The following is a 144179-nucleotide window of genomic DNA, read 5'->3' as shown; positions in this document are numbered from 1 at the left end:
AACCAACAACAAACCCCACATGGTATGCACTCACTGGTAAGTGGATATTAGCTCAAATGCTCATATTACCCAAGATACAATCCACCGATCCCATGAAGCTCAAGGAGAAGGACGACCAAAGTGTGGTTGCTTCAGTACTTCTTAAAAAGGGGAACAAAAATATTCATAGAAGATATGGAGGTAAATTTTTAAATAGAGAATGAAAGAATGGCCATTCAGAGCTTGCCCCATCTGTGGATCCAGGCCATATATATACAGTCACCAAAAGTAGACAAAATTGATGAGCCAAGAAGTACATGCTGACAGGAGCCTGTTATAGCTGTCTCCTGAGAGGCTCTGCCAGAGCATGACAAATGCAGAGGCCAATGCTAGCAACAAACCATTGAACTGAGAACTGAGTCCCCGTTGGAGGAGTTAGAGAAAGGATTGAGGAGCCGAAGGGGCTTGCAACCCCATAAGAACAACAATGCCGGTTTTTAGTGGGATTCCCAAACTCCTGGATCCCTGCCCTCAGCAGCTCACTGCTCCCAAACCCTGTGGGAGAGAGCTCACTGTCCGGATAGGCGGGCACTCCTGAGACTGCAGAGTGGAAGAGACCACCAACACTGCTCACCCCTGCCCACATCCCTGGCCCAAGAGGAAACTGTATAAGGCCTCTGGGTTCCTGGAGATAAGTGGACAGGAGCAGCAGGTCCCCTGCGTCTGAGACACCACCAGAACCTGAAGGGACCGACCGGATAAACAGTTCTCTGCACCCAAATCCAGTGGGAGGGAGAGCTAAACCTTCAGAGAGGCAGACATGCCTGGGAAACCTGAAGAGACTACACTCTGCACACATTACTGATTCCAGAGGAAAACACAAAACACCATCTGGAACCCTGGTACACGGAAGCTCCCGGAAAGGGCTGCCCAGATCTTCCTGGTTGCTGCCCCCACGGAGAGCTCAAGCAACACCCCACGAGCAAACTTGAGCCTCAGGACACACTCAGCGACCTGCCTAGTGAACTCAAGACACAGGCCCACAGAAACAGCTGAAGACCTGTAGATAGGAAAAACTACACGCCCGAAAGCAGAACACTCTGTCCCCATAACTGAAAGAAAACAGGAAAACAGGTCTACAGCACTCCTGACACACAGGCTTATAGGACAGTCTAGCCACTGTCAGAAATAGCAGAACAAAGTAACACTAGAGATGATCTGATGGCGAGAGGCAAGCTCAGGAACCCAAGCAACAGAAACCAAGACTACATGACACCATCGGAGCCCAATTCTCCCACCAAAGCAAACATGGAATATCCAAACACACCAGAAAAGCAAGATCTAGTTTCAAAATCATATTTGATCATGATGCTGGAGGACTTCAAGAAAGACGTGAAGAACTCCCTTAGAGAACAAGCAGAAGCCTACAGAGAGGAATCACAAAAATGCCTGAAAGAATTCCAGGAAAACATAATTAAACAAGTAGAAGCCCATAGAGAGGAGTCACAAAAATCCCTGAAAGAATTCCAGGAAAACACAATCAAACAGTTGAAGGAATTAAAAATGGAAATAGAAGCAATCAAGAAAGAACACATGGAAACAACCCTGGATATAGAAAACCAAAAGAAGAGACAAGGAGCTGTAGATACAAGCTTCACCAACAGAATACAGGAGATGGAAGAGAGAATCTCAGGAGCAGAAGATTCCATAGAAATCATTGACTCAACTGTCAAAGATAATGTAAAGCAGGAAAAGGTACTGGTCCAAAACATACAGGAAATCCAGGACTCAATGAGAAGATCCAACCTAAGGATAATAGGTATAGAAGAGAGTGAAGACTCCCAGCTCAAAGGACCAGTAAATATCTTCAACAAAATCATAGAAGAAAACTTCCCTAACGTAAAAAAAGAGATACCCATAGGCATACAAGAAGCCTACAGAACTCCAAATAGATTGGACCAGAAAAGACAAACCTCCCGACACGTAATAATCAAAACACCAAATGCACAAAATAAAGAATATTAAAAGCAGTAAGGGAAAAAGGTCAAGTAACATATAAAGGCAGACCTATCAGAATCACACCAGTCTTTTCGCCAGAGACTATGAAAGCCAGAAGATCCTGGACAGATGTCATACAGACCCTAAGAGAACACAAATGCCAGCCCAGGTTACTGTATCCTGCAAAACTCTCAATTAAAATAGATGGAAAAACCAAGATATTCCATGACAAAACAAAATTTACACAATATCTTTCTACAAATCCAGCACTACAAAGGATAATAAATGGTAAAGCCCAACATAAGGAGGCAAGCTATACCCTAGAAGAAGCAAGAAACTAATCGTCTTGGCAACAAAACAAAGAGAAGAAAAGCACACAAACATAAACTCACATCCAAATATGAATATAAAACGAAGCAATAATCACTATTCCTTAATATCTCTCAAGATCAATGGCCTCAACTCCCCAATAAAAAGACATAGATTAACAAACTGGATACACAACGAGGACCCTGCATTCTGCTGCTTACAGGAAACACACCTCAGGGACAAAGACAGACACTACCTCAGAGTAGAAAACAACTTTCCAAGCAAATGGTTGAAAGAAGCAAGCTGGAGTAGCCATTCTAATATCAAATAAAATCAATTTTCAACTAAAAGTCATCAAAAAAGATAAGGAAGGACACTTCATATTCATCAAAGGAAAAATCCACCAAGATGAACTCTCAATCCTAAATATCTATGCCCCAAATACAAGGGCACCTACATACGTAATTGAAATCTTACTAAAGCTCAAAGCACACATTATACCTCACACAATAATAGTAGGAGATTTCAACACCCCACTCTCATCAATGGACAGATCATGGAAACAGAAATTAAACAGAAATGTAGACAGACTAAGAGAAGTCATGAACCAAATGGACTTAACAGATATTTATAGAACATTGTATCCTAAAGCAAAAGGATATACATTATTCTCAGCTCCTCATGGTACTTTCTCCACAATTGACCATATAATTGGTCAAAAAACGGGCCTCAACAGGTACAGAAAGATAGAAATAATACCATGCATGCTATCAGACCACCACGGCCTAAAGCTGGTCTTCAATAACAATAAGGGAAGCACGCCCACATATACGTGGAAGTTGAACAATGCTCTATTCAACGATAACCTGGACAAGGAAGAAACAAAGAAATTAAAGACTTCTTAAAATTTAATGAAAGTGAAGTTACAACATACAAAAACTTATGGGACACAATGAAAGCTGTGCTAAGAGGAAAACTCATAGCTCTGAGTGCCTGAAGAAAGAAACAGGAAAGAGCATATGTCAGCAGCTTGACAGCACACCTAAAAGCTCTAGAACAAAAAAGAAGCAAATACACCCAGGAGGAGTAGAAGGCAGGAAATAATCAAACTCAGAGCGGAAATCAACCAAATAGAAACAAAAAAGACCATAGAAAGAATCAACAGAACCAAAAGATTGTTCTTTGAGAAAATCAAGATACATAAACCCTTAGCCAGACTAACGAGAGGACACAGAGAGTGTATCCAAATTAACAAAATCAGAAATGAAAAGGGAGCCATAACTACAGATTCAGAGGAAATTAAAAAAATCATCAGATCTCACTATAAAAGCCTTTATTCAACAAAACTTGAAAATCTGCAGGAAATGGACAATTTCCTAGACAGATACCAGGTACCGAAGTTAAATCAGGAACAGATAAACCAGTTAAACAACCCCATAACTCCTAAGGAAATAGAAGCAGTCATTAAAGTTCTCCTAACCAAAAATAGCTCAGGTCCAGATGGGTTTAGTGCAGAATTCTATCAGACCTTCATAGAAGACCTCATACCAATACTATCCAAACTATTCCACAAAATTGAAATAGATGGAGCACTACCAGATTCCTTCTATGAAGCCAACAATTACTCTTATACCTACACCACACAAAGACCCAACAAAGGAAGAGAACTTCAGACCAATTTCCCTTATGAATATCGACGCAAAAACACTCAATAAAATTCTGGCAAACCGAATCCAAGAGCAGATCAAAACAATCATCCACCATGATCAAGTAAGCTTCATCCCAGGCATGCAGGGATTGTTTAATATACGGAAAACCATCAACGTGATCCATTATATAAACAAACTGAAAGAACAGAACCACATGATCATTTCATTAGATGCTGAGAAAGCATTTGACAAAATTTGACACCCCTTCATGATAAAAGTCCTGGAAAGAATAGGAATTCAAGGCCCATACCTAAACATAGTAAAAGCCATATACAGCAAACCAGTTGCTAACATTAAACTAAATGGAGAGAAACTTCAAGCAATCCCACTAAAATCAGGCACTAAACAAGGCTGCCCACTCTCTCCCTACTTATTCAATATAGTTCTTGAAGTTTTAGCAAGAGCAATCAGACAACAAAAGGAGATCAAAGGGATACAGATCGGAAAAGAAGAGGTCAAAATATCACTATTTGCAGATGATAGTATATTTAAGTGATCCCAAAAGTTCCACCAGAGAACTACTAAAGCTGATAAACAACTTCAGCAAAGTGGTTGGGTATAAAATTAACTCAAATAAATCAGTAGCCTTCCTCTACACAAAAGAGAAACAAGCCGAGAAAGAAATTAGGGAAATGACGCCCTTCATAATAGACCCAAATAATATAAAGTACCTCGGTGTGACTTTAACCAAACAAGTAAAAGATTTGTACAATAAGAACTTCAAGACACTGAAGAAAGAAATTGAAGAAGACCTCAGAAGATGGAAAGATCTCCCATGCTCATGGATTGGCAGGATTAATATAGTAAAAATGGCCATTTTACCAAAAGCGATCTACAGATTCAATGCAATCCCCATCAAAATACCAATCCAATTCTTCAAAGAGTTAGACAGGACAATTTGCAAATTCATCTGGAATAACAAAAAACCCAGGAAAGCTAAAACTATCCTCAACAATAAAAGGACTTCAGGGGGAATCACTATCTCTGAACTCAAGCAATATTACAGACCAACAGTGATAAAAACTGCATGGTATTGGTACAGAGACAGACAAATAGAACAATGGAACAATGGAAAAGAATTGAAGACCCAGAAATGATCCCACACACCTATGGGCACCTGATTTTTGACAAAAGTGCCAAAACCATTCAATGGGAAAAAGATAGAATTTTCAGTAAATGGTGCTGGTTCAACTGGAGGTCAACATGCAGAAGAATGCAAATCGATCCATACTTATCACTCTGTAGAAAGCTTTAATCCAAGTGGATCTAGGACCTCCACATCAAACCAGATACACTCAAACTAATAGAAGAAAAACTAGGGCATCATCTCGACCACATGGGCACTGGAAAAAATTTCCTGAACAAAACACCAATGGCTTATGCTATAAGATGAAGAATCGACAAATGGGATCTCATAAAACTGCAAAGCTTCTGTAAGGCAAAGGATACTGTGGTTAGGACAAAACGGCAACCAACAGATTAGGAAAAGATCTTTACCAATCTTACAACTGATAGAGGCCTTATATCCAAAATATAGAAAGAAGTCAAAAGTTAGACCGCAGGGAAACAAATAACCCTATTAAAAAATGGGGTTCAGAGCTAAACAAAGAATTCACAGCTGAGGAATGCCGAATGGCTGAGAAACACCTAAAGAAATGTTCAACATCTTTAGTCATAAGGGAAATGCATATCAAAACAACCCTGAGATTTCACCTCACACCAGTGAGAATGGCTAAGATCAAAAACTCAGGGGACAACAGATGCTGGCGAGGATGTGGAGAAAGAGGAACACTCCTCCATTGTTGGTGGGATTGCATACTGGTACAACCATTCTGGAAATCAGTCTGGAGGATCCTCAGAAAATTGGACATTGAACTGCCTGAGGATCCAGCTATACCTCTCTTGGGCATATGCCCAAAAGATACCCCAACATATAAAAAAGACACGTGCTCCACTATGTTCATAGCAGCCTTATTTATAATAGCCAGAACCTGGAAAGAACCCAGATGCCCTTCAACAGAAGAATGGATACAGAAATTGTGGTACATCTACACAATGGAATATTACTCAGCTCTCAAAAACAATGACTTTATGTAATTCATAGACAAATGGTTGGAACTGGAAAGTATCATCCTGAGTAAGGTAACCCAATCACAGAAAAACATACATGGTATGCACTCATTGATAAGTGGCTATTAGCCCAAATGCTTGAATTACCCTTGATGCATAGAACACATGAAACTCAAGACGGATGATCAAAATGTGAATGCTTCACTCCTTTAAAAGGGTGAGCAAGAATACCCTTGGCAGGGAATAGAGAGGCAAAGATTAAAACAGAGACAGAAGGAACACCCATTCAGAGCCTGCCCCACATGTGACCCATACATATACAGCCACCCAATTATACAAGATGGATGAAGCAAAGAATTGCAGGCCGACAGGAGCCGGATGTAGATCTCTCCTGCGAGACACAGCCAGAATACAGCAAATACAGAGACGTATGCCAGCAGCAAACCACTGAACTGAGAATAGGACCCCCGTTGAAGGAATCAGAGAAAGAACTGGAAGAGCTTGAAGGGGCTCGAGACCCCTTATGAACAAGAATGCCAAGCAACCATAGCTTCCAGGGACTAAGCCACTACCCAAGTACTATATATGGACTGACCCTGGACTCTGACCTCATAGGTAGCATTGAATATCCTAGTAAGCTCATCAGTGTAAGGGGAAGTCCTGGGTCTTGCTAAGACTGAACTCCCAGTCAACGTGATTCTTGGGGGAAGGGCAGCAATGGGGGGAGGATGGGGAGGGGAACACCCAAAAAAATGGGGAGGGGGATGGGTTAGGGGGATGTTGGCCTGGAAACCGGGAAAGGGAATAACACTCGAAATGCAAATAAATATTCAAGTTAATAAAAAGAAGTAGAAAAAAAATGAAGCTCAGCAATGAAAGCATAAAAAAAAAAAAGAAAAAAAAAAAAAAGAACAACAATGTCAACCAACCAGAGCTCCCAGGGACTAAACCACTACCCAAAGAGATGGACAGAACCATGGCTCCAGCTGCACATGTGGTAGAGGATGGCCTTGTTGGGCACCAATGGGAGGAGAAGCCCCTGGTCTTGCCAAGGTTGGACCCCACCTTGCCAGTGTAGGGGAATGTCAGGGCAGGTAGGCAGGAAGAGGGGTCATTGGAGTAGGGGAACACCCCTAGAGAAGAAGGGGGATCGGGAGAGGATAGCGAGCTTATGGATGGGAAACCAGGAAACAGAATATTATTTGAACTATAAATAAAAAATATCCAATAAAAATGCTGACATACTAGAGAGTGGGCTTCCTCTGCTTTTGGGTCAATCCATATTAGGGTAGGGTCTGAAACAAACTTCAGGAAGTTTTCACCTTGATCAACACGGAAGTAGGAATGAGAGGAGACTGAGAAAACGGAACCAGCAGTTATCACATGAAAGGCCAAAGGGTCAGAAGGAAAGTGCCATGTGGTCCTTTGCACGTCCCACTTGCTTTATAATTTTTCTTTCATATGTTCTAGACTACCTTCAAATTCCGTTTGAAGCTGAGGATGATCTTGACAACTTTTTGCCATATCCAGCTTAACACACTGTGCTGGGAATCTTTGCAATACAAGGGAAACATTCAGCCGGACCTTGCTTGCACTTTTATTCCTGGTACCAAGTGTCTCGACACCGTCTGCTCAAAGCCATTTATTGAACTAAGAATATATAAGGTCAATAGCAGTCATCTTGCAGTAGGTTTTGATGTAAACGCAAGTGTTGTTTAAAAGGTAAGAATCAAAGTTTACCTCATGATTTTAATTATTCACCCTAAGCCCTAGGAAACAAACACTACATTCCTTTTCATTATCCAATCAAACGAATTTGGCTCTTATACTCTAATCCCCATCAAAGCGTCTCTCGTTGTTTTTACTGTAGGCAGGACTGACATATACATTTCTGGAATGAAGGAAAGTTGTTTTCAGTCTTTAGTGGTCATACAGCTGTGTGACATATGTGGCCTTATGATCACTGAGGCCCTCTTAATGCTATAAAATGCCACCTCAGCCTCCCTCTACCCTTTCTTTAGGGAAGGAAAGTTTTTTTTTTAAAGACTTTCTCTCACTGATTAGAATACCTTGTTAGAAAACTCCACGAATCTTTTAAGACTGGATTTACTTCAGCATTAACCGGAACTACACATGGACTTTTATAGATGTTGGCTCTTCATTGTTCCCTGGAAGTCTTTTCTTATGCTTCTATAGAGCATAATTTTTGTATTTAGTAAAATTTGAGCCCATCTTTCATGGACTTACCCTTGAGCCAGATTCTATATCAAGTTAAGTTTTTATCACTTAAAAAAGTCTTGACAATGAGTGCTAGGTGTGATAGCTCACATCTTTAATAACAGTAGTTGGGAGGAAAGACAGGAGCACTGTGAGTTCTAGACTAGCTAGGGTCACTCAGCATGCTCTAGCCCAATAAAAGCTACACAACTAAAAAATTAAAAACTCCATCTAAACCCAAACCCAAACTAAACAACTACAAAGTTTGATGGTGGGAATGGGACTCTCCCATCCCATGAGTTTAGTGAATTTTTATTTTAGATTCTATCACTAAGAGTTCCTAGAACAAGGGACTTACTTAAATTTTGAGCTTGCGGCCACTTATTGGAGATGGATAGGATCCAATACATCTCAGTCTTTAACTCTAAAGCAGAGATCAAGAAAATAAATAAAACAACTTCCTTACCACCCACATTTTTCTGAACTTTTATATTTTCTCCATTTGATGGCTTTTACAAATGTGGTTCGTGAGCCTTTGCACTCCATTCCTTAAGCAGCTGCTCTTATAGTTAAGCTAGTGTTCCTGATGATATATATCCCCCTCACCAGGATTTTGAAAGTCTTGCTATCAAGGATTAAGTAAATTGAGTGCCTTTGGGGAGATTTCCTGTTTGATCCTAGAATGGCTTGGGCTGAGAAAGTTAAGAAAAGTTAATTAAGAAGGAATTTCCTGCTACGACTCCTTTATCTCATTTTTATTAAATTTGTTAAATTTATTTGACCCTTGCTTTATCTTGGGATTTATTCCTTTCCTTGCTGGAGTCTGGCATGAACTATCTTGCTGTGATTCTTCTGCCAAAGGAGGTAGAGCACGTTGTCTTTCCGTCCTCTCCTCTCTTACTTTGAGAGATTGGTTCATTTGGTGTGCTGCTGGCAGACTCTTCTGCATTTTGTGCTACAGTTACATTCTTGCTCACATTTCCAAGAGAGATTCTAGAAAGTTGAATTTTTCAAGGAATCGCATCTTCTGTCTTAGCTGTCTTTAGTTTATCCATATCTATTAAGTTTGTCTTAATTTTTGTAGTCTTAATTTAGGGTTCTCTTTATGAGAGGTAGCTTTCTTTAATACATAGTGTCATTGTCTAAAGTACCTGGCTTCTGTACATGGGATATGACCTTGTCCTTTTTGTTTATGTCCTCTTATGATTCACACTGTGTGTGTGTGTGTGTGTGTGTGTGTGCGTGTGCTGTACATGTGTTATTTCCTTTTGTTATCTTTTAATTTTATCTTTGTTAAACAGACTTTCATTGTTATGTTCAATAATTAGGAGGCCATTAGCATGAGACTTTTTCCAACTTAAGTTTCTAAATAACAAAAAAAGTCACAACTTGACATAATTGACAAACAAGCTTGAACCTAACATAAGAGTACATTTTTTATATTGTACATCCAGCATTTGGCAAATCATGAACAACTGAGCTTAGCCAATCACAGGCAGCCTGAGATGATCAGACCATGCTCCAGTGAGAAAATCTGACCAACCCAGCAGGTATTTGGTTCTGAGGTATGGGGTAATTGCATATTTTCTCTGTAACAATATTTTCTCTATCTGATGTTGAGTGGAAGGATAAACCTCTATGTGTTTGGGATTATTCTTTTCAATGACATTTTTGCTTAAATAAACACTGTTACATTTCTTTATCTATGTTTGCTGTTTTCTCTTTTACTTAATTTAATTTAATTGCATCCATTACTAGTCACTGTTTCTTCCCTCCACTAACCTCTGCCAAGTCCCCCTTCTCCCTTCCCTCTCAAGTTCCCTACTCACTTCTCAATTGATGGTCTTCTTTTCTCTATAATTTGTTTCTTTTAAATCTCTTTAAATATTAATGTTTTATTATCCTTGTTACACAAATATATAGATGCAATCTTCTGAGTCTAATTTTGTGGTGATGTGCCTATGATTTCAGGACTGACTGCTCACATGGTATTAGATAACAAATTAGGAGGTTCAGTCCTTGAAGAGGTTAATTCTTCCTCTCTCAGCAGTCAGTAGTTGCCTGTAGTTCTTTGAGGGACTCTGTCAAAATTTTTCTGCCTTCTTCATTAGTGCATCTATTGTTATTGTTATTGTTTGGGTTTCATTTAGGTGGCCTTCTCTGTTGGGTTCATCCCCCACCCCTGTGGGATGAATTGCTCTGCTAGCTTGCTGCCCAAGACTGTAGCACACAATGTAGCAGCTGTGGTTAAAATGGCTAAACAACAAAGTCCTGAGTCATTTCCACATTCCTGTTTTTGTCCTGTGAATGTAAACTTGTTTTTCTACTGTGCTTCCGGGGTTTTTCCACCCTGTGGACTTGGTGTATATATTCTGTGAACCTCAGTAAAGCTTTGGCATTCTTGTAGTATGAATGACCCGAGTCTGTGTCTTCTCTTAAATCCCCCCAGGCCTACACCTAGTTCTCAATACCCTGACAGTGCAGGCATAGTCACCTCTCTAGGAGACAATCTCGAAAACAGGGTTTCTGTCTTTTATAATCTTTCTGCTCCCTCTTCCAAGATGTTCCCTGTTCCTTAGGTTCAGTGTTTGTAATATAGTTGTATCCATTGGGATTGGCTTTCCCCAATTCATTGATCTTTGCATTACGTCAAATTCTGATGGTTTTCTCCAATGGTGTTGGCTGGCTATAAAAATAACCTTTCTTCTTTTTATTCCAATGAGAGGGTAGTATCTCTATGTACCTGTGGGTTTAAAGATAAATTTTAGAATGCAGTTTGAAATTGTGATGACCTAGTAAACTATCAGTAGGAGGTTCTTTTCTAAGATCTACAACTTCTTTATCACTGCATAGTTGGGTATGGTTTCAGTACTAGGTATAATTTCATTTCCTTCTTGTTGAGCAGGCCTTAAGTCCAATTGGACTTAAGCTCTGGTTACCACCAGGATATGAATGCCACTGTCACATTGTGAAGATATATTGCTATTCTGGTCACCCTTGAAGTTTATAGTCATTGCAGCTGGAAAGGAATGTTAACTTATTCACTACCTTGGAAGCTTGCATGTTAATTATAGCAATATGGAAACTAAACAGTAAGATAGAGACTTTCAGGGTTGATCCAGTGTGAAGCATCAAAGTCTCATATCCTAAATGTGTGCTGTCTTCAATAGTAGGGACTTATATCCTTTCTATGGGAGGCAACTGTGGGCAAGATCATACTTGGACTATCCTGGCCAACAACTCACGAACACACTAATGAGTATATTAACTACTAACTAATTTAGACACAACTAAATGCACTGATATAAGGACTACTAAGTAGTTCTTGAATTTACTATGATTAAATACTCTGACAAAAGCAGTTTAAGGAAATTAGGTGGGAAAGAAGGGTTTATTTAGTTTGTAGTTCCAGTATATGGTTCGTTATGGTAGGAGAGACATGATTGTGGAAGCTTGAGGCAGCTGATCATATTTTATCTAAGTCCTGAATGGAGAGCGATGAACCATGGTGCTTAATTATTCTTTCTTTATATTTATAGCAGTTATAACATGTCTTCCCCATTGCCTGTTAACCTAATGTAAAAAGTCCCCCACAGACATCTAAGAAATGTTTATGCAAGTTGATTTATTTATTTATTTATTTATTTATTTTTACATTCCAGATTTTATTCCCCTCCTTCTTCACCATCCAAGGGTTCCACATCTAATACCTTCTCCCTGCCTCCCACACTCCCTCCACAGACCTCTCTTCCCCACCCCTGTCTCCACAAGGATGTCCCTACCCCACACACCCCACCAGACCTCTAAACTTCCTAGGGCCTCCAGTCTCTTGAGGGTAAGGTGCATCTTCTCTGACTGAACCCAGACCCAACAGTCCTCTACTGTGTATATGTTGGAGGCTTCATCTCAGCTGGTGTGTGCTGCCTGGCTGGTGATCCAGTGTCTGAGAGGGGGTCCAGGTTAGTTGAGACTGCTGGTCCTCTTACAGGGTTCCCCTCCTCCTCAGCTTCATCCAGCTTTTCCCTAATTCAACCAGAGAGGTCAGCAGCTTCTGTTCATTGGTTGGGTGCACGTATCTGCATCTGACTCTTTCAGCTGCTTATTTGGTGTATTGGAGAGCAGTCACAATAGGTCCCTTTTTGTGAACGCCCCATAGCTTCAGTAATGGTTTTAGGTCTTGGGGCCTCCCATTGAACTGGAATTCACTTTGGGTCTGTTGCTGGACCTTCTTTGCAAGCTGATTGTAAATGGTATCAGGTTGACAAATTAACCATAGTGGTTATGGAATTGGTCCAGTTCTATTAGTTTAAATTGATACTACTTAATATCAGCATATGTTTCAGAAAAGTAATTACACCTCAAGATTCACAATAATTTTCTTTAATGAACTAGATAACCACACAGAGATGCACCTGACTCATGACTTAAAGAAACTTTCCCCAAGCTGCCTACTTAAATTTGCACAGGATTGGAAAACATTTAGTTTACACATATTTTGTCTTCCCAAAGTCCTTTACTTTGTTTCAGTTTACCTTGGCCAGAGTCCAGCTAGATAGTGCATGGTATATCAGACCCATCAGATCTGAAAAAATGAATAGAGATATTCATTTTTCTTCTTTGTGGAAGGTTCTACTAAACCAGGCTTTAACAATGATCAGCTAGCAACACAAATACATTTGTTAAACTGATCCTAAAGCTTTTCTCTGTCAGCAACTTTGTCTCAATTATGAACATGATTCCATGGGGGAAAGCTTATTCCACGAAGCTCATCTATTTTATTTAAAGATACTTGTAATCATTGTTATTTTCAAAGCTTGAATGACCCTTCTATCACAGGCAGCCCCTGGGTCATGGGGGCTTGCTGTTGCCATCATATAGATATCCCTTCTTTCATCTCTTAATACTTGGTAAACATGATTATATCTGTGCAAGTATTTTGCAGTATTCTCCTCATATCCAGTCCACCAAGGACAGGATCAGCTGCTAAGTAAGATAGGAATATTAAGCATAAAGTGTGGGCAGTGAATATTTGAACAGCAAAAGAACATAAACTACCAACTTAAACATCCTAATTTCATTTGTGATACATAGATATTAATCAGAAGCACATTTAATGTAGAGTGATAAGATGGCTTCACAGCTGAGGTAACTTTGTCAAGAATGCAATAGTCTCCATGGAATAGTCCTAGGAAGCCTTGTGCAGGGCTTGACTGCTGCAGGTGTGAGATGTGCAGGTGGAATTCTGTAGAAAGCATTCTGGGGAATGGCAGGCAGCTGTTTCTTTAGAGAAGTTAAACAAAAACTGACTTCCAAGTCCTCTGTCAGCATCTTGTCTTCACCATTAATCTGTTTGTCCCCCTCCCCCAGAGCATATAACTTATATATGCTTATAACTTACAGCTGTTCCAAACAAGGAGACCTAGAAGTATGTCATCAACATCTTCTGTTGTCAGAGTGCATTTTCCTCGAAACCCTGTAGAGCGTGCCATGCCTCATCTGGTACTTTCCAAGCAAAGAGTGCTCAACATTTCAGGTAGCATTGCCAGCCTGACCCCAGATGGCTTCATTCTTGCTTGTCCCCAGCCTGTATTGCCTGCGTTGTGTGTATTTGTGTGTGTTTTTCCAGGAACAATATTGATAACAGATAAGGGGGCTGTGTGACTTGTCATGGATCCAGGTTTGCTTTGCCACGCAATGAGCTGTTGGGCAGACTGTACAAGAAGAGACAGAGCATCCATGGGTTTTTACCACTCATTTCCTTTCCATCTGGCAAATTTGGCAGGACATAGCCCCTGGTTCTCAGACACACCTCCCTCCTTTCTTTGGATAAATATATTTTGTTGCCAAAATTTCCTGAATCAACCTTGAGCTTTAGTTAAATGTAGACAGGTTTTCATTTTCCTTGGGCTGGGCATTCAAGAAACTGATATTGCTCTCCAGTTTCTACTGTGACAGGAGAAGCTGGATCTATGATCTTCAGGTAATTTAGCAAGCCCTGCATTTCAATTGCTGCAGCAGTCTGAGTCACAGGGTCCTAAGCATGGTATTCTAATAGCCTGGCCTTGAACAAAAATTGCAGTTATATCACCTGAAAAGATAAGCACGTCCAAGAGTCAGTTGCCTTTTAAAATCCTATGCCTGTGGACTATGTTCCCATCTCTAGATCATTTCCCTGACTTCATTGTTTATGTTTTCAAAGTTTAAGATCACAGCTTTTTATGTTAAAGTAGTATCATAAAATAAACTCGCTGAGTTTATATTCATATTTAGAACATTGCAGTGTCTGCATACCCTTTTCCTTGATGCCAAGCACCCCCTCCTTCTCTTCTTTGTCCTTCACTTCTTATTCCTTCTCCTCATCATCCTACAGCAAGAAATGTTCTCTCTTAGAAAATTAAAGCTTGAGAAACAGGACTTAAAAACAATCCTCTGTAGTATGCTTTTGTATTTTCCTTCTGGAAAACCTTATTTAAATTGTTCTTAGTGTTGTTTGTCCTATAGTCAAAGTGCTTGCTAACATTATTTGTCTGTCTGCTTTATGTTTTCCAACAGGATTTGGGCTACTAATTTTGAAGAACTGATAGATTCAACCCTTTAAATTTTGATTAGTAAGTAGATAATGACACAGAAATTGGTGAGAACATTTCCATTAGTCTTGAGTGAGATCTAATGGGAGGCAAGTAAATTCCTCACAATATTTGAGAAAAAATGCAGGAATATAATTTATTCTTTTCTAAATTAACTTGGATTTAGCTCTCAAGTCCCACTTGCATAGGTGGTAATAAAGAAATTTCATTTTATTCTTTCAATTACTTTCTTATGTCTTGTTTCATAGACATATGGAATTTGGGAGTAGTTAATGGAGAATTTGTAAAACAAATTAGTTCTTGGTGGGATTTATTGATATCTTGTTCTGCCTTGTGTCAGAGGTTACCATCTGAGGTCGAGTCTTAGTCATTATTAAGGTACTGATTCCTGGGTGCCATTAAGGCAGTTCTTAAAATGATCCTGAAAGTGGACTTGTATCAGTTTGTGTTGGTTCTTCAAACTTAGAACTTAATTGTCAGCAGCAGATCTGGTGCCTGCATTAGCTACCTAAATATAAAAAAGGTGTAGGTGTCAACTGTTCACTAGAACATTTAGCTTTCCCAAACTTATCCACTTCATGGTCTTCTGAGCTCCTAGAATTGGGTTCTTTCTTTGTCCGCCATGAAGGAGCTTAGTAAGAGGGCAAACTATCGGGTTAAGTTACAATTACACAGCAAGTCACTGTAATTCACCGTAGACACAGGCTCTGCATCTGTCAAGTACAGGGACTAGTTTAGATGAAATTTATTTTGGTTCTATAGAAAATTATTAAGACAGGAAATCCCTGACTGAGATGAGATTGAATGAGCTGTTAAAAATATCTTCCTTAGAGAGTTCCAGGCAACCTAAGTTGGGAATGGTTTTTCCCAAGAAGACAACTAAATTCTTGTTTTATTGTATCATTTAGATTTCACTGTTAGTTTTACACTGCAATACAAGTATTAGTGGTGCATGAGTTGTTGTGGGGCTTCAGCACAGTATGACTTCTTCCTGACATCTATTGGATCAGATACTAGGATATCCATAAAAGAGCTCCAACTAGTCCCATCATTGCTCCCTAGAATGACAAAACACCTGCCCCTACTCAAACAGCAGTGATGATCAGCGGGTACACAGCCCCATTAAGCAGATCCCATGCAGAACTCTGCTCTGCTAATTTGTGGAAGAGAAAATGCACCTCAGTATTTTCTGAATGAGTCTGTCAGCTCATTTCCACACATGACTCTATTATGAGAAATTAATGGACAATGAAAGAAAACCAGAAGGTTTCCATTTTTTCTTAAATTGATTCAGAGCTAAGAATTCACTCCCTTCTGTAATTTTCTCTTAAGAGCCAGGTAGGTTCTGCCATACTGAAATCCTTTAGAGCTTTGCTTGAATCAGCGATACAAAAATCAGGCTTCCTGCAAGCTTTCCCACTGCCTGGAAGCATCAACTCTTGGCGAAGTGGCTTTTAGAGTTTTGCTTGCATTCGTTACATCACAAATAAAAATTAATCTCCCACATTTCTGGAATACTATGCTATAATGTAAGGGAGTCAGGACTTGTCTTTCTAAATGGCATTTTGCATTATCATACTGGATATAGGGTAGGGTATAAATGTGATTGTGGAGACCATTAATGAGTTAACAAAGCTCACTGACTTTGGTTAGCTTTATGACAGCATAAGAATCTCTGTACTCTAGAGGACAATACTTTGGATGTTTTTCAGTTACACATCCATGACTGTGTGCTTTCTCTAGCAAGGTACAACTTAATGTCTCTTAGGATCCCTCCAACAATGAATGAGGGTTCTCATCTTCCTATGTTCATGCCAGAATTTTTTGTCAGTTGTTTTCTTGGTCTTAGCCATTCTGATTGGGGTTTGATGAAGTCTTAAGGTAGTTAATTGCAAGACTCTACACACTCCAGACACAAGGCTTGAAGGAATCTGGCTAGAATTGACCTTGAAGCTCCCTCACTAGTTCCTTGAGCTGCTTAATAACTTATCAGACACACACACACACACACACACACACACACACACGCGCGCGCGCGCACGCACATACGCACGCACCCATGCACACACTTATAATTTATACACAAACATACAAAGAAGTCATGGATTTTGGAGGGAGTAGAGAGCAGAGAATGAGGCGTAGAAATTATATATATGAGACTAGTTTAGATGAAATCTCAATTATCATGAAAATAGAGTTAACGTTTGTTTAGTCTGAACTTCCAGTGCTCACAGAGTTCATTAAGTTGTGAACTGGACTTCTCTGTTCCCCACTAGCTGTTGGCACTGTTCACTAAAACACTCTTTCTATTACTCTTCTTTCTGGATGCTTTTGACTCCTGTGCTGTCTAAACAACTTCAATGAGATGCAAAGAGAGAAACAACAAAAGAAATTTACAAAATTGAAGGCAGATGCACTCATAGATCCAACTGGTCTGCCTAGGGAGGGATGGGACCATAGACAGAGCTGGGTTTCTGTTCTTTTTCTAATACTGACTGTTCTTGTCTCAGTCAGCCTCTCTGCTTTCTGCTTGGTGGGCTTAGGATAGTTCCCTACAGATTAATTCTTTGGCTAGATCTAATTTAAACAATTAGTTCTTTTCTCTTTTTAAGGTCATCTCTGGGATTCTTGTATGATTTCTTAACAGGCCTATCTGCCTTCTACTTGATAACAACCATGTTTTAGCTTGAACAAAGAAGCAACAAGTCACTCTCACTTTGCTGCCTCCCTGATCCACTCACCTGTTTTTTTCATTCAGTAACTGCTCAAATTTCCCTGCCCCCACGTGTGTGTGTGTGTGTGTGTGTGTGTGTGTGTGTGTGTGTGTGTGTGTGTGTGTGTCTGAGCGTTTAGACCTACTTTGGTGTATGGCTAACTATTCTGAATTTTAAGTATAGAAAGCCAACAGCACCATTTGTTATTTAGATCTTAGAATCGTGTTCTTCTGAAACAAGTAAATAATGCATTGACAGGTTGTAGGAGTTGCGAGTAAAGATGTATTAAGGTGGTGGTAGATGTACTCACAATGCTATAAGTGGTCCATCCTCGGTGGTGGGAGGGAGATGGATTCATTGTTCTGTTTCTTCAATCAATTACTACTTCTTGATATCTCTGTCATTGTCCAGTAATTGCATCAGGTTAAGAATTCATCTATAGAAGGTGTCACAGATTTATCATTCAATACCTTATGAAAATCCAAAATTCTGAATGTTACTTGGATGACGAACCAATCCTTTTGTACATGAACTAACGTGGAAACTACTCCATATCTAAACCATAAATGTCCATTTAGTTGCTATTGTATTTTTTCCTTGCAGGTGACAGTCTAACCCAGACTTTTCAATATTAGTAGGAAGAAATATATTTATATTCTTGGCAACTTAGAGTGGAGTGATATATGGAAACATTGATTTGTTATGTTTAGTTCAGGATTAGCTGACCTAAACTTTGTTATATACTTTGGGGATTTTCTATCCCTGTATATGAAAATTCTTTGCCTCTTTGTGTTAACAAAGTAAGTAACAGATTAAAATACCCAATTAATCATTGTCATACTTTAGCATTTAGATTTATAGATCAGGGTTCTGAAATATGAAGTTTCCAAATTTTAATATCTGTTAGAAAAATTTTTAAGTTTTTTTGGTAGAGTTGAATAATTTGAAATAAGCATGAAAAAGAAACTTTACAGCTCTTTTCTTCCTAAGGCCAGTATTTTCTGACTTCTTTGGATCTGATTACTGCAAAGTTAGGAGGATTTGTAAAATTCAGGTTTTCACTCTTAGTCTGTAATGGTGAAAGGAGATGGAAGATGATGGTATCTATGTCATGTTCTAAAACACAGACCCAAGCAGAGGGAAGGCGTGTCTCCTGAGGGATCCTTCTTTTTTTTTTTTTTTTTTTTTTTTTTTTTTTTGGAGCTGGGGACTGAACCCAGGGCCTTGCGCTTGCTAGGCAAGCACTCTACCACTGAGCTAAATCCCCAACCCTCTGAGGGATCCTTCTTAAAGCTGTCATGTAGATGCTGTTATCCTTCTCATGGGAAAGCCATATGGACTAGAATCTGCTCTGGCATGAAGAGGTGGATTTGCCATGCATTCATGGAAGAGCCTTAGCAGAAGGTTAAGAAAAGGTTTGCTGAAGTCCAGGACTATGGCAAGACACTAAAGACTTCTTGGTAAAGATTGAATCCTGTAAGGTTTTTGGCTTTAGTTGTAACAAATGTCATAATCGGAACTCAAGTGGACTGATGGGATATGATGATTAAAGTAATTCTCTCTCTCTCTCTCTCTCTCTCTCTCTCTCTCTCTCTCTCTCTCTCTCTCTTTCTGAGGAGGCAAGGCTTCTCTGTGTAGTCCTGGCTATTTTGGAACTCACTTCACTGAGTAGACTGGCCTTGAATTCAGAGATCAAACTGTCTCTGCCTCCCAATTGCTGGGATTAAAGGTGTGTTCTACCATGTCTGGCTAAAAACTTATAATATGGAAAAATTAAGTTGGAAAAAAGTAGTCAATGGAAACTTAATATCTACGGTAATTCTTTATTGCCTCATAATCCCTGCAGTCACAAGAAAGCATAGATAAATCTCTCAGTCTGGCCGCAGATTTCTTTACAGAGCATTTGTTACCTGAGAACAGCCCATTTTGTTTTGATGATTCCAGACTATTTTGTAGTTTCTCATTGCTTTTGCTATATGACTAGTACTTCTGCATGGATTGTATGCTTGCAAAGGAATTACCTATTCTTGACTAATCAACATGGGCTACTGTTGTTTTCATTTTGTATTTCCATTTGAGAGTCATTTCTCCCATTCTCTATCTGTCTTTTCAATCATATTTTCATCTTTCTATCCATCTACCATCACTTAACTATTCATTCCTTCATCTATCTATCTATCTATCTATCTATCTATCTATCTATCTATCTATCATCTATCATTCCCCCCTCCCTGATACTTCAATTGAACCAAGGACCTTGTGTCTGCCATGCAGGTGCTCTACCAATTTTAACTATACCCACAATGCCTATTTTTCTCTAAGATGTGATTCATTGTGAACACTGAATGTTTGTCTGGCTCATTATTTTCTTTTGTTCTCTCTCTGGGTCATTATTTTTCTTGAAATACTTGTTTTATGTTGTTTTGGGGGATGGAGCATAAGATTCTTTGAAGAAATGCCTGGTTTTTGTTGTTGTTTGTTTTTCTGTCTGTGGTAATTCTGATTAATTCAGGGAAGAAGTGATAGCATTTGATATTGAGCCAAAGGGGGAGGGAACAGCACATTGTAGTTATTCTTTAATCCACAGTGATACTTGTCTTTGATATCTATCGATTTGACTTTGTTCCAATTTATTCTGTATCAAAAATGTGAGGAGAGGATAGCGTATAGTTTAACAATGGCAGAGCTTCGGTTGGATATTATATTGTTTGAGGTTGTATGTTGTTTCTCATGTTGTTCATTTTTCTTCTGTTATTGAGAAGAAATACCCAAGAAAAGCAACCAAGTGAATCAGAAATTTAATTTGCTTCACTGTTTCTGGGTTTTGGTCATGGTAGCTGGCTCAATAGCTGTGGGTACATCATTAAGTATGGCACCTTGGTGGCTGCAGAATGTGGTAGAACAACAAAACATGACTTACACCAGCCATGAAGCAAAGTACTGTCATGAGAACTTGATCCAAATGATAGATGACAGACAGACAGATAGATAGATGAATAGGTAGGTGATGGATAGATAGATGATAGATACATAGATAGATAGATGAAGATATCATTGAAAAGACAGATAGAGAATAGGAGAATGGCTGTGCCATGACAGTACACTCAATGAGTACTCTCAGACTTTATATCGCATGTCAGGGCAGAGATCCAGCTACCCTTAAAAACGGGCTCCCATTGACCTACTTCCTCTGTCTGATCCTCACTTCCGAAGGGCTCCATCTCTGCTCAATACTGGGACTTCATCAATAAATGATAAAGTCAAAGTTCTCATCTTTAATCAACCTCTGAGCACAACTTGCAATTAGAGTGCAATCCTTCAATGTATGCGCTGTCTTAGAGGAAGCATCGTGTCTAAACCCTGACACTACCATTTAACTGTCATTTTCTTCTTGTGAGTCATAACATAATAGAGTACAATAAAATGTTCTATGCTAGTGAGAAAAATGTACATATATGCTTAGGAATTTACAGCGGACCATTGCGAGAAACATTAGTTATCCATGTTCAACAATGCTTATCTGGAGAATCTAACTAACTCAATTTCATATGTATATTGGGATTGTCTAATAATCCCATGTGTTCTTCAAGAATAGACCTTAAGAGTAGTCAATGATATTATATTATACCTTTAGATCAGCATCCATGCAATCAGATCAAAAATAACTATGAAATATCCCTTACTATCTATTCTGGGGCCTCAGTATAGGAATAAAAACGAAGACTTTCTAGTGGTCATCTCATTTGCTGCATAATTGAAAGTCTCTAGTACAGGAAAAGAGCTGAGCATACTTTTAATCAAATCACTTAGGGGTGAAGAGACAGGAGGGTCTTTATGAGTTTGGGGCTACCCTGGTCTAAATAGTGAATTCTAGAAGGATATATATATATATCCTTCTATATATATGTATATATGTATATATATATATATTTAAAAATGAAAATATTTTTGCTATGAAAGTAGGGGAGAGAGAGAGAGAGAGAGAGAGAGAGAGAGAGAGAGAGAGGAAGAGAGAGATTGATAAATACTGAAAAGTGGAGTCATAAGGAGCTCCCACATGGTCCTACATGTTTGTACTTCATGTTTGGGCTTGCCTGAGGCCAGTTACACCCCTCTGCCTTAGATAAGCAATGATATACAATTTTGTTTTCATGCAGTAGCTTGAGCTGGGCATGAGTACCTTGAGCTTGATCCTTTGCCACTGGATGAGTATTAATGAACATAGAAATTTAAAATGAAGAACCTTGTACCCTGTGGTCAGAGTGTCTAGGGCCATTTTGTTGTGTTTTCTGTTTATAACTGGTATGTGGGAAGAAGTGTAGCAATAAAGAAATAAAATCTAAACTTTGCCTTAAGAATTTATTGTAAACTTGTTGAAAACTATTTCTGTCCAGGAAAACTTATACAGCAGGAAAACGCTGTAGAAAAGTATTTTTGATACTCAATTTAGATGTCCAAGAAAAACTAGCACTGAGGAAAATCTATGAAAGAAAAAAATGTAGAGATATAGGAAAATTAAAGTTGTTGGTTAGCAGCAGTATTGAAAGGAACAATCAGATTTTGGAGAGACCCAGTAGGGTCTATCTAAAGTGAAACTCAGAAATGCATTGACTGGAAAGAAATGTGGAAAACAGAGAAGTCCAAGTATCAGCCTGCGAGAGGCCTGCTTTGTTAGGGAATGAGGGAAGCCAGCAGAATTGCTAATATGTTTTATTCCTGAAGTCTACAGCTTACAATTTTTGATTTAAAATGCATGCTTAGAAAAATTGTTTCTTTCTGTAATTTTCTCATTGTATTTTTGTAATAAGAATGTTAAGTTTTTGCTACCAGGGTTAAATAGTCAATATTTTACGACCATAACCAATTCCTTCTCATGTTACATAAATTATTGAAGTTGTTGTGTACTTGCAAGGCTTGCAGGATTTGAAAAAAATAAAGCAGCAAAGAAGATGCTTTTTACTTTCTTCTTTTGAGCAAGGATCAAATGCAGGTTTTTGGAGAGACTTTCCTCATAACTTTTCTATCCAAGTGCCAAACTCTGCCTTGTATAATCTTTATTGTGTATTGACTGAGAATTTATTTGACTTCTTTGTATTACATGAGAATCTGTTTAAATTTCAGTTAATTTTGACATTTTTATATGAGCTAAAAATTCATATTAATGAAGTACCTATCAGAGAAAGCTGACCAATGTGGCATCACCTTGATGTTTAGTTACTAAAGCACATAGTCAGAGAAAGACGATTGCTCTTCTTTGGGACTGATTTTTATTTTAGTTTCCTTAAATACTTCATTGTCAGGTTTACAGAAACGCTCAGATTTTGTTAAATCTTCATCTGTGTTTTTGGTCATGGCCTATCCTGTCTGTAGTCCAAATCCAAGCATTGATAATAGTATGTACATTCACAAAATGCTCAGTAGTTCTTCTCCGTCAGGTTAATCCTGGGTTTAGAGTCTGTTTGCTCCAATCACAGATTATAGCATCTTAGAAAAACCCACAAGGTCTTCCTTTCTCATGAAATAGAGTTAGTACCAACTTTCAGTTGAGCACCCTGGAGCTCAGTGAGCTCATATGCATCAGACACTGGATATACTTTCTGGTACTCTGAAAATGTTGGTAGTGGTAATGGTGGTGGCAGAGAAGATGGCAGTAATGCCAAATGATTAAGCCATTATTTTATGAGGTCCAGGAAAGAAGCTTTTGGGTAAGTTACCAGTGGTTAGACAAATGTCTAGTAAATGTGCTTAATCCACAATCCACTTACTGTAATAAGGAAATTCTCATGTTCTAATTTTCACTAACAAAATGAGCTTGAAGCCTAGCTTACATTTCCTTGAAGTCATAATTTGAGATGGCATATCTCTGACATAGATAAGTAATCATCACATGCATTTTCATTGCTCCCAAACTGGAACCATAGCTCCCTGGAACTGGAGCCTCTTCAGATCTTCCCCATGGCTCATATTCATGTACAGGAAATAATTACTATAATAAAATTGCAAACTTCTGACTCCTGATCCTGCCATGTGAATTATACAGAACCATCACCAATGCTGCCACTTGCTCTCTTTCATTTTTGGAGAAATTCTGTTTCCGCTTTGAGGCTAGAGACCTAATCCTTCACTTCTGTGGGCTTTAGGTCCATAGTAGTTGCAGTGCATCTCCTCTTTCTTTCCTTAGTGTCTGATGCTGTGACTGTCACCTATGAACTCATTGCATTTGATTGATGCACTTCATCCTCTTTTGCTTTTTAGACAGTGTATCATTTACTCTAAAACATTCCTAGGCTCTCCTGAAGTAAGATAAATTCTGATACTTTCAAAAACCCTTCCGGAACTATGGTTCAATATGTCTTCACCTATCAAACTTGCACCCTCATCATGTCCATCAGAGAGAGAGAGAGAGAGAGAGAGAGAGAGAGAGAGAGAGAGAGAGAGTTCTTTCTTTGCTGTGGTGTATTGAAGTATGATCAGGAAGTGCTTGTACATATTTTCTGAGATTTTGCAGATTGCTATAAATGTGCCTTAAATGCTGTGAGATTGTTACCACTTTTAGCTCTGCATATGACATTTATAGTTTTCATAATGCTAGAATGAACTTTCATGGTGCTGTTTCACTCATGTGGCTTGCTTTGGTCAATTCTTTTAGACGCTAAACTTGCATGGACGCTTGAAGTCACTTGCAAGCTTAACCTCTTCCTAATTTTATGAGAGAAAAACAACTCAGGTAACTGCAGATTGGCACAAATTCTTAGAAAAATCTCTTGAAATTATACTTAAAGCATAAGAATGAAGATGATAAACTGTTAGGTCTGATCAATCCAGTGCTCAAGGCCAAGCTTTCCAAGTCTAATAAAATCAAGTGAGAGATGACTGATATAGTTGTATTTGCCAAATACTAGTTGTTCTTTGTGGGACAGTGAAAGGCACCCTGGTTCCTGGTTGAGGAGGTTTGAACCCTGGGGACCCTGGATAGACAGTAGGTGATTTTCTTTATTCTCAGGAAACCAGGATGGTCACTAGACTGCAGCCCTCCATAGATTTGTGACCATTAGTCATGTAAGGGCAACGCCTCAAGCCCCTTCACAGGTAGAGGACATGACCATAGATCATGGAGGCTCAAAGCAGATCTCCATTATAATGAAGTACCTAAAGGCCTGGAGGCTTAGCCAATGAATTTCCCTTCCTAGACACTCCTCCCTGCAAAAGGTATTTAAGCTCAGGCCTACTCTGAGAAGTGGGGTATAGTTTTACTCATCCACTTTCTGCCAGGGCAATAAACACCTTAAAACCATGATCTGCCTCTTTTCATCCGGAACTGCTGTGGGGAGTTACAGAGAAGGCCTTTGCCTACAGAGCCACTGTCTAATCTCCTGAAGAAAGCCTCCCTGTGCTCCCAGCTGCTGCCTCTACCACCAAGCCCACTGCCTTCAATCCAAGGACTCTCCCTGCAGTACTAGCTAAATTTCCCCAACTCCCCCCTCAGCCCAGGCTAGATACAGCCCTGCAGGCCATCCATTCTTAGTTTTCCCACAGCATCCCAGCAGTTCCTGGATGCCCAAGAGCCCGAGAGCCAGATGGCCCTGGCTTCCTTGCAGGCCCAGGGACCCCTGACCCAGCTCTGTCTGTGTCTTGCACCTCAGACTGTGCTTCCCCACCGCTGGAGTAGTGTCTTCTGGCTTCCTGTAGCCCAACACCTGCCCAGGCAGCTTGGGGTAAGTAAGTCAACTTCCTGTGTCCTGCCTCCCTGAGCGGCCTGACCCCATTAATCCTACAGTTCTTTTTAATTGTGTTAGAATGATTGGTTTTGTATGGTGGGGTCAGACAGATGGCTGAGATTTGTAGGAGAAAGGGGTTAACTAAACCTCTATTCCTCTTCATATTAATTTTTGGAGCAGAGCCTCAAATAGGAGTGTACTACCTAGGCTGGCCTGTGAGTGGAGGGATCTTCTTGTCTCTGCCTCTTCCCACCAGGTTGGTGCTATAGGCACATTAGGCAACCTGACATTTTATATGGATTCTAGAAATGAGACTTCATGTCCTTCTGCTTGCATAGTAAACACTTCAAACAAGCCAGCTCCTTAGTCTCTGACGCATATTTTCTTAGATTATGTAGATTGCCTTAAATGTGCATTGAGAGTTGTGAGCTTGGTACCACACTTAGCTTTAAATATGGAATTTCCAGTTTTACTGACTCTATAATGGATTTTCATCTACAACTGAATTCTGTTGCCTCATTTCATTTACATATATATTATTAATGAAGATGTATGACAATTTCAACAGGAATACAACAACAATATTGTTAAAGATACAGGAATATTTGTTCAACAACAGTTCAAGAATCTATTCTCTTCACTGAATATTTCCCCTATATAGTCCCTGATTTTTTTTAAAATTTTCTCTCCTCACTTTTTGAACGACTTTACTTCTCTATATGTTTCCTTAGGAAACAGTACTTTTAGTGATAGAGTTGGCTACTTTCCGGTACCTAACCTCCTCCCTGTTTTTGTTTTTTTTAAATACATGCCATTTAATCTAAAACAGTTGTGTCATTGCAGTTGCCAATTAATCCTGCTCAAATTGACCTGGCAGGATCAGCATATTCCTCACTACCTGCCCCAATATTCTGGGTTCCTGAATGAAACACACACACATGCAGCCTTATATTTTTATATGCCTTAAACAGCTCAATAGCTGGGCCACTCCCAAACCTCCATGTCCAGTGTTCCTGAGTTATTACTAAAATTTGTATTCCATCTTTGCTGCTTTAGACCCAGTTGGGATGACGCAGGGGCCATTCTTCCTCAGTTCTTACATGGTAGCTATGCTCTTTCTTCTGCACCTCTTAGGCCTTGTCCTTACTGCTTTCCCAGCATTGCAGTTCTAAATCCTTCTTTGTCTCTTGGTCGCCTTGTCCAGAAACCCTAAAGTCCTGGCTTTATCTCACTGCCTAAACATTGGCCTCTGGAAACTTTATTTACCAATCAAAACCAACGGGAGGCAGAGACCCTCAGAATCTTGCATGCAGATTCTAGTGCAATTTTAAGAACCCAATTAACAAAAGTGTTAAGCCAAATCCACAGCATTTTTCCTTTTTCATACATTAAAAAGACCTTTTCTCTCAGATATACATTGAAAAATGTATAATATTTATATAAACTATAGTGTATTATATACACTAATAACATTCAGTTCATCGATTTTGTCAGTTTAGGTACATTACTCTAACATCTATACTAACTTATGTTTTAATACCTGAATTATGTTTTGATTTTAACTTGCATTACCATTTGAAAACCATCCTTTCAAATGCACATCATCTTCCTCAATGCTAAACAACTTAAGTTTGATTTTGAGACTATAGTTAGACTTCAACCCTGTCAGAGATCCAAGAATGAATTAAATAAATATTACCTTAATATATAAGAAGAATAAAAACATAGCTTCTAAAACTTAACCAATTTGCAGAGATAGCTGATTACCTAGATAATACCCTATTCTTCAAAATGTTGGAACATCTGTCTCCAATCTTCTAGCCCAGAACCATCTGACAGACCTTAAGTGAAGTAGGAATTATTAAGGACTGGCTTACCTTGTCTTGGCATAGCTAAGATGTTGACTCTCTTGTATTATGTGTCTTTTCTTGGATATGTATATGTGTGTATATATATATATATATATATACATATATATATGTATATATATATATGCAATTCTTGCTCAGTGGCTATCTCGGCACAATTGAAACAAATCTGTATGGAGGTTATAATGCTCAATGTCTTTGAAACATGAAGGGTATATTGTCAGAATCAAGCATGTCGACTAGTCAAAAAAATCTATTGTTAATGAAATGATTTTAAATGTCATATTCTGTGGATTTCTGATGCTTTTGAACACTATCTACATATAGTATGTCTGAACATTGAACCTTGAATACTTTTAGCTATTTCTATCTGAATAATATTGACAGCACCTTATTATAATTAAATCTGAATCTAATACAACCATGTTAGTAATATCACGCCCTTAATTTGCTTTACTTAATCACCCCAGTTTGTAATAACAGGTGAAAGGACTTGGTGAAAGCCTTGTATACTTAAATAAGTTGCATAAGCACAAGGCTTATCTAAGAATAATAATATTGACTGATCCAACAGCTCCCTGTACCCAAATCCCGTGGGGGAGAGAGCTAAACACCCAGAGGTTTGAACAATCCTGAGTTCACAGGTCAGTCTGCCACTTCTGCCCACCTCTCCCACATTCCTGGCCCAAGAGGAAACTGCAGAGTGCCTCTGAATAGAGGAATATAGGAGCAGTCAGTGGCAGAAGCCTACTGGGTCCAGCCTGTGCCTGGAACTTAACTGAAATGGTCACACAGCTCTCTGCACACAAATCCCATGGAGGAAAGAGCTGGACAGTCCTGAGATATCAGAGGAGATTACTCTCTACCCATATTCCTTACCCAAGAGAGAATCACCTAGTGCCATCTGTGCCCCCCCCCCTGGGCTCAGGACCTAAGAGCTGTCAGGAGCAGGACCATTTCAGTTCCTGTCTGTACCAAGAGCTGAAAGCCAGTCACCTGAAAGCACCTACACACCCGAGAGCAGAACACTCTGTTCCCAGAACTGACTGAAAGAAAACTGGAAAACAGTTCTACAAGAGTGCTGACACACAGGCCTACAGGAGGGTCAAGCCACTGTCAGAGACAGTAAGACAAGCTAACACCAGAGACAACTTGATGGTGAGAGGCAAGCACAGGAACCTAAGCAACAGAAACCAAGACTACTTGACATTATCAGCCCAGTTCTCCCACCAAAGCAAATATTAGATATCCAAACAGACCGGAAAAGCAAGATTTAGATATAAAATCACATTTTATGATGATGGAGGACTTTAAGAAGGACAAATAACTCCCTTAAAGAGGAGACAGAAATTAAGAAGTACAAGTAGGGCAACAGAAGTTAACAAGTAGAAGCCTTTAAAGATGAAACACAAAAGTCCCTTAAAGAATTACAGAAAAACACAACCAAATAGGTGAAGGAATTGAACAAAACTGTCCAGGATTTAAAAATGGAAATAAAAACAATAAAGAAAGCACAAAGGGAGATAACTCTGGAGATTGAAAACCTAGGGAAGAGATCAGGAGTCAAAGATACAAATATCACAAGCAGAATACAAGAGATGGGAGAGAGAATCTCATGGGCAGAAAACCATAGAAAACATTACCATAGAAAACATTGACACAACCATCAAAGATAATGTAAAATGCAAAAAGCTCCTAGCTCAAACCATACAGGAAACTCAGGACAAGATGAGAAGATCAAACCTAAGGATAATGGGTATAGAAGAGAGTGAAAACTCCCAACTTAAAGGGACAGTAAATATCTTCAACAAAATTATAGAAGGAAACTTTCCTAATCCAAAGAAAGAGATGCCCATAAACATACAAGAAGCCTACAAAACTCCAAATAGGTTGGACCAGGAAAGAAATTCCTCTCATCACATAATAGTCAAAACATCAAATTCACAAAACAAAGAAAATATTAAAAGCAGTAATGGAAAAAGTTAAGTAACACATAAAGATAGACCTATAAGAATTCCACCAGACTTTTCACCAGAAACTACGAAAGTGAGAAGATCCTGGGCAGATGTCATACAGACCCTAGGAGAACACAAATGCCAGCCCAAGTTACTATATCCAGCAAAACATAACATAAAAAATTTAACATAGATGGAGAAACTAAGATATTCCATGACAAAACCAAATTTACACAATATCTTTCTATGAATCCAGCCCTACAAAGGATAATAGATGGAAAACTCCAATACAAAGAGGGAAACTACACCTTAGAAAAAGCAAGAAAGTAATCTCCTTGCAAAAAACCAAAAGACACACACAAACACAATTACACTTCTGACAATGAAAATAACAGGAAGCAACAAACACTATTCCTTAATATCTTTTAACATCAATAGACTCAAGTCCCAAAAAAGACATAGACTAAGAAACTGGATACAGAAAGAGGACACAGCATTTTGCTACATACAGGAAACACACCTCAGAGACAAACACAGACACTACCTCAGAGTAAAAGGCTGGAAAACAATTTTCCAAGCCAATGGTCCAAAGAAACAAGCTGGAGTAGACATTCTAATATTGAATAAAATTGACTTTCAACAAAAGTTATCAAAAGAGATAAGGAAGGACACTTCATATTCATCAAAGGAAAAATCTACCAAGATGAACTCTCAATCCTAAATATCTGTGCTACAAATGCAAGGGCACCTACATTCATAAAAGAAACTTTACTAAAGCTCAAAGCACACATTGCACCTTACACAATAATAGTAGGAGATTTCAACACCCCACTCTCATCAATGGACAGATCATGGAAACAGAAATTAAACAGAGACATAGATAAACTAACAGAAATTATGAACCAAATGGACTTAACATATTTATAAAACATTTCATCCTAAAAACAAAAGGATACACCTTTTTCGCAGTACCTAATTCTACCATCTCCAAAATTGACCATATCTTCGATCACAAAAGAGGCCTCAACATATATAGGAAGATAGAAATAATCCCATGCAACCTATCTGATCACCACGGACTAAGACTGGTCATAAATAACAAAAAAAAAAAAAAAAAAAAAAAAAACAGCCAATCTCGTGCGCCCTGCCTCCAGCTCACTGCTTCCAAACCCCATGGGAGAGAGAACTCACCGCCGAGACCCGGTGTGCACTCCTGAGACTGCAGAGCGGAAGAGACCACCAACACTGCCCACCCCTGCCCATATCCCTGGCCCAAGAGGAAACTGTATACGGCCTCTGGGTTCCCTTGGATAAGGGCACAGGAGCAGCAAATCCGCTGCTTATGAGACACCGCCGGAACCTGAAGGGACCGACCAGATAAACAGATCTCTGCACCCAAATCCCAGGGGAGGGAGAGCTAAACCTTCAGAGAGGCAGACATGCCTGGGAAACCAGAAGAGACTACACTCTGCCCACATCTCTGACTCCAGAGGAAAACACCAAACGCCATCTGGAACCCTGGTGCACGGAAGCTCCCAGAAAGGGCTGCTCAGATCTTCTGGTTGCTGCCCCCTCTGAGAGCTCATAAGCAACACCCCACAAGCAAACTTGAGCCTCGGGACCACAGGTAAGACAAACCTTCCTGCTCCAAGCGACCTGCCTGGTGAACTCAAGACACAGGCCCACAGGAACAGCTGAAGACCTGTAGATAGGAAAAACTACACGCCCGAAAGCAGAATAGTCTTTCCCCATAAGTGGCTGAAAGAAAACAGGAAAACAGGTCTACAGCACTCCTGACACACAGGCTTATAGGACAGTCTAGCCACTGTCAGAAATAGCGGAACAAAGTAACACTAGAAATGATCTCATGGTGAGAGGCAAGCGCAGGAACCCAAGCAACAGAAACCAAGACTACATGGCATCATCGGAGCCCAATTCTCCGACCAAAGCAAACATGGAATATCCAAACACCAGAAAAGCAAGATCTAGTTTCAAAATCATATTTGATCATGATACTGGAGGACTTCTGTCCTGCGCTACATCTCGACAGCAGGAACGACACGGCACACACAGGATCCTTCTGCAGAAAAGCTTTAATGCGTCTTGAGAGGGAGAGCATAAGCTTACAATGCGGAGATGCCGAGTGAGGAATAACCGTCCCTTATATAGGAAACTATCCTCGCCTAGGATGTGTCACTCTCTGACTGGTCGCTGCCAATTATGCCAGATGACGTACCAAAGCGTACGTGTCCCTTTGAGTAGGGAAGTTACCAGGTGCCTGCGTATTGCCCTTTTTACTAGGTGCATTCTGCCAGATGCCAGTGCCATCTTGTAATGGAGTATGTGAGGACAGCTCCTTACATCTCCCCCTTTTCTGTTTTTTAAGCAAACAGGACACCCAGATATAGGAGGGCAAAGACAGAGGTCATATCCTCGTACAAAGTTGGCGAACCTGTACAGGAGAGATACCCTTAGGCTGTTGTTGGGACCCAGGGCACTCCCGACCCGTCGCACTGCCATTTTTCGAGGGAGGGAAAACTGGGGCAGAAACCCTCATGTAATATGACATGCCTTTCAGGGAGCGTATTTGGTAGAACTTCCCTGTGCGATGCTAAGCTCATCACCCCTCATGGGCTGCTCAAGCCAGACACTCTAATCCTGTGCAATGAACCGAGGTTCTAGGAGTGCAAGAGCTGTCCAGCCGGCGACCTGTTGCTTGAGCATGGTCAACCAGATATCGGCTGACGCTCCTTGTTCAAGGGCTACAAGCGCCTGGGCGATCACTACTTTGTCCTTTCTTGTTTGAGGTCTCAATTTGCAAAGCAACCAGAGGAGTAACACTAATCCACAGCAGAGGATCACTCCAAAAAGTCCCACTCCCACCCATTCCTTGAAATAAGAGACTGCTGAGGTGATCCAGGACTACAATCCCTCCGTCAAAGACAGGTCCAGTCGGGTAGAATTTACTTGAATGATGGTCGCTCTCAGCTCCCGAAGTGTCTGTTCAAACTCCGAGGTCCAATTCTGTAACAGATGCTGTGAAAGACTCTTAGACAGATTAGCAGCTTGGGTAAATTTGTCATATTATATGGAGGTGACACAAAGGCCTGGGAGTTTTTGCTCACAGCCAAGCTGGGCCAGTTGCCATAGAATGTCTAATTGCTCTCGGACCAGATCTATACGTTGGTTGACAAGCATAAGGCCTCCCTGTATCTGAGTACTGGCCGAGGCCTGTCTGTCCCGAGCCACAGAGATGGTGGCCGATAAATCATTGATAGTTTGGGTTGTCTGTACTGAATTTGACAAGGCCAATGCCGAGGCAGTAACCGAGGCAGCGACTGCTGTCGTAGCAATAATGCCAGCAATAATTGCAGAAATACCAAAATCTCTTTTTCCTCTAAATAAGGTCATGGTCCCCAGGGTATCAACAGGGATCGGGATAAAGCGAGGCATGTGGGTAACTACTGAGATATTTTATATGAGTAGCTGTCCAGACAGAGGCAGCAGGTTTGATGTTCCCCGTCCAGGAAAACGACAACCGTCCCTTTTTGCCCTTTCCTCCAAGTAGCATCACCATGGGCGTAAGATCAGTGCAGCTACCATTAATGCAATGTAAGGCCACCACCATAGAGAACTGTGGCATTAGCCACAATGTCCTCCTCACCAGTTCCCCATGTGGCCTCCCTTAACCAAGCAGAAGATTGATTACATAACATAATGCAAGGGAGATCAAAAGATGTTTTGTTGAATATGCCAAAACAAAGGCTGCCCTTAAGGGGAATAGTCCTATTTTCTTTTAGTCGTTCAACCTGTGGATCCTTAGGTAAATAGGCCAACCCTAAATCCCTGTTAGTGGTACATCACCGGCATCGGGAGTGGAAAGGTTGACATTATTCCCCATCGTAGCTCACCCTGCACCGTTGCTGGCATCCATGGAAGAAGAGTGAGGAGGTGCAGGAGTCCCAGTCCCTTCTTGATCATTTGCTGTGATGCTCCGAGTAAGTCGTCCTGGGATCCATATGGGATTTTCATTGTCCTGTGGAAAAAGACAAACAGCTCCCCTGGATCTTATTAAAACAGGATCTGGGCCTTTCCATTCATTTGTCAATACATCCTTCCATTTGACTAATTCTTTTGTCCTCTTGGGCTCTGAGCAATGTCGCTCAGCTGCTGTTTGTCCAGCTTCATCAAGATTTAAAAAATATAAGGTAAAAAGGGCCAGAGCAGTGGCCACTCGGGGTGTTGGGGGGAGTTCTATCATAATTCCCCCTCTTTGTTTTATTAAATATGATTTGAGCGTCCGATGAGCACGCTCTATGATTCCCTGTCCTTGAGGGTTGTAGGGTAGGCCCGTCAGGTGGGTAACCTGCATCTGAGCACAAAACTGACGGAATTTTTGAGATGTGTAGGCGGGGCCATTGTCAGTTTTTACACATTTTGGCTTTTCCCAAGCACTCCATGCTTCAAGGCAGTGCTGAATGACATGTGTTGTTTTTTCTCCTGTAAGTGGGGTGGCATGTAGAATGCCAAAACGTGTCTATAGATACATGCACATACTGTAATTTTCCAAAAGTAGAATTATGAGTAACATCCATTTGCCAGATTTGCAATGGCTGTATTCCTCTCGGGTTGACCCCGATGTGAGGAACTGGGAGGAACTGGCAGCACTGTTGGCATTGGGAGACTATATCATGTGCCTCTTTTCTAGTTATAGAGAAGCAGCGGCGTAAAGTTTCTGAGGTGACATGGAAATTGCCATGAAAGGCTTTAGCGGCCTCTAAAGGAGAGGCCAGGGTCACAGCTATCATTTTTGTGGCTTTGTCAGCCAAACCATTCTCTGAACTCATTGGGCCAGGGAGTCCAGAATGGGCCCGTATATGAGTAATGTATACAGGGAATCTTCTATTTAATAGGATAATTTGGATTTTTCAGAAAATATCTGCCACCTTACTAGTGGTTTTAATTATACCGGCGGTTTCAAAAATACTAACAACATTAACCACATAGGAGGAATCTGAAACAATATTTAGAGGAACCTGGAATTTTTCAATGACCTCCATGACCACTAGGCATTCTACCACTTTGGGTGAGGTTTCAAAATATTGTCATGAGAATACTTGGGAGTTTACCACATATGCTCCCACCCCTGTTTTTGACCCATCCGTATACACTATTATCCCCTCCTTTAATGGTCTGTGGGATGTGACGCGAGGGAAAACAACAGGTTGTGATCTTGCAAAACACAATAGGGGGTGTTTAGGATAATGATTATCTATCTTCCCTGTAAAGGATGTGAGCAGCACTGCCCAATCATCAGAGGTAGTGGCTAGAGTTTGGACCTGGTAGGGTGTATATGGGATAATCAAGGATTGGAGTGGAGTCCCAAAATGACAGATGGCAGCTTTTAGGCCCTTAATAGCCAGATGTGCTACTGCTGCTGGATACCAATCAATAATCTTCACAGGGGAAGCATGTGGATAGATCCATAACAGTGGACCTTGTTGCCATAAAACTGGAGTGGGTAAATCCTTGGTATCTAGTACACAGAGTGAAAAAGGTAGAGACCAATCAATGCATTGCAATTGGGCCTGTTTTATGGCATTTTCTACTTTTAGTAAGGCCTTGGTTGCAGCGGGAGTTAGCACACGAGGGGTGGTGATGTGGCCGTCCCCTTCCAATATTTAGAACAAAGGTTTTAATTCCACGGAAGGGATTTACAAAAATGGTCTCAACCAGTTGATATCTCCCAAGAGCTTCTGAAAGTCATTAAGAGTATGGAGGTGGTCTCTACGGATTTCCAGTTTCTGGGGTATAATCTTATCATGGAAAATAATGGATCCTAGAAAATGACCTGTGTCAGCAATTTGGACCTTTTCTGTAGCAATATGTAAGTCCCATTGTTTAAGGGTTTTTTGTAATAAGGAATAGGCTTGTGTGAGTAATTCTAAGTCTTTATGACACATCAATATATCATCCATGTAATGGATTAACAGTAAATTTGGATAGGTCTCCCTGACTGGTTTGAGGGCTTCCTGAACATATAACTGACACATCGTAGGGCTGTTGGCCATGCCCTGAGGTAGGACCTTCCACTGGTATCTTTTATCAGGTTCAGTATGATTAATTGATGGGACAGTAAAAGCAAACCTGGGCCTATCAGGGGGTAAAGCAGAATAGAGAAAAAACAATCCTTGATATCTATTATTACCAAATTCCAATCTTTTTGTAGGGCCGAGAGTATAGGAAGGCCCCGCTGAATGGGTCCAAGGGATTCCATCTGATCGTTAATGGCCCTCAAGTCATGGAGTAGTCGCCATTTTCCTGATTTTTTCCTTATTACAAAAATTGGGGTGTTCCAAGGAGAGGTGGAGGGCTCCAAATGTCCCAATCTTAATTGTTCATCCACCAGTCCTGTAGCTGCTTGTAATTTCTCAGAGGTTAATGGCCATTGGGGAACCCACACTGCGTCCTCCGTCCTCCATGGTATGGGTCGTGCTGCCCCAATGGCGCCTAGGAAAAACCCAGGCCTTGTTTATGGGGGTTGGTGATCGGTTCAATGGGCGTGAGACGACCCTGTTCTAATCGCCCTAGGCCTTTCCCTTCCTTATAGCCCATCCTTGACATCATGTGGGCCACTTGTGGGGGGTATTCATTAGATAAGGTCAGTCCCATGGTCTGCATAACATCCCTCCCCCAAAGATTAACAGGCAGGGGAAAGTACATAAGGAATAAATTGTCCCTGTCGGCCATCGGCAGTTGTACAAGTTAGAGTGGCAGAGCTGATCATAGGGCATGACTGGTAGCCTAATCCTTGTAGCGAGTGAGAAGATTTTGTGTTAGGCCATGATTGGGGCCACCATTTTGAGGAAATTATACTTTTATCAGCCCCAGTATCCAGTATGCCTTCGAATTTCTTTCCATTAATTTCTAAGCTCAATTTTGGGCGGTTGTTAAGGTGAACCACCAAATATGCCGAATCATGACCAGTGGACCCCATGGGTCCCTTGGTATCCTGTATCATGGCCTGGGAGCACAGAAGGAGTAATAACTGTGCTATTCTATCTCCTTTACTTATGGAAAAAACCCCATCGGGACTTGAACAAAGAATCTGAACATCAAGAGAGCGCTGAGCTTCAACAAGGCCTGGATGGACTATCAGTCCTTGTAGGGCGAGAGATCCTCTCCCAAGGACAAGGCCTATGGTTCCTGGGGGTAGAGGCCCCACAGTCTGAGCAGGAATTGGCTGAATGCCCATCTGGGGCATTAGAAAGAAGTCTGAGGCGGCACACAGGTCCAATTTTGTGTCGCCTCTTGGGGGACCTCCTCTGCCGGGGTCATGGCCCTGTGAAAGCGGTTCCCATATCTTTGAGGGCCCTGGGACCAGGGGCCCACCAGCCCATTTTTTGACATCTCATTAGGCCGAGTCTCTAAAGGAGGGAGTAGTTTGCCTTTAATGTCTCTCACTGATCGGCACTGGTCAGCCCTATGGTAGCCTTTGCCACATCGGACACAGAGGGTTGCAGACCCCCTGTCTCCTTTTGTCATCCTGCAGTCTATTTTTAGATGGCCTGTTTTCCCACATTGAAAGCATGATCTTTTAACCGTCCCTTTAACGGGGCGTTGCTGGGACTGGAGAATGGCGGCCGCCAGGCCTGAGATAGTAAGGGGCCCTCCAAGTTCCCTGCAGACTCTAAGCCAATCCTGTAGCTCTTTATTTCTTCGGGGGCCTATGGCTGCTCGGCACTCCTGGGTGGCTTGCTCGAAAACGAGCTGTTCTATAAGCGGTGCTGCTTGTTCAGGATCGCCAAAGATTCGTCCTGCAGCCTCTGTCATTCTAGCTACAAAATCTGAGAAATTTTCCTGGGGTCCCTGAATGATTTTTGTAAGTTGATTATCGATCCCTCCTCTCCTGGACAGTGCCTTCCAGGCTCTAATAGCCGTGCTGGAGACCTGAGCATAGGCGCCCCAGTGGTAAGCAGACTGATCAGCTGCAAATCGGCCCTGTCCTGTTAAGAGTTCGAAAGTCCATTCCTGTTGCTCAGGTATTAAGGCCGTAGCATTCGCTCTGGCCTGTGTTTGGGCTGCCTCATACCAGAGTGCTTTCCATTCCATGTATTGGCCCATGCTGGCAAGGGCTGCCTTAGCAATCATCTGCCAATCAGCTGGTGTCAATGCCGCCATGGCCAACCTGTCGAGTTGTGTTAGAGTAAAGTTGGCTGTGACTCCATACTTTCTAACTGATTCCGCTAATTCCTTAATCTGATTATATTCAACAGGGGTATGGACCCGTCCTCCCTCCGGAGTCTCAAAGACAGGAAATGTCATACTCAGCTTTCTTCTCACCCTCTCAGGGACTAGTGAGAAGGCGCGTGAGCGTGTCTCATATGGAGGGGGCGCCGTTGGTGGCGGCCGTGCTAGAAGCCTTCTATTACTTCCCCTACATTCATCGGGGTAATATCTTTCCTCCTCATATTTAGCTGCTTCCTCATCTAGCTCGGCCTCCTCCTCTGAGTCTAAGGTTTTATTTTCAGAGCTTTCAGAACTGTCGAGGTTCAGCGCTTCTAGCTCTTTCACAGGGTATAGGCTGGCTCCCCCTCCTGGTTTATGTGTAGAGGAGGAAGTGCTGGAATCTGAAAATTTCAACGCTCCCTTGTCTGCAGACTTACTGGGAGGGCCTTTTTTCTTTCTTAGGACGTCCTTTTTCTTGCACGCGCCCAACCTCTCACTACGTTCGGTTTCTGACATACTGTCCAGGACTACCTCGAGAGTGGCCTGTCCTTCTACTACTGCTGCCTTACACGTTTCATCCTTTAAACCATTCTTAACCAGCTTCCATATAGCTTTGGTCCCTAGGCGCAGATCCTCTTCTGCCAATTTTCTGTCAAGGTCCTTTCCAAGTTTGTTCCATGAGGCAATTGTAAACGAGAATGAACAGGCAAACCAAGGAACCACCCTCTCCACCTCCTTCACAAAGTTTTTAAGTGTTCTTCCTCCAATTTTGATATCCCTCTGCTTTAACACTGTTTCCAAGGCCGTGACCACAGACTGTGAGGATCCCATGATGGGCCAGGAACGCTGGCGGCTTATCTACGTCTGTCTGACAAGGCGTGAGGTGAAAGGGTAGAGACAGACACGCTGCTCTCTTATGTACGGGAGTCTTACACGCGCCTCCCCGTACGGTGCCGCTTATCTACGTCGGCCTTATCGCATCCTTGCTCCTCAAAAGTCAAAATCAAAGGTAAAAGGGAGCGGCGCGAAGCTCACTTATATATGAGAGACTGCGACGCGCCTTCAGCTGCTGTGATCGTCCTTTTAACAGCGAAAACGGTGAAAACAGAACATAATAATAAAAAAGAGTAGGGTGGCTCCCAGGACAAATACTATAGCCTAAACAAATCCTTCCCAAGGCGGTGAAAACCCCAGACCAAAGTCCAAGAGAGGCCTGCCTCTCCGAATGTACCTGCCTGCAGTTCTGAATCCTCCTTGTTGCCAAGGGATCTCCGAAGGTGCTGACGATGGCGAGTTCTTTCCCGGGTTTTCGGCACCAGATGTCCCACGCTACGTCTTGCCAGCAGGAACGACGCGGCACACCCAGGATCCTTCTGCAGAAAAGCTTTAATGCGTCTTGAGAGGGAGAGCATAAGCTTACAATGCGGAGATGCCGAGTGAGGAATAACCGTCCCTTATATAGGAAACTATCCTCGCCTAGGATGTGTCACTCACTGACTGGTCGCTGCCAATTATGCCAGATGACGTACCAAAGCGTACATGTCCCTTTGAGTAGGGAAGTTACCAGGTGCCTGCGTATTGCCCTTTTTACTAGGTGCGTTCTGCCGGATGCCAGTGCCATCTTGTAATGGAGTATGTGAGGACATCCCCTCACAGACTTCAAGAAAGACATGAAGAACTCCCTTAGAGAAACACAGGAAAACATAAATAAACAAGTAAAACCTACAGAGAGAAATCACAAAAATCCCTGAAAGAATTCCAGGAAAACATAAATGAACAAGTAGAAACCTATAGAGACGAATCACAAAAATCCCTGAAAGAATTCCAGGAAAACACAATCAAACAATTGAAGGAATTAAAAATGGAAATAGAAACAAGCAAGAAAGAAAACATGGAAACAACCTTGGATATAGAAAACCAAAGGAAGAGACAAGGAGCCATAGATACAAGCATCACCAACAGAATACAAGAGATAGAAGAGAGAATCTCAGGAGCAGGAGATTCCATAGAAATCATCGACTCAACCGTCAAAGATAACGTAAAGCAGAAAAAGCTACTGGTCCAAAACATACAGGAAATCCAGTTCTCAGTGAGAAGATCAAACCTAAGGATAATCGCTATAGAAGAGAGTGAAGACTCCCAGCTCAAAGGACCATTAATATCTTCAACAAAATCATAGAAGAAAACTTCCCTAACCTAAAAAAAGAGATACTCATAGGCATACGAGGAGCCTACAGAACTCCAAATAGATTGGACCAGAAAAGACAAACCTCCCGACACATAATAGTCAAAACACCAAATGCACAAAATAAAGAATATTAAAAGCAGTAAGGGAAAAAGGTCAAGTAACATATAAAGGCAGACCTATCAGAATCATACCAGACTTTTCGCCAGAGACTATGAAAGCCAGAAGATCCTGGACAGATGTCATACAGACCCTAAGAGAACACAAATGCCAGCCCAGGTTACCGTATCCTGCAAAACTCTCAATAAACATAGATGGAGAAACCAAGATATTCCATGAGAAAACCAAATTTACACAATATCTTTCTACAAATCCAGCACTACAAAGGATAATAAATGGTGAAGCCCAACATAAGGAGGCAAGGTACACCCTAGAAAAAGCAAGAAACTAATCGTCTTGGCAACAAAACAAAGAGAAGAAAAGCACACAAACATAACCTCACATCGAAATATGAATATAAAAGGAAGCAATAATCATTATTCCTTAATATCTCTCAACATCAATGGCCTCAACTCCTCAATAAAAAGACATAGATTAACAACCTGGATACACAATGAGGACCCTGCATTCTGCTGCCTAAGGGAAACATACCTCAGAGACAAAGACAGACACTACCTCAGAGTGAAAGGCTGGAAAACAACTTTCCAAGCATGTGGTCGTAAGAAGCAAGCTGGAGTAGCCATTCTAATATCAAATAAAATTAATTTTCAACTAAAAGTCATCAAAAAAGATAAGGAAGGACACTTCATATTCATCAAAGGAAAAATCCACCAAGATGAACTCTCAGTATTAAAAATCTATGCCCCAAATACAAGGGCACCTACTACATACATAAAAGAAACCTTACTAAAGCTCAAAACACACATTGCACCTCACACAATAATAGTAGGAGATTTCAACACCCCACTCTCATCAATGGACAGATCATGGAAACAGAAATTAAACAGAGACGTAGGCAGACTAAGAGAAGTCATGAACCAAATGGACTTAACAGATATTTATAGAACATTCTATCCTAAAGCAAAAGGATATACATTCTTCTCAACTCCTCATGGTACGTTCTCCAAAATTGACTATATAATTGGTCAAAAAACGGGCCTCAACAGGTACGGAGAGATAGATATAATCCCATGCGTGCTATCAGACCACCACAGGCTAAAGCTGGTCTTCAATAACAATAAAGGAAGAACGCCCACATATACATGGAAGTTGAACAATGCTCTACTCAATGATAACCTTGTCAAGGAAGAAATAAAGAAATTAAAGACTTCTTAGAATTTAATGAAAATTAAGGTATAACATACCCAAACTTATGGGACACAATGAAAGCTGTGCTAAGAGGAAAACTCATAGCTCTGAGCGCTTTCAGAAGGAAACAGGAGAGAGCATATGTCAGCAGTTTGACAGCACACCTAAAAGCTCTAGAACAAGAAGAAAATACACCCAGGAGGAGTAGAAGGCAGGAAATAATCAAACTCAGAGCAGAAATCAGCCAAGTAGAAACAAAAAGGAACATAGAAAGAATCAACATAACCAAAAGTTGGTTCTTTGAGAAAATCAACAAGATACATAAACCCTTAGCTAGACTAACAAGAGGACACAGAGAGTATGTCCAAATTAACAAAGTCAGGAATGAAAAGGGAGCCATAACTACAGATTCAGAGGAAATTCAAAAAACCATCAGATCTTACTATAAAAGCCTATATTCAACAAAACTTGAAAATCTGCAGGAAATGGAAATTTCCTAGACAGATACCAGGTACCGAAGTTAAATCAGGAACAGATATACCAGGTAAACAACTCCATAACTCCTAAGGAAATAGAAGCAGTCATTAAAGGTCTCCCAATCAAAAAGAGCCCAGGTCCAGAGAGGTTTAGTGCAGAATTCTATCAGACCTTCATAGAAGACCTCATACCAATACTATCCAAACTATTCCACAAAATTGAAGCAGATGGAGCACTACCGAATTCCTTCTATGAAGCCACAATTACTCTTATACCTAAACCACACAAAGACCCAACAAAGAAAGAGAACTTCAGACCAATTTCCCTTATGAATATCGACGCAAAAATACTCAATAAAATTCTGGCAAACCGAATCCAAGAGCACATCAAAACAATCATCCTCCATGATCAAGTAGGCTTCATCCCAGGTATGCAGGGATGGTTTAATATAAGGAAAACCATCAACGTGATCCATTATATAAACAAACTGAAAGAACAAAACCACATGATGATTTCATTAGATGCTGAGAAAGCATTTGACAAAATTCAACACCCCTTCATGATAAAAGTCCTGGAAAGAATAGGAATTCACGGCCCATACCTAAACATAGTAAAAGCCATATACAGCAAACCAGTTGCTAACATTAAACTAAATGGAGAGAAACTTGAAGCAATCCCACTAAAATCAGGGACTGGACAAGGCTGCCCACTCCCTCCGTACTCATTCAATATAGTTCTTGAAGTTCTAGCCAGAGCAATCAGACAACAAAAGGAAATCAAGGGGATACAGATTGGTAAAGAAGAAGTCAAAATATCACTATTTGCAGATGATAGTATATTTAAGTGATCCCTAAAGTTCCTCCAGAGAACTACTAAAGCTGATAAACAACTTCAACAAAGTGGCTGGGTATAAAATTAACTCAAATGAGTAGCCTTCCTCTACACAAAAGAGAAACAAGCTAAGAAAGAAATTAGGGAAACGACACCCTTCATAATAGACCCAAACAATATAAAGTACCTCGGGGTGACTTTAAGCAAGCAAGTAAAAGATCTGTACAATAAGAACTTCAAGACTCTGAAGAAAGAAATTGAAGATCTCAGAAGATGGAAAGATCTCCCATGCTCATGGATTGGCAGGATTAATATAGTAAAAATGGCCATTTTACCAAAAGTGGTCTACAGATTCAATGCAATCCCCATCAAAATACCAATCCAATTCTTCAAAGAGTTAGACAGAACAATTTGCAAATTCATCTGGAATGACAAAAAACCCAGGATAGCTAAAACTATTCTCAACAATAAAAGGACTTCAGGGGGAATCACTATCCCTGAACTCAAGCAATATTACAGAGCAATAGTAATAAAAAACTGCATGGTATTGGTACAGAGACAGAAAGACCAATGGAACAGAATTGAAGACCCAGAAATGAACCCACACACCTATGGGCACTTGATTTTTGACAAAGGAGCCAAAACCATTCAATGGAAAAAAGTTAGCATTTTCAGCAAATGGTGCTGGTTGAACTGGAGGTCAACATGTAGAAGAATGCAAATTGATCCATGCTTATCACCCTGTACAAAGCTTAAGTCCAAGTGGATCAAGGACCTCCACATCAAACCAGATACATTCAAACTAAATGAAGAAAAACTAGGGCATCATCTCGAACACATGGGCACTGGAAAAAATTTCCTGAACAAAACACCAATGGCTTATGCTCTAAGATGAAGATTCGACAAATGGGATTTCATAAAATTGCAAAGCTTCTGTAAGGCAAAGGACACTGTGGTTAGGACAAAACGGCAACCAACAGATTGGGAAAAGATCTTTACCAATCCTACAACAGATAGATGTCTTATATCCAAAATATACAAAGAAGTCAAGAAGTTAGACCACAGGGAGGCAAATAACCCTATTAAAAATGGTGTTCAAAACTAAACAAAGAATTCACAGCTGAGGAATGCTGAATGGCTGAGAAACACCTAAAGAAATGTTCAACATCTTTAGTCATAAGGGGAATGCAAATAAAAACAACCCTGAGATTTCACCTCACACCAGTGAGAATGGCTAAGATAAAAAACTCAGGTGACAACAAATGCTGGAGAGGATGTGGAGAAAGATGAACACTCCTTCATTGTTGGTGGGATTGCAGACTGGTAAAACCATTCTGCAAATCAGTCTGGAGGTTCCTTAGAAAATTGGACATTGAACTACCTGAGGATCCATCTATACCTCTCTTGGGCATATACCCACAAGATGCCCCAACATATAAAAAAGACACGTGCTCCACTATGTTCATATCAGCCTCATTTATAATAGCCAGAAGCTGGAAAGAACCCAGATGCCCTTCAACAGAGGAATGGATACAGAAAATGTGGTACATCTACACAATGGAATATTACTCAGCTATCAAAAACAATGCCTTTGTGAAATTCATAGACAAATGGTTGGAACGGGAAAATATCATCCTGAATGAGGTAACCCAATCACAGAATAACACACATGGTATGACTCATTAATAAGTGGCTATTAGCCCAAATGCTTGAATTACGCTTGATGCATAGAACACATGAAACTGAAGACGGATGATCAAAATGTGAATGCTTCACTCCTTCTTTAAAAGGGGACCAAGAATACCCTTGGCAGGGAATAGAGAGGCAAAGATTAAAACAGTCACAGAAGGAACACCCATTTAGAGCCTGCCCCACATGTGGCCCATACATATACAGTCACCCAATTAGACAAGATGGATGAGGCAAAGAAGTGCAGGCCTACAGGTGCCGGATGTAGATCTCTCCTGAGAGACACAGCCAGAATACAGCAAATACAGAGGCGAATGCCAGCAGCAAACCACTGAACTGAGAATAGGAACCCTGTTGAAGGAATCCCAGAAAGACTGGAAGAGCTTGAAGGGGCTCGAGACCCCATATGAACAACAATGCCAAGCAACCAGAGCTTCCAGTGACTAAGCCACTACCTTAAGTCTCTACGTGGACTGACCCTGGTTTCTTACCTCATAGGTAGCAATGAATATTCTAGTAAGATCACCAGTGGAAGTGGAAACCCTTGTTCTTGCTAAGACTGAACCCCCAGTGAACGTGATTGTTGGGAGGAGGGCGGCAATGGGGGGAGGATGTGGAGGGGATCACCCATAAAGAAGGGGAGGGGGAGGGATTAGGGTGATGTTTGCCCGGAAACCGGGAAAGGGAATAACATTTGAAATGTAAATAAGAAATACTCAAGTTAATAAAAAAAAAAAAAACGAAAAAAAAAACAAAAACAAAAACAGATAGCCCACATATACATGGAAGTTGAACAATGCTCTACTCAATGATAAGTTGGTCAAGGAAGAAATAAAGGAAAAATTTAAAATTTCATAGAATTCAATGAACATATAACATACCCAAACTTATGGAACACAATGAATACAGTGCTAAGAGGAAAACTCATAGCTCTGAGTGCCTGCAAAGAGAAACTGGAGAGAGCATATATAAGTAGCTTGACAGCACACTTAAAATCTCTAGAACAAAAAGAAACAAATACAAGAGGAGTAGATGTCAGGAAATAATCAAACTCAGGGCTGAAATGAACCAAGTAGAAACAAAAAGGACTATAAAAAAATCAACAAAAGCAGGAGCTGATTCTTTGAGAAAATCAACAAGATAGATAAACCCTTAGTCAGACTAACCAGAGGGCACAGAGAGTGTATCCAAATTAACAAAATCAGAAATGAAAAGGGAATCATAACAACAGAATCTGAGAAAATTTAAAAAATCATCAAATCCTACTACAAAAGCCTTTATTCAACAATACTGGAAAATCTGGAGATAATGGACAATTTTCTAGGTAAATACCAGGTACTAAAGTTAAATCAGGGACAGATAAACCATCTAAACAACCCCATAACTCCTAAAGAAATAGAAACAGTCACTAAAAGTCTCCCAACCAAAAAGTGCCCAGGACCAAATGGGTTTAGTGTAGAATTCTTTCAGACCTTCATAGAAGACCTCACACCAATACTGTCCAAACTCTTCCACAAAATAGAAACAGATGGGGCACTACCGAATTCCTTTTATTTTATTTTTTTTTTTTTTCGGAGCTGGGGACCGAACCCAGGGCCTTGCGCTTCCTAGGCAAGCGCTCTACCACTGAGCTAAATCCCCAACCCCCGAATTCCTTTTATGAAGCCACAAATACACTTATACCTAAACCACACAAAGATCCAAAAAAAGAGAACTTCAGACCAATTTCCCTTATGACACAATAATCAAAACAAAAATACTCAATAAAATTCTCATAAACTGAATCCAAGAACACATCAAAATGATCATCCATTATGATGAAGTAAGCTTCATCTCAGGGATTCAGGAATGGTTCAATATATGGAAATCTATCAATGTAATCCACTATATAAAAAAACTCAAAAGGAGAAAACAGCATGATCATTTCATAAGATGCTGAGAAAGCATTTGACAAAATTCAACACCCCTTCATGATAAAAGTCCTGGTAAGATTAGGAATTCAAGGCTCATGCCTAAACACAGTAAAAGCAATATACAACAAACCAATAGGAAACATTAAACTAAATGGAGATAAACTTGAAGCAATTCCACTAAAATCAGGGACTAGGCAAGGCTGCCCACTCTCTTATTACTTATTCCATATAGCACTCGAAGTCCTAGCCAGAGCAATCAGAGAATGAGAGGAGTTCAAAGGATACAAATTGGGAAGGAAGAAGTGGAAGTATCATTACAGATGACATGATCGTATACTTAAGTGACCCCAAAAGTTCCACCAGAGAACTATTAAACTTGATGAACAATTTCAGCAAAGTGGCTGGGTATAAAATTAACTAAAAAAAAAAATAAGTAGCTTTCGTCTACTCAAAGGATAAATATGCTGAGGAAGAAATTAGGGAAATGACATTCTTCACAACAGTCCCAAATAATATAAAATACCTTGTTGTGACTTTAACCAAGCAAGTGAAAGATCTGTATGACAAGAACTCAAGTCTCTAAAGAAATAAATTGAAGATCTCAGAAGATGGAGAGACCTCCTATGCTCATGGATTGGCAGGATTAATATAGTAAAAATGGCTGTTTTGCCAAGAGCAATCTATAGATTCAGTTCAATCCCCATCAAAATTCCTACTCAATTCTTTATAGAGATAGAAAGAGCAATGTGCAAATTCATTTGGTATAACAAAAAACCCAGGATAGCTAAAACTATCCTCAATAACACAAGAACTTCTGGGGGATTCACCATCCCTGATATCAAGCAGTATTACAGAGCAATAGTGATAAAAACTGTTTGGTATTGGTTCAGAGACAGATAGACCAGTGGAACAGAATTGAAGACCCAGAAATGAATGCACACACCTATGGTCACTTGATCTTTGACAAAGGAGCCAAAACCATCCAATGGAAAAAAGCATTTTCAACAAATGGTGCTGACTCAACTAGAGGTAAGCACGTAAAACAGTACAAGGTGATCAATTTTTATCACACTGTACAAAGCTTAAGTACAAATGGGTCAGTGACCTGCACATCAAACCAGGTACACTCAAACTAATAGAAGGAATAGAAAAGTCTCGAACTCATGGGCAGTGGCGAATATTTCCTGAACAAAATACCAATGCCTTATGCTCTAAGATCAAGAATTGACAAATGGGACCTCATAAAACTGCACAGCTTCTATAAGTCAAAGGACAGTGTCAATAAGACAAAATGGCAACCAACAGATTGGGAAAAGATCTTTCCCAATACAACATCTGATAGAGGTCTAATAGCCAAAATATACAGAGAACTCAAGAAGTTAGATTCCAGAGAGCCAAATAACTTTATTAAAAAATGGGGTGCAGAGCTAAAAAAAAGAATTCTCAGGTGAGGAATATCAAATGGCTCAGAAGTATGTAAAGAATGATCAACATCCTTAGTCACCAGGGAAATCCAAATCAAAACAATCCTGAGACTCTACCTCACACCAGTGAGAATGGCTAAGATAAAACCTCAGGTGACAGCAGATCCTGGCGAGGATGTGGAGAAGAGGAACAGTCCTCCATTGTTGGTGGGATTCCAAACTGGTACAACTACTCTGAAAATCAGTCTGGAGTTTCCTCAGAAAATTGGACATTGCACTACCTGAGGACTGAGGTATATACCTCTCTTGGGCCTATACCCAAAAGATGCCCCAACATACAACAAAGACACATGCTCTACTGTGATCATAGCAGCCTTATTTATAATAGCTAGAAGCTGGAAAGAACCCTGATCCCCTTCAACAGAGGAATGGATACAGAAAATGTGGTACATCTACACAGTGGAGTCCTATCAGCTATTCAAAACAATGACTTCATGAAATTCATAGGCAAATGCATTGAACTAGAAAATATCATCCTGAGTGAGGTAACTGAACCACAGAAAAACACACATGGTATGCACTCATTGATAAGTGTATATTAGCCCAAAAGCTGGTATTACCCAAGATACAATCCACAGACCACTTGAAGAATGATGACCAAAGGCAGATGATTCATTCCTTATTAAAAGGGAGAACAAACATATTCATAGGAGGTGACATGGAAGCAAAATTTGGAGCAGAAACTGAAGGAACGGCCATTCAAAGCCTGGGCCACATATGACCCGTATACATGCAGCCACCAAAACTAGGAAGTGCATGCTGACATGAAACGGATATAGATCTCTCCTGAGAGACACAGCCAGAGCATGTCAAATACAGTGGCAAATGCTAGCAGCAAACCACTGAACTGAGAACAGGACCCCTGTTGGAGGAATTAGAGAAAGGATTGAAAGAGCTGAATGGGCTTGCAACCCCATAAGAACAGCAATTAGAACCAACCAGAGCTCCCAGGGACTAAACCACTACCCAAAGACTATACATGGACTGACCTATGGTTTCTACTGCATATGTAGGAGAGGATAGCCTTGTTGGGCTCCAATGGATGGAGAAGCCCATGGTTCTGCCAAGGTTGGAACCCCAGTGTAGGGTGGGCAGAAAGGGGGGGTGGATGGGGAGGAGAACACCCTTATAGAAGGGGAGGTGGGTGAGATAGGGGTGCTTATGTCTGGGAAACTGGGAAATGGAATGACATTTGAAATGTAAATTTTTAAAAAATCCAGTAAAAATGTAATAGTATCAATTTCAAATTGTGTGTGTGTGTGTGTGTGTGTGTGTGTGTGTATAAAGATTTATACTAATGAAAACCTTAAACCTGTATCAAAACATAAGTTCTGTACTGATGTAAGAAATTATAATCTCAATTTTGCATCAAATAAAAAGATTTTTACCAATGTAAAATTATGGCTATACCATGCTTTAAGAATAAATTTATTATTCCAACCCACATATTTAATTTCTTATATTACTCTATTCCCCCTTTTCCCTTCAACCCCCTTCCTTTTAGCTAGGAATGAAAAAACAGAGAAGAGGAATAGGAAGACAGACATTCCCATGTCTAAGCTCTCTAGTTTTTCCCTGTTCAAAATTATGACTGTTTCCAAACGACAACCTATCAATAATTTATAAAATATTCATAACCAGGCACTTAAACCCAAGGCCTAGGGATGATGATTCTCTATGACTTCTTCTTTCTGAATAGGGGTGATGAATATATACGTGTTATAGAGATAGGGAAGAGTAGTAAAATTGGAAAAATCTGTTAGACTTAAGAGATCTATCTTTGGCATCTGTTATCCTGTCTCTGTGTGCTTAGAAGTTTCAGGGCTTAACTGAAGTTCTGACTAGATGCATCTGAAGGGCTGGATGAACCGAGGTCATTGGGAAATCACCAGCTATTCCTGAAGCTGTTCTGGGAGCAAGTCTCTGGAAGCAGCTTCAGGAGGTAGGGAGGTGGAACAACAGGCCATTTCAGCATATCCGAGGATGATTCTTGTCAGAGCTGCACATTTGGCAATATGTAAATCTTACAATCAAAATTTTAGTACATTAAAATATTTGTATGGATTGTGTACAGTGCACAGATCAGTTAAGAATGATTTTTTGCTCCTTGTTTGAGCAGGTGAAAGACAACTATCTTTTTTGAATGAGAAAATTTGATCAATATCCAATTGTAAATCTTCATTCATGCAATGTGAAGAATGGCATGATGAATCTTAAGAATTCCATAACCAACAATATTTATTTTCTAAACTTAGCTGAAGTTTTTGCCAGAGACATTTTTATGTCTAAGCCAATTACAAGGCTGTTCCCATGTGGAGGAATCAGCAAAATGTTACCTGTCCAGTTTAATCTCAAATTCTTCTTTTCTGTTTGTAGCCAAGATCTTCAGGGAGATCGTCCCCTACCATACCTGATCCATATCACTTGGGAAGGGATCCAAAGCCCTTTCTTTGCTCCTATTAACACAGATACAGAGCCTCTCCCCCACAATAGCATGTTCTTGGTCCAGAATCCTAAATCATCAAAGGTATAGATTAATTCAAATTAGCAGCCTCCTTTCGCTTTAGTCCTGTTCTATTTTGACCTCTCTCACAGAGGATTTTTAATACCATAACCACAAAACTTATAATCACTTACATTTTGATAATTAAAACACCTCAAAGCAATTAAATCAATCTAAACAATTATTATTCATTGATACAGTACTCCTTTACTATCCCCTGCCTTGTTCTTACACAATTAATTTTTAATTGTAAGATCAAGGCCTACATTTCTACTATTTGTTTGATATAATGTTTTTCTCCCTACCCTTTATTCTGACCTACATGACATCAAAAGCCTCAATTTATGTATTCATCTATGTATACTTAAATTCTTCATTTTGTGGGTATTAATATCTCTGTATGTATATCATAACTTTTCTCTTTATAAGAGTTAAATTAATATCCTTTCTTATACAACTTCAATTAAATTCCCTTCTACTTACTGTGTAATCCTATTTCCAGGCTATTAATTTGTTATACCAGGCTACAAAATCCCATAATTCCCATGGAAACCTCATTTAAAGAACCCAGCTGCTAGCCATGGCGAAGACCTTTCAAGTTTTCTTTAAAGTATTTTCCCCTTTCTATCCTTAAAAACAATTAAATCAATTTTCATTCATTCTTCTTTCTGTAGATTAATATTTCCTTACTATTTGTTGAGATAGGATTTCTCTCTATCTCCATGCTTTTGTTTCCTACAGTTGAGATCAAAGGCCTGGATTTATTTATTCCATGCATACTTAAAAACACTTATATAATCACTACTATATCTCCATTCTATCCTTAAAACAATTCAATTTCCCTTATTTATCTGATTGTCGGAGCCAAGCAGCCTATACCATCTGCTTCTTTCTGAGCAGCTTGTCTCTTTGCACAGCAGGGACTCCCAGCACCTCTGAGCTCAAACTCTCTGAGGCAACTTAGAAGCCTTTGAGAAGAGCCCAGGGTAAGTTCCTGCCATCCAGCTTTGTACACCTCAGCTTGGGGGATGTAGCTATGTCCCAGTTCATGCCATGAACCTCAGAATTATGCATGTCAATTTAGAATGTCTTTTGTCCTGTTCCCAAACCCATGTGCCACAGCTCTGCTGAGAGACCAATTCTTTCCACTTCCTAATCTTACAGCACAACATGTTTTCCATTTGAGAATTTACAATTCATTTTTAGTAGTGAGCTTGAGCCTACAGGTTGGATGCCATCTGTAGCTGAAACTGATTAATCTCTTCTGTAATCACTACAGCAGCTGCAGTGCATTCCTTGCTACCTCCCCCAATGATCTGAGTTCCCGAAAAAAAGACACACATGCAGCCTTATGCTTTTATATGCCTTAAACAGATCAATGGCTGGGCCACTCCCAAACATCCTTGGGGATAATACCTCCCCTCCTATATTCTTGAGTTATTACTTACTAAAAATATATTCCATCTTTGCTGCCCAAGACCAAGTCAGAGGATGTGGGTAGGGGATGGAACTCCTCTTCCCTGGCTTTTACATGATTGCTATGCTCTCTCTTCTGTACCTCTCATGCCTAGTCCTTACTCCTGTCTCAGGAGTAAGGTGGTTCTGTTGCCTGAGAATCCTAAAATCCTGCCTCTGTCTCCCTTCCCAGTCATTAGCTGCTGGCAACTTTATTCAACAATCAAAACCAACTGGAGACAGGGACTTACATGTAGATTCTCATGCAATTACGGAAACCTAATTAACACAATACAAGCATTAGACCAAAACCACAATAGTCTTTCTTTATTTCCATCAATTTCAGGGGTGCATTTTAATGTAAACAAGATCCAGAGTAATAATACTGTTAAAAAAACAGTTGTTAACACAGCAGTTATAAAGATAGCAAGTGGCAAGGGCTGGTGTGAGGGTGGGGAAAGAGGAGACCCTCTTTACTATTGGTGAAGTATAGCTGCTACAGCCATTATGGACATCAGTGTGCAGAATTCTCAAAATCTCAGAAGCCTGTATTATACCACTGTGACACTCATTGAGCTGCGTTTATTGTTGCTCTGTTCACAGTAGCAAGGAGATAGAATCAACGTAGATGTCCATCAGTGCATGAATGGAAAATGAAATGTACCACTTATTCACAATGAAATTTTCCTCATCCATACGGACAAATGTAATTATCAAATTTGTGGGAATGTGGATAGATGTGAAAAATATCAATTGAGGTAGCCAAGGTTCAAAGAGACACATGTTAAACATCCTGTGTATTGTACAAATCTTGGCTTCTAAGTTTTACATCTGTATTTTTGTTGCAGTGAGTATGTATAGATGTAAGAAAATATAGAAAGATCCATGAAAGGTAAGAAGGGCAGAGTTAAGGAAGAACAGTGGGTAGCCTAATAACACATATGTGGTATGGAAATGAAAGAGTGTTTAAGGGAAGAAGAGCTTGAACTTAAATGAGGGAGGAAGAGAGATGAAGGTGGTGGTAGGTATGTATGGGGCTTGGCAACCAAAACAAAGTTTGCATGAAAACAACATGTAGAAACATGCTCCTTCATGTGTTAAAATAAAGTCAATAAATAAAAGGACAACAAAAATATGAGTAACAAAGTCTGTAATGTTCCGTTCTGCAGAGCTGGGGTAAAGGAGATGCAATCAGGTTGGCAAGCAGACAGAAACCTTGGAATAGTCTGTGCTAGGCTTCAACTTGCTTCCTAAGTTGAGAACACAGATGTGTATGACTACACCCAGCAGACTTACTTTGTTTTATTTAGCCTCACATCAGTTCATGTAGCTATGGACACCTTGTCCAACAAGGCAAGGGAATAAAAAACCCAACCTTTCGGATGTATCCCTGGCTCTATGGACTTATAGCTCAGTTCCACACTGCTGGTACAGGAGAATAACTTCACAAAAATGTAATGAAAGTTTGCTTTTTACTGTTTTGTGTATTTTTTCCTAAAGCAACAGGAAGATGAACCTTTATCCAAATCAGAATGGAAAGGCCCTGTAGGTAAACAACAGACCACACTGTTTGTTCACCTTAATCCATTTCCCATGTGAAATGCCCAATAGAAACACACACAAATTTGTTTGATGAATGCTGTAGCAACTAATTCATGCATGTATCAGGCAAAAGACAAAACCTCCCATGAAGCCTTGAGGGATAAGTGATCATACAAGTTAAAAATAAAAAAAAAGTTTTAAAAAATTCCGTAAAGGGCAGCTCTCTGCTCCCAGACCCGGTGAGAGAGAGACCCAACCGCCTGGTCAGGTGGGCACTCCTGAGGCTGCAGAGCGGAAGAGACCACCAACACTGCTCACCCCTGCCCACATCCCTGGCCCAAGAGGAAACTGTATAAGGCCTCTGGGCTCCCGTGGGGGAGGGCCCAGGAGCGGCAGGACCCCGCCGGACCCTGAAGGAAACAGACCGGATAAACAGTTCTCTGCACCCAAATCCCGTGGGAGGGAGAGCTAAACCTTCAGAGAGGCGGACAAGCCTGGGAAACCAGAAGAGACTGCTCCCTGCACACACATCTCGGACGCCAGAGGAAAAAGCCAAAGACCATCTGGAACCCTGGTGCACTGAAGCTCCCGGAAGGGGCGGCACAGGTCTTCCTGGTTGCTGCCGCTGCAGAGAGCCCCTGGGCAGCACCCCACGAGCAAACCTGAGCCTCGGGACCACAGGTAAGACCAAATTTTCTGCTGCAAGAAAGCTGCCTGGTGAGCTTGGGACACACGGAAGCAGAATTTCTCTAGGACCGGGCACGTTCTGTGTTTACCGGAAGTCCCACACTCGCGGATCCTGGCCCGCAGCAGCTCTCTGCTCCCAGACCCGGTGAGAGAGAGACCCAACCGCCTGGTCAGGTGGGCACTCCTGAGGCTGCAGAGCGGAAGAGACCACCAACACTGCTCACCCCTGCCCACATCCCTGGCCCAAGAGGAAACTGTATAAGGCCTCTGGGCTCCTGTGGGGGAGCGGCAGGACCCCTGCCAGAGACACCGCCGGACCATGAAGGAAACAGACCGGATAAACAGTTCTCTGCACCCAAATCCCGTGGGAGGGAGAGCTAAACCTTCAGAGAGGCAGACAAGCCTGGGAAACCAGAAGAGACTGCTCCCTGCACACACATCTCAGACGCCAGAGGAAAAAGCCAAAGACCATCTGGAACCCTGGTGCACTGAAGCTCCCGGAAGGGGCGGCACAGGTCTTCCTGGTTGCTGCCGCTGCAGAGAGCCCCTGGGCAGCACCCCACGAGCAAACCTGAGCCTCGGGACCACAGGTAAGACCAAATTTTCTGCTGCAAGAAAGCTGCCTGGTGAACTCAAGACACAGGCCCACAGGAACAGCTGAAGACCTGTAGAGAGGAAAAACTACATGCCCGAAAGCAGAACACTCTGTCCCCATAACTGACTGAAAGAGAGGAAAACAGGTCTACAGCACTCCTGACACACAGGCTTATAGGACAGTCTAGCCACTGTCAGAAACAGCAGAAGAAAGTAACACTAGAGATAATCTGATGGCGAGAGGCAAGCGCAGGAACCCAAGCAACAGAAACCAAGACTACATGCCATCATCGGAGCCCAATTCTCCCACCAAAACAAACATGGAATATCCAAACACACCAGAAAAGCAAGATCTAGTTTCAAAATCATATTTGATCATGATGCTGGAGGACTTCAAGAAAGACATGAACACACTTAGGGAAGCACAGGAAAACATTAATAAACAAGTAAAAGCCTACAGAGAGGAATCGCAAAAATCCCTGAAAGAATTCCAGGAAAACACAATCAAACAGTTGAAGGAATTAAAAATGGAAATAGAAGCAATCAAGAAAGAACACATGGAAACAACCCTGGATATAGAAAACCAAAAGAAGAGACAAGGAGCTGTAGATACAAGCTTCACCAACAGAATACAAGAAATGGAAGAGAGAATCTCAGGAGCAGAAGATTCCATAGAAATCATTGACTCAACTGTCAAAGATAATGTAAAGCAGAAAAAGCTACTGGTCCAAAACATACAGGAAATCCAGGACTCAATGAGAAGATCAAACCTAAGGATAATAGGTATAGAAGAGAGTGAAGACTCCCAGCTCAAAGGACCAGTAAATATCTTTAACAAAATCATAGAAGAAAACTTCCCTATCCTAAAGAAAGAGATGTCCATAAACATACAAGAAGCCTACAGAACTCCAAATAGATTGGACCAGAAAAGAAACACCTCCCGTCACATAATTGTCAAAACACCAAACGCACAAAATAAAGAAAGAATATTAAAAGCAGTAAGGGAAAAAGGTCAAGTAACATATAAAGGGAGACCTATCAGAATCACACCAGACTTCTCGCCAGAAACTATGAAGGCCAGAAGATCCTGGACTGATGTCATCCAGACCCTAAGAGAACACAAATGCCAGCCCAGGTTACTGTATCCAGCAAAACTCTCAATTAACATTGATGGAGAAACCAAGATATTCCATGACAAAACCAAATTTACACAAAATCTTTCTACAAATCCAGCACTACAAAGGAGAATAAATGGTAAAGCCCAACATAAGGAGGCAAGCTATACCCTAGAAGAAGCAAGAAACTAATTGTCTTGGCAACAAAACAAAGAGAATGAAAGCACACAAACATAACCTCACATCCAAATATGAATATAACGGGAAGCAATAATCACTATTCCTTAATATCTCTCAATATCAATGGCCTCAACTCCCCAATAAAAAGACATAGATTAACAAACTGGATACGCAACGAGGACCCTGCATTCTGCTGCCTACAGGAAACACACCTCAGAGACAAAGACAGACACTACCTCAGAGTGAAAGGCTGGAAAACAAATTTCCAAGCAAATGGTCAGAAGAAGCAAGCTGGAGTAGCCATTCTAATATCAAATAAAATCAATTTCCAACTAAAAGTCATCAAAAAAGATAAGGAAGGACACTTCATATTCATCAAAGGAAAAATCCACCAAGATGAACTCTCAATCCTAAATATCTATGCCCCAAATACAAGGGCACCTACATACGTAAAAGAAACCTTACTGAAGCTCAAAACACACATTGCACCTCACACAATAATAGTGGGAGATTTCAACACCCCACTCTCATCAATGGACAGATCATGGAAACAGAAATTAAACAGTGATGTCGACAGACTAAGAGAAGTCATGAGCCAAATGGACTTAACGGATATTTATAGAACATTCTATCCTAAAGCAAAAGGATATACCTTCTTCTCAGCTCCTCATGGTACTTTCTCCAAAATTGACCATATAATTGGTCAAAAAACGGGCCTCAACAGGTACAGAAAGATAGAAATAATCCCATGCGTGCTATCAGACCACCACGGCCTAAAACTGGTCTTCAATAACAATAAGGGAAGAATGCCCACATATACGTGGAAATTGAACAATGCTCTACTCAATGATAACCTGGTCAAGGAAGAAATAAAGAAAGAAATTAAAAACTTTTTAGAATTTAATGAAAATGAAGATACAACATACTCAAACTTATGGGACACAATGAAAGCTGTGCTAAGAGGAAAACACATAGCGCTGAGTGCCTGCAGAAAGAAACAGGAAAGAGCATATGTCAGCAGCTTGACAGCACACCTAAAAGCTCTAGAACAAAAAGAAGCAAATACACCCAGGAGGAGTAGAAGGCAGGAAATAATCAAACTCAGAGCTGAAATCAACCAAGTAGAAACAAAAAGGACCATAGAAAGAATCAACAGAACCAAAAGTTGGTTCTTTGAGAAAATCAACAAGATAGATAAACCCTTAGCCAGACTAACGAGAGGACACAGAGAGTGCATCCAAACTAACAAAATCAGGAATGAAAAGGGAGACATAACTACAGATTCAGAGGAAATTCAAAAAATCATCAGATCTTACTATAAAAACCTATATTCAACAAAATTTGAAAATCTGCAGGAAATGGACAATTTCCTAGACAGATACCAGGTATCGAAGTTAAATCAGGAACAGATAAACCAGTTAAACAACCCCATAACTCCTAAGGAAATAGAAGCAGTCATTAAAGGTCTCCCAACCAAAAAGAGCCCAGGTCCAGACGGGTTTAGTGCAGAATTCTATCAAACCTTCATAGAAGACCTCATACCAATATTATCCAAACTATTCCACAAAATTGAAACAGATGGAGCCCTACCGAATTCCTTCTACGAAGCCACAATTACTCTTATACCTAAACCACACAAAGACACAACAAAGAAAGAGAACTTCAGACCAATTTCCCTTATGAATATCGACGCAAAAATACTCAATAAAATTCTGGCAAATTCAAGAGCACATCAAAACAATCATCCACCATGATCAAGTAGGCTTCATCCCAGGCATGCAGGGATGGTTTAATATACGGAAAACCATCAACGTGATCCATTATATAAACAAACTGAAAGAACAGAACCACATGATCATTTCATTAGATGCTGAGAAAGCATTTGACAAAATTCAACACCACTTCATGATAAAAGTCCTGGAAAGAATAGGAATTCAAGGCCCATACCTAAACATAGTAAAAGCCATATACAGCAAACCAGTTGCTAACATTAAACTAAATGGAGAGAAACTTGAAGCAATCCCACTAAAATCAGGGACTAGACAAGGCTGCCCACTCTCTCCCTACTTATTCAATATAGTTCTTGAAGTTCTAGCCAGAGCAATCAGACAACAAAAGGAGATCAAAGGGATACAGATCGGAAAAGAAGAGGTCAAAATATCACTATTTGCAGATGACATGATAGTATATTTAAGTGATCCCAAAAGTTCCACCAGAGAACTACTAAAGCTGATAAACAACTTCAGCAAAGTGGCTGGGTATAAAATTAACTCAAATAAATCAGTTGCCTTCCTCTATACAAAAGAGAAACAAGCCGAGAAAGAAATTAGGGAAACGACACCCTTCATAATAGACCCAAATAATATAAAGTACCTCGGTGTGACTTTAACAAAGCAAGTAAAAGATCTGTACAATAAGAACTTCAAGACTCTGAAGAAAGAAATTGAAGAAGACCTCAGAAGATGGAAAGATCTCCCATGCTCATGGATTGGCAGGATTAATATAGTAAAAATGGCCATTTTACCAAAAGAGATCTACAGATTCAATGCAATCCCCATCAAAATACCAATCCAATTCTTCAAAGAGTTAGACAGAACAATTTGCAAATTCATCTGGAATAACAAAAAACCCAGGATAGCTAAAGCTATCCTCAACAATAAAAGGACTTCAGGGGGAATCACTATCCCTGAACTCAAGCAGTATTACAGAGCAATAGTGATAAAAACTGCATGGTATTGGTACAGAGACAGACAGATAGACCAATGGAATAGAATTGAAGACCCAGAAATGAACCCACACACCTATGGTCACTTGATTTTTGACAAAGGAGCCAAAACCATCCAATGGAAAAAAGATAGCATTTTCAGCAAATGGTGCTGGTTCAACTGGAGGGCAACATGTACGAGAATGCAGATCGATCCATGCTTATCACCCTGTACAAAGCTTAAGTCCAAGTGGATCAAGGACCTCCACATCAAACCAGACACACTCAAACTAATAGAAGAAAAACTAGGGAAGCATCTGGAACACATGGGCACTGGAAAAAATTTCCTGAACAAAACACCAATGGCTTATGCTCTAAGATCAAGAATCGACAAATGGGATCTCATAAAACTGCAAAGCTTCTGTAAGGCAAAGGACACTGTGGTTTGGACAAAACGGCAACCAACAGATTGGGAAAAGATCTTTACCAATCCTACAACAGATAGAGGCCTTATATCCAAAATATACAAAGAACTCAAGAAGTTAGACCGCAGGGAAACAAATAACCCTATTAAAAAATGGGGTTCAGAGCTAAACAAAGAATTCACAGCTGAGGAATGCCGAATGGCTGAGAAACACCTAAAGAAATGTTCAACATCTTTAGTCATAAGGGAAATGCAAATCAAAACAACCCTGAGATTTCACCTCACACCAGTGCGATTGGCTAAGATCAAAAACTCAGGTGACAGCAGATGCTGGCGAGGATGTGGAGAAAGAGGAACACTCCTCCATTGTTGGTGGGATTGCAGACTGGTAAAACCATTCTGGAAATCAGTCTGGAGGTTCCTCAGAAAATTGGACATTGAACTGCCTGAGGATCCAGCTATACCTCTCTTGGGCATATACCCAAAAGATGCCTCAACATATAAAAGAGACACGTGCTCCACTATGTTCATTGCAGCCTTATTTATAATAGCCAGAAAATGGAAAGAACCCAGATGCCCTTCAACAGAGGAATGGATACAGAAAATGTGGTACATCTACACAATGGAATATTACTCAGCTATCAAAAACAACGAGTTTATGAAATTCGTAGGCAAATGGTTGGAACTGGAAAATATCATCCTGAGTGAGCTAACCCAATCACAGAAAGACATACATGGTATGCACTCATTGATAAGTGGCTATTAGCCCAAATGCTTGAATTACCCTAGATCCCTAGAACAAACGAAACTCAAGACGGATGATCAAAATGTGAATGCTTCACTCCTTCTTTAAATGAGGAAAAAGAATACCCTTGGCAGGGAAGGGAGAGGCAAAGATTAAAACAGAGACTGAAGGAACACCCATTCAGAGCCTGCCCCACATGTGGCCCATACATATACAGCCACCCAATTAGACAAGATGGCTGAAGCAAAGAAGTGCAGACCGACAGGAGCCGGATGTAGATCGCTCCTGAGAGACACAGCCAGAATACAGCAAATATAGAGGCGAATGCCAGCAGCAAACCACTGAACTGAGAATAGGTCCCCTATTGAAGGAATCAGAGAAAGAACTGGAAGAGCTTGAAGGGACTAGAGACCCCAAAAGTACAACAATGCCAAGCAACCAGAGCTTCCAGGGACTAAGCCACTACCTAAAGACTATACATGGACTGACCCTGGACTCTGACCCCATAGGTAGCAATGAATATCCTAGTAAGAGCACCAGTGGAAGGGGAAGCCCTGGGTCCTGCTAAGACTGAACCCCCAGTGAACTAGTCTATGGGGGGAGGGCGGCAATGGGGGGAGGGTTGGGAGGGGAACACCCATAAGGAAGGGGAGGGGGGAGGGGGATGTTTGCCCGGAAACCGGGAAAGGGAATAACACTCGAAATGTATATAAGAAATACTCAAGTTAATAAAAAAAAAAAATTCCGTAAAGGCAATGTCAAAATTCCACCTGTGGTGCTGAAGAGACAGTTCAGTAGTTGAGAATGCATTCTGCTCTTTCCGAGGACTTGAGTTTTGTTCCCAGTATCCATGTAGGGTGTCACACACTTACCTGTAACTATAGTTCCAGGGGATTAAGCAACTCTGGACTCTGCGGTCACCTGCACTTATGCACACACATGTACATGCGTGTGTACTTGCGCATGCATTCACACACACACTTTAAAATAATATTGATAATATAGTAAAAATTTAAAATGTCCTGCAATTTTCTCTTAGTAAACAGAGAAGAAAACATCCGTGTGAGTAAGTCTTAGTAATGATACTCTCCTTATCCTTCATGGTGTCCATAGGTCACACAAACATATGGTCCACAAACAAGAGCAGTAATCTGGTAAAAAGGAAATTGAAATTCATGCCTTTAGCTCCTGAGTCTTTCTCTTACCTGAGAAAGATCACACCACTGATATTACTAACTTGACTGCATGGGCTGCCCTTAGCTGTAAACAATGACAGTAAAGTAGAACACATGCTCTGCTTGCCATCTTCTGCCTCAACTTGTGACATTTATACAGACAAACGTATAGACAGACAAATGGACTAGGTCTCATTTGGAAGACATAAAGTACTTTTTGCTTCTTTTGTACAAAAAGCAACAAGACACTTGCATAATCATTTTTAAATGAGATGTGTATGTCAGTAAAATGGATGAGTGATGATAAGGATTTTCATTGAATTATTTTCATTGAATTCATTCACTCTGCTTGGACTGTCTTCCTTCTGTCCCCTTCCCTAGATAGTTGCTGGTGTTCATGGGCCAGTCTATATTTGGCAGAAGGGTGTGAAGCACCAGGTATTATTCTCATGAACATTTATGTGCTGGCTTACCTTATTGGCATGCAGAAGCTGGCTCTAAGTTCTCCCAGCTCTAATTATATCTGCTTTTTCAGTTGTCTGACTTCTAACCTAGCTTCATGGTCAGCTATGCATTGATGCCTGCTGGCAACTTCTCAAGATAATGCTCCTGAACGTTGAAAATTTTGAGTCTGGAAACCAACAGTAGAGACAACCAGCACACGTGTGGTACCATGGTAGGCTTACAATTCACTTTCTGGTCTCCTTATTTCATACCTTTATTTCCATTCTGATAACCTTTACTGAAGATCTTAATTGGTAGCCTCATGGGCACTACTTGGTAATTCAAACGGTTGATATGACCATCTATCTAGATAGTCTATAAACACAGACATAGACATAGACATAGACACCCACTACACATACACACACACCTACACACATACACACATGCACACACATAAACACATAGTACATGCACACCCGCATGTGCACACATATATGTCTCTCTCATTTTTATCACTATTCATCTCTGTCTCTATTGTTTATCTCACCTATTGATGTGTGAGAAATACATATTTCTTTTTTTTCCTTTTTTTTTCAGAGCTGGGGACCAAACCCAGGGCCTTGTGCTTGCTAGGCAAGTGCTCTACCACTGAGCTAAACCCCCAACCCCGAAATACATATTTCAAATGCTTTTTTGCCTAAACTATGACCAGTTTAGATGCTTCTTTGTATACTTTGAAATGTGACTGGTTGGAATGAGCAGTTTCCAGAGCCCAATTTACTGGAAGTTTCTGGTGAGGTTATATGTAAAAAGGAGTGATCTTTTCAGGGTAGAAGTAGCTTTAGTTGTGGTTGCAGGAGAAAAGGGAATAAATATACATAGCATATTATATTTAGTAACTTCCAGATTTATTCAACACAATGGTATAGCTTAAGAAACAATGAGTTGGGACTTCTCTATCCCCAGCCCACAGTTCCCTGGTCCCAAATCCCTTGGGAGAGAGAGCTGAACACCCAGAAGTGCGGGCAATCCTGAGACTGCAGGGCAACACAGACTGCCACTTTTGCCTACATTTGCCCACATCCCTGGCCCAAGAGGAAACTGCATAGTGCCTCTGGACACAAGAATATAGGAGCAGTCAGCTGCAGGAGCCCAATGGTCCAGATCTGAGCCCAGATCTGAACTGAACCAGTCAAACAGCCCCCAACATCCAAATTCTGTGTGTGTGTTGGGAGGAGCTAGACCCTCAGAGGTGTGAACACTCCTGTGAAACCAGAGGAGACTACTCTCTGCCCACATTCCAGATACAAGAGGAAAATGCCTTGTGCCATCTCTGTCCCCTGCTCACAGGGACCTAGGAAAGTAGGCATAACCTTCTGGTTACTGTCCTCACCTAGAACTGAAAGCCAGCTGCCAGGAGTGACTACACACCTGAAAGCAGAACACTCTGTTCCCATAACTGGCTGAAAGAAAACAGGAAATCAGGTCTACAGGAGCGCTGACAACACAGGTCCACAGGAGGATCAAGCCACCATTAGAAACAGCAAGATGAGCTAACACCCGAAACAACCTGATGGCAAGAGGCAAGTGTAGGAACCCAAGCAACAGAAACTAAGACTACTTGGCATCATCAGAGCCCAGTTCTCCCACCAAAGCAAACACTGGATATCAAACACACCAGAAAAGCAAGATTTAGATTTAAAACCACATTTTATTAGGATAATGGAGGACTTTAGAAGGTCATAAATAACTCCCTTAAGGAAATACAGGACAACACAAGTAAACAAGTAGAAGTCCTTAAAGAGGAAACACAAATATCCCTTAAAGAACTACAGGAAAACACACACACACACACACACACACACACACACACACACACAAAAAAAAAAAAAAAAAAACAGGAGAAGAGAATGAGCAAAACCAACCAGGAGTTAAAAATGGAAATAGAAACAATAAAGAAAGCACAAAGGGAGACAACTCTGGAAATAGAAAACCTAGGGAAGAGATCAGGAGTCATGGATGCAAGCATCATCAACAGAATACAAGCGATAGAAGAGAGAATCTCAGGAACAGAAGATACCATAGAAAACATTGACACAACTGTCAAAGAAAATGTAAAACAGAAAAAGCTCCTAGCCCAAAACATAAAGGAAATCCAGGACAGAATGAGAAGATCAAATCTACGGATAATAGGTATAGAAGAGAGTGAAGACTCCCAACTTAAAGGGCCAGTAAATATCTTCAACAAAATCATAAAAGAAAACTTCCCTAACCTAAAGAAAGGGATGCAAATAAACATACAAGAAGACTATAGAACTCCAAATAGATTGGACCAGAAAAGAAATTCCTCCTGTTACATAATATACACAACACAAAATGCACAAAACAAAGAATATTAAAAGCAGTAAGGGAAAAAGGTCAAGTATCATATAAAGACAGACCTATCAGAATTACACCAGACTTCTCACCAGAGACTATGAAAGCCAGAAGATCCTGGGCAGATGTCATACAGACCCTAAGAAAACACAAATGGCAGCCCTGGCTACTATATCCAGTAAAACTCTCAATTAACATAGATGGAGAAACCAAGATATTCCATGACAAAACCGAATTTACACAATATCTTTCAACAAATCCAGCCCTCCAAAGAATAATAAAAGGAAGAGCTCAACAAAACAAGGGAAGCTACACCCTAGAAAAAGCAAGAAAGTAAACAACTTGCAACAAAAGCAAAAGAAGAAAAGCACTCAAACATAATCCCACCTCTAAATACGAAAATAACAGGAAGCAACAATCACTATTCCTTAATATGTTTCAACATCAGTGGACTCAATTCCCCAATAAAAAGACACAGATTAACAGCCTGGATATGTAAAGCAGATCTAGCATTTTGCTGCCTACCGGGAAAACACCTCAGAGACAGAGACAGACACTACCTCAGAGTAAAAGGCTGGAAAACTGCTGCGCCCAACCTCGACCAGCAAGGAAGACACGACCACAGGAGATCTTCTTCAAGCAGTTTTACTCAGGAACCTTGATACAATCTTCTGACCTCTATCTCTTCTGACTCCCCCCCTCCCCGGGGGAATGCCTTGCACCACACTTAAATAGCTAGCACTGGCCAGTCCTAGCAAGTCACGTGGGTCATGTAGATAGGCTGTCACTATGCTGAAGCTAGCAGGCCAGGCAGACATAGCCAAATAAGGACTTGTTTACTGCAAGGAGCACTCACCACTGGGAGGGTGGAAGGCAGAAACCAGTGCCATCCTTGAGGTGCTGCAAGTCGCAGCTCTCTACAGAAAACCAATTTCCAAGCAAATGGTCTGAAGAAGCAAGCTGGAGTAGCCATTCTAATATCAAATAAAATGGATTTTCAACCAAAAGTCATCAAAAAAGGTAAGGAAGGACACTTCATATTCATCAAAGGAAAAATCCACCAAGATGAACTCTCAATCCTAAATATCTATGCTCCAAATACAAGGGAACCTACATTCATAAAAGAAACCTTAATAAAACTCAAAGTACACATTGCACCTCACACAATAATAGTAGGAGATTTAAACACCCAACTCTCATCAATGGACAGATCATGGAAACAGAAATTAAACAGAGACATAGACAGACTAAGAGAAGATATGAAACAAATGGACTTTATCTAGAACATTCCATCCTAAAACAAATGGATATAACTTCTCACTACCTCATGGTACCTTCTCCAAAACTGACCACATAATCGGTCACAAAACAGGGCTCAACAGACACAGAAAGATAGACATAATCCCATGCATCCTATCAGATCACCATGGACTAAGGCTGGTCTTCAATAACAATAAGGGAAGAATGCCCACATGTACATGGAAGTTAAACAATGCTTTACTCAATTATAACTTGGTCAAGGAAGAAATAAAGAAAGAAATTAAAGACTTCTTAGAATTTAATAAAAATGAAGGTACAACATACCCAAACTTCTGGGACACAATGAAAGCTGTGCTAAGAGGAAAACTCTGAGTACCTTCAGAAAGAACCTGGAGAGAACATACATTAGTAGCTTGACAGCACACCTAAAAGCCCTAGAACATAAAGAAACAAATACACCCAAGGAGGAGAAGGCAGGAAATAATCAAACTCAGAGCTGAAATCAAGGACCATAGAAAGAATCAACAGAACCAAAAGTTGGTTCTTTGAGAAAATCAACAAGATAGATAAACCCTTAGCCAGACTAACCAGAGGGCACAGAGACCGTATCCAAATTAAAAAAATCAGAAATGAAAAGGGAAACATAACAAAAAATGAGGAAATTCAAAGATCAAAAATCAGATCTTACTGCAAAAGAATATATTCAACAAAACTGAAAAGTCTGGAGGAAATGAACAATCTTCTAGACAGGTACCAAAGTTAAATCAGGAACAGATGAACCATTTAAACAACCCCAAGAAACAGAAGCAGTTATTAAAAGTCTCCCAACCAAAAAGAGCCCAGGTCCAGATGGGTTCAGTGCAGAATTCTATCAGACCTCCATAGAAGACCTCATACCAATACTGTCCAAACTATTCCACAAAATTGAAACAAATGGAGCACTACCAAATTCATTCTAAGAAGCCTCAATTCTTATACTTAAATCCCATAAAGACCCAACAAATAAAGAGAACTTCAGGCCACTTTTCTTTATGAATATAGACACAGAAATACTCAATGAAATTCTTGCAAACCGAACCCAAGAACACATCAAAATGATAATCCATCATGAACAAGTTGGCTTCATCCCAGGGATGAAGGGATGGTTTAATATACAAAAACCCAGCAATGTAATCCACTATATAAACAAACTCAAAGATAAGAACCACATGATTATTTCATTAGATGCTAAGAAAGCATTTGACAAAATTCAACACCCCTTCATGATAAAAGTCCTGGAAAGAACAGGAATTCAAGGCCCATACCTAAACACAGTAAAAACCATATACACCTAAGGAGGAGCGAACATTAAACTAAATGGAGAGAAACTTGAAACAATCCCACTAAAATCAGGGACTAGACAAGGCTTCCCATTCTCTCCCTATTTATTCAATATAGTTCTCAAAGTCCTAGCCAGAGCAATCAAACAACAAAAGCAGATCAAATGGATACAGATTGGAAAGGAAGAGGTCAAAATATCACTATTTGCAGATGATATGACAGTATATTTAAAGCGACCCCAAAAGTTCCAACAGAGAACTACTAAACCTGATAAACAGCTTCAGCAAAGTGGCTCCAGTATAAAATTAACTCAAATAAATCATCATCCTTCCTCTACACAAAAGAGAAACAAGCCGAGAAAGAAATTAGGGAAACGACACCCTTCATAATAGACCCAAATAATATAAAGTACCTCGGTGTGACTTTAACCAAGCAAGTAAAAGATCTGTACAATAAGAACTTCAAGACACTGAAGAAAGAAATTGAAGAAGACCTCAGAAGATGGAAAGATCTCCCATGCTCATGGATTGGCAGGATTAATATAGTAAAAATGGCCATTTTACCAAAAGCGATCTACAGATTCAATGCAATCCCCATCAAAATACCAATCCAATTCTTCAAAGAGTTAGAACAATTTGCAAATTCATCTGGAATAACAAAAAACCCAGGATAGCTAAAACTATCCTCAACAATAAAAGGACTTCAGGGGGAATCACTATCCCTGAACTCAAGCAGTATTACAGAGCAATAGTGATAAAAACTGCGTGGTATTGGTACAGAGACAGACAGATAGACCAATGGAATAGAATTGAAGACCCAGAAATGAACCCACACACCTATGGTCACTTGATTTTTGACAAAGGAGCCAAAAGCATCCAATGGAAAAAAGATAGCATTTTCAGCAAATGGTGCTGGTTCAACTGGAGGTCAGCATGAAGAAGATTGCAGATCGATCCATTCTTTTTTTTTTTTTTTATAATTGATAGTTTTATTTAGTCATGTACACCTTCAACATTTCTCTGCATTCCATGTGAATATTATCTTTTTTCTTTTCTTTTTTTTAGTTTTTAAAATATTATTCTTTTATTATCTTTTAAAACACCTGTGTCTGTCATGATAATTGTTTTTGTTCCTTACATTAATTTCTTAGACTTTATTGAAATAGAAATTTCTACCTAAATATACAAGAAACTAAGAAGACAAGCAGGAGTGGGAGAAATCCTTTGATATATGTGTGGAATTTATTTGTGATATAAATATATATCTATAATATAAATATATTTATAAAAGTATACATAAACTCCATATATAATTTATAATAAGGTCTTAAAAGGAACTCATATACATTGATTAGGAAAATTGCAGATAATTCAATTTTAAAATATTTGAAGACCAGAATAGGAATTTCACCAAATAAGATATTGAAATGGTTAATAACAATTAGTTATCAGGGAAATAAAAATTAAGTGCACAACATGGTACCTCTGTGCATTGATTAGGACTCCATATAAAAGAAGCCAACAGCATAAATGATTGTTGAAGTTATGTAGAAAGCTAGTGGAACTCAGATACATTGTCCAGTGCAATATGAACTGGAAAATACAGAAAGTTTGGCAGTGTCTAAGTCAAATGCTTTTGTACTTAGTGACTCTAACAAATTATTTTCTACGTATATTCTTTTTTTATAAATTTCTTTTATCTTTATTAACTTGAGTATTTCTTATTTACATTTTGATTGTTATTCACCTTCCCGGTTTCCTGGCCAACAACCCCCTAGCCCCTCCAACTCTCCTTCTCTATGGGTGTTCCTCTCCCCATCCTCCCCCCATTACCGCCCTCCCCCCAACAATCACATTCACTGGGGGTTCAGTTTTGGCAGGACCAAGGGCTTCCCCTTCCACTGTTGCACTATTTATTGCTACCTATGCAATTGAAGCCCAGGGTCAATCCATGTATAGTCTTTGGGTAGTGGCTTAGTCCCTGGAAGCTCTGGTTGGTTGGCATTGTTGTTCATATGGGGTCTCAAGCCCCTTCAAGCTTTCAGTCCTTTCTCTGATTCCTTCAACGGGGTCCCGTTCTCAGTTCAGTGGTTTGCTGCTGGCATTCGCTTATGTATTTGCTATATTCTGGCTGTGTCTCTCAGGAGAGATCTACATCCGGTTCCTGTCGGCATGCACTTCTTTGCTTCATCCATCTTATCTAATTGCGTGGCTGTATATGTATGTGCTACATGTGGGGCAGGCTCAGAATGGGTTTTCCTTCTGCCTCTGTTCTAAACTTTGCCTCCCTAATCCCTGCCAAGGGTATTCTTGTTCCCATTTTAAAGAAGGAGTGAAGCATTCGCATTTTGGTCATCCTTCCCGAATTTCATGTGTTCTGTACATCTAGGGTAATTCAAGCATTTGGGCTAATAGCCACTTATTAATGAGTGCATACCATTTTTGTGTTTTTCTGTGATTGGGTTACCTCATTAAGGATGATATTTTCCAGTTCCATGCATTTGCCTATGAATTTCATAAAATCATTGTTTTTGATAGCTGAGTAATATTCTATTGTGTAGATGTACCACATTTTCTGTATCCATTCCTCTTTGAAGGGCATCGGGGTTCTTTCCAGCTTCTGGCTATTATAAATAAGGCTGCTATGAACATAGTGGAGCATGTGTCATTGTTATATGTTGGGGCATCTTTTGGGTATATGCCCAAGAGATGGTCATCAGGTAGTCAATGTCCAATTTTCTGAGGAACCTCCAGACTGATTTCCAGAATGGTTGTACCAGTCTGCAATTCCATCAACAATGGAGGAGTGTTCCTCTTTCTCCACATCCTTGCCAGCATTTGCTGTCACCAGAGTTTTTGATCTTAGCCATTCTCACTGGTGTAAGGTGAAATATCAGGGTTTGATTTTGCATTTCCCTTATGACTAAAGATGTTGAACATTGCTTTAGGTGTTTCTCAGTCAATCAGAATTACTCAGCTGTGAATTCTTTGTTTTGCTCTGAACCCCATTTTTTTATTTTTATTAACTTGAGTATTTCTTATATACATTTCGAGTGTTATTCCCTTTCCCGGTTTCCGGGCAAACATCCCTCTCCCCCCTCCCCTTCCTTATGGGTGTTCCCCTCCCAACCCTCCCCCCATTGCCGCCCTCCCCCCAACAGTCTAGTTCACTGGGGTGAACCCCATTTTTAATAGGGTTATTTGTCTCCCTGCGGTCTAACTTCTTGAGTTCTTTGTATATTTTGGATATAAGACCTCTATCTATTGTAGGATTGGTAAAGACCTTTTCCCAGTCTGTTGCTTGCCATTTTGTTTTAACAACAGTGTCCTTTGCCTTACAGAAGCTTTGCAGTTTATGAGATCCCATTTGTCAATTCTTGATCTTAGAGCATAAGCCATTGGTGTTTTGTTCAGGAAGATTTCTCCAGTGCCCATGTGTTCAAAATGCTTCCCCATTTTTTCTTCTATTAGTTTGCGTGTATCTGGTTTGATGTGGAGGTCCTTGATCCACTTGGACTTAAGCTTTGTACAGGGTGATAAGCATGGATCGATCTGCATTCTTCTACATGTTAACCTCCAGCTGAACCAGCACCATTTGATGAAAATGCTATCTTTTTTTTCCATTGGATGCTTTTGGCTCCTTTGTCAAAAATCAAGTGCCCATAGGTGTGTGGGTTCATTTCTGTGTCTTCAATTCTATTCCACTGGTCTATCTGTCTGTCTCTGTACCAATAACAAGCAGTTTTTTTTTTATCACTATTGCTCTGCAATACTGCTTGAGTTCTGGGATAGTGATTCCCCCAGAAGTCCTTTTATTGTTGAGGATAGTTTTAGCTATCCTGGGTCTTTAGTTATTCCAGATGAATTTGCAAATTGTTCTGTCTATCTTTCTGAAAAATTGGGTTGGTATTTTGATGGGGATTGCACTGAATCTGTAGATCGCTTTTGGTAAAATGGCCGTTTTTACTATATCAATCCTGCCAATCCATGAGCATGGGAGTTCGTTCCATCTTCTGAGGTCTTCTTCAATTTCTTTTTTCAGAGGCTTGAAGTTCCTGTTGTACTGATCTTTTACTTGCTTGCTTAAAGTCACACTGAGGTATTTTATGTTATTTGGAACTATTATGAAGGGTGTCATTTCCCTAATTTCTTTCTCAGCTTGTTTCTTTTTTGTGTAGAGGAAGGCTACTGATTTATTTGAGTTAATTTTATACTGGAGCCACTTTGCTGAAGCTGTTTATCAGGTTTAGTAGTTCTCTGGTGGAACTTTTGGAATCACTTAAATATACTATCATATCATCTGCAAATAGTGATAGTTTGATTTCTTCTTTTCCAATCTGTATCCCCTTGATCTCCTTTTGTTGTCCGATTGCTCTGGCTAGAAATTTAAAAACTATATTAAATAAGTAGGGAGAGAGTGGGCAGCCTTGTGTAGTCCCTGATTTTAGTGGGATTGCTTCATGTTTCTCTCCATTTAGTTTAATGTTAGCAACTGGTTTGCTCTATATGGCTTTTACTATGTTTAGGTAAGGGCCTTGAATTGCTATTTTTTCCAGGACTTTTATCATGAAAGGGTGTTGAATTTTGTCAAATGCTTTGTCAGCATCTAATGAAATGATCATGTGGTTTTGTTCTTTCAGTTTGTTTATATAATGGATCACGTTGATGGTTTTCCGTATATTAAACCATCCGTGCATACCTGGGATGAAGCCTACTTGATCATGGTAGATGATTGTTTTGATGTGCACTCGGAGTCGGTTTGCCAGAATTTTATTGAGTATTTTTGCATCGATATTCATAGGTGAAATTGGTCTGAAGTTCTATTTCTTTGTTGGGTCTTTGTGTGGTTTAGGTATAAGAGTAATTATAGCTTCATGGAAGGAATTCAGTAGCATTCCGTCTGTTTCAATTTTGTGGAATAGTTTGGATAGTATTGGTATGAGGTCTTCTATGAAGGTGTGATAGAATTCTGCACTAAACCCATCTGGACCTGGGCTCTTTTTGATTGGGGGACCTTTGATGACTGCTTCTATTTTGTTAGGAGTTATCGGTTGTTTAACTGGTTTATCTGTTCCTGATTTAACTTCGGTACCTGGTATCTGTCTAGGAAATTGTCTATTTCTTGCAGATTTTCAAGTTTTGTTGAATATAGGCTTTTGTAGTAGGATCTGATAATTTTTTGAATTTCCTCTGATTCTGTAGTTATGGCTCCCTTTTCATTCCTGACTTTGTTAATTTGGACACACTCTCTGTGCCCTCTCGTTAGTCTGGCTAAGGGTTTATCTATCTTGTTGATTTTCTCAAAGAACCAACTTTTGGTTCTGTTGATTCTTTCTATGGTCCTTTTTGTTTCTACTTGGTTGATTTCAGCTCTGAGTTTGATTATTTCCTGCCTTCTACTCCTCCTGGGTGTATTTGCTTCTTTTTGTCCTAGAGCTTTTAGGTGTGCTGTCAAGCTGGTGACATATGCTCTCTCCTATTTGTTACTGCAAGCACTCAGAACTATGAGTTTTCCTCTTAGCACAGCCATCATTGTGTCCCATAAGTTTGTGTATGTTGTACCTTCATTTTCATTAAATTCTAAGAAGTCTTTAATTTCTTTCTTCCTTGACCAGGTTATCATTGAGTAGAGCATTGTTCAACTTCCATGTATATGTGGACGTTCTTCCCTTATTTTTATTGAAGACCAGCTTTAGCCTGTGGTGGTCTGATAGAATGCATGGGATTATTTCTATCTTTCTGTATCTGTTGAGGCCCATTTTTCAACCAATTATATAGTCAATTTTGGAGAAAGTACCATGAGGAACTGAGAAGAATGTATATCCTTTTGCTTTAGGATAGAATGTTTATAAATATCTGTTAAGTCCATTTGGTTCATGACTTCTCTTAGTCTGTCTATGTCTCTGTTTAATTTCTGTTTCCATGATCTGTCCATTGATGAGAGTGAGGTGTTGAAATCTCCTACTGTTATTGTGTGAGGTGCAATGTGTGTTTTGAGCTTCATTAAGGTTTCTTTTATGTATGTTGGTGCCCTTGTATTTGGAGCATAGTTATTTAGGATTGAGAGTTCATCTTGGTGGATTTTTCCTTTGATGAATATGAAATGTCCTTCCTTATCTTTTTTGATGACTTTTAGTTGAAAATTGATTTTTTTCGATATTAGAATGTCTAGTCCAGCATGCATCTTCAGACCATTTGCTTGGAAAGTTTTTTGCCAGCCTTTCACTCTGAGGTAGTGTCTGTCCTTGTCTCTGAGGTGTGTTTCCTGTAAGCAGCAGAATGCAGGGTCCTCATTGCATATTCAGTTTGTTAATCTATTTCTTTTTATTGGGGAGTTGAGGCCATTGATGTTGAGAGATATTAAGGAATAGTGATTATTGCTCCCTGTTATATTCATTATTGGATGTGATTTTATGTTCATGTGCTTTTTTTCTCTTTGTTTTGTTGCCAAGATGATTAGTTTCTTGCTTTTTCTAAGGTGTATCTTGCCTCCTTAAGTTGGGCTTTACCATTTATTTTCCTTTGTAACGCTGGATTTGTAGAAAGATATTGTGTAAATTTGATTTTGTCATGGAATATCTTGGTTTCTCCATCTATGTTAATTGAGAGTTTTGCAGGATACAGTAACATGGAATGGCATTTGTGTTCTCTTAGGGTCTGTATGACATCTGTCCAGGATCTTCTGGCTTTCATAGTCTCTGGTGAGAAGTCTGGTGTGATTCTGATAGGTCTGCCTTCATATGTTACTTGATCTTTTTCCCTTACTCTTTTAATATTCTTCCTTTATTTCGTGCATTTGGTGTTTTGACTATTATGTAATGGGAGGGGTTTCTTTTCTGGTCCAATCTATTTGGACTTCTGTAGGCTTCTTGTATGTTTATGGACATCTCTTTCTTTAGGATAGGGAAGTTTTCTTCTATGATTTTGTTGAAGATATTTACTGGTCCTTTGAGCTGGGTGTCTTCACTCTCTTCTATACCTATTATCCTTAGGCTTGATCTTCTCATTGAGTCCTGGATTTTCTGTATGTTTTGGAAGATTAGCTTTTTCTATTTTACATTATCATTGACCATTTTGTCGATGATTTCTATGGAATCTTCTGTTCCTGAGATTCTCTCTTCTATCTCTTGTATTCTGTTGGTGATGCTTGTATCTATGGCTCCTTGTCTCTTCCTTTTGGTTTCTATATCCAGGGTTGTTTCCTTGTGTTCTTTCTTGGTTGCTTCTATTTCCATTTTTAATTCCTTCAACTGTTTGATTGTGTTTTCCTGGAATTCTTTCAAGGATTTTTGTGATTCCTCTCTGTAGGTTTCTACTTGTTTATGTTTTCCTGTGTTTCTCTAAGGGAGTTCTTCATGTCTTTCTTGAAGTCCTCCAGCATCATGATCAAATATGATTTTGAAACTAGATCTTGCTTTTCTGGTGTGTTTGGATATTCTGTGTTTGCTTTGGTGGGAGAATTGGGCTCCGATGATGCCATGTAGCCTTGGTTTCTGTTGCTTGGGTTCCTGCCCTTGCCTCTCACCATCAGATTATCTCTAGTGTTACTTCGTTCTGCTATTTCTGACAGTGGCTAGACTGTCCTATAAGCCTGTGTGTCAGGAGTGCTGTAGACCTGTTTTCCTGTTTTCTTTCAGCCAGTTATGGGAACAGAGTGCTCTGCTTTTGAGCGGGTAGTCTTTCCTGCCTACTGGTCTTCAGCTATTCCTGCGGGCCTGTGTCCTGAGTCCACCAGGCAGGTCGCTTGGAGCAGAAATGTTGGTCTTACCTGTGGTCCTGCGGCTCAAGTTACTCATAGGGGACTGCTTTTTAGCTCTCCTTCAGAGCAGTAACCAGGAGGGCCTGTGCTGCCTTTTCTGGGAGCCCCCGTGCACAGGGGTCCCAAATGGCGTTAGGTGTTTTCCCCTGGAATCAGAAATGTGGGCAGAGTGTAGTCTCTTCTGGCTTCCCAGGCATGTCTGCCTCTCTGAAGGTTTAGCTCTCCCTCCCACGGGATTTGGATGCAGAGAACTGTTGCCTGTGTCCCTTCAGGTCTGGGCAGTGTCTGGACTGCAGGGGACCTGCCGCTCCGCTGCCCCTAACTTCTGGTTCCCAGAGGCTGTATACAGTTTCCTCTTGGGCCAACGATGTGGGCAAGGGTGGGCAGTGTTGGTGGTCTCTACCGCTCTGCAGTCTTAGGAGTGCCCACCTGTCCGGGCATCGTGCTCTCTCTCCCAAGGGGTTTGGGAGCAGTGAGCTGTGGGCCGGAATCAGTGAGGTTGGGGCTTCAGCTAAAAACCGTAAGTGTCCGGTCCCAGAGGAATTTTGCCTTTGTGTGTCCTGAGACCACCAGGCAGGTTGTTTGGAGCAGAAAAGTTGGTCTTACCTGTGGTCCCGTGACTCAAGTTTGTCCATAGAGAGCTGCTTTTGAGCTCTCAGTGAGGGTGGCAACCAGGAGGGCCTGTGCTGCCTTTTCCAGGAGCCCCTGTGCACCGGGATCCCAGATGGCATTAGGTGTTTTCCTCTGGAATCAGAAATGTGGGCAGAGTGTAGTCTCTTCTGGCTTCCCAGGCATATCTGCCCCTCTGAAATTTTAGCTCTCCCTCCCACGGGATTTGGGTACAGAGAACTGTTGACTGTGTCCCTTCAGGTCAGGGCAGTGTCTGGACTGCAGGGGACCTGCTGCTGCAGTGCCTTTTTTTTCTTTTTCTTTTTCCTCCATCTTTATTAAATTGCGTATTTCTCATTTACATTTCAATTATTATTCCCTTTCCCGGTTTCCAGGCCAACATCCTCCTAACCCTTCTCCCTCCCCTTCTATATGGGTGTTCCCCTCCCCATCCTCCCCCTACTACCACCCTCCCTCCAACAATCACGTTCACTGGGGGTCCAGCCTTGCCTGGGCAAATTCTCAAATGGGTCCACTTGGAATTTCTGGAATTGCCTACCCTGGTACAACAAAAATGAAGACTGTAAATAGAATGGAATTTAATTAAAGTTAAATATAGACATATATAAATATTTAGGCATTTGATCTCTAAAAAATGATTGGAAGCAGGGAATAGGAAGCCTAACCTATGTCAGACGGAAGAAACTTAGGCCTTGAGAATTATATAAAAAGAAAGGAGCATATTGGAATATCTACCCACAGAGATATTAATCTGCAGAGTAGGGGGGAGTTAAGTATACATAGATGTATATATAACTTAGGCCTTGATCTCATGTCAGTTGGGCCAGGAGACAGCAAAGAAGCACTGTCTCAACAGAGAATAGTTGTTTAGATTGGTTTAATTGCTTTAAATTGTTTTAATTATCAAAATGTGTATAGCTATGAGTTCGGTGGTTATATTAAAATTCCTCTGGGAAAGAGGTCAAACTAAGCTTTAATGATTTCCAGTTATTGGACCAAGGATATGCTATTATAGGAGAGAGGCTCTGTATTTGTGCTGACAGGAAAGGAGAAAAGTGTTTGGGCTTGTATAGAGTGATATAGATCAGATATGAAAGGGAAGACCTGAAGATCTCAAAACACTTGAGAAAATCAAACAGGACAGATAACTTGATCTATAGATTCCTCAACATAGGAACAGTCCACTAACTGGCTTAGATATAAAATTGACTATAGCCAAATGTTCAGCTAAAATGAGACAATAAAGCATGTTGGTTATAGAATCCTTAAGATCCTTCATGCCCTTCTTCATATGGCATAAACAAAAAAAAATCACAATTGGTTATTGATAAAATTAACACATAAAAATGACCGTTGTCTTTTAATTGCTCAAATGAGGAGAAAAATTTCATCCTAAACTTATCTGTGCACCCTGAACGATTCATACAAATATTAATAGTATTAAAATTTTGGTTGTGAGATTCATATATTCAAAGAATGTACAGCTGTGGCAAGACTCATCCTCAGCGATGCTGAACTGATGCTGCCCAGAGACTTGCTTAGCTTCAAAAATTGCTACTGATTCCAGATGGTCTTGCCTCATGTAACTTTTCAGATGAATCCAGTAAGAACTTTAGTGAAGCCCCAGCCTTCTAAACATACAAAGACTGGAGAACAGTTGCTAAAGCAACCTTTCGTAAGTCTGACCAATTTTTCTAATTTTCCTACTCTTCCCCATTCCTTTAAAGAATTTCTCATCACCCTTATTCAGCAGGGAGAAGTCAAGGAGAGTTGTCAGGCCAATTACTTGGGTGTGGATGTCTGGTTATGATTATTTTACACATTATACATAGGTTGTTATTTTATGGTATGATTTGGGAATAGTTATATTTTGAACAGGGAGGATATAGATGGGATGGATCACTAAATTTTATTTTTGAAAAAAGCTTTGTGTGGCCTTAATCTTACATTGATAGAAATTTTTGTAATTGAGGCAAGATTGAAGTTACCGTTTCTTACATTGGTATAGAATTTATATATTGATATAGAATTAAGGTTTTCATTGGTATAAACCTATATATTGAAACAAAATTTGAAATTAAGTTTGTTATTCTTAGATAGGCATTGTGCCTATGCAACTCATTTAATAAGACTTTGACCCAGTCCTAATAGCTGCTATTGCACACTGTTTAAGATGATTCAGTAACAAAAGTTAAAGGTCAGATAATAAACTTATGGTTATATTAGACTCTAATTTAAGTATAATAAAGTGATTTCAATTTACTCAAATAACAATGGCTAAGATTAGTTAAGGCTTAACAGTTCAAATATATTTTATGTAGATAATCTTTAAAAACATCAGAAATCCACAGAACGTAGCATTTAATCATTTCCTTATTATTAGCAATTTTGACTAGGGGCGTGTCTGTTAATGATAGTACCTCTTTCACAGTTCAAAGAAGATATTGAGTATCTTTACCCCCAAGCAAGGTTGCTTATCATGGTAAGGCAGCCACTGAGCAGAAATTGCACATTTCATCTGCAGACAAATAGTGTCCAAAGGGCCAACAGATGTAGGATAGTTGGCTGCTAATCTCTAGTGTTAGCTAGTCCTTAATAATCCTGCTTCATTTGTGGGTCTGCCAGGTGGCTCTGGGTCAATAGGCTGAAGACAGATGCTCCAACATTATAAGAAATTAGGGGACTGTCCAGGTAGTTAGCTGTCTATACTTTGTCTTTGTTTTGGAAGCTATGATTTTATGCTTCCTTCTTACTCAGGTAATATTTAATTCATTCTTGGATTTCTGATGGAGTTGAAAACTAATTATAGTCCCATAAGCAAGCTTAAATTGTTTAACATCGAAAGACATGAAATAGAGCTGAAAGCATGGTTTTCAGATGGTGTTACAGGCTAAAATAAAAAACCAATTGAGGTATAGAATCACACACTCTTTAAATAAGGAATGATGGTAGAGTACTTTATCTAATTGACAAATAAGTTGGACTAGATGTTAATTGTATACCATACTCCTTGCTTTATATAATTGTGGTTGTCTTCAATCTATGTCTGAGAGAAGAGATTTTTAAAAATTTGTACAAAAAAGTTAAAGTGTTGGAGATTTGTTCTAATGCTTTGATTTAATCATGAATCTGAGTATTCAAACGCTAAGGGTCTTCATCCCCAATTGGATTTTGTCAATGATTAAAGATGCCAATGGCTAATGGTTGTGCATGGGGCAGGACTCTTAGAGTTGTGCTGGCAAGGAAGCAGGGAGGAATGGAGGAGAATCACTGTGACTTGGAGGAAGAAGGAGGGGACGCAGGAGCTGCAGAACATATAAACAAATAGCCATGTGAGATTTAAGCTTAGTGGCCACTGTCCACTTCAGCAATTGGGCCTAAGGTAGCAGGGGAAGGTTTACGACTGCTTAGCCATTGAAATAACCCAAGCATTTCCAAAATAAGTTAGTGTGTGTGTGTGTGTGTGTGTGTGTGTGTGTGTGTGTGTGTGTGTGTCTTTCATTCATGGGTCCAAAGATTTCCTGGCCAGGTGGCTGGAAGTGTATTACCCACTGGGAGCACAAAGTGGTGTAGATAAAATATCCCGCTACAATTAAACTGTAAAGAGAATACATAAATAAATTCATGAGAAAAAAGAATCACCTCTACTGTCTACTGCAGTAGTTCTCTCAAAATCCCCTCAATTGTGTTTGAAGCTCAGTATTCCCATGGCTACTTTCATAGGTGTTCCCTGTGTGTCCTTACATTGTGATCTATAACAATCCAGCACAAGTATCAGGTCAAAATTTAAAGGTACCACTTTTACCTTGTGTCCTTGTCATTTCGTTCTTTAACTGAAGCATATGTCTTGACTGTTTTAAGCAAATGAATGTTATTATTTGTGTTGTAGAGTTTTATTTCTGCACAAATTATGTCAGAGTCCAGACAAAGGACAAAGCAGGGATGGAGAGGACCAGATGAATATATTCAAGGTGTCTGGAGCTCTTCATGAAAGGAGTCTAGAGAAAAGCAGGGTAATGGTGCTAGTCATAGAAGAAAACATCAAGGCATTCTAGAAACAGAATCTGTGGCATTTGGTGAGATAGCACAAGTAAGGAGAAGCATAAGGAAACTTCTAGTATTTCTTCTGGATTGAGCTGTTTGTGTAAAGCATGTGTAAAAGGAAAATGACAAAACCACATTCAGCTACATATTTATCGTTGACATGTTCATTTGATGTGATTTAAAAATATATTTTAACTAACTAACTAACTAACTAACTAACTAACTAACTAAATCCAGAATAATATGGAACAGAAAAAGGGAAATGCTGATGAGATGGCTCAGTGGTTAAAGGCACACGACAGCATGCCTGATGACTAAGCCCCATTTTGGGAATCCACCTGAGGCAAGGAGAGAACCAACTCTTACAAATTGTCCTCTGCCATCCACACATGTGATGTAGCATGCACACAAAGTCAGCAAATGAAATGTAACAATATAGAAGAAAGCGACGAGGCAGGACTCGATTTCGTTTTAGGAAATATGCAGGTTGGAAATATGCTGCCCGGAAATATGCTGCACTTTCATTTCTGAGCTTTTGGATGGTTGGATGGCGGGTGCTCTGGGCGGAACCAATTTGTTGATATTACAAATTATGACAATTGGTATCATGAATCGATTAGCTAGTTCAATTTTTGAAATAGTTAGAAGGGCATTAAATGGAATTAAAAAGAGCAGCAGCCTAAATTGTGTCTGTGAGGCTTTAATGCTGTGTTTTAGTTCCATGAAATGAGGTTTTGGTTGCCAGAATCCCTGTAATAAGGGTTTAGTGGAGTCTTTGCTCTGTTTTATTATTGCCTATTTTTCAGGCTATGAACTTTGGGAGTTCTTATTCATAAGAACAGGTATTTAGGGGAAGAAACCTCTTCCCTCCTCATTAATATTTAGTATATTCTTACACTTTAAATTTGACGGAAACCAACAGAACTTTACAAACCCTTTGGCATGAGTAAAAAGAGCATTGGTCTAGCCTCATGTCTAATATTACCCTTCATATTTCACTCTTTTATGCCTGATGACCTGAGGACCAACCCTTATAAGCTGTCCTCTGACATCCACACATATGCTGTAGCACATACATCCTCTTATAACTCTCTATATTTTCTTACAGCATGCCTCCAGTTGAGAAATTATTTCTTTCTTTCTTTTTTTTATTAACTTGAGTATTTCTTATTTACATTTCAAGTGTTATTCCCTTTCCCGGTTTCCGGGCCAACATCTCCCTAACCTCTCCCCCTCCCCTTCTTTATGGGTGTTCCCCTCCCCATCCTCCCCCCATTGCCGCTCTTCCCCCAACAATCATGTTCACTGGGAGTTCAGTCTTAGCAGGACCAAGGGCTTCCCCTTCCACTGGTGCTCTTACTAGGATATTCATTGCTACCTATGAGGTCAGAAACCATGGTCAGTCCATGTATAGTCTTTAGGTAGTGGCTTAGTCCCTGGAAGCTCTGGTTGCTTGGCATTCTTGTTCATAAGGGGTCTCGAGCCCCTTCAAGCTCTTCCAGTTCTTTCTCTGATTCCTTCAACGGGGGTCCTATTCTCAGTTCAGTGGTTTGCTGCTGGCATTCGCCTCTCTGTTTGCTGTATTCTGGCTGTGTCTCTCAGGAGCGATCTACATCCGGCTCCTGTCAGCCTGCACTTCTTTGCTTCATCCATCTTGTCTAATTGGATGGCTGTATATGTATGGGCCACATGTGGGGCAGGCTCTGAATGGGTGTTCCTTCTGTGTCTGTTTTAATCTTTGCCTCTCTATTCCCTGCCAAGGGTATTCTTATTCCCCTTTTAAAGAAGGAGTGAAGCATTCACATTTTGATCATCCCTCTTGAGTTTCATGTGTTCTAGGCATCTAGGGTAATTCAAGCATTTGGGCTAATAGCCACTTATTAATGAGTGCATACCATGTGTGTTTTTCTGCGATTGGGTTACCTCACTCAGGATGATATTTTCCAGTTCCAACCATTTGCCTATGAATTTCATAAAGGCATTGTTTTTGATAGCTGAGTAATATTCCATTGTGTAGATGTACCACATTTTCTGTATCCATTCCTCTGTTGAAGGGCATCTGGATTCTTTCCAGCTTCTGGCTATTATAAATAAGACTGCTATGAACATAGTGGAGCATGTGTCTTTGTTATATGTTGGGGCATCTTGTGGGTATATGCCCAAGAGAGGTATAGCTGGATCTTCAGGTAGTTCAATGTCCAATTTTCTGAGGAACCTCCAGAGTGATTTCCAGAATGGTTGTACCAGTGTGCAATCCCACCAACAATGGAGGAGTGTTCCTCTTTCTCCACATCCTCGCCAGCATTTGCTGTCACCTGAGTTTTTGATCTTAGCCATTCTCACTGGTATGAGGTGAAATCTCAGGGTTGTTTTGATTTGCAGAGAAATTATTTCTTTATGTTTTCTCCTGGCAAGTTACAAGTGTTTCAGAGCATTTTATAGTATATGTTTTTCTGTGGTACCTTTTTCAACATACTGCCCAAACCCTGAAGTTTTATCACAAGGAAGAAGATTGTAGCATTTCTTCCATTTATAGGCATAGGGATATCTATAAATGAAGAATAAATGCTCGAGAGAGACCAAGCCTTGAAAAGTTGTAACTTCAAGGGATCCAATATCAAATTTTAAAACTAAAGCATCTCTGAAGACTTTCTCCCTTGGTAAGAGGAGGCACTTCAGGAGGCTTTTAATTTATATTTGTTGTTGTGTATAAGTTGAGTTCATTAAATATATATTTAAATCATTTACATATGTTTAGTGCATTTTGTGTCATTTTTCAGTAAGTCTTTTCCTACAGTTAATAAATTAAACCTTAGCATATGAAGAATGAAGGAAAAGAAGAAACAATATATCTCATTTTGACACTCGGAGCTGCCATGGGAAATTTGCAAATAAAAGACAAATAAAAACTTCAAATGACACTTTTCAGTGTCCTTAGAGTTTACATCTTCTTTGTAAATGTGAGTCACTGTCATTAGAAATACATCCAAACAACACACACACACACACACACACACAGAGAGAGAGAGAGAGAGAGAGAGAGAGAGAGAGAGAGAGAGAGAGAGAGAGAGATACACATGAACAGACAATTCTAAAATAGGTAACCAATTTCAGGTACTGAGTTTCTGAATTTTGAACCAGGTTTCCAACTAAAATTAATCAAATGAGATGGGAAGGATACTTCATATTCATCAAAGAAAAAATCCATGAAGATGAGATCCCGGGATATCTATGCCCCAAATTCAAGGGCACTCATGCGTAAAAGAAACATCATTAAGTTTAAATCACACATCAAACCCCACACACTAATAGTGGGAGACTTCACCACACTATCACCAATGGACAGGTCAGCCAGAGTAGAAACAATGAAATAATGGAAATAATGATGTCACTCAAGTAGACCTAACATATATCTACAGAATATTTTACCCAAAGAAAAGAATATACTTCCTCCTCAGCATCTCATGGACTGACCATATTTTGGTCACAAAACAAATCTCAAAAGATAAAAGGAAATTGAAACAATCCTCTGTATCTTATCAGACTACTGTGGGTTAAAGTTGGACTTCAACAATGGAAGCAATAAAAAGCCTACACACTTATGGGAACTAAACAACTATCTATACAATGATCTCTGGGTCAGGGAAGAAATAAAGAAATTAAAGGCTTCTTAGAATTCAATGAAAATAGAAGCAAACATACTCAAACTTATGGGACACTATTAAAGCAATGCTAAGAAGTAAGTTCATAGCACTGAGTGCCCTTATAAAGAAATTGGACAGTTCTCATACTAGTTATTTAAATATAAGCCTGAATTTCTAGAACAAAAAGAAGTAAACACACCCAAGAGGAGTAGAGGGCTGGAAATAATCAAATGGAAGGCTGAAATCATTAAAAAGTAGAAACAAGAAAATACTAAAGAAAAACAATCAATGAAACAAAGACTTTGATTCTTTAAGAAAATCCTATAGCCAACATAAGTTTAAATGGAGAGAAACTCAAAGTAATTCCACTAAAATCAGAAACTATATGAGATTACCTCCTCTTTCCCTATGTATTCAATATGGTACTTGAAGTTCTAGCTAGAGCAATAAGACAACTGAAAGAAATCAAAGGGATTCAAATTGGAACTGAAGTCAATGTATTGTTATTTGTAGATGATATGATGTTAAACATAAGCTATATCAAAAATTCTACCCAGAAATTCCTACAGATGATTAAGCTTTAGCAAAGTGTTTGGATTCAAAGTTAACTTTAAAATACATCAATAGCCCTTGTACATTCAAACCACAAATGGGCTAAGAAAGAAATAAGGAAAACTACATAGTTCACAATAGCAAAACAAAAAAAAAGTAGTCCTAACCAAGCAAGTGAAAGACTTACATGAAAATAACTTCAAGTCTTGGGAGAAAGATATTGAAGAAACTATCAGAGCAAGAAAAGATCTCCCATCATCATACATCAGTAGAACTAACAGTAAAAATGACCATCAAATTTTGACTCATCAAAATGTCAAGAGAATTATTTATACACCTTGAAAGAACAATATTCAACTTCATATGGAAAAACAAAGAACCCCCAGAATAGCTAAAATTTCTGTACACTAAAAGACCTCCTTGAGGCATCATCATCCAAGACTTTAAGCTATACTACAGAGCGATAGTCATGAAAATATCATGGTTCTTGCATAAAAACAAACAGACTTATCAATGGCATAGAATTGAAGTTCCATGCATCTATGCCCACACCTATGGACATCTGATTTTTGATAAAGAAGCCCGAAATATACCATTGAAAAAAACATCTCTAGTGAATGGTGCTAGTCTAACTGGATGTCTGAATGTAGAAGAATGCAAATATTTACACATTTCTTGCCCTGAACAAAACTCAAGCCAGAGTGGATCAAAGACCTCAATATAACCAGACACACTGAGTCTGTAAAAAGAGAAAGTGGGAAATATCCTCGAATGCTTTCACACAGAAAGAAGTACACGTTCTGAATAAAACACCAATAGTGCAGGCACTAAGATAACAATAAATGGGACCTCATGAAACCAAAAGGGTTCTGTAAGGCAAAGGAATCTGTCAGTTTGACAAGATGGCAGACTATGGAAGGGAAAAAGATTTTATCAACTCCACTTCTGACAGAGTTAATATAAAAACACATACAGAACTCAAGGAAATAGATGACAAACACATAATTCAATTAAAAATGGAGTACAGGTCTAAATCTAAACAGAATTCTTAACAGAGGAATGGCCACTGGCTAGGAAACACGTAAAGAAGTGTTCAACATCCTTAATCGTGAGAAAAATGCTAATCCAAACTACTTTGAGATTCTATCTTACAATTGTCAAAATGGCCAAGATCAAAAAGGCAGCTCATGCTGGCAAAGATGTGGAGCAAAAGGAATGAATACTCCTCCATTAATGGTTGGAATGCAAACATGTACAGCTATTTTGGAAATTCATAGAAAGTTTCTCAGAAAATTGGGACTTGACCTATGTCAAAAGCCAGCTGAATGACTCCTGGAAATATACCCCATGATGCTCCATCCTACCACAAGGATACTTGTTCAATTATGTCCATAGAAGTTTTATTCACAATAGCCAGAAACTGGTAACAACCTAGATGTTCCTCAATAGAAGAATAGATTAAAAAATACATGTGGCACTTTTATATAATGGTGTATGTTAAACAAGATACATGATGAAATTTGTGGGCAAATAGATGGAACTAAAAAAATATCATCCAGAGTGAGGGAACCCAGACTCAGAAGGACAAACAAGGTAGTCTTTGTAAAATAGGCTAATCTCAGGCTTTAATCCACAAGCCTAGAGAGGCCAGTAACAAGGATGGCTCAAGGGGGGACACATGATGTTCCTGGAAAGGGAAAAGAGAATTGATTTCATAGGAGGACTGAGGGCACCTTGGGAATGGTAACAGAAAGGAGTAGTTTGCAGGGGAGAGATGACTGAAACTGGCATTTGGGGGATAAGGTAAAAATCTAGTTCATTGGAGACTCCCTGGAATCTGTGAGGGTGACCTTAGTGGAGACTCCTATGGGGGTAAAGGAGCCTGACTTGACCATCTTCTGTGTCCAGGAAATGCTTCTAGTGGAGGAACTATGACATCAACCCAGCTACAAAACCTTCCACCTACAATTTATTCTGCATGCTGTGGTAAAGGTGACACAGAACTTCTGGGAGTGGTTAGCTAATGACTGGTTCAACTTGAGACCCATGCCAGTAGAGGGACCCATTTTGAACACTGTGTGGATGACCAGGGACAATGGAGAGGACAGCACAGAGACCTAGGATAGAAGCAAACATGTGTGGCCAAAAAAGTCTATGAAATTATTCCTAATGTACCCTGCTATACTTAGACTGGAGCCTAGCATAAAAATCATTAGATGCTTTGACTAGCAACTGATAGGAGCAGATGAAGAGACCCACAGCCAAACATTAGGCAGAGCATGGCAGTTTGGAGAGTTCATTAAAAGATGGAAATAAAGAATTTTTCAGAATTCACCTCATGATTAAACAAATTAGATCTTCAGTGTCTTCTTTTGTAAAATAGGCACAGATATGATCATTTTTGAAGTAATTATTATTGTTGCTCCTGTTTTTGGAGTTGGTGTTGGTTTTGGTAGTAGTGGTGGTGATGGTGGTGGTGTGTAGGGGTGTGTATGTGTGTGTTTATGTGTGTCTGTGTGTGTCTGTGTGTGTCTCTGTGTGTTTGTATATGTATTAACGTGTGTACAGGTCATCTGTGATTGCATGCAGTAGCAGCCAGAGAAGTTCAGCTCTTTCTTTTGAGATGGTTTGGAACTCACCAACTAGGCTGGCTAGCCAGTGAGCCTCACCTGTCTCTGTTCCCAACACTGGGATTATGCATTATGTTGCCACTTTTACCTATGTTTGATATAGAGCTCAGGTTCTTACTCTCTCCAGGCAAGCTTTACACTGATGAGGCTTTTTCCCCAGCCTCATTCTGAAAGTGTTTTTTTTTTTATAGACAGTTAATTTGATTAAACTTATGACATCACAGATTTACCCATACTTAGCCTGTAGGAGGTATCTGGAAAAAGGGAAGATAGTGAAATGGTTTCCTGAGGAAAGTGAATGAACTAAGAATTACATCAGCTCTGAAGGCTTTTCCAGATAACTAAAGGTAGTGGGATAAAATGCAAAGTCAGCATGCAAAGTTTCATGGACTGGAAAGGAAGAGAAGAAACTTCCCATTCACAGACACCATGATTTACACACAGCTAACAGCTGAAAAATTATACAAGTAAATTTATTATTAATTAATGCATGTATCTTTTTTCCCTCCACATAGGAGCAATAGCCAAAGGTTACTTACATTTTTATTCAGCAGCTCAAGTAATTCAAAAGGAAAACTATGTGTGCTACTGTGTAAAAACAAAAGATTGAACAAATGAATAAATAAGAAATGACTAGAACACAAGGCAGGGAAGTCATGCATGCCAGGTAGGGTAATGGAATTAGATGACCTGTTCTCTTGAGGAATCTATAGTTCTGAATTTTAGTGGAAATTACTTTGTATTTTATTCCTTTATTATTTTTGTACTACACTCTCTTAAAATAGGACTTTAGTTTAAAATAAGAATTTAGGAGAATTAACAAAAAAACCCCAAAAACATCTCAAAAAATTATCTCAAAAAGAGAATGTGAGAAACAGAATGAGGAGTCAGTAGCCAGGGTTGATAGACTAATGCTCAGAGCAGTTCAAGTATTGTACAAGTATTGTTCAAGTCATGTACAAAGCTTAAGTCCAAGTGGATCAAGGACCTCCACATGAAACCAGATACACTCAAACTAATAAAAGAAAAAGTGGGGAAGAGTCTCGAATACATGGGCACTGTGGAAAATTTCCTGAACAAAATACCAATGGCTTATGCTCTAAGATCAAGAATCGACAAATGGGACCTCATAAAACTGCAAAGCTTCTGTAAGGCAAAAGACACTGTCATTAGGAGAAAATGGCAACCAACAAATTGGGAAAAGATCTTTCCCAATCCTACATCTGATAGAGGGTTTATATCCAAAATATACAAAGAAATCAAACAGTTAGACTCCAGAGAGACAAATAACCCTATTAAACAATGGGGGTAAGAACTAAACAAAACATTCTCAGCTGAGGGTTATCGAATGGCCAAAAAGCACCAAAAGAAATGTTCAACATCCTTAGTCATCAGGGAAATGCAAATCAAAACAACCCTGAGATTCCACCTCACACCAGTCAGAATGGCTAAGATAAAAACCTCAGGTGACAGCAGATGCTGGCGAAGATGTGGAGAAAGAGGAACACTCCTCCGTTGTTGGTGGGATTGCAAACAGGTACAACTACTCTGGAAATCAGTCTGGAGGTTCCTCAGAAAATTGGACATTGCAGTACCTGAGAACCGAGGTATACCTCTTCTTGGCCTATACCCAGAAGATGCTCCAACATACAACAAAGGCACATGCTCCACTATATTCATAGCAGCCTTATTTATATTAGCCAGAATCTGGAAAGAACCCAGATTCCCTTCAACAGAGGAATGGATTAAAAAAATGTGGTACATCTACACAATGGATTACTACTCAGCCATCAAAAACAGTGACTTCATGAAATTCATAGGCAAATGGAATGAACTAGAAAATATCATCCTTAGTGAGGTTACTCAGTCACAGAAAGACACATTTGGTATGCACTCATTGATAAGTGGATATTAGCCAAAAAAGCTCAAATTACCCAAGATGCAATCCACAGATCACAGGAAGTTCAAGAAGAAGGATGACCAAAATGTGGATGCTCTCACTCCTTCTTAAAAGGGAAAAAAAATCCATAGGAGGGGATACGCAAGCAAAGTTTAGAGTGGCAACTGAAGGAATGGCCATTCAGCGCTTGGCCCACAAGATATATATATATCTCCACCAAAACTAGATAAGATTGATAGATTAAACTAGATAAGAAAATGCATGCTGAAAGGGACCAGATATAGATCTCTCCTGAGAGACACATCCAGAGCTTGTCCAATACAGAGGTCAATGCTGGCAGCAAACCACTGAACTGAGAACAGGACCCTCTTTTGGGGGAATTAGAGGAAGTACTGAAAGAGCTGAAGGAGCTTGCAACCCCCATAAGAACAACAATGCCATCCAACCAGAGCTTCCAGGGACTAAACCACTACTGAAAGACTATACATGGACTGACCCAGGGCTCCAACTGCATATGTAGCAGAGAATAGCCTTGTTGGGGCACCAGGGGAAGGGGAAGCCCTTGGTCCTGCCAAGGTTGGACCCGCAGGGCAGGGGAATATGGGTGGTTGCCTTAAGCAGGATGTAGGGGGGTAACACCCGAATGAGGGGGGAGGGGACAGGAGCTTATGGACAGGAAACTGGGAAGGGGGATAACATTTGAAATGTAAGTAAAGAAATATATTTAATAAAATATTAAAAAAATAAAAAATAAAAAATAGAAAAGTTACTCTTTCTTCCTCCTTTAATTGTTTTACATTAAAATATAATACTTTTAAAAGTAGAGGCAAACAGGTTATGAAGAGATGAAAAATGGAAATATTTATTTAAAGTCAAAATGACTTTCAAAATATTAGGATCCTACTCAAGTTTGTATTTAAACAAAACAGTTTAAGATTCCTATAAACTTTGCTTTCTGTAGTGTAATAGGTAAGCTTAAATCAACTGAGTAAATCGTATCTTTGTGCTATTCTGAATATAGACAGTGAAATTAAACCAAGGTCAAATTATAACTTACAAGCACACTGAATTCCATGGAATTAAAATCATCTATTTTTTAAATATTCTATTTTTATTTGTTTGTGTGTGTGGGGGGGTATGAGCATATGATTATTGGTACCCACAGAGGCTAGAAGAGGGTGTTGCATCCTCTGAACTGTGTCTCGTCCTGCAGGACAGTCAACGAGGGTGCAGAGAGTGGATGCCAAGACAAGACTCTGATCAGGGTGAACATTTTATTTTTTCCAAGGCTGAATTTATACCATAACAGGGGTAACAGAGAGAGGAGGGGAAGTGGGAAACATTTACGCAGGTCAAAGACACAGTTCTTGTGGTCAGGCAATTGGCTGACATCAACAGAATGTTAGAAAGGTCTCAGGATTGTCATACCAATTAGTCAGCAGGATGGATTTTCAGAAAGGTTACAGGTCATATCATTGGGCATCCTGACGTCAGATGTATTTCTCAGCAAGGTCACAACTTTATCATATCATTATTCATCCTGACCACCAGATTTGTATTTGTCTTCTGCAGTTGACTGGGGATTTTCCATGAACCCAGTCATACTTAACTCTTACTATACTATTAGCATCAATAATGGAGGGTTTTAAGGGCACTGCTCCCAACAGAACTGGAGTTACAGATGGTTGTGAGCTGCCCTCACATGGTACTGGGCAACGAACTCTGATCCTCCTTAAAAGCAGCAGTGCTTCTAGCTGCTGAGCCATCTCAGGGTTTCGTACCCTAAAAGCTGCAGCCCATCGCTGACAGTTTAAAGGAAGGTTTCTTCAGGCAGGATTTTATAACATGAAATGCTGATTAGTTGGAACACATCTGTTGATGATAATCTCCCCACTGTTGACAAGCTTTCTTGGATATTTATACACGCCATGCCTTTAGAGAGTTATTAAGTATCGAGAATCTGTCATTACCATGGAAGCAGATGAAAGTTTGCCAAAAATCACATTTTTTACTTGATACTTTAAATTTTGTCACTGACCCAAATATATTATCTTCTTAAATTTTTTCACTTTCTTAAACTTTGAGACTGTATCTACAAAGTATTAAAACATGATGAGCATTTTTTGGTTATTTTAAGTAGAAAAATTTTCTGAAAAAAATATTTAACCTGCAACTCAAATTATTGTATAGCTATGTATTGAGATACCTATTTTATTTTGGTATGCAGCTGAGGTGCTTTATGCCTATACAAAGGCTATTAATAATATATATGTGCAGCATCAAAGTTTAATGAAATTAAGAAATTATACTGCTTCATCAAGGACATTTTAGAGATAGAATGAAAGAAATAGGGAAATTATACAATAGAATTAACAATCTTAAACAGTCAGTGTTTTACAGCAAAGAGTGCAGTGTTTTCAGCAGGTCACTGTGGTGTGATCGACAGTTGGGTGTGGAACATCTCATATTTCTTTTCCTCCATTAATACAAATTATTATGATATGGTTAATACATGGGGTAAGACAATGGTGATTTGGTGTTGATATGAAAACTTTTTGATTCTGTTGACTCCTGTGACTTTCTAGTTACCTGTTACACATTGGGAGCCAACCATTCTTTGAGGACAACAGCTCTGGGGAGTGATTCTTGGTTCTTAGGTGTTTTAGTATCAGCTACATTTCTGGAATGGTCAGAGAGCTGTATTGACTGGATTCTGCAGTAGGAAGTTGTGTGTGTGTGTGTGTGTGTGTGCCTCCACTATATAACAGTCACTACTGTTCTCAAAGTTTTGCTATGAGATGTTCTACCTTGATCAAGTTCTGTCCTATACCTACAAACTTCATATACCTACAAATTTCTTCATAGATGTTGTGCAAGGTCAGATATAAAAGTTCAGCCCACACTCCAATGAGTTCCATGACATTGGTATCACTTAAAGAAAAAAACAAAAATAAATCATAGTAAAATGCAGTAAATGTTGTATCATGTAGGAGCACAAAATGTAGAGAACTATTAAACAGTATGATTTTGTTTGGCAAATGTTTGGTAAGTAGATTGCAAGTGTTCCACAAGAGAGTAAAGACAATTCCAGAGATGTCAAATAATTGAGATGTATCAAACATTTCTTGGTTTGGCTCTAGAATAAAAGTAATAGTATAAGATTTAGATTTAGCTTTTCAGATGTCAATGTTATGAGATTATCCCTCCAATTTTTTTTTCAGAAGGAGGAATGCTCTCATCTCCTTTCAGTGAAAATTAACAGAAGGCCTTTAGTCAGTTGTTATATTGTCACTAACACTTCAATGATTCTCCCCTTCCAGTTTCACTCCGGTGAAAGATAAACGTTAATTTATACTATGACAAGTCCTTTGGAAATATACTTGAGTATTATTCAGCAAATTAGAGATGAGCAGAAAAGATTAGAGGCATAAAACCCCAATGTGAAGACAATACAATCATCAGGCTTTTAATTAAACCTTTGAAGAATTTCTACTCCCATAATATACCTGATTGCTCTGCACTTACTACTTGAGACTTTTTTCCATTGAATTTTAACAGCAACTCCAAGTGTGAACAAGATTTGCAAGTTCACAGGTTGGATGACAGATAATGGTTGAAGCTAAAGATAATAAATAATTATCAGTGCCATCTGGGCCCTTTCAAAACCACCCTTTCAGAAAAAGAATTTTAGAGTCACACAGAAATAGAATCTGTAGAACGAAAACAAAAAATGTTAAATTTGAATTAAATGGGGGCAAAGATACTAATTAAGAATTCACAGGAGAAATATAGATCTAATTTAGAAGCAATTGACACAAAATTATTCATAAAACAGGATGTTTTTTGAGATTTAACATCCATATTGATAAAGTCCAATACCCAATATCATTTCATATTGAGATAGAAAATGCCACCAGACCAGGCAGTGGAGCCACTGACAGGCTTCCTATTTTTAAACAGAGGAAAATGGCTACTACTGACACTGGACCACATTACACTTAGCATGGAAACCATGGTGATTTATATATACACATAGAGTGAATATCATCTTAGGTTTTTCTGTACCACTGAGGAGTGCGATAAAGATATAAAAAATGATAGAGAGTGATTTTTACCAGTTTTAGGTTTGCTAACCCATCTAAGCCCAGAACACTAGTCTCTTCTGGGTGCTTCACTCTTTCCTGAAAAGGGTCAAAGGACTAGTAATCAGTGTACATCTCAGTAAGGCCTCTCATGGGAATTCCAATGATAGTCTTAGGAACAAGATAGTTAGTTATAGAAAAAGCACATAAATATTTGCCAAGTACTAGCCAACAGGGTGCATTATACCCTTAATACTCTGCATATGTCCTATTTGATTTAACTTACAACAATGCCTGGAATAGGTGCTAACCTCATTTCCTACAATAAGGAGACCAATACATTCCCTCAGTCAGCTGTATCTATACCATTCCTAAAAGGCTGTGAGGAGGTTGGACAGAGAGGTGTTTACATGGTGTTTAAAACTAGTTAATCCAGAGCAGTTCGAGAGCTGTGGAGATAGAATGGGCAATCACATAGGTTCAAGACTCAGGGAGATTGTTTTCTTCAGAGGTGATCAATGCACTCTTAACACCAGGAACAAACAAAAACAGTTGCCTTGACCATGTGTGGACAGTTTTTCTTCATAACAATCATTTTTATTTCTCTGAGGTGATTAGTAAAGTCTTCACTGCAGTAGTTTGAGTAGAAGGCATCAATGTCTGGGAAGGCAGAACCAGCTTTATGTTTTGCCAGCATACCATTGATCAGATTGTGACAGGTTAGAGCTAGCCACTTGTTTATGGCAAAACATTAGTATGTTTTAGTCTCGTGGTTCTCTTCAGATAATTGGCCTGGCACTGAAATTAGATTTATTACTAATGAGCAAGTTGGACAGAAGAAATGAACAGAAATAGTAGACAACTAAAAGTGAGAGTAGGTGTTCATTATGGGGATAAATGTCTTGCTCTGATCTTTTGTAACTTAGCTGTAGGCAGACAAATCTCAATTATGTAAATGTGTGCATGCATCTCGTTCAAATTCTCACAGGAACTTCAGACAAAGCATTACTTCTGAGTTCTTAGGACTAACAATCTTAATACTTGAGAAAAAGGATTCGATTTTACCCTTTCTTTCTATCTGACACCACATTAAATCCACTAAGACCTGTTAGAACTCAATCAGAAGTTCCTCCCTGGTGCCATCTCTCTTTCCCTGAAGGCTGCAATCCCAATTTCACCTTCAATTTACATCAGTCCCCTTGCTAATCCCCAAGTCTCTTCTGATTATGTCAACTTTTCTCCATCTCCATTAAACCCCTAGCATGGTCATCACCATCCTTTCAGAAATTTTCAACACAGCTCATCCCACCTGAAGTCATTTTAAATATTAATATGATTAGATTATTCTAGTATTTAACCATCTCATAGCTTTCAGATATGGATTTTAAAAGTGGCTAACATTTTACTTTGTATCTTAGCAAATCTGAGAAATATGTAGCCTTTTACGTCTCATTTCCAATGCTTGTTCTACATTCTTCCCGAGACTAGCTGTCAGTCATCCAGCTGTGTAGCGTCTGTCATTCTTCTGTCTAATATACCTAGCCATTTTTCCTCAGCTTAGAGAGGTAACCATCCATTTCCATCCTACTGTGGAAATCATTGCCTTCAACAGGTTTTCTGATCCTACATCTTTTCTTTGAACCACTGACAAATTTCTTTGTGAATCTTCAAAAAGCTCTAAGGCCTCATCTTTTCTTAGCAATTATCCCATAATAGTAAGTTCACTAGAAAAAGACAACTGAATCAATCCAGTCCTTTGTCTGTTTTTAACAGAGCACTTGACAGTTAATGCTTAATTGATATTTGATTATGCATTGTGAAACTGGCATTGATCTGTAAACGATGAATAATGAAATATGGTCACACCATACTCTAGCTATTTAGCTCTTCTTCCGTACAGAAGTTAAGTACTCATCGTGACCTGCAAGATCCTTTACTTCAATTCCATTTCCAGACCATCTCTAATGCTCTACTAACGGGATGGCTTCAAATACTCTGTTCAGAGTTTCTTGAGCAACAAACAGATCCTCTTGGTTCCTTTCATATTTTGGTTATCGCCAGTGCTAAGACATCTTTTCTACAGGTCAACCTTCTAAGTCAACTCATATCTGATGCAATTTTATTTCCATGTTTCTTTGTTTACTAACTACCTAAGGAAAAATTACCATTATATCTTCATAATAGGTCCTGTACTTGATTCTGGGAAAGGCATTGCTCATTCCCTTTGTTTTCTTATGTGTCTTATTTATTAGACTCTCAAAGGAAAGCTTCAACACTTAATCCTCTCTGAAAGCCTTACCTCCACTGCCCCCACCTCTGCTGTCATATTGTCTTGCATATTAATGGATGGTCTCCTTATAAAATTTTTCATTGTTTTTGGTTTTAAGTTTTACCTGTTTTTCTAAACAATGTATTATGCTACTATATACACACTACATAATTATGACCAGTTGAGCACTGATGATGGAACTATACTTTTAATAATATTGAAGTATCCATCTCCTGTGCATGTATTATCCAAGCATCAATTTTGTATATTTTGTATGAATTTAGTGCTTAATGACTTATTTAACAATGGAACTCACTGCTAGACACCTTGGAATCCAAACTGCATAGAAATGTCAAACTTGCCCTTGACATGGCTCTTCCTAGACCAAGAAGATGGACTGCCTGCCATTCTGCTAGTTTGATGTGCCATAATTTAAAGACTATTACATATTCCCAATTGTCCCTATGTTTTTTCTAATTATTAAAAATGAGTTAATAAAACATGATAATTGAGGCAGGAGACACACCTTTAAAATGTGTCTGTCAAAGAAATATATTTATCATTTATTTCACAAAAAAATTATAATCACAATTAATATATGTATGCATGTATACATGTATGCATATGTGTTTGTGTGTGTGTGTGTGTGTGTGTGTGTGTGTGTGTGTGTGTGTGTGTGTGTGCTGCATATCATGAATTCCTTTGGTACTGGGGACAGACATTTGGCACAGTGATTAAGAGCACATAAGATCAGGATTCAATTCCCAGCCATCATGTTGGGTTACTAATAGGCACTTTTAACTCCAGTCCCAAGTGAATCTGTGTCCTCAAGCCCTGATATATATACATATATATATATATAATATTTATTTATTTATGGCACAAGCATACATATATTCAAATTTTAAAAATCTTTAAAAGTTCCTGTTGGGCTGCCTTTCACTATTATTATCAAGAACAGCTGTGTGCATGTGTTCAAATCAGGTATAATCTTGCCCTGTCATTGACATAGCACTTGACATACTGTCTTTTCTCTCATCTTCATTCTCATTTACAATTCACTATTCATTTTTTTCTCTTGATGATCATCATTTCTTTTAAGAGTCGAGTAAGGAACATTGTACTGAGTGCTGATCTACTTTTTATGTTTTAAAATTTTACCTAAATTATTTTGTTTAAAATTGTTAAAACATTTTCTTTGAAAAGTCTTATAATGTTTACGAAAAATTACTCACAAGCTTCTAAATTATACCTGAGTGAAAGCTAAGTCACTGGAGAGCTCCCTGCAGTTACAAACCAATTTATTAATTACCTTGTTCATTATATTAAGTTATTTAACTCTGAATATGATTAATTGTGCTATTAAGCAGCTCATATTTATATATGTTTCCATAAGGATTTCATGATAAATATCCCTAAAAACTCACCGCAATTAAGGTTCACATACAAAGTGTGTATTCTCTCTAAACAAATTGCTGGGTAACATTGTTGGGAAAAGTGGGGATAAAATATCTGAAACTTCTATTTGATAAAAAGGCAACGCAAAGACATTCACCAATTTCAAAATTCCAGAACAGATTTCATGCGATAATCTTGTCAGCTATTATGAAAAGTAATGTCTTAATCTTTGTAAAACCAGAACATTTTATGGCATCTTAATTGTTCATCTCCCCACAAGTCCCTTTTTAATCTCTTGGTAGCCTCAAAATCCAGCACCTTGCCATTCTGTTGAAAATCAGTGTTCTCACATCCTTTGCAGATGTTACTCAAGGTTGGTCCTCCCACTTAAATCACAGTTCTTACTCTGATTATGCGACCATTATGAAAGATTGCTACATCCAGGATGTGAGTGTTTGACCTGCAGAAGAGCCTTCTCAAAGTGGTGAAAACTTTGTTCACTGTTATTTCTTAAAACAATTAGTGGCAGTTGCTTGAGTCAGTGATGGCAGTTGGGAAAAATGAAGAATTGATGGTAAAACATTAAAAATTAGGATATATCTATATACTATCTTAAAATGCTCTCCTATTTGTTTTTTGATACTCACATGCACAGTTCTGTGTTCTGGCCATGAACTCACTCAGGGAAAACCTGAGAAGGCTCAGATTCCCGCATCTGCCTTACTTTGGAATCCCACGTGTACATCATATCTTGGTTACTTTTCCTGTTGCTATGATAAAATACCCAGAAAAAGTCAATTTACAGGGGAAAAGTTTTACTTTGGCTCACAGTTCAAGTTCAACATAATGGGGCGGTCTTAGCAGCAGGAACTTGGGGTCACACCTTATATTTAGTTAGGATGTCGAGAATGACAAATGATTTGCTTATCACATTTTATTATTTTTATACAAATCTAGTATCCCAGCTCAGATAATGATACCACCCACAGTGAGAAGATCTTCCTTCTTCATTCAACTTAATCAAGATAATGCCCAAGAATAATGCCCAGTGGCCTGTGTCCCTGGCGACTCATCATGTTGACTACTTACTATCAGAGGAAGAAGAATTTAGTTTGTCAATAGAGTTTATGTTGAGCTTTAAGTCATTTTAAAACTTTTAAAGAGAACTTGTTCTCAAATATCTATGGAGGTGATCACATGAGCAAGAGCAAATAGGAAAAGATTTTTCAAGAAGAGAATGATGAAGACAAACATCACAACTGGCAGAAACCAGAAACCCATGATTAAGAGATGTGTCATGTTTTCATTGTGGGAAACTATTGAATAGCAGGTGTGCGTGCAAACACATGGAGACACATGACATGATGTTCCCACTTCCTTCGTTTCTGTTCCTAGTCAACTTAGTTATTTACACTGTCTTGAAATTATTATACTTTGCATATTAAAGGAGACACCATGGAAACAACACAAGGCAACTGTAACATTGTGAAGGACAAAGGTGTCTGGGTATGAAAATGTGTAGCAACCCCAGACACTAAACCTTCAGTGGCACTAGGAATGGTGGTTCACACTGTAATCTCAGTACTTCTGGAGGCAGACATGTACACATTGTGAGTTTGAACCTCACCTTCAGTATATAGTTATTTCATTCTTCAAAAGAAAACAAAATGAATTTCCCCCAAACAACAACAACAACAACAACAACAACAACAACAACACAAAACTAAAAACAAACACAAAAACCAAAAGCCAAACCCAAATCAAAACAACAAAGATTTCAGTGGACCAGAGATCATGAAACTAGGGGTGAGTTGGAAAATGGTAATATAAATGCAGACAAATGTATGCAAAGTTTGATGAATGTATTTGCTTATCTGAAACACCTGTTATAGACTGTGGGTAACAACTTGATTCTGCCAAGGTTGAACCCCAGTGTAGGGGAGTGCTGGGGGGGGAATTGGGGGTGGATGGGGAGGGGAATACCCTTACAGAAGAAGGGAAGCGAGGTTGGATAGGGAGCTTATGTCCGGGAACCAGGAAAGGGAATAACATTTGAAATGTAAATAAAAAATCAATAAATTAAAAAAATATATCCATAGAACAAAACAGACCTTATTGATATCTCTTATAGGATTTCACAATTCTTTAAAGTCCTAAAAAGTTTCTTTAAGACAAGTATAAAGAGTTCACATAGATTGTCCTAGTCAGAGAGATTTTAAGTTTATCTTCCCAATCAATTAGTTGTGAAAGATAGGTATCATAAAACTAACCTCATCCTCTGATTGTAAATAGTTTTAGGAGACCCCACGAAGCAGGTGGTCTGAAGTAAGGCTACTTTGGCTCTAGAGCTCAGAAACAGACTATAAACAACAAGTTAAAATCCAGAAAGACTCTAAGATACTGTGCATATATATAGTCGCTACCAATTCAGAGTTAATATGTGTGCATGATTTCTTCATTTCTGTTATCGAGGCTTCTTAAATGGAACCTTTGTTATTTGAAGAATACTGGCATCATGCTCTACAATGTATAGGTGGAGGTTAGACAGGTAGCTCACTGGTTAAGTGTTGGGGTGCACTGTATACTCAGTTGTTGATGGCTGAACTGGCAGAGAGCCAAGTCATGTCTTGGTATTGTTGTGCCTATCACTGGCCTCATGTTTGGTAAAGGTAGTTGGATGTGGGCAGGAATGAAGTGGTAAAGAACGTGGTATGTACCATAACACGGAGCTAGAATAATAAGAGTAATTAAGATTGAGCTAGGTAAGAGTCTGTCCAACTAAAAGTCTAAGCTCTAATAAATATTAATAGGTCTCTGTGTCATTATTTAGCCATTGGTGGGTACCTGAAAGTCCCACTATAGATAAGAACACTTGATGCTTTTCCAGAGGACTAGAGTTCCCTATGCCCACATCAGTTGGTTCACAACTATCTATAACTACAGTTCCAATGAATCTAATCTCTTTTGACCTCTCTGCAAACCTATACATTCATGACAGAAACTCATGCAAGTATAAAATTTTTAAAAAGATCCGGCTAGGAAAATTGAGACCGACTGCTGATTTCTTTATTTTAAATTATAGTGTTACTTGTTTACAATATGCTATGGAAACTTCTCATGGGGCCATTTTCCTTTTACACTAGAGCTAAATTCTTTACCCCTTTATTCCTAGTCACATCCAACCGCCTCATGTCCTTCTGGTGAATCCCTGCACCTCAATTCTTCTCCCAGCGGCCCTTCCTCTGCCTGGAAGATCTGCCCTCCAGTTTCTCCATAGCTATTGGGCATCAGATCTTTATTAAAGTCAATCAGTAAGTAAGCAAGGTGAATATTTATAAAACATTAAGGCAAATATTGTGCTGATTTCTTTATTTTTAAATTATAGCATTCACTGTTTGTTATATCCTATGGGCAATTCCCATGGGACCATTTTTATGGCCACAGAAGAGTTTGTGGTGTGGACAGAAAAGAAGTCATTGTCTTCTGTGATGTAGCCATGCAAGTGGTCCTGAATAAACCCGGTAGTCCATAAAGCCCAGACAATCACAACAAAATATGGTGACTTAGTGGGAAAATAGAAGTGAATGGAGAGGTGAGTATAACCAGAATATACTATATAGATATATGAAGTTTTCAAAGAACAAATTGGTTAAAAAAAAAAAGATAGATTTCTTTTGCAAGTTGATCTCTTCCTAGCCCACGGTCCATACCCCAGCAGAAGGCTTCCTTGCTTTGTTCTGGTGTTTTAATGTTCCTGTCCTCACACATAATTTCTGACTCATGAAATCCTTTATTCCTGAAATCACTTCTTCCTTTGTACTCAGATGAATATTTATTTTTAGTTCTGTACATCTTAGCTCAATTCAACAAGAGTTTATTGCCTATGCAGCAGTGTGGTAGTCTGAAAGGGCACTGGAGTCTGGCTGTACAATCATCTGTGGTATCCTTGGCAAGATACTTAATCTTTCTTTGCTTTAGCTTTATAATGTGTGAAGTGGAATGTTACTGTGGAACTCTCTTCTTAGGATCATAAACATTAATGTGCAGTGTGCTTAAGAGCGAGTCACTGTTTAACACACAGGTTTTACAATACACAATTCTACAAGTACCAGTCTCATAAACTAGAGGGTATATTATGACCCTGGAAGTGTGCAGTCTGCTTCATGCACAGTCACAAACATTGCTTCAGATGGTTGCAAACATATAAAGGACCTGCTATTGTTATTAGGGTTTCCAATGGTAAAAGCAGACATGCTTAGTTTTTTCAATCACTCGTTGCCATATCGTTCTTCTTCATCTTTTGTAGGACCTAATCCTTCCTGTTCACTTCTCCCTCACATTTACTTATTCATCTTTGCCAATTTACTGTTGTTCACAGTATTTGCACTATCCTTAGGTAATGGCAAATTACTAAAGTTGTCTGAAGAATATTAGAAAAAAATTAAAACAATTGCTATCTAGATAATAAAGTAGAAAATAATATGAAAATGAATCAAGTTTAAAAATTTAGAGGAATATAATAAGAAAATCATTTGGTTTTTTTTCCCATCTTTATTAACTTGAGTATTTATTTACATTTTGATTGTTATTCCCCTTCTTGGTTTCCCAGCCAACATCCCCTAACCCCTCCCGCTCCCCTTCTCTATGGGTGTTCCCCTCCCCATCCTTCCCCCAATTACCGCCCTCCCCCCAACAATCACGTTCACTGGGGGTTCAGTCTTAGCAGGACCAAGGGCTTCCCCTTTCACTGGTGATCTTACTAGGCTATTCATTGCTACCTATGAGGTCAGAGTCCAGGGTCAGTCCATGTATAGTCTTTGGGTAGTGGCTTAGTCCCTGGAAGCTCTGGTTGCTTGGCATTATTATTCATATGGGATCTCGAGCCCCTTCAAGCTCTTCCAGTCCTTTCTCTGATTCCTTCAACGGGGGTCCCGTTCTCAGTTCAGTGGTTTGCTGCTGGCATTCGCCTATGTATTTGTTGTATTCTGGCTGTGTCTCTCAGGAGAGATCTACATCCAGTTCCTGTCAGCCTGCACTTCTTTGCTTCATCCATCTTATCAAGTTTAGTGGCTGTATATATATGGGCCACATGTGGGGCAGGCTCTGAATGGATGTTCCTTCTGTCTCTGTTCTAAACTTTGCCACCCTATTCCCTGCCAAGGGTATTCTTGTTCCCCTTTTAAAGAAGGAGTGAAGCATTCACATTTTGATCATCCCTCTTGAGTTTCATTTGTTCTAGGCATCTAGGGTAATTCAAGCATTTGGGCTAATAGCCACTTATCAATGAGTGCATACCATGTATGTCTTTCTGTGATTGGGTTAGCTCACTCAGGATGATGTTTTCCAGTTCCAACCATTTGCCTACGAATTTCATAAAGTCATTGTTTTTGATAGCTGAGTAATATTCCATTGTGTAGATGTACCACATTTTCTGTATCCATTCCTCTGTTGAAGGGCATCTGGGTTCTTTCCAGTTTCTGGCTATTATAAATAAGGCTGCGATGAACATAGTGGAGCACGTGACTTTTTTATGTGTTGGGGTATCTTGTGGGTATATGCCCAAGAGAGGTATAGCTGGATCCTCAGGCAGTTCAATGTCCAGTTTTCTGAGGAAGCTCCAGACTGATTTCCAGAATGGTTGTACTAGTCTGCAATCCCACCAACAATGGAGGAGTGTTCCTCTTTCTCCACATCCTCGCCAGCATCTGCTGTCACCTGAGTGTTTGATCTTAGCCATTCTCACAGGTGTGAGGTGAAATCTCAAGGTTGTTTTGATTTGCATTTCCCTTATGACTAAAGATGTTGAACATTTCTTTAGGTGTTTCTCAGCCATTCGGCATTCCTCAGCTGTGAATTCTTTGTTTAGCTCTGAACCCCATTTTTTAATAGGGTTATTTGTCTCCCTGCGGTCTAACTTCTTAAGTTCTTTGTATATTTTGGATATAAGGCCTCTATCTGTTGTAGGATTGGTAAAGATCTTTTAACGTGAAGGGGTGTTGAATTTTTGCAAATGCTTTCTCAGCATTTAATGAGATGATCGTGTGGTTTTTTTCTTTCAGTTTGTTTATATAGTGGGTTATGCTGATATATTTCTGTCTATTGAACCATCCCTGTATCCCTGCGATGAAGCCTACTTGATCATGGTGGATGATCATTTTGATGTGTCCTTGGATTCAATTTGCAAGAATTTTATTGAGTATTTTTGCACTGATATAAGGGAAATTGTTCTGAAATTCTCTTTCTTAAAATTCTTAGGCAAATGGATGGAACTAGAAAATATCACCCTGAGTAAGTTAACCCAGTCACAGAGAACACACATGGTATGCACTCACTGAAAAGTAGATATTAGCACAAAAGTTCAGAGTACCTAAGATACATACAATTCATAGACCGCATGAAGGTCAAAAAGAAGGAATACCAATGTGTGGAGGCTTCAGTCTTTCTTAGAGGGGAGAACAAAGTACTCATAGGAGGGAATATGGAGACAAAGTGTAGAGCAGAGACTGAAGGAAAGGACATTCACTGTCTGCTCTGCCTGGGTATTCATCCTATATACAGTCACCAAACCCAGTCATTATTGTGGATGCTGAGAATTGCATAATGACAGGAGCCTGATATAGCTTTCCTGAGAGGCTCTCCCAGAGCCTGACAAATACAGAGGCAGATGTTTGCAGCCAACCATTGGCCTGAGAATGAGGTCCCCAATGAATGGGTTAGAGGAAGGACTAAATGAGCTAAAGTTGTTTGCAACCCCAAAGAAAGAACAGCAATATCAACTAACCAGACCCTCCAGAGCTCCCAGGATTAAACCACCAACCAAAGAGTATACATGGAGTGACCCATGGCTCCAGCCACATATGCAGCAGAGGATGGCCTTATTGCAAATCAATGGGAGGAGAGGCCCTTGGTCTTGAGGTGGCTCCAGTATAGGGGAATGTCAGGGCAGAGAGGTAGGAGGGAATTGGGGGGGTGGGGTAGTACCATCATAGAAGCAGGGGGTTTCTGGAGGGGAAACCAGGGAATAGGATAACATTTGAAATGTAAATAAAGAAAATATCCAATAAAAGAAAAGAAAGAAAAAAGCAATAGTGGCTTCTGAAATTTCAGGAAAAAAAAATCATTCAGTTGGCTTTAAAAGTGGAAAGATGACTCAATAGTAGAATATCCATGGTTGCCATGACTCTATGTAGGATATACTGTTTCAGAACAAAACAAATGGCAATTCATTCTGCAACTTAGCATCTTAACAAAAGCAAACATCATGCTTCCATAGGCATGAATGTGTAATTTCCGCACTTCAAAAGTCAGTTCTATTTGAGTCTCCAACTACACCCATTGTTTTGCATAGTAGCTAACAAAACAAAACAAACAACAACAAACAAAACCCATAAAAACAGAAACAAAGGGGCTGGGGATTTAGCTCAGTGGTAGAGCGCTTACCTAGGAAGCGCAAGGCCCCGGGTTAGGTCCCCAGCTCCGGAAAAAAAGAACCAAAAAAAAAAAAAAAAACAGAAACAAAAACAAAATAGAATGAAAAACAAAACAAAAGCAGAAAACATTAACAAACAAAAGACAAACAAAACCCAAGCCAAATCAAAACAAATCAAACAAAAAACCAGCAATAATTATTAGGAATAATATATTATTATGAATAATATATTAGGACACATTATCAAATATAACAAATAAAAGAGAAATTTGTGCTTTCAGTGGATTAGGGAACAATAAATATCACTCCTTTTTAGAATTACTGTGGTGGTTTGAATAGGTGTGACCCCATAGACTTATGAGTTTGAATGCTTGGCTCATGGCGAGTGACAGTTTTAAGAGCTGTGACTTTGTTGGAGGAAGTGTGTTACTGTGGGGGCTGGGTTTGAGATCCTTTGTGTTCATGTTTCATCCAGTGTGGCACACAGTTCTCTTCTGCCTCCAGTGGATCGAAATATAGAAATCTCCGCTCCTTCTCCAGCACCATGTCTGCCTGGATGCACCATGCTTCCCGCCATGATGATAATGGACCAACTGTCTGAAACTGTAAGCCCAATTAAATGCTTTCCTTTGTAAGAGTTGCCTTGGTCATGGTGTCTCTTCATAGCAAAAAACCCAAACTAAGACAATTACCCTTGCACAACTTTCTAGTAAAATTTTAAAATTATTTGTATTTATCACTTGATAACATCTCATATACAAATAAAATATATTTAAATTATATTTGAAATTGCCCTCTAAGAACTGAGAAGTTAGAGTGAGGGGAGTTGTGGATATAATTTAAACTCCCTACTATGTTCCCTCCGAACTTCATCTAGTTGTCTTCTTCCTCCTCTTCTTTCTCTACCTCCTTTTTCTCCATGTCCTCCTTCTTCCTTCTATTTCTTTTCTTCCTTTTCTTCTTTTTCCTCTTCTTCTTCCTCCTCCGTGTGGCCTACTAAAAATTTTAATGATACACAAGAAAAAAATAAGAATACATTAACCATTTGGGGAAATGGTTTGATTTTTTTCTATGCTAGCATTTAATGCATGCATGCCTCTAACCTAGAACTGTATCTGTAAATATAATCTGAAGAAGTATATAAGCATATGCACTAAAATATGTATAAACCATGCACAAAATTAAAAAAACAATGTAATAAAATGCATACAGTAAGTTATTCACGTTAACTTCTTGATTAAGCTCAATGCTCCTGAACTGTAGACTCACTCACTAAACTGTGATATTTTCTTATAATGGAATAGTATATAGCAACGGAAATAACAAATTAAGCATACAACAACACAAATGAGTCTCAAAGACAAATACTTTTTGGAGATCATAAGGATGTAGTGCATACAAATTAAATGACGGCAAATACATAGATAGGGGTTTCTCTTTAAACATTAGAGACGTATAATTAACATAATTGTTAGAAAAATGAAAAGTCAGTTGCTATAAGAAACAATGTAGTAATTTTTCAACAAAGAAAGACTTCTGTGAACATAACATGCTTTTTAACAAAAAATATTTTATTTATATACATTTATGAGTCTCTGTGTGTGTGTATGTGCCAGCCTGTGCACACATGGGAACTGAAGAGGGTGTTGGATCCCCTGGACCTGGGATTAGAAACATTTGCATGACACTTGCTTATTTCTGGATGCTAGGATCAGGATTCCAGACCTCAACTTCTAGCAAGCCCTTATAACCACCCCACCTTCTCTCCTGCCTGCAACCACCACATCATCTCTCCTGCTTTTGATGTTTCCAATATTTCTTTTTTAAAAAAATCATGACTGGTGGCCTTATATTAGTAATTGTGAAATTTTGTGTATCTATTTTAATGTAAAATGTTTTAAAAAGTTAAAAATTAACATGTAAAAAAGCTTAAAGTGCTCAGCCTTTTAGAGAACCCAGAGTTTGAAGGCTTGTTATAGGTCCCAAATAAAGGAACGTTCCTCCTCCTCCTCATTTTTCTTTCTTTCTTTTTAAAAAAAAAACCTTTTATTTTTAATGATTTTTAATACCACCCTAATCCCTCACATCCTTGTTTCTCCATATCTGACCTTCATGCTTACATCCACCTAATCAAAAGAAAACAAAAAATAAAAATAAAACAAACAAAACACCTCGCTATGGAAGCTGTGGTATGTGATGGTGTGCCACACAGTACAGAATTCCCTTTTGCCTAAACAGGTTTACTTGCAAATATTCACCGTAAGAGCCATTGGTTTGGTTCCAGGTCTCTGGCTTCTGCTAAACCCTCCATACTGAATCCTCGTCAGGATTTCTCTCAGGTATGCTGTCATTGCTCTGTATCATGGAGGAACTGCAGCATTGGTTCTGCAGGACTGATCTCCTCACACAGGTCAGCAATTCATAGATGGTGGAGATGATGGGATGGGCTACTCAAAGCCCTGATCTGGACCTGAGCGGTAGATCTGGACATGGATGCCTCACGACTCTCCTGTGTTCTCTTCGGGCCAGGTCTCCTGTTCAGGGATTGATCGCTCCTCCTTTTATCTCAGTCTTCAGTGTGGCTTCTTTGGAAAGCACAAGTCAGAGTGATGTTTATTACATGCTTTCAGACTTTTAGGTTAACTTTTCACTGAAAAAATTACCTAGTCACATGTACATGTGCTTAGGACTCACCTCTCGGACTGGATAACCTGTCAGAGAACTCAGTCATCCCGATAGAACCTTGATTTCCCATTTAGGCAGCCATTGATTTCCTATAGCTCTTCAACTCTGCTGAGTAAGCTTCCTGCTCACTCTTTTTATAGACGCTATATAAACATTCACATTATGTTTGTCATTATTGAAGTTTCATGGGAGTTAAGAAAAGGATGTCTAAGAAGGCTTCTTCATGGGGCAATAACACAGTGCGAGGCTGGGAAGCACAGCTTTAAATCACACAGTCAGGAAGTGAAGATGCCTGAGCTCATCTGTCATGTAGCTGCAAATTCATTTCTTTTATAAAAATTCATCCCATCTGGCTTTTGGCAATCAAAAATACGAGGGAAAAGTCATTGTATCACACGAGTGTGTTGGTTCTCCCACCTCTGCCTGGAGCCTCCAGTGCCAGGAAAGCGTTTTTTCCTTGAGACATCCTGGAAAATTCTTTCCCACAACCAAACGCACTGTAGACCACAGAGACCTGGCACTCAGAATTTTGTCATGGGGTCTGTTACCATCTGTGTCAAATGGGGGCTCATTAAATAGGCATTGTAAACACAGCGAAGCCGAACTGAAATGGAGATCAGCACTAGGTGACCAGTGAGCTCTTTGGATTTGTATCCAGAACTTGCAGGCTGCCTTTGGACATCCCGGAGTACTCATGAACAGATCATTCTATAGCCTTCCCAACTGTTTAGTCAAACACTTAACATTTAGTTCTTCTTGTAACTCCCATATTCAGTTACTTACCCCATGTGGAGTTCTGACCCACAGTTTAAGAAGATACTCTCTACATGAGAAAAACAGCATGCGGATTGACAGCATGAAACTACATGATTAAATTTTGTCTGCAAAAACCAAAGTAATTAATGCCATGTGTCCAAAAGTTATGCTTAAAGGGGAAGTGTCCCGACTGACAAGGTTCAGTTATTGGTGGAAGATAAGACATATGTATGTAATGGATGTAAGGTTGTGCTCTGTGTTATACCCACATGAGCTCTTGACTTTTCCTTATAGAGTACTTTGAACCTCAAAGACTGCTTTTCTACTGCATTGTTACTTTACCTTTTGTCTTAAAATTTAACACAGATTTTGGATTCTACTTCAGCATGTATGTCCCTCCCTGCTAACATAACAGTAATTTGAGAACTCTGATTTATTTGGCCTCCAAAATACGTGAGTAAATTTGGTATTGGTAGTACATTTTTCCTTTGAGTTTCCCCTGACACAGCTCTGTACCTGTGATATCAAGCATGTCTGGGTCTGAGACCATTATGGCCTTTGAGTTATAAAAAGAGGAGAAGGATAGTAAGGAATAGTAAGGATACAGAAGGTGACCCAAGTCCGTGAGGATTATTTAGAAATTGTGCGCTGTTAAACAGTGTCAAGAATGTTAATGTGGTGATAGCTTCTACTGGAAGCATTCTGAAATGTTTGCTTTGCTACCAAGTAGGGGACATATCATAGATATAGATACAAAACCCAGTTTTCATTTTACAGGGAGTACAAGACATTTTATCCTCAAGCCAAATTTGAGAACTAAAGGTCTGGGGAGTTTCTCCAAATACCATGCTCCACTGGAAGTGGTTACATGAGATTTTTATTAAGTAGAGCAGTGAGAGTAATGAAAAAATTTACCAAACACATTGGTGGGGACATAGGCTAGGCAGGGTGCAGCAAAGCAGCCGGCACTCTACTATAAACTTCAGATACTGTGACAGTCTCAGTCTCTGGATTGATGAAAATGCTGTTGATCTGAGAATACACTGTAAGGTTTTGTTATTCACAAAGATGGTGAAGTCTCCAAAAGCCATGAGTGGAGGTACTGAAGGTACCCCTGGAAGATTATTCGAGTCATATGATTTTGTAGAATGCTTCACACAGGCATGTTTTTCTTTCTTTATTTCTTTACTTGTTTCCCTGGGAACTTCAGTTCACAAGGACCGGGAATATTTGATTTTTTGTTTGTTTGAAAGCGGTCAAATCTATTCCTTGTGTCTGGTTATCTTAAGTCAGAAATTGTCAAGCAAGCAGCCCCCTTTATTGATTGAGCATTTAGTATGGAATGTTGACATCTCCACCTCATGGGATGCCTCACCAATGCCTCATAGGAAAGAACTCCAAATTCTAGAAAACTACAACCCTGGCTGGTGTGGAACCCGCAACTTTTGGTGCAGAAGATTTTATTCCAGTGACAACTACTCAGGCTTGCATTGGTGTCTTAAACTGTCCTACAGCAAGGACATCTCCATGGCACTGACTGCACTCTTCAGAAGACCTGGACTGCTCCTCTCTGGAATTTGTCATAACTACTGGGTAAAGGAGGGGTAAGACCATATTTCCCAATGATTCAGCAAAAACCATATGATTGAGAGAAAGGAGGCTGTATCTTTTTGGAAGACTTGTCAGAAGCTTGCCACACCACTTTTTTCACTGTCTGCCTCTATATGAGGTTCTCTTTTAGAATTCGTTTGGGTTTTTTTTCTTATGTAATAATATGCTTCTATCATCAGGGTTGCACATTTGCCTCTAGTAAAGGATTCCCGAAGTGGTCTTATGCCTACTCCTCATCTTTACCATGATTAGAGATACTTAATGATTGAGTTTAATGAGCAGACAAAAATAACAGAATTCCAAATTCCAGAAGGAGCATAGGTGTTTCAGAAAGGAAGCAGGTAAAGAATTCCAGAAATTTCCAAGAGCCTAGAAACCTGCTAGCTAAAGTATGGGTCATTGATCCACTTGCACTTGAGTTTGTGCAGGGTGTTAGATGTAGATCTATTTGCATTCTTTTACAAGTGGACTTCCAGTTAGACCAGCATCACTTTTCAAAGATGCTTTCTTTTTCTACTGTATATTTCTGGCTTCTTTATAAACTATTAAATATCTATATATGTGTGGATTATCTGGGTATTTGATTTTAGTTTATTGATTAACCTGTCTGTTTTTATGCCAGTACCACATAGTTTTCATTATGATTCTCTGTAGTACACTTGAGATCAGGGATGGTGATACATCAGAAGCTCTTTTATTGTACAGAATTGTTTTAACTATCTTGACTTTTTTCATAAGAAGTCGAGTATTTTTTTTTCTTACAAAGGCATTAGGCATTGTGGTAGAATTTTGATAGGAATTGCACCAAACCTATAAATTGCTTTTGGTCAGATGATCATTTTTATTATTTTAATCCTTCTTTGGATTAAATCTATGAGCATGGAAGATCTTTCCATCTTCTCATCTTCTTCAATTTCTTCAAAGACAATATGTTATTGTCACGTATGTCTTTCATTTTAGTATTATCCCAAGATACTCTATAGTTTCCATGATTATTGTGAAGGGTGTTGTTTTCCTGACTTTTTTCTAAGTCTGTTTGTTATTTGTCTACAGAAGAGCTACTGATTATATTTTTTTAAGTTAATTTTGTATCTGACCACTTGGCTGAAGGTGTTTATCAGCTGTAGGAGTTCTTAGAATTTTTGGCATTGCTTATGTGTGTATCATATCATCTGGAAATAGTGATACTTTGAAATCTCCCTTCCTAATTGATACCCTTGATCTCCTTTAGTTGTCTTATTGCTCTAGAAAGAACTTTAAGTACTGTATCGAATAGATGGGAAGATCTGATTTTAATGCAATTGTTTTGAGTTTTTTTCCGTTTACTTTTTATGTTGATGGAGGCTTGGTAGAAATTGCCTTTATTGTGTTTAGACATGTTCTTGTATCCCTGACCTCTCCAATACTCTTATCTTATAGGCATGTTGGATTTTTGTCAAAGGCTTCTTCAGAATCTAATGAGATGTTCAATGTTTTTTTTTTTTTTTCAGTTTGCTTATATGGTGCATTACACTGAATGGTTTTCATGTTTTGACCTATTTCTGCATCTCTGACATGAAACATACTTGATACTGGTGTGTCAGGAGCCATGATGTGACAAGCTAATAACTAACAGATGATCTTCCTGAGATGGCCTGCTTCATATTATTATATAATTTGTGACAGGTTCGCTCTTTATTAGGCAAGGCAGTAGGAGAATTCATTTTAGGAAAGATTCCTATTATTAATATGCTTTTCCTGTTATTATTAAACATATATAACAATCACTAAGTAAGAGCCTACCCCTTTGAAGCAGATCTCTGCAGATATACACAGATGTACTGTCTTGTAGCGATGCTATATAGATATCACTTCTTAAGTCTTAATGATGATATTAAGAATTCTTAAAATTTTGTCAGTGACTATTAAGCTCTTTTATAGTGGGACTGCTACTAGGTCCTTTTTATCAAAACTGCAATGAGAACTCTGCCAGTCTCCCAAGTATCACCAATCAATTGTTTTAGATAGTGAGCAGACTTTCTCCTCCTCAGAGAACATTCCAAGAGCTTGTAAAACAATTAACCAAAGATCATAAAAAGGGAACTAATGATTTATTATAGGTACTAGGACAGAAGATAAAAATATTGACTGGGTTTATCTATGTAAAACTTCACTAATAACGTAGTTATGGTGTATACCTTCAGTGAACCTGTTGAGCTGTGTTAGGTGATGGATGTTTAGCCAGATAATTACTTCTAATGAACATGCATGTAAACATTCTCTGTTGTAAACTTCTATTTCAGTTTTTGATTTGACTTTTTTGTGTGAACTTGTGATGAACTTTGTAACATGTGATTATGTATTCTGAAAGATGTATAAGTACTGAGGACAGTGAGAAAAGAATTTTTTTTCCTTAGAAGAGTTCTCCCTCTAACCCCTGCACCAGAAGAATTTTTCTCTTACTAGAATTTTTTGCATTTCCCTGCTTAGAGGATTTTTTCCCTTACTCCACTTAGAAGAATTTTTCCCTTTCCTTGCTTAGAATCTTTCTACTTTTTCCCTTAGACAGCTTTCATAGAAAACTTTTTACAACTTAGTAATAAACAGTATAATCACTTTTCTAAGTGTCTCTTTTTCTTCCTGTGACTTCAGACTAGCAGACTGAGCCAAGCAGTCCCTGCTGAGACAGTGCAAAGGCTATTTACTTAATCCTTTGCTGTTTTAGAAAGAGGTGCTAAGTGCCAGAGACTGCAGTTTCTGGCCTCAGAGGAACACAGAAGGCAGGTCAGCTGCAGTAGCATAGTAACTAAGACTTAGATAAGCAAACTTTGTATTATACAGCAATCCTAAATATCTTGTAAAACCAAGTCTTACCCTCTGCTGATGCTCTTGCCTCTCTGCTGCCTCAATAAGAAACGGCAAGAAAGAAGACCCCCAACCAGGGATCCCCTCTCCCGATCCCCCGCACTGGTGAATGATGTTTTTGATGTGTTTTTGTACTAGGTTTATTGATTATTTTTTATCAATGTTCATAAAGGAAATTGTTCTGTGATTCTCTTTGTTGAATCTCTGTTTGTGTATTAGGGTGACTGTGACTTCATAAAATGAATTGGGCAATGTTAATTCTGTTTCTATTTTGTGGAATTGTTTGAGTATTATTGGCAATCATGCTACAATGCATAGACCCGGAGAAGCTAAGTAACAAGGAGAGCTCAAAAGGGGATGCACGAATCTCGCCCAGGAAGTGAAAACTAGATTAGGTGTCAGGATGGACTTGGGACAGGTAGAGATGGTAACAGGAAGGATCAGGATTGGGGTGAGTAGATGGAGAGAGTACTGGGAGAGATGGCTGAAATGGGGGAGTCCATTTCAGGGGTGAGGTAGAACTGGAAACACACAGGAGACTGTGAAAGTGACTCTAGCTAAGACTCCTAGTAATGGGGAATATGTACCCTGAATCAACCATCTTCTGAAACTAAGCAAGGCTTCTAGTTGAAGGATTGGAACACCAACCCAGCCACAAAATTTTCAACTAACAATTTATCTTTCCTGTAAAGTGTGCTGGGTAAAAGTGTCACAAAGTTCTGGTAGTGGCTAACCAGTGACTGGTCCAACTTGAAACCCATGCCAGTAAAGGGACACATGCCTACCACTGTGTGGATGATTAGGAACCACAGACAGATAGCCAAGAGACCTAGAATAGAACCAACCATGACCAGAAAAAAGTCAATGAAATGATTTCTAATGATACTTGAGTCTAGTATCAGGTCATCAGAGAGGTTTCATCCAGCATTTGATGAGAACAAGTGCAGAGATCCATAGCCAAACATTAGAGGAAGGATTGTAGTAGCCAGAAGGGTTCAAGACACCACAAAAATCCTTCAGAATCAACTAGCCAGGGCTCATAGGGGATCAGAGAGAGTGAAATGATAACTTGGGAGCCTGTATTGGTCTGACTAAGTCACTGCTGTATAGCTTAGTGTTTTTGTAGAACTCCTAACAGTGAGAGTGGGGGTCTGTCTCTGACTCTTTTGCATATTTTTGGGACGTTTTTCTTCCTACTGGGTAGTCTTGTCAAGCCTTAATATAAGGGAATGAGCCTAGTCTTACTGCAACTTGATATGCCATGTTTGGTTGATATCTCTGTGAGTCCTGACTTTTTCTGAAGAAAAATGTAGGAAGAGTGGATCTGGGGGAAAGGTGATGTGAGGGAGAGGGACTGAGAGGAGGGGAAAATGTGGTAGGGATGTAATAGATGAGACTATAATGATGATGATGATGATGATGATGATGATGATGATGATGATGATAATAATAATAATAATAATAATGATAAAAGCCCCTGCTAAGAGTTCTGCAAAACTATCAAGAATTCAGATGGTCACTTAGGACAGCATCTAAGTCCAAAAAAGAATAGTGCATGCGTTTAGAAGGTGAGAGAAATGGAGAATCAGAGGCACTGCAAAAAGCTTTGAAGAGCTAAGGCTTTGGGAAGTCACATGCTCATTCACTCAAATAGCTCAATAGAGCTTCTGAGGGCAAAAACAAAGGGTCTCAACAACCCACAAAAGCTGGGATCTTATAGCTCACACCAGTGAGAATTGGCCTTCTTAACCTCTAACATATGAAATCTTAGAGTCATAAACTTTAAGGTCCCAAGGTTTAGATGCTCTGGGTTTGGAAACCTGGATTGTAGGCCGATGAAATGGAGGGCATTGCTGCTACAGTAGCTGCCCTTTGCTGGCACCAACTTCCATCTAGAGAGAGGAAAACAAATGTAGCCACTATGTACTACATACTATGATACTAGTTCCTCCTTAAGGAGATGAAAGAATTTTAAAGAGAGATAAATAAAATCTATTAAGAATTAACTCTAATCATTTATGTGAAGGCTAAAGGGAGCTAGGCTCCTTCTCTAACATGAGAAGTTGGAGGCAAAGGTCCTATCTGCCTGCATGATTACATCTCAAAGGGATAGCACCCGGGACCTTGAGAAACACATTTCTGAGTTGTAAAACTGGCAAGAAGCTTTTAAAAAGATTTATGTGTCAAAGGGGAAAAGAAAGGATTTACAATTGCAAGTTTCCTCAGGTCCTTGCTCTGAGAGGAAGGAGATGGATTCCTGGAGTTAGTAAGAGGTCTACGAAGACATAGTTTGGCTGGAGAACTGCTAAGGGCATCTTAGTTGGTCTTAGAAACTAAATTTTAACATTATCTCCAACAGTGCACGTATAAAGTAATAACAGAAATAAGGAAAGGCTGGAGACAAATATATATGAATATCAAGTAGATAGAAAACATTAGTGACTCCATGGAGATGAGCTCTCTTATGTATGTCTTTTGAGTTTAGAAGGTTACATGATTGCAGGGAATAAATACTGTTTGGGAAACTATCACAATGAGTGATCATCATGATGTCAAGTGAAATAGCCTAGGCAACAATAGCTTTGTGAATGGTGTTGAGAGATAATAATCTATACCAAGAATATATGCACTTGTCTCTGACCCTACGTAATGGGGCAGACCCAGTGTAATCAGCCTGTTACCGATTAGTTGGTTGATGGTATTATATAATCAGTCAGCCTGCTGTTCCATTGTCTCTACACTGGGAAACTGTCAGGAGTTCTGTGGACACTCAGAAGCAGCAATGACTAAGTCAGATTTGGAAGTGACTGTCCTCAGATTGAACAGGTATATAGCTCCTATCTCTGTGTTCAATGGGCTCATAAAGATGTGGCTGGAAACACTATTTGATGTAGATAGACTTTTCCCACCAGACTGCCAGTATCTTCTTTGGTAAAGATTAACATGGATACAAATATGTTTTGTGTGCATGCCTGTTGAAAGAGGGCCACACACATTCTCTTAATTCATTCTTCAATCGAGGGACATCTAGGTTGATTCTACTTTCTAGGTATTACTAATAATGCTGCTAGGATAATAGTTGAGCAGGTATCCCTATGATATAGTGGGGCAATTTTTGGTTATGTGACCACGAGTGGTATAACTGCGTCTTGAGGTAGAACTATTCACTATTTTCTGAGAAACCACAAAATTGATTCCCAGAGTTGTTATACAAGTTTATACCCCACCAGCAATGTAGGTGTGTCCCTCTTGCATGTACTGTCCATTAAGTTTTGGATCTTAGCCATTATGAAGTGTGTGAGGTGGAATCTCAGAGTTGTTTGGTTTTTTTTTTTAAGGGGTGGTGTCTTTTTTTTTTCTTTTCAATTTTTTTTTATTTTAATTTTCATTCACTTTACATCCCAATCACAGCCTTGCTTCTCTTTGCCCGGTCCACCCTTACAAATCCACCTACCCATTGCCCCCTCCTGTTCTCTTCAGAGAAGGGGAACCTTCCTTGGCTACCACCACACTGTGGGGCAAATATTCCAGCAGATCTAGGCACATCCTCTCCCACTGAGACCCGAGCAGGCAGTTCAATGGACCTAACAGAAATCTACAGAGCATTTCACCAAACACAAAACAATATACCATTCTCTTAGCACCTCATTGAACCTTTTCTAAAATTGACCATATGGTAATTAAGCAATCCTCAACAGATAAAAGAAAATGAAATAACACCTTGTATCTTATCAGACCACCATAGGTTAAAGCTACAATTCGACAACAAAATACACAACAGAAAGCCTACACACTCAACAGCTGAACAACTCTCTACTCTAGGTCAAAGAACAAATAAAGAAATTAAATACTTTCTAAACTTCAAGAAAATGAAGGCACGGAAAACCCAAATTTATGTCACACAATGAAAGCAATGCTAAGAGGAAAGTTTATAGCACTAAGTGCCTCCATAAAGAAATTAGAAAGTTCTTATATTAGCAACTTAAAAGTAAATCTGAAAGCTCTAGAAAGGAAAAGCAAACACACCCAAGAGGAGTAGAAGGCAGGAAAAAATTAAAATCAGGACTAAAATCAATCAATTAGAAACAAAGAAAACAGTACAAAGAATCAATGAAATCAAGTGCTGGTTCTTTGAAAAAAACTCAACAACATAGACAAACCCTTAGCTAAACGAACTAAAAGACAGAGAGAAGATCCAAATAAACTGAGTCAGAACTAAAAAGGGAGACATGACAGCGGACAATAAGGAAACTCAAAGAATGCTACAAATAGGATAGTCGTAATGAAATGGATGATTTTTCTAGACAGATACAACTTAAATCAAGATCAGAGTAATTTTGACTTCCATTTTTCTGATGCCTATGGATGCTGAACATTTAACTGTTTCTTGGCCATTAGAGATTCCTCTGCTGAAAATCCTTTGTTTAGCTATGTGCCCTATTTTTTAATTGGCTTATTTGGGTTATTAGTGTCTAATTTCTTGAGATCTTTATAGATTTGGATATTAGCCCTCTGTTAGATGAAGGGTTAGTGAAGTGTGAATCGGCCTGACCCCATGACAGGCTACAAACTAGCAGCTCAGGAGATCAGGCCTGAGTTTCGACTTCCCATAACTGGGCAAGTCAGTTATTGGATCATAGACTTATAGAAAAAGGGACCCCTCCCCATCTTGCAAAATGACAGTTAGCCAAGCTTGTGGCCAAGAGGTTAAGAGCTACTCCTTCTTATCATGATGCAAGAGTAGTTAGTCAAGTGTGCTTGAAGCAAGACCCTAACCAACCGTAGCATCACCCAGACTCCCAGAGGTAGAACCCACCAAACAAGATATAGATCACTTACCCATCCATGATGCTCCTGTCTTTGTCTTTATACTAAATCTGCAAATTCAGTCAGGGTCCTTCTGTCCTGTGGAACTTGACCCCTCCATGCAGGAATTTATACAATAAATGCTCTTTTTTTTGCATACTATTTGAGTGTGAGCAATTATTCTTCAGTCATTCACAGACCCTAACAATTTCTTGTCATGGTCTTTAACCACTTCTTTTCAAGTTATTGGGCATCCAGCCAAATAATTATTGATACCCATGTGTCAGCCATCTTTTCATAGAGAGGAGACCTTTGTACATACTTTCTGAACTTGTTTCTTTTATTGCTGTCATTCACAGTCATGTTTAAGTGTGAGTCTGTGTTAAATTTATCAATTTGATTTTTCCCTGTATAATAACAATCTTATGAGATTCTTTATGCTTTATTTTGCATTTTTATTAAGTATCTAAAATAGTTCTGTTTATCAGATAGCATCTTCAAGATAATTGACCAATTTGATTCTTTGTAGAATGGCAAAAATAGGCATGGGTCTCTGTGATTGGGTCAGAAAGTAGGTCAATTGTTTCATTTGTAAATCAAAGCTAAGAAGGCATCTTCCTGCCTCTTCCAGATAAAATCAAATTAGGGTTTATTATTTTTTTGTACATTGCTAGGGGAAAATAAAGCATGTTAGATACAGTGTGCCAAGACTGGGCCATTGCTCAGTGATCCCATCTCTAGATCATCCATTCCAAGACAACTGTGATTCCAGTTGGTATCTGACTGGTTTTGCACAATGCTTTCATGTCAACAATAACCTCTAAGCCTGGTCCAGCAGTTTGTTATTGCTTTTGACCCACAGTTTTAGTAGACAGGCAAGCTGAAGATGGTCTAATTACTCTTTTTACTATGTATGCATCTCTATGGGACTAAACACAAAATTAGGCATTCTGCTGATTTCTAAAAATGGTCACTTAACTCTGTAGTCAAAGTCTATTTTAAACTCTGTCTCTCTCCCTCTATCTCTGTGTCTCTGTCTTTCTGTCTCTCTTTTTCTTTCATGTATATACACAGCACACATACACACACACACACACACACACACACACACACACACACATACCCTGGATCTATGTATTTACTAAATTCATTATCATATATAAAAACTCCTTTTATACCATTGAAACAGTTGATTGACATCTTGGGCTTCTAGACAAATGGCAATTCATTAAGTCTAATAATGCCCGAGAAATATGGGTTCTTATCTTAGTGTGTACTTCACATTCACTCTAATAACTCAGCTACAGTGTATTTTGGGAAGGGCTCCAAGGAATATAATCATACACTAGTGGCAAGCAGAACTCAATTAATTTTAATTGAGAAGATCTCTGCTCTCTACATTGTCTTAAGGTTAAAAAAGCTGTTGGCAAGTCATGACTTGTCGTCGTGATGGCTTAAGTTAAGCGTTAACCACCAGAGGTAGAGAATTTTTTTCTTCCTGTTATGTGATTTAAAGAGTGTCTTTATAAGTTTCTTATCTATTTCAGTCCTAGGGATATTGAGAAGAATTGGTATTTGCTTGGATCTCTGAAAGTCTCTGTGTGCTTACTTGCTCATCTTGTCTTTGGCAGTTTCAAGTCCTGTCATTTGATGGCAACTTGATTGTTCTTACTATTGGTGGTTTAAATAAAAATGGCCCTGTAGGCCCATAGGGAGTGGCTATATTATGATGCATGGCTTGTTGAAATAGGTGTGTCTCACTTTCTACCTCCTTTCTATAGATCCAGATATAGTCCTCTCAGTTTCTTCTCCAGTAACATGTCTGCTTTACACTGTCATGCTTCCTGCCATGATAATGGACTGAACCTCTGAAACTGTAAGCCAGCCCTTTATTAGGGCTGCAATGATCATGGTTTCTTCACAGCAGTAGAACTCCATCTAAGACAAGAGACCTTCCAAAATAAGGGTGCTACTGCTTTCACTACACCCACAGATAGCCTGGTAAGTTCAATTTACTTGATCCTTTTTCCTCCTGTTTGTCCTTGGTGAGGAGTGAGGCAATAGGCCTACTTTATTTTGCCAACATTCTGTCCTGGAAACTAACACAGCCCAGGCAATCTTTGGGGAGTATAAAGAGTTTCCTCAGGGATTAAGCTGACAGCTGGTAAGTTCATTTTCACTGCAGCTTTCCTCCTCTGTGAGGTCAAAGAGTTCTCTAACAGAAGGAGTCTAGTTTTCTCAGATGCAGGAAAGCAAGCCAGTTCTGCAGGTAAGGGGGTGTTATGCGCCTGGGGATTTGAGATGTTCATTTTCATGAGCCTAACCAGATGCGCTCCTTCAGTCTTAGCAGTGATTTGCTTGCTAGTGAGGGTTCTAGAGCTCATTGTGAAGCATGGAGAAAGTATGAATTCTAGAAAATATGATTTTGGCTATAAAAGTCCATAATCTTCATATCTACATGTATTATTTGATTTTTTTTTTTTATTTTTTTTTTTTGGTTTTTTTTTTTTTGTTTTTTTTTTATTAACTTGAGCATTTCTTTTATACATCTCGAGTGTTATTCCCTTTCCCGGTTTCCGGGCAAACATCCCCCTCCCCCCTCCCCTTCCTTATGGGTGTTCCCCTCCCAACCCTCCCCCCATTGCCGCCCTCCCCCCATAGACTAGTTCACTGGGGGTTCAGTCTTAGCAGGACCCAGGGCTTCCCCTTCCACTGGTGCTCTTACTAGGATATTCATTGCTACATATGGGGTCAGAGTCCAGGGTCAGTCCATGTATAGTCTTTAGGTAGTGGCTTAGTCCCTGGAAGCTCTGGTTGCTTGGCATTGTTGTACTTTTGGGGTCTCGAGCCCCTTCAAGCTCTTCCAGTTCTTTCTCTGATTCCTTCAACAGGGGTCCCGTTCTCAGTTCAGTGGTTTGCTGCTGGCATTCGCCTCTGTATTTGCTGTATTCTGGCTGTGTCTCTCAGGAGCGATCTACATACGGCTCCTGTCAGTCTGCACTTCTTTGCTTCATCCATCTTGTCTAATTGGGTGGCTGTATATGTATGGGCCACATGTGGGGCAGGCTCTGAATGGGTGTTCCTTCAGTCTCTGTTTTAATCTTTGCCTCTCCCTTCCCTGCCAAGGGTATTCTTTTTCCTCATTTAAAGAAGGAGTGAAGCATTCACATTTTGATCATCCGTCTTGAGTTTCCTTTGTTCTAGGGATCTAAGGTAATTCAAGCATTTGGGCTAATAGCCACTTATCAATGAGTGCATACCATGTATGTCTTTCTGTGATTGGGTTAGCTCACTCAGGATGATATTTTCCAGTTCCAACCATTTGCCTACGAATTTCATAAACTCGTTGTTTTTGATAGCTGAGTAATATTCCATTGTGTAGATGTACCACATTTTCTGTATCCATTCCTCTGTTGAAGGGCATCTGGGTTCTTTCCATTTTCTGGCTATTATAAATAAGGCTGCGATGAACATAGTGGAGCACGTGTCTCTTTTATATGTTGAGGCTTCTTTTGGGTATATGCCCAAGAGAGGTATAGCTGGATACTCAGGCAGTTCAATGTCCAATTTTCTGAGGAACCTCCAGACTGATTTCCAGAATGGTTTTACCAGTCTGCAATCCCACCAACAATGGAGGAGTGTTCCTCTTTCTCCACATCCTCGCCAGCATCTGCTGTCACCTGAGTTTTTGATCTTAGCCATTTTCACTGGTGTGAGGTGAAATCTCAGGGTTGTTTTGATTTGCATTTCCCTTATGACTGAAGATGTTGAACATTTCTTTAGGTGTTTCTCAGCCATTCGGCATTCCTCAGCTGTGAATTCTTTGTTTAGCTCTGAACCCCATTTTTTAATAGGGTTATTTGTTTCCCTGCGGTCTAAGTTCTTGAGTTCTTTGTATATTTTGGATATAAGGCCTCTATCTGTTGTAGGATTGGTAAAGATCTTTTCCCAATCTGTTGGTTGCCGTTTTGTCATAACCACAGTGTCCTTTGCCTTACAGAAGCTTTGCACTTTTATGAGATCCCATTTGTCGATTCTTGATCTTAGAGCATAAGCCATTGGTGTTTTGTTCAGGAAATTTTTTCCAGTGCCTATGTGTTCCAGATGCTTCCCTAGTTTTTCTTCTATTAGTTTGAGTGTGTCTGGTTTGATGTGGAGGTCCTTGATCCACTTGGACTTAAGCTTTGTACAGGGTGATAAGCATGGATCGATCTGCATTCTTCTACATGTTGCCCTCCAGTTGAACCAGCACCATTTGCTGAAAATGCTATCTTTTTTCCACTGGATGGTTTTGGCTCCTTTGTCAAAAATCAAGTGACCATAGGTGTGTGGGTTCATTTCTGGGTCTTCAATTCTATTCCATTGGTCTATCTGTCTGTCTCTGTACCAATACCATGCAGTTTTTATCACTATTCCTTTGTAATACTGCTTGAGTTCAGGGATAGTGATTCCCCCTGAAGTCCTTTTATTGTTGAGGATAGCTTTAGCTATCCTGGGTTTTTTGTTATTCCAGATGAATTTGCAAATTGTTCTGTCTAACTCTTTGAAGAATTGGATTGGTATTTTGATGGGGATTGCATTGAATCTGTAGATTGCTTTTGGTAAAATGGCCATTTTTACTATATTAATCCTGCCAATCCATGAGCATGGAAGATCTTTCCATCTTCTGAGGTCTTCTACAATTTCTTTCCTCAGTGTCTTGAAGTTCTTATTGTACAGATCTTTTACTTGCTTGGTTAAAGTCACACCGAGGTACTTTATATTATTTGGGTCTATTATGAAGGGTGTCGTTTCCCTAATTTCTTTCTCGGCTTGTTTCTCTTTTGTATAGAGGAAGGCAACTGATTTATTTGAGTTAATTTTATACCCAGCCACTTTGCTGAAGTTGTTTATCAGCTTTAGTAGTTCTCTGGTGGAACTTTTGGGATCACTGAAATATACTATCATATCATCTGCAAAGAGTGATATTTTGACCTCTTCTTTTCCGATCTGTATCCCCTTGATCTCCTTTTGTTGTCTGATTGCTCTGGCTAGAACTTCAAGAACTATATTGAATAAGTAGGGAGAGAGTGGGCAGCCTTGTCTAGTCCCTGATTTTAGTGGGATTTCTTCAAGTTTCTCTCCATTTAGTTTAATGTTAGCAACTGGTTTGCTGTATATGGCTTTTACTATGTTCAGGTATGGGCCTTGAATTCCTATTCTTTCCAGGACTTTTATCATGAAGGGGTGTTGAATGTGGTCAAATGCTTTCTCAGCATCTAATGAAATGATCATGTGGTTCTGTACTTTCAGTTTGTTTATATAATGGATCACGTTGATGGTTTTCCGTATATTAAACCATCCCTGCATGCCTGGGATGAAGCCTACTTGATCATGGTGGATGATTGTTTTGATGTGCTCTTGAATTCGGTTTGCCAGAATTTTATTGAGTATTTTTGCGTCGATATTCATAAGGGAAATTGGTCTGAAGTTCTCTTTCTTTGTTGTGTCTTTGTGTGGTTTAGGTATAAGAGTAATTGTGGCTTCGTAGAAGGAATTCGGTAGGGCTCCATCTGTTTCAATTTTGTGGAATAGTTTGGATAATATTGGTATGAGGTCTTCTATGAAGGTTTGATAGAATTCTGCACTAAACCCGTCTGGACCTGGGCTCTTTTTGGTTGGGAGACCTTTAATGACTGCTTCTATTTCCTTAGGAGTTATGGGGTTGTTTAACTGGTTTATCTGTTCCTGATTTAACTTCGATACCTGGTATCTGTCTAGGAAATTGTCCATTTCCTGAAGATTTTCAAATTTTGTTGAATATAGGTTTTTATAGTAAGATCTGATGATTTTTTGAATTTCCTCTGAATCTGTAGTTATGTCTCCCTTTTCATTTCTGATTTTGTTAATTTGGACACACTCGCTGTGTCCTCTCGTTAGTCTGGCTAAGTGTTTATCTATCTTGTTGATTTTCTCAAAGAACCAACTTTTGGTTCTGTTGATTCTTTCTATGGTCCTTTTTGTTTCTACTTGGTTGATTTCAGCTCTGAGTTTGATTATTTCCTGCCTTCTACTCCTCCTGGGTGTATTTGCTTCTTTTTGTTCTAGAGCTTTTAGGTGTGCTGTCAAGCTGCTGACATATGCTCTTTCCTGTTTCTTTCTGCAGGCACTCAGCGCTATGAGTTTTCCTCTTAGCACAGCTTTCATTGTGTCCCATAAGTTTGAGTATGTTGTATCTTCATTTTCATTAAATTCTAAAAAGTTTTTAATTTCTTTCTTTATTTCTTCCTTGACCAGGTTATCATTGAGTAGAGCATTGTTCAATTTCCACGTATATGTGGGCATTCTTCCCTTACTGTTATTGAAGACCAGTTTTAGGCCGTGGTGGTCCGATAGCACGCATGGGATTATTTCTATCTTTCTGTACCTGTTGAGGCCCGTTTTTTGACCAATTATATGGTCAATTTTGGAGAAAGTACCATGAGGAGCTGAGAAGAAGGTATATCCTTTTGCTTTAGGATAGAATGTTCTATAAATATCCGTTAAGTCCATTTGGCTCATGACTTCTCTTAGTCTGTCGACATCACTGTTTAATTTCTGTTTCCATGATCTGTCCATTGATGAGAGTGGGGTGTTGAAATCTCCCACTATTATTGTGTGAGGTGCAATGTGTGTTTTGAGCTTTAGTAAGGTTTCTTTTACGTATGTAGGTGCCCTTGTATTTGGGGCATAGATATTTAGGATTGAGAGTTCATCTTGGTGGATTTTTCCTTTGATAAATATGAAGTGTCCTTCCTTATCTTTTTTGATGACTTTTAGTTGAAAATTGATTTTATTTGATATTAGAATGGCTACTCCAGCTTGCTTCTTCTGACCATTTGCTTGGAAAGTTGTTTTCCAGCCTTTCACTCTCAGGTAGTGTCTGTCTTTGTCTCTGAGGTGTGTTTCCTGTAGGCAGCAGAATGCAGGGTCCTCGTTGCGTATCCAGTTTGTTAATCTATGCCTTTTTATTGGGGAGTTGAGGCCATTGATATTGAGAGATATTAAGGAATAGTGATTATTGCTTCCCGTTATATTCATATTTGGATGTGAGGTTATGTTTGTGTGCTTTCATTCTCTTTGTTTTGTTGCCAAGACGATTAGTTTCTTGCTTCTTCTAGGGTATAGCTTGCCTCCTTATGTTGGGCTTTACCATTTATTATCCTTTGTAGTGCTGGATTTGTAGAAAGATATTGTGTAAATTTGGTTTTGTCATGGAATATCTTGGTTTCTCCATCAATGTTTATTGAGAGTTTTGCTGGATACAGTAACCTGGGCTGGCATTTGTGTTCTCTTAGGGTCTGTATGACATCAGTCCAGGATCTTCTGGCCTTCATAGTTTCTGGCGAGAAGTCTGGTGTGATTCTGATAGGTCTCCCTTTATATGTTACTTGACCTTTTTCCCTTACTGCTTTTAATATTCTTTCTTTATTTTGTGTGTTTGGTGTTTTGACAATTATGTGACGGGAGGTGTTTCTTTTCTGGTCCAATCTATTTGGAGTTCTGTAGGCTTCTTGTATGTCTATGGGTATCTCTTTTTTTAGGATAGGGAAGTTTTCTTCTATATTTTGTTGAAGATATTTACTGGTCCTTTGAGCTGGGAGTCTTCACTCTCTTCTATACCTATTATCCTTAGGTTTGATCTTCTCATTGAGTCCTGGATTTCCTGTATGTTTTGGACCAGTAGCTTTTTCCGCTTTACATTATCTTTGACAGTTGAGTCAATGATTTCTATGGAATCTTCTGCTCCTGAGATTCTCTCTTCCATCTCTTGTATTCTGTTGGTGAAGCTTGTATCTACAGCTCCTTGTCTCTTCTTTTGGTTTTCTATATCCAGGGTTGTTTCCATGTGTTCTTTCTTGATTGCTTCTATTTCCATTTTTAATTCCTTCAACTGTTTGATTGTGTTTTCCTGGAATTCTTTCAGGGATTTTTGCGATTCCTCTCTGTAGGCTTTTACTTGTTTATTAATGTTTTCCTGTGCTTCCCTAAGTGTGTTCATGTCTTTCTTGAAGTCCTCCAGCATCATGATCAAATATGATTTTGAAACTAGATCTTGCTTTTCTGGTGTGTTTGGATATTCCATGTTTGTTTTGGTGGGAGAATTGGGCTCCGATGATGGCATGTAGTCTTGGTTTCTGTTGCTTGGGTTCCTGCGCTTGCCTCTCGCCATCAGATTATCTCTAGTGTTACTTTGTTCTGCTATTTCTGACAGTGGCTAGACTGTCCTATAAGCCTGTGTGTCAGGAGTGCTGTAGACCTGTTTTCCTCTCTTTCAGTCAGTTATGGGGACAGAGTGTTCTGCTTTCGGGCGTGTAGTTTTTCCTCTCTACAGGTCTTCAGCTGTTCCTGTGGGCCTGTGTCTTGAGTTCACCAGGCAGCTCTCTTGCAGCAGAAAATTTGGTCTTACCTGTGGTCCCGAGGCTCAGGTTTGCTCGTGGGGTGCTGCCCAGGGGCTCTCTGCAGGGGCAGCAACCAGGAAGACCTGTGCCGCCCCTACCGGGAGCTTCAGTGCACCAGGGTTCCAGATGGTCTTTGGCTTTTTCCTCTGGTGTCCGAGATGTGTGTGCAGGGAGCAGTCTCTTCTGGTTTCCCAGGCTTGTCTGCCTCTCTGAAGGTTTAGCTCTCCCTCCCACGGGATTTTGGTGCAGAGAACTGTTTATCCGGTCTGTTTCCTTCAGGGTCCGGCGGTGTCTCTGGCAGGGGTCCTGCCGCTCCCCCACGGGAGCCCAGAGGCCTTATACAGTTTCCTCTTGGGCCAGGGATGTGGGCAGGGGTGAGCAGTGTTGGTGGTCTCTTCCGCTCTGCAGCCTCAGGAGTGCCCACCTGACCAGGCGGTTGGGTCTCTCTCTAGTATTATTTGATTTTTTAAAAAAATATGTACTGGTCCACCAAAGATACACCCTGTTATTGTACTTAGTTTATTTTGAAGGCTCTTGCTTGATTTTATATGCATTCTCAGTTATGCTCAGGACATATGTAGATATTGAGGTGGCCATATGTGTATCTGTGTACCTACATCAGCTGAACTATGATGCCTGTCACTGTGATGTTCTTTCTGGTGGATGAAACTGCTCACTCCTCTGTGCTGTGTTCAACAACAAGAGGAAACAAAATTTATCCACAAAGCCCATATTCCAGAATCTGTCTCTCCTGTGGCCTCTTCTGGCACCAATTCTGTATCTATCACAGCAAATAGAATAATAATTAGGGGAAAGAAAATTCAATATAGAAAAATGTAAATGGTAAAATCTAGTGTAATTAAAGCCAGAAACTCTACATGATATTAACTTTGCCAAAATTTAAGCACCCCCAAATTAAAATTTATTCCATTCTAGGTACTGATATTTGGTCTTTGTTGAGGAGTGTCACCAGTAAGCCTGCTCATTTTTCTAGGGTTCTGCTGATGATACTAACACAACCCTGCCACTCACTGGGTTGTATAATGAGTTTTCTTAAGGATTGACCCATGTAATGGACATCTGGTGAGTACTTGTTTTAGATTAATGGACAAATGAAGGTTTTCAGTCATTTTTTTTTTCAGAAAAGTAACTATGAACATAATGGATGTAAAGAACATTGCAAGATAAACAGACAAACAAACAAATATCTGTCAGTAGATGATGGTAGTGGAAAATTTTAGAATCTGAGGCCAGAGGTTGCTTGTAGGTTAGGTCTCCCCTACATGTGTGACATCATTTACATGAGTGATATCTTCCACAGGAGTGGGATCTCCCACTTGTATGAGATACTCCACATGAGTAGAAATACTGATACAGAGGTTGATGGGTAGATTGTGTTCATGAGCTGGGCCAGGTGAGTGTTCAAAGACTCTTATTAGAGAGTATAAGGTTTTTTTTGAAGTCATTAATGAGATTACTCTGGAACCAACATGCAGCTGCAGATACCACAGACAGCCCTCAGGAATCTGAATGGGGACCTTCTCTTTTCATAATGATTTTGTAACAATTCATTTTTTCCCCGGACTGATAAGGCTTAACAAAGCAAGGTGTTGGCAAAGAGATATTAGACCAGATTGAGCTTCCTAAATCAAGAAAAAAGAAAGGTGAGGTAGGAAGTGAGATTATAAATTTGTTATTGGCATAGATAAGACAACACACACACAGAGTGATATTGGATTCTAAATATCAGAGATTTTCAATGTGCATGTAACAGTTATCCACACAAGTATGTTTATAATCTCAAGGAGAAGGTCATTGAGCTAAAGCAAGAACCGTTATGTAAGAGGGTAATGAAGTTCAAAAGTGTTCCCCAAATTCTAGGAGGTAAAGCAGGGTAACTCAGAGTGGACAGCTGCATGGAAATCAAGAGTAGAAGCTCAAGAGAATAAGGCTGCTCAGCAGGAGCTAACTGGAAGCACAGAGGCAACGCTCTAAGCTATTTCAGAGCTGTCTGGAATGAGATGAATCAATTTCAAAGCTGTCTAAAATAGTCGAATCCAAGTTTTCTTCAGAGATTAATATTAATTGAAAATAAATGCTGAAGATGGAAAGAGAGACATGATGGAAGCTAACTGGGGATGTGGTAAAAATGGCAGCTGTGTTGTCAGATGACATATCTATCCTTTACTTAGGATTAGTGTGATGGGTTTTGGCTAGATGTCCTGGAGCTCAAACTATGTTCTCTTGAAAACATAGTGTTAGGTATCTCCATGAGCCCTCAATTTCTTGTTCTCTCTTATTCATTTCAAGATATTCATTTATACTATTCATCTTGTCTTGCTGACATTTTAGATTTCTTATAATTTGTAATGCATATTTTAAATAAATGGGCCAATGGATTTGTTAGTCATTTTTCTATAAAAGCAATTTCTAGCACGGTGGCTGTAATGAGATTGTAACTAACGAGACCTTTGGAAAATTAACTTCTGTTCCTTCATTTAATGTTTATGAGCTAAGGTCAATGATGTTTAAATCAGGAAAACAAATGAATTTCTCAAGAACCACACAGCAATGAGTAGTAAAACTATGGTCATTTCATTCCGAACATCACCTCAGTCTGTGTGGCTACACCCTTTCTCATCTTCTTAAACATGTTAATAAGCAGTTTCAAGGACAAAGAGCTGTGAGCCACAGTGTCACCTTATAAAACGTAAAGACATACCTTAGGAATTGAGCTGGTGATGGTGTTTTCATTTTGAACCTGAAAGTTTTGATTGTATGTAATCAACCAAACAAGCTTGAACTGCAGTTTTCTCCCCTTGGGCTGGGAAATCATCGGTATCTATGTAATTGACTTTCCTACACCTCCACTGTCTCCTGGCTTATGTCTTCTTGTAGTACTGTAATGCTGCAATTAATAAAAACAGTATAATCTGGGTAAATTAGTTTGAGCTCTTTAGATGCTAATGGATATGAAATTATCAAAAGTTAAAGTCTTAATTCTTATGCCCTTTCTCTAAGGGCTGTGAATTACAATGTCTTTGAGATTTACCTTACCCACTTTTACCCCTTATTCTTCATCCTAAACACAGGATAGTGGGAAAAATTTCCAAAGAGGGGCAAATGTGGTCACTGTACTAAGATTCTCCCCAAGTATTATGGTTTGAATATGCTTGGCACAAGGAGTGGCACTATTAGGAGGTGTGGCCTTGTTGGAGTAGGTTTGTCACTGTTGGTGTCACTTATTTCAACTATCTGGAAGCCAATCTTCTCCTAGAGGCCTTTAGATGAAGATGTAGAACTCTTCCTGCATCATGCCTGCCTCAGTGCTTCCCTGCTCCAGTCTTGATAATAATGGATTGAACCTCTAAACTTGTAAGCCAGCCCCAATTAAATGTTGTCCTTATAAGAGTTGCCTTGGTCATGGTGTCTGTTCACAGCAGTAAAACCATAACTAAGATGCCAAGTGTGGATCTTCCTCTTGTTATGAGTGGATATCTGACCCAGGGGTAATCTCTCTGTGAGAATAATTGCCATTATTCTTAAATGAATTACCATTTAACAGAATGACGGGAAATGCAAACTGAATGTCCATCATCATACACTGTACTTCATGAGCGTTTGATATGTAACTACTAGTTTTGTGAGGATAGTATTAATAGTGAGGAAGATTACTATCTAGTAATGTGTTGTGGTTTGCCCTGGAGTTATTTGTATTTTGATGCTAATTTCACTGCCCCAAGGTTGGCTGCCTAGTCAGTACTCTGGACTTCGGTGACTTTAGCAGAACTTTCTTCTATTTAATTTGTAAAATAAAGGTGAGATTTGGTGATTGGGCAGGGGAAGAGATGGTAGAGGGGAGGAGGAGTGAAAAGGAGTTGTAGGAGAAGGAGGAAGGAAGAGTGGAAGACATCGCATAGAGAAACCACAAGTTATGAGGGGTTTCAAAGCAGGGGAACAGGATAATGTAGTGGTAGATCTGCCCAATCTAGGCACAAGCTTGTTCTCATATTAATTGAGTTGTGTCTTCTTTGAGCGGGCATATTCGGGTTACTGCAACAGTATAGTTCTTATATCATTGTCTTGTGTAGACTTACCTTGCTTTGTACCCCGAAGAAAAGACAGTGGCTTTATTCCTGAAAGTAAAATGACAGAAATAAAATAAGATGCCTAGAATTAGTTATTTCTTGACTAAAATATATATGCTGTACTTCTAAGGTTGCTGTTTCTACTGTTTACCCTGCCTATTGAAAAATACCCTTACATTTATTCCTATTTTATCAAATGCTAACCTCTCATTAAGACATCTTTCATGGAAAACATTTCTGTTCTATAAAACAGTAATTTTCTCCATTAATACATGGCTTGTTATTTAGACAGTTCTGATACTATAAAGTTGTGCCATTTTCTCTGTGCATTGTGTAGATATTGGGGACTGTCAGATAGCAAAGATGCCATAGGATTTATAGAAAGATGTAGGAAGCCGTATTGGATTAGGGTCTGGCCGCTTTGTGACTGTATAGCTCAAAGTGGCTACATGACTCTGGGCTGTATGGCCACAGATACTCTGCCCTAAGATGACTGCCATAAAGTCTTGAGATTGTTGGACAAAAGCCTCTCCCATGAATTTACGGCACAGGAAGATAACAATCACGGAATGCTTCAGCCCGAGCAAATACCAGATGTCTCCTGAGCAAACACTAGATGTCTCCACCGCCTGACCTCTTTGCTTCCTGCTATCACTGCCTGAATACCCTCGCCCCTCCCTCCTTTGTGTTTCACAAAGGGCACTCCCCCTATCTGAATGCCTTATAAGCTGTAACGCTCACCCCAATAAATGAGACCTTGACAACAGAACCTTGCTTGGTCTCCTTCTTTTCTCACCCCCTTGAACCTCAGGTAGCACCTCTTCGGAACCCTGAATAACTGAACCCGCTGGACAGGTCAGAAAGAGAAACTTGAATTTCTCTCTAGGTGAAGAAGACATTGCTGCCTCAGTGGACACCTGCCACTGCTCTAAGCATGGCATGGTTTGGAGGGTGGTTGGCTGATGGTGTCCTCTACTCAGTTGTCACTGAAATTGCATGGAAGTTGGATGGAGAGTGAATGAGGCCAGGGAATAAAGAGGGAGATGAATCTGCTTATATCTAGCCCAAATCTAGGTAGAAGATTTGTCTGAAGTTTGATATTCTAAACCAATTTTCCTTAGTGATTTTTATCCTATTTTCTCAGTTGAGGGAAAAAATACTTGTTTTTACTTATTAGGATCTAGAAATAGATGAAAAGAGATTAAAGCAGCTTGTTGAAATCCTTGCACCTAAGACAAGATTCTGTCTACCTTATTGCTTTAGAAATATCTAGGTACAATTTATTACTCAAAGGATAGATTTGCACCTATCATATAAAGAGCATATTCAAAGGCTGTGCAGTATTTTACGAATATAGGTCACTTGATAATTGAAAAATGACCACATGGACCAATGAAGACTGGAACTGATAGCAAATGTAGTATTCACAGACATAAAAATATCAGTGAGTGGAGATTCATTAATCTCTGGACAATGCCAGCTCCAAAACCAGATGTGAGTGAGGTTAAGGTGCCAACCTTGTGATAGGGTTCTTTTAACGTCCAAGTTCTGGGGTTTTCAAGTGACACTAAATCAATTTGAGCCTGCCAGCTGTTTGGTAGGTCTGTGAAATGAACTGGATGAGTAGGCTTACCTACTGGTAACGTTTTCAAAGGAGGAGAAGTGTCTTGTAGGCCTGATTTGTGACTTTATTTTGCAGGTTAGTGTATCAACTTCTGGGGGCCAAACCCTCGACAGCATAGGGGATGTGAATGTCTTGTTATGAACTTATTTTGGCCTGAGGACTTTCTTCTCCTAATAAAATACTAGAATTGAACTGTGGAATGCATTAACTATTAATGTGCATTTGTACTCAGAAGCAGCTTATGTATACCTTGGGTCTTTCTCTAGGCTTGTGCTCTCTCTATTGTTATGCACTAGGAATCCTGGAACAGTTCTGTTTACACCTTGTTTACACCTTGGTTCCTCATCTGTTACCAGAATATCCCTCAGTTTCAAGTTTTCTTTTTTAATCCTGTGGTAGGATCAAACCTTAGCCAGGCAGTGAGTTTTCCTCTCTAATCCATCTTGATTAAAGCGATGATTATCCTTTCCATAAATTATTTTAATTATATTGCTCCATGCCCAGGAAGCTCCTAATTATCTTGAAAATCAGAGAGAGCTGCTGAAGGCCCTTAGCACCCTCTGCTCACTGTGCTGCCTTCATTCCTAGGCATACACCTAAGCAAGGAACCTTTTCCTTCACATGAACCTTCCTTCCCTTAGCCTCTGCTTTTTTTTTGGGGGGGGGGTTGTTTCTTTCAGAGTGGAGTGTTTTCACTGAGTTCAATTCATAGCATCCAGCTGGGCTCACAACTGCCTATAACTCCTGGTCTGAGCATTCACCACTCTTTTGTACCCACCCCCTCCCACCACATGCACACAAACCACATACCCCACCACATACACATACACCACCCCCTTCACATGCACATATATAACATAGCAGACCACAAACACATACAACACACATACATTACAAGAATATATTTAAAAATCTATTTATACACTACTCAATTATGAGCCCGTCTATCTTTAGGATTCTTCCTCCTAGACCAAAACATCTCACTTAATTTCTCTAATGACCTTTTCCAGATTCTTCCCTTTAGGGTTTCATTAAGAGAAGACAAAACAAAACAAAGCCAAAAACAAAAAAGCAAAAAACCCCTTAACATTAATAAGGCTGAAGCACATACACAAATGCACAGAGATAGGCATGCATCTGAACTCTGAACACTTAGCAGACCCTTTGTACTCATTTCATTTACAGTTTAATTGAGGAAGATCTAATAACACTATACTGGTATTAGACTTGTGTGAACAGTCATCTCTGGAAAGAGGCTGTAAATATAAGACTGATTGGTGGATTAGAACTTCAGTAATGTGGAGAGGTCGGATGTTGCAGCTCCAGAGTCAAATTATCTTGGGCCATTTTTTTAAGCCCCATTAATAACCATGCATTATTGCATTCCTTCTAATGTATCATGACATCATTTTGACTATTGGGTAACTTGAAATGTACAGACAAACACCCAGGTACCACTGGCTAACTACAGTCGAGTGGCCTCTGGAGCTATAGATAAGGTTTTCCTGCCTTTATGTAGCACACCAGCCTGATCTTTTCACCAATGTCTTTGTTTAAGTATCTTAATGTATGGTTTTCTTTGTTCTGCTACTTTATAAACTTCATTACAGTCTTACCATATTGGAGCATAGAATTCCTTATAAACTAAATTTGTGTTCTTGGTCTAGGTTCACTCATATTTGGCTACAGAATAAACTTATCCCTGTGAAGAGAGAGGTATGTTTTGCCTGGGCATGTCATCTGCTTACTTGTTTATGCTGTTGGTCACCAATATCTAAGACACAGGTTAGCTCCCATGAATGCTCCCTGTGGGATGCTCTACATCTCTGTAACATTTAATCATTGAACACTCACCTCACGGGCAGAGCCCAGGAGGGAGGATGCTGCAGACTAGTCTGCCCCATGCCAGCCTCTTGTCTCCACACTTGATTTTCTGTCTAACCTACTGCTTCAATTTGAGAATAAGTTTCTTTTAAAGATTTTGTGGAGCAGCTCTCTGCTCCCAGACCCGGTGAGAGAGAGACCCAACCGCCTGGTCAGGTGGGCACTCCTGAGGCTGCAGAGCGGAAGAGACCACCAACACTGCTCACCCCTGCCCACATCCCTGGCCCAAGAGGAAACTGTATAAGGCCTCTGGGCTCCCGTGGGGGAGGGCCCAGGAGAGGCAGGACCCCTGCCTGAGACACCACCGGAACCTGATAGAAACAGACCGGATAAACAGTTCTCTGCACCCAAATCCCGTGGGAGGGAGAGCTAAACCTTCAGAGAGGCAGACAAGCCTGGGAAACCAGAAGAGACTGCTCCCTGCACACACATCTCGGACGCCAGAGGAAAAAGCCAAAGACCATCTGGAACCCTGGTGCACTGAAGCTCCCGGAAGGGGCAGCACAGGTCTTCCTGGTTGCTGCCCCTGCAGAGAGCCCCTGGGCAGCACCCCACGAGCGAACTTGAGCCTCGGGACCACAGGTAAGACCAAATTTTCTGCTGCAAGAAAGCTGCCTGGTGAACTCAAGACACAGGCCCACAGGAACAGCTGAAGACCTGTAGAGAGGAAAAACTACACGCCCGAAGCAGAACACTCTGTCCCCATAACTGACTGAAAGAGAGGAAAACAGGTCTACAGCACTCCTGATACACAGGCTTATAGGACAGTCTAGCCACTGTCAGAAATAGCAGAACAAAGTAACACTAGAGATAATCTGATGGCGAGAGGCAAGCGCAGGAACCCAAGCAACAGAAACCAAGACTACATGGCACCATCGGAGCCCAATTCTCCCATCAAAACAAACATGGAATATCCAAACACACCAGAAAAGCAAGATCTAGTTTCAAAATCATATTTGATCATGATGCTGGAGGACTTCAAGAAAGACATGAAGAACTCCCTTAGAGAACAAGTAGAAGCCTACAGAGAGGAATCGCAAAAATGCCTGAAAGAATCGCAAAAATCCCTGAAAGAATTCCAGGAAAACATAAATAAACAAGTAGAAGCCCATAGAGAGGAGACACAAAAATCCCTGAAAGAATTCCAGGAAACCACAATCAAACAGTTGAAGGAATTAAAAATGGAAATAGAAGCAATCAAGAAAGAACACATGGAAACAACCCTGGATATAGAAAACCAAAAGAAGAGACAAGGAGCTGTAGATACAAGCTTCACCAACAGAATACAAGAGATGGAAGAGAGAATCTCAGGAGCAGAAGATTCCATAGAAATCATTGACTCAACTGTCAAAGATAATGTAAAGCAGGAAAAGGTACTGGTCCAAAACATACAGGAAATCCAGGACTCAATGAGAAGATCCAACCTAAGGATAATAGGCATAGAAGAGAGTGAAGACTCCCAGCTCAAAGGACCAGTAAATATCTTCAACAAAATCATAGAAGAAAACTTCCCTAACCTAAAAAAAGAGATACCCATAGACATACAAGAAGCCTACAGAACTCCAAATAGATTGGACCAGAAAAGAAACACCTCCCGTCACTTAATTGTCAAAACACCAAACACACAAAATAAAGAAAGAATATTAAAAGCAGTAAGGGAAAAAGGTCAAGTAACATATAAAGGGAGACCTATCAGAATCACACCAGACTTCTCGCCAGAAACTATGAAGGCCAGAAGATCCTGGACTGATGTCATACAGACCCTAAGAGAACACAAATGCCAGCCCAGGTTACTGTATCCAGCAAAACTCTCAATTAACATTGATGGAGAAACCAAGATATTCCATGACAAAACCAAATTTACACAATATCTTTCTACAAATCCAGCACTACAAAGGATAATAAATGGTAAAGCCCAACATAAGGAGGCAAGCTATACCCTAGAAGAAGCAAGAAACTAATCGTCTTGGCAACAAAACAAAGAGAATGAAAGCACACAAACATAACCTCACATCCAAATATGAATATAAAGGGAAACAATAATCACTGTTCCTTAATATCTCTCAATATCAATGGCCTCAACTCCCCAATAAAAAGACATAGATTAACAAACTGGATACGCACGAGGACCCTGCATTCTGCTGCCTACAGGAAACACACCTCAGAGACAAAGACAGACACTACCTCAGAGTGAAAGGCTGGAAAACAATTTTCCAAGCAAATGGTCAGAAGAAGCAAGCTGGAGTAGCCATTCTAATATCAAATAAAATCAATTTCCAACTAAAAGTCATCAAAAAAGATAAGGAAGGACACTTCATATTCATCAAAGGAAAAATCCACCAAGATGAACTCTCAATCCTAAATATCTATGCCCCAAATACAAGGGCACCTACATACGTAAAAGAAACCTTACTAAAGCTCAAAACACACATTGCACCTCACACAATAATAGTGGGAGATTTCAACACCCCACTCTCATCAATGGACAGATCATGGAAACAGAAATTAAACAGTGATGTCGACAGACTAAGAGAAGTCATGAGCCAAATGGACTTAACGGATATTTATAGATCATTCTATCCTAAAGCAAAAGGATATACCTTCTTCTCAGCTCCTCATGGTACTTTCTCCAAAATTGACCATATAATTGGTCAAAAAACGGGCCTCAACAGGTACAGAAAGATAGAAATAATCCCATGCGTGCTATCGGACCACCACGGCCTAAAACTGGTCTTCAATAACAGTAAGGGAAAAATGCCCACACATACGTGGAAATTGAACAATGCTCTACTCAATGATAACCTGGTCAAGGAAGAAATAAAGAAAGAAATTAAAAACTTTTTAGAATTTAATGAAAATGAAGATACAACATACCCAAACTTATGGGACACAATGAAAGCTGTGCTAAGAGGAAAACTCATAGCGCTGAGTGCCTGCAGAAAGAAACAGGAAAGAGCATATGTCAGCAGCTTGACAGCACACCTAAAAGCTCTAGAACAAAAAGAAGCAAATACACCCAGGAGGAGTAGAAGGCAGGAAATAATGAAACTCAGAGCTGAAATCAACCAAGTAGAAACAAAAAGGACCATAGAAAGAATCAACAGAACCAAAGTTGGTTCTTTGAGAAAATCAACAAGATAGATAAACCCTTAGCCAGACTAACGAGAGGACACAGCGAGTGTGTCCAAATTAACAAAATCAGAAATGAAAAGGGAGACATAACTACAGATTCAGAGGAAATTCAAAAAATCATCAGATCTTACTATAAAAACCTATATTCAACAAAATTTGAAAATCTTCAGGAAATGGACAATTTCCTAGACAGATACCAGGTATCGAAGTTAAATCAGGAACAGATAAACCAGTTAAACAACCCCATAACTCCTAAGGAAATAGAAGCAGTCATTAAAGGTCTCCCAACCAAAAAGAGCCCAGGTCCAGACGGGTTTAGTGCAGAATTCTATCAAACCTTCATAGAAGACCTCATACCAATATTATCCAAACTATTCCACAAAATTGAAACAGATGGAGCCCTACCGAATTCCTTCTACGAAGCCACAATTACTCTTATACCTAAACCACACAAAGACACAACAAAGAAAGAGAACTTCAGACCAATTTCCCTTATGAATATCGACGCAAAAATACTCAATAAAATTCTGGCAAACCGAATTCAAGAGCACATCAAAACAATCATCCACCATGATCAAGTAGGCTTCATCCCAGGCATGCAGGGATGGTTTAATATACGGAAAACCATCAACGTGATCCATTATATAAACAAACTGAAAGTACAGAACCACATGATCATTTCATTAGATGCTGAGAAAGCATTTGACCACATTCAACACCCCTTCATGATAAAAGTCCTGGAAAGAATAGGAATTCAAGGCCCATACCTGAACATAGTAAAAGCCATATACAGCAAACCAGTTGCTAACATTAAACTAAATGGAGAGAAACTTGAAGAAATCCCACTAAAATCAGGGACTAGACAAGGCTGCCCACTCTCTCCCTACTTATTCAATATAGTTCTTGAAGTTCTAGCCAGAGCAATCAGACAACAAAAGGAGATCAAGGGGATACAGATCGGAAAAGAAGAGGTCAAAATATCACTCTTTGCAGATGATATGATAGTATATTTCAGTGATCCCAAAAGTTCCACCAGAGAACTACTAAAGCTGATAAACAACTTCAGCAAAGTGGCTGGGTATAAAATTAACTCAAATAAATCAGTTGCCTTCCTCTATACAAAAGAGAAACAAGCCGAGAAAGAAATTAGGGAAACGACACCCTTCATAATAGACCCAAATAATATAAAGTACCTCGGTGTGACTTTAACCAAGCAAGTAAAAGATCTGTACAATAAGAACTTCAAGACACTGAGGAAAGAAATTGTAGAAGACCTCAGAAGATGGAAAGATCTTCCATGCTCATGGATTGGCAGGATTAATATAGTAAAAATGGCCATTTTACCAAAAGCAATCTACAGATTCAATGCAATCCCCATCAAAATACCAATCCAATTCTTCAAAGAGTTAGACAGAACAATTTGCAAATTCATCTGGAATAACAAAAAACCCAGGATAGCTAAAGCTATCCTCAACAATAAAAGGACTTCAGGGGGAATCACTATCCCTGAACTCAAGCAGTATTACAAAGGAATAGTGATAAAAACTGCATGGTATTGGTACAGAGACAGACAGATAGACCAATGGAATAGAATTGAAGACCCAGAAATGAACCCACACACCTATGGTCACTTGATTTTTGACAAAGGAGCCAAAACCATCCAATGGAAAAAAGATAGCATTTTCAGCAAATGGTGCTGGTTCAACTGGAGGGCAACATGTAGAAGAATGCAGATCGATCCATGCTTATCACCCTGTACAAAGCTTAAGTCCAAGTGGATCAAGGACCTCCACATCAAACCAGACACACTCAAACTAATAGGAGAAAAACTAGGGAAGCATCTGGAACACATAGGCACTGGAAAAAATTTCCTGAACAAAACACCAATGGCTTATGCTCTAAGATCAAGAATAGACAAATGGGATCTCATAAAACTGCAAAGCTTCTGTAAGGCAAAGGACACTGTGGTTAGGACAAAACGGCAACCAACCGATTGGGAAAAGATCTTTACCAATCCTACAACAGATAGAGGCCTTATATCCAAAATATACAAAGAACTCAAGAAGTTAGACCGCAGGGAAACAAATAACCCTATTAAAAAATGGGGTTCAGAGCTAAACAAAGAATTCACAGCTGAGGAATGCCGAATGGCTGAGAAACACCTAAAGAAATGTTCAACATCTTTAGTCATAAGGGAAATGCAAATCAAAACAACCCTGAGATTTCACCTCACACCAGTGAGAATGGCTAAGATCAAAAACTCAGGTGACAGCAGATGCTGGCGAGGATGTGGAGAAAGAGGAACACTCCTCCATTGTTGGTGGGATTGCAGACTGGTAAAACCATTCTGGAAATCAGTCTGGAGGTTCCTCAGAAAATTGGACATTGAACTGCCTGAGGATCCAGCTATACCTCTCTTGGGCATATACCCAAAAGAAGCCTCAACATATAAAAGAGACACGTGCTCCACTATGTTCATCGCAGCCTTATTTATAATAGCCAGAAACTGGAAAGAACCCAGATGCCCTTCAACAGAGGAATGGATACAGAAAATGTGGTACATCTACACAATGGAATATTACTCAGCTATCAAAAACAACGAGTTTATGAAATTCGTAGGCAAATGGTTGGAACTGGAAAATATCATCCTGAGTGAGCTAACCCAATCACAGAAAGACATACATGGTATGCACTCATTGATAAGTGGCTATTAGCCCAAATGCTTGAATTACCCTAGATCCCTAGAACAAACGAAACTCAAGACGGATGATCAAAATGTGAATGCTTCACTCCTTCTTTAAATGAGGAAAAAGAATACCCTTGGCAGGGAAGGGAGAGGCAAAGATTAAAACAGAGACTGAAGGAACACCCATTCAGAGCCTGCCCCACATGTGGCCCATACATATACAGCCACCCAATTAGACAAGATGGCTGAAGCAAAGAAGTGCAGACCGACAGGAGCCGGATGTAGATCGCTCCTGAGAGACACAGCCAGAATACAGCAAATACAGAGGCGAATGCCAGCAGCAAACCACTGAACTGAGAATAGGTCCCCTGTTGAAGGAATCAGAGAAAGAACTGGAAGAGCTTGAAGGGGCTCGAGACCCCAAAAGTACAACAATGCCAAGCAACCAGAGCTTCCAGGGACTAAGCCACTACCTAAAGACTATACATGGACTGACCCTGGACTCTGACCCCATAGGTAGCAATGAATATCCTAGTAAGAGCACCAGTGGAAGGGGAAGCCCTGGGTCCTGCTAAGACTGAACCCCCAGTGAACTAGTCTATGGGGGGAGGGCGGCAATGGGGGGAGGGTTGGGAGGGGAACACCCATAAGGAAGGGGAGGGGGGAGGGGAATGTTTGCCCGGAAACCGGGAAAGGGAATAACATTCGAAATGTATATAAGAAATACTCAAGTTAATAAAAAAAAAAGATTTTGTGATTGCAGTAAAAATTTTCATCTGTTTTCCTTGAAATTTTCGGGAAGTCAAAATGCAAGCCTCTGTAATATTTTGAAGTTGCTCTTTTACTCACCTATCAGTAACAAAGTGGAAGATCACCCTTACATGATGGATATCAGAATGCCCTGGAAAATGGGTTTTCCAACATAAGCCAAAAAACCAATACTTTTTGTTTACTATCATGTAATGCTTTGCGAATACACATTATAAATTTATCTACATTTTGTAGTTCCCATAAACAGTAAAACGGAGATTTAGAGGGAATTAAAACAAAGGAATTTATTTCAGTTTGAGGGGAGTCAGAAAACACTTCTTTGAGAAGACGACTTCAAGTCTCAAAGGATGGTAGAACTGGCTAGGTGAAAGGGTGAGAGAGGATGGTTGATGTCATTTTGGAGTAAAGAACAACATATGCAAAGTCTAAAATGTTTGGGGGTTCATATCTTGCATGAGCTAAAGGGAAGCCCAGTTTGCTGGGTTCATAAACTGGGAAGTAGTGTGGGATGAAATGGGGAGGTATGTGTGTGAGGAGTCTAGGGCTTTGTGGACTATGCTCACAATAGTTTTGGTTAGTATCTGAAACTCCCTTCCCATGTTTGTCCCCACAAGGTTCTAAATCTGAATCTTTTTGTACTCTTAAAGGTAACTGAAAGGCTCTAGCAGGCTGGAGCAGACAGACTTCTTGCCAGTAGGTCACACCCTTCCCTTTTCCCTTTCTCTGGCAAACTGTAGATTACATTCCTAAAGCCATAAGGTCTACTCCTTTATTTGGTCACTTTCTTATGCCTGACTCATTCCTAGAGCTGATTACCAAGGTCCAGCTATCAAAATATCAAGGTCCAGCAACCAAAACAATCCATTTGGCTATCCTAATTAAAATACCAAGTCAGAATTTACTAACCCATCCCTTTTTTGTTCTCTCTTAAAATTAACACTTGCAACACTATTTGCTGTGCTTTCTGCCTAATTCAGATTCAGCTACCTTGTGTCTTTGCTTTGCTTAATAAAGGATCTCTTTGTGTTTGGAAACTGGTGTTCCGGTGTTGTCTGTGCCTAATCTGCGGTCCAGAGTAGAGCCCCTTCAGTAGCCACTCTGAGGTAATTAAACCAACTTTCATTGGCATAGCAGTATTTTAAAATGTGTCCCTTTTACCCATGGCTCAGCAGAGGAAAAGTACTTGGCACAGAAGGAAGAGGAACTGAGTTCAAATTTCCAGTACCAATATTAAAGCATGTTATGGCCAAGGCTAGAGTGGGGGTAGAAACACGTGGATTCTAGGAGTTCTCTGTCCAGTCAGCATAGCCTAAACAGTAAGCTTCAGGTTCAGCAAGAGACCTTGTAGAAGGCCATAGATGAAGACACTCCTCCTCCTCTAGCATGCACATGTGTACTGATGGGCTTGTGTGCCTGTACACACACATACTCACACACAAACACACACACACACACACACACACACACACACACACACACCCCACACATATATTCAGGATATTTTGTGCACTTGTACAATAAGAGTAGATATTCTCCATTAATTGGACATATTTGAAAGTAATATAATATGGCTCTCACACACTTATATGAGAAAGCAGCATCCATGCTTGATCCGGGAAAACTGAGTTGTAATCTTTGTCCTTTACTCAATGGCTATTTAGTGGTGTGAGTAGCTGTTTCAGAAGCAGTAAACAGTCACAGTAAGATACAATAGAAAACCACTTACCTGCCAGTCTAGCACTTTCAAGTTTTTGTCTTCTCAATGTTTAATTGAAGCTAAGATGTTTCATTCTGAGCATTAAAGGGGTGAGTGCATAGAAGGAAACGCTACAGAAAATGTGGTACAGCTACACAACGGAATATTACTCAGCTATCAAAAACAATGACTTTTTGAAATTCATAGACAAATGGATGGAACTGGAAAATATCATCCTGAGTGAGCTAACCCAATCACAAAAAAACACACATGGTATGCACTCATTGATAAGTGGCTATTAGTCCAAATGCTTGAATTACCCTAGATGCCTAGAACAAATGAAACTCAAGAGGGATGATCAAAATGTGAATGCTTCACTCCTTCTTTAAAAGGGGAATAAGAATACCCTTGGCAGGGAATAGAGAGGAAAAGATTAAAACAGGCACAGAAGGAACACCCATTCAGAGCCTGCCCCACATGTGGCCCATACATATACAGCCATCCAATTAGACAAGATGGATGAAGCAAAGAAGTGCAGGCCGACAGGAGCCGGATATAGATCGCTCCTGAGAGACACAGCCAGAATACAGCAAATACAGAGGCGAATGCCAACAGCAAACCACTGAACTGAGAACGGGACCCCCGTTGAAGGAATCAGAGAAAGGAGTGCAAGAGTTTGAAGTGGCTCGAGACCCCATATGAACAATAATGCCAACCAACCAGAGCTTCCAGGGACTAAGCCACTACCTAAAGACTATACATGGACTGACCCTGGACTCTGACCTCATAGGTAGCAATGAATATCCTAGTAAGAGCACCAGTGGAAGGGGAAGCCCTGGGTCCTGCTAAGACTGAACCCCCAGTGAACGTGATTGTTGGGGGAGGGCGGTAGTGGGGGAAGGATGGGGAGGGGAAGCCCATATAGAAGTGGAGGGGGAGGGGCTGGGGGATGTTGGCCTGGAAACCGGGAAGGGGAATAACAATCGAAATGTAAATAAGAAATACTCAAGTTAATAAAGAAAAAAAAAAAGAAGGAAACGCTATGAAAATGGATGAAGAATTCATGCTCTTTTCCTCCTCTCTAGTTCTCTCTCTCTGTCCTCATGTAAAGGCAATTGCCCTGATAACTTAGATAAATTCTTCAATCGTGTGTCCAGCCATTCTCTCTTAGACATTAACACAGGTTTCAAAACAGCTTCCTGGATGTTTCTAATTATTTTCACTTAAAGGGAAAAAAAAAAGCAAACACATTACCTAGATGCTTCTCTACTGATCATGAACCATAGAGTGCGTGAACCTGCCTCTTGCAGCCATGATTGGCGGCTTAACTGCTCTGCTCCCTCACTCTGCAGCTGGCAGATGGAGTGCTGAAGGTATGACGTAGCTACACTGTGACTTACATCCAAGGAAATGGTGTGACCGTCTGGGGCTTCCTCATTTGAGTCAAATACCCTAAAGACAAAAGAGAACTCTGGAAAATTTATCTTTGCTTCCTCTTTTGTCTCTGCTGCCCTCCCTCTAAATTTTTAAACCAATACACTTGGGATCTGAGCTCCAGTCTAAGGGTGGTCTTGAGGCCTGAAACTTCATTCTAAAGGGACCATAATTGTGATTTAGAAAAACCAAAGCTTTTGGAGAGTAATTAGCATAATACCTTGTATTTGAGAAGAGTATTCACTGAGCTTGTCACTTTCTAAGCCTGTGTACTGTACTGTAAACATATGTATTAGTCATCCTCTCACCAGATTTTAAACTACCCACTTGTAAGTTCTGTGGCTTCTAGTTTTATTTTTCATGTTTTCCCTCCGCTTGGACACAATGGCTATTCCTCGTTGGTTAACACTGGTCTTAGGAATTCTCCAAAGTGACCCAGCTAGTAGAGTGAATACACACAAAAGAGGGTTTATTAAACTGGCTTACAGGTCATGACCAGAGTCTTCTACTAATGGCTGTCTCTTAGTTGAGAGACTGAGAATCTTGGTGTTCCTTTGCTAAGTCCAAGAGATTTAGCAATCCCAATCTGGCACTGAAAGTCTGCAAGACTCTTTGGGAGATTTTAGTCCATGTTGGAATCAAAGAACTGAATTTTCAAGTCAGAGAAGGAATTGCAGCAGTAACAACAGAATAGATGAACTGACCAGCAAACTTGAAGTCCAAGCAAAGAGAACAGGATGCTTTCTTATTTTCTGGGAAGCTTCTAGAAGGTGCTGCCCACATTTATGCTTTGTTTTCCAATCAATTACCAGTCGGGGGGGTGGGAGCAAAAAAAATTACCAGTCAGTACAACTACCCCTTACTAGACATGCCTATAAGCCAAATTGTTCTAATTCCTCATTAAGACTCTTTACTGTGTGTGTGTGTGTGTGTGTGTGTGTGTGTGTGTGTGTGATTGACAGAGTTGTAATTCATTTCAGTGGCCTCTGGGATTGAAACGTCTGTGAGAAGAAGCCTTTGCTACACAGTGCATGGTAAGAGAGAGGAGCAGACCTGCAGTTAGAGGGGAAGCCAGGCTCTTCTCAGAGAAGCAGGTATAGTCAGATCCTGGGGAAGCTGCATCTCTATTGGAAAGAGCCACTGTTGGGAGACACTGGCTAGAGGAGATTTTTAGCTTCCTAGGTCCTGTTGACACAGTCTGAAACAGATGAGGAGAGAAACACTGAGCATGAAGAGATAATATTTGGTGACTTAGCTGGGCTAAGATTTTACTAAGAGGATGTTTGAGAGCCATAGGAAAATAAAAAAAAGTCTATATTTGGTTTTGCAATTTTGAATATAAATTATTTGTCTTTATAAATAAATTATTTTATCACTTAAAAATTTAAACCATCTAGCACAATAATGATTTGTGAGTGTACTAAGTTGAGCACTAAATGGTGAATAGCACTTTCTCCGCCTATGTACCCATGCTGTATTAGGGGTTTCTTCTTTGACTAGGACAAAATGCCTGACCAAGAACAACTTAAAGAGGAAGAAATGGCTTATTCTGGCTCCATCAGGGTGGAGGAAATGTAGTTTTCATGCAGACAGGAAGAGGGTGCCAGCTGGTCACGTGGCTGCCATAGTCAGGAAGCAGAATCATTGCAGAACTGTGAAAGCTGAAGGCCTGGCCCTCTGTGGTCACTTTCTCCGGGGAGGCACCACCGCTCAAAGGTCACCAGACCTCAAACGGTGCCACCAGCTGGAGACCAGGTGCTCAAACACGTGAGGCAGAGGCAGATGTTTCATTTAAACAGAACATACCTCTGCTTCCTGTTCCTCAGTCCTTCCTGCTTTCCTTCATGAGTCCCACTATTCCTTCTGCCCGTTCCTTTCTCTATGCACCAAGGTTTCCAACACCAGTGTTTCATGTGTCAACTTCCTTCTCACATCTAGGAACCTCTAGTTTCTCCCTGGTGAGCACAAAATACTCTTCATTTCCATGACACCTAGGCTGTATCTTTTTTTCTCTGTGTTTTCTGTGTCTTTTATCCTTAAATAGCATGCTTATGAAGTCTTCTTAACTTTATTCAGGTTATATTTTATTTTTCACTGTGGAAGCTGATGGAGTCTTTTTCATCTATTATAGTCATTTGCTAAAATGTGCTGCACACAATGCAATGTGTCCATTCTCGTTTTAGTTAGGGCTTTATTTCTGGGAAGAGACGCCATGATCATGGCACCTCTTTCAAAGGACAACATTTAATTGGGTTACCTTAAGTTTCAGAGGTTTAGTCCATTATCGTTATCGTCATGACAGGGAGCATGGTGGCATGCAGGCAAATGTGGTGCTGGAGAAGTTGAGAGTTCTACATTTTGATTTACAGGCAGCAGAAGAAAACTGTGTCACACTTGGCATAGCTTGAGCATAGGAAACCTCAGAGTCCACCTCCTCAGTGATATATTTCCTCCAACAAGGCCACACCTACTCCAACAAGGCCATACTTCTTAATCGTGCCACTCACTCCCTGTGGTTCAAACATTCAAACACCTGAGTCTATGGGGGCAATACCTATCGAAACCATCAGTGTTCTCTTCAGTGTAGATTTGTGGTAATTAAATCAAATCTAGTGGTCTATATTAGATCCTTAAGGAGTCTTACCTTTCAAAGTCCAGTCTTGAGGGAATTTTTGGGAATGATGTATTTGAGGTCTTTTTCTTGTTTTTGTGAATTCTCTCAGTTGGTAAAGCCTAGAACCTGTGGCCAGGGCCTGAAGCGTCTCATCTTTGCTCTCCCACTTTCCTTTTCTTCTAGAGAAATGTACAAGAAACTTGAGTTTGTCTACAAGTTTTTCTTTTTTATTCTCCATAATTCACTGCACATTTAATTTCCACTAGTCCCTGTGCACCACATGTGATTTATAGAATTCTCTTTTTGGTTTCTTTAATGTTCTTATTATTTTTCCTGAGGACACTATCTTTGCTTTGGATATCTTAAATTGGAGACTTTCCTCAGTGCTTGCATCCCAAGTTGGCGGTGCTCAATATCTAACCAGAGGATGTGTATGTCAGCTAGCCTCATAGACATTCTAAAATTACCAGTAAGACCGTTCTTCCAAACTTGACTCCTTTTCAATCATGTACCTTAATAAATGATGACTGTATGTGTCCAACCATTCAAGCTAAACCTCTACAAATTATCTTGGTTCCTTTTCATTTTCAATAACTACCTATCATTTAACCATGAACTACAAACCATGAAATTTGTCCTATGTGTTCCAGATGTTCTAGCCATGTTAACTTTGGGGACCCATAAACACTTAAGTTTGTTTTCGTTCAGGACTATGGTCCTGGGCCACCGTGGCTGCCTACATTTTCAGATAAGTTGTTCTTTCGAACATTTAGAGCCCAGGGTCAGTCCATGTATAGTCCTTTTTCCCCCATCTTTATTAACTTGAGTATTTATTTACATTTCGATTGTTATTCCCCCTCCCGGTTTCCAGGCCAACATCCCCCTAGCCCCTCCTCCTCCACTTCTATATGGGCTTCCCCTCCCCATCCTTCCCCCAATTCTGCCCTGCCTCTAACAATCCCATTCACTGGGTGTTCAGTCTTGGCAGGACCAAGGGCTTCCCCTTCCACTGGTGCTCTTACTAG

At 39.7% G+C, this 144179-nt stretch overlaps 1 protein-coding gene across 1 annotated transcript; it reads right to left on the bottom strand.

The window, feature by feature from the left end:
* Positions 1 to 33781: 33781 nt before the first annotated feature.
* LOC134480127 (igE-binding protein-like) lies at positions 33782 to 104834 on the bottom strand. The gene is made up of 2 exons (XM_063266358.1): positions 104798 to 104834; positions 33782 to 37778 (listed from the first exon to the last, which is right to left on the bottom strand). Exons 1-2 carry the CDS (start codon positions 104832 to 104834, stop codon positions 36388 to 36390), a joined length of 1428 nt encoding a protein of 475 aa, XP_063122428.1. The 3' UTR covers positions 33782 to 36387.
* Between the last annotated feature and the right edge of the window lie 39345 nt (positions 104835 to 144179).

Source organism: Rattus norvegicus, chromosome 8, assembly GCF_036323735.1.
Source record: "Rattus norvegicus strain BN/NHsdMcwi chromosome 8, GRCr8, whole genome shotgun sequence".
Taxonomy (NCBI): domain Eukaryota; kingdom Metazoa; phylum Chordata; class Mammalia; order Rodentia; family Muridae; genus Rattus; species Rattus norvegicus.
Note: the sequence above shows the minus strand (reverse complement) of the source record. Positions and strands in the feature narration are given on the sequence as shown.

Bases quoted from the DNA above. Each gene is read 5' to 3' on its own strand.
- LOC134480127 (XM_063266358.1), bottom strand. From the start codon at position 104,834: ATGACTGAGTTCTCTGACAGGTTATCCAGTCCGAGAG. The intron at 37,779-104,797 runs GTGAGTCCTAAG...GTAAGTCTGCAG, and splicing joins CAGGTTATCCAGTCCGAGAG to ACAAGGGAGCGTTGAAATTT.